A 144,179-nucleotide genomic window follows, 5' to 3' on the forward strand; every position below is an offset into this window, starting at 1 on the left:
TAAGGTCCCAAAGGGAAATGATCTGAGAGATATTATCAATGGACTTCGGGACAAATGGAGATTCCCATAATGTGCAGGAGCCATTGATGGCACCCATGTGCCCATCCTTGCCCCACCTATCAACAAAGCAGATTACTCTGTTTTTATGCAGGGTGTGGTTGACCACAAACTTAAATTCTGGGACATACATGTAGGACGGCCTGGAAAGGTGCATGATGTGAGGGTCGTTGCAACTCTGCAATCTTTCACAAAGGCCCGTCTGGGGAGCTTTTTCCACCATGGACTGAAGAATTCCAGAATGTTCATGTCCCTATATCAATTCTAGGAGATGGAGTATATCCACTCTTGTTAAATCATTTTCAGAACATGGGGTAATAAACGAGCAAACAAGTTTAAGTGAAATATTGTGTGGAGCTAGAATGTGTGTTGAGTGTGCTTTTGGCAGGCTTAAAGCTCAGTGGAAGATCCTACTGAAAAGAAATGATAACAATATCAACAATTGGAAGACCATCGCAGCAGCTTGCTGTATACAGTATAATATATGCGAGAGCAAGAGGGGAAGCATTTGAGGCACATATTCTGGAGAATAGGGATGAAGAGGAGGAGCAGCCCCAGGAGTAGCCTATTTATGACAACGTCGATGCACATTGCCTATGCAGACCTCTGACGGAGTATTTTGCACAACTATGAAGAGATTAGCTAAACGTATCTGTAATACCCTACATAATGTGTATGCTTATCCACTGTACAATGCTGTTGTCATATTCTGCTTTAAAAAAGTAATTAAGGCACAGTGTTAATATTTTATTAACCCAAATTACACTAACAAATAGATTATTTTCAGTTCATGTCCAATTAAATAAGTTCACACCTTCACATTATACTTGTTTTGATGCACTGTAGACATAACCTTGTGTATGCTGACAGATTTGACGTCATTTTATCTGCCTTCTTGGATGGGCACTTCTAATGTAAGTCTATGGCAGCACCCAAGAGGCTTGAATTTTTTAGCTCTACCCATAGATTTTGCGGTAATGTAGTGTCCCCATGAGTGACAGAACACTGAGCAAATCACAGCGCAACTAGAGAACATTACCAACCCGTACGCTCCGTATATTCCTCTGGCAGCCCCACCACCACAAAAATCACTGAGCTAGGCTGAAACATCTGCATTTTGTAGCTGCCTTACTCAAGAAAGCAAAAAAAATACCATGTTTGAATCCGGCTTTATTAACTCATTATTTTTTAATATTTTTTTACATTGTTTGCAAACTGATATGTGACACGTAATAACGGCAAAATAACATGCAAAACAGGGACACAAAAAAGGCCCCACCTGCCCTGAATGACGCGTTGCCAATGCCTGAAACAACATATCTAGTTGTGTTAATTATACTTATTTAGCTGCATGCATGCAAGGCAGACAAGAGTGGTTGCTCGCTTGTACTGGCAGCAGAAGTTTCCTGACTATGATCTTTAGGCTGGTGCATGGGGTTAGGCTCATGCATGGCGGTAAGGGAGAGCAGAAGCACTGCTTGAAGCAACAGTGCTCATCACTTGAGTGAGCATCTTGATCCTGGCTTGGTCATGTTTGTCCTGGGCTTCACGCCGCTTCCTCTTCAATCTGTATTAGGGACTTCTCTCTCTCCAGTTCCATTTCCTGCTAGTGCCTGGCATCTTTGTGCAAAAATTCATCATGAACTTTCCTCTTTGTCAGTCGGTGCCGTTTAAGATGAGGGAGGACGATTTTTAAAAAAATTATGAGCATTTCTATTATTTCTATTACAGCATATTGGATGACTGTCATTCATGTTCCATTCACCCATAACAATGTAACATTGAAAGGTTTAGGTTACTACATGATACTCAAATATTCCCTATACCCATCATGAGGAGCGCTACAACCTAGCCTATGAATGAAAGTTTGCAACATAAGTGCATAGGTCAAGAGAAATTTGAGTAATCAAGGTGACAGACATCGGCACATTCAATACCGCCTTGCACGCTCTTGCCTGCATCTAGCTGATCTAGGGTGTAATCATTAGTCCAACAGTTGCAAACGAGAGTTTATATTGGATAAATTCAGGTATGTTTTTTTCCGTTCCGTTTACTTTTCTTTAAGAAACGTTTTTCAACTAAATCGGTGGAAGGAACACACGCAATCACCGTTCACTTTCATAGCAGGCACATATAGTTGATGTCAGAAGTTTACAAACACTTAGGATGGAGTCATTAAAACTTGTTTTTCAACCACTCCACAAATTTCTTGTTAACAAACTATAGCTTTGGCAAGTCAATTAGGACATCCACTTTCTGCATGACACAAGTCATTTTTCCAACAATTGTTAACAGACAGATTATTTAACTTATAACTCACTGTATCATAATTCCAGCGGGTCAGAAGTTTACATACACTAAGTTGACTGTGTTTTTAAACAGCTTGGAAAATTCCAGAAAATTATGTCATGGATTTAGAAGCTTCTGATAGGCTAATTGACATAATTTGAGTCAATTGGAGGTGTCCCTGTGCATATATTTCAAGACCTACCTTCAAACTCAGTGCCTCTTTGCTTGGCATCATGGAAAAATCCAAAGAAATCAGCCAATGCCTCAGAAAATAACCTCCACAAGTCTGGTTCATCCTTGGGAGCAATTTCCAAACGCCTGAAGGTACCACGTTCATCTGTACAAACAATAGTACACAAGTATAAACACCATGGGACCACGCAGCCGTCATACCGCTCAGGAAGGAGACGCGTTCTGTCTCTTAGAGATGAACGTACTTTGGTGCAGAACAACAGCAAAGGGCCTTGTGAAGATGCTGGAGGAAACAGGTACAAAAATATCTATATCCACAGTAAAACGAGTCCTATATCGACATAACCTGAAAGGTCGCTCAGCAAGGAAGAAGCCACTGCTCTAAAACCACCATAAAAACCCAGAGTACGGTTTGCAACTGCACATGTGGACAAAGATCGTACTTTTTGGAGAAACGTCCTCCAGTCTGATGAAACAAAACAGAATTGTTTGGCCATAATGACCATCGTTATGTTTGGAGGAAAAAGGGGATGCTTGCAAGCCGAAGAACACCATCCCAACCGTGAAGCATGGGGGTGGCAGCATCATGTTGTGGGGGTGCTTTGCTGCAGGAGGGACTGGTGCACTTCACAAAATAGATGGCATCATGAAGATGGAAAATTATGTGGATATATTGAAGCAACATCTCAAGACATCAGTCAGGAAGTTAAAGCGTGGTCACAAATGGGTCTTCCAAATGGACAACAAGCATACATCCAAAGTTGAAGCAAAATGGCTTAAGGACAACAAGATCAAGGTATTGGAATGGCCATCACAAAGCCCTGATCTCAATCCTATAGAAAATGTGTGGGCAGAACTGAAAAAGCGTGAGCGAGCAAGGAGGCCTTTACAACCCTGACTCAGTTACACCAGCTCTGTCAGGAGGAATGGGCCAAAATTCAACCAACTTATTGTGGGAAGCTTGTGGAAGGCTACCCAAAACATTTGACCCAAGTTAAACAATTTAAAGGCAATGCTACCAAATACTAATTGAGTGTATGTAAACTTCTGACCCACTGGGAATGTGATGAACGAAGTAAAAGTTTAAATAAATAATTCTCTCTACTATTATTCTGACATTTAATATTCTTCAAATAAAGTGGTGATCCTAACTGACCTAAAACAGGGAATTGTTACTAGGATTAAATGTCAGGAATTGTGAACAACTGAGTTTAAATGTATTTGGCTAAGGTGTATGTAAACTTCCGACTTCAACTGTACAAACAGCATGATCCCTTTGATCGTTGTACAATTCCGTCTCGCATCTACGTGCTCTAATCCTCTCACTTTTGCCCTTTGTATGTGGACTTTAGTGCACAACTCTGTGACCAGGCGAAAAAACCTAACAAACCAAACCTTCTTATCATAACTGCAACACACCTACATTTTTGTCACACTTTTAACATCATAGTTCTCGTAGCTATGTTGACTAATGCATTATAAGGTTAGCAGTTGCAGTGGCGAGTCCCGGTGGCAATAAATTTATCAAACCAAAAGCTTACATTGACTTGGAAGATATCCAGTGTTGGATAGCCATAGCCATAGCCAGCTAGCTAACATAATATCCCTCTCTATTTGAGCTGGGTGTTTGAGTAAGCTAAACTAGCTAGCTGCATTAGTGAAAGTGAAAGTAAGTGAAAGTGAGGAAAAAAATACAGCAAAATATAGATAGCTCTCTCGGTCTCTCTTGCTTCTCCTTCATTTTTGAAGAAATTAATTTGTTAAAAACTCTTTCTCCCTCTTTGTGAGACTACTCACAAACATTTTCATAATTTTCGGCTTTATCATCAACAACGACGAGACACCCTACAAGGAGGAGATGAGGGCCCTCAGAGTGTGATGTCAGGAAAACAACCTCTCAATCAACAAAACAAAGGAGATGATTGGGGACTTCAGGAAACAACCCCCCTATCCACATCGAAGGGACAGCAGTGGAGAAGGTGGAAAGTTTTAAGTTCCACACATCACAGACAAACTGAAATGGTTCACCCACACATACAGTGTGGTGAAGAAGGCGCAACGGCGCCTCTTCAATCTTAGAAGGCTGAAGAAAGTTGGCTTGTCACCCAAAACCCTGACAAACTTTTACATATGCACAACCAAGAGCATCCTGTTGGGCTGTATCACAGCCTGGTACGGCAACTGCACCGCCCTCAACTGCAAGGCTCTCCAGAGGGTTGCCGGGGCCAAACTACCTGCCCTCCACGACACCTACAGCACCCGATGTTACAGGAAGGCCAAAAAGATCATCAAGGACAACAACCTCCCTAGCCACTGCCTGTTCACACTGCTATCATCCAGAAGGCGAGGTCAGTACAGGTGCATCAAAGCTGGTACCGAGAGGTTGAGAAACAGTTTCTATCTCAAGGCCATCAGACTGTTAAACAGCAATCACTAACTCAGAGAGGCGGCTCCCTACATTGAGACCCAATCACTGAACACTTTAATAAATGGATCACTAGTCACTTTTAACAATACCACTTTCCACTTTTCTAAATAATGCCACTTTAATCATTTATACATATCTTACATTACACCTTTCACGGTATTTTATACCATCCACTGCACCTTGCCTATGCCGATCGGCAATCGCTCATCCATATACTTATATGTACAGTGGGGCAAAAAAGTATTTAGTCAGCCACCAATTGTGCAAGTTCTCCCACTTAAAAAGATGAGAGAGGCCTGTAATTTTCATAGGTACACTTCAACTATGACAGACAACATGAGAAAAAAAATCCAGAAAATCACATTGTAGGATTTTTAATGAATTTATTTGCAAATTATGGTGGAAAATAAGTATTTGGTCAATAACAAAAGTTTACCTCAATACTTTGTTATATACCCTTTGTTGGCAATGACAGAGGTCAAAAGTTTTCTGTAAGTCTTCACAAGGTTTTCACACACTGTTGCTGGTATTTTGGCCCATTCCTCCATGCAGATCTCCTCTAGAACAGGGGGGGGGCTGTTGCTGGGCAACACGGACTTTCAACTCCCTCCAAAGATTTTCTATGGGGTTGAGATCTGGAGACTGGCTAGGCCACTCCAGGACCTTGAAATGCTTCTTACGAAGCCACTCCTTCGTTGCCCGGGCGGTGTGTTTGGGATCATTGTCATGCTGAAAGACCCAGCCACATTTCATCTTCAATGCCCTTGCTGATGGAAGGAGGGTTTCACTCAAAATCTCACGATACATGGCCCCATTCATTATTTCCTTTACACGGATCAGTCGTCCTGGTCCCTTTGCAGAAAAACAGCCCCAAAGCATGATGTTTCCACCCCCGTGCTTCACAGTAGGTATGGTGTTCTTTGGATGCAACTCAGCATTCTTTGTCCTCCAAACACGACAAGTAGATTTTTTTACCAAAAAGTTAGATTTTGGTTTCATCTGACCATATGACATTCACCCAATCTTCTTCTGGATCATCCAAATGCTCTCTAGCAAACTTCAGACGGGCCTGGACATGTACTGGCTTAAGCAGGGGGACACGTCTGGCACTGCAGGATTTGAGTCCCTGGCGGCGTAGTGTGTTACTGATGGCAGGCTTTGTTACTTTGGTCCCAGCTCTCTGCAGGTCATTCACTAGGTCCCCCCGTGTGGTTCTGGGATTTTTGCTCACCGCTCTTGTGACCATTTTGGGGTGAGATCTTGCGTAGAGCCCCAGATCGAGGGAGATTATCAGTGGTGTTGTATGTCTTCCATTTCCTAATAATTGCTCCCACAGTTGATTTCTTCAAACCAAGCTGCTTACCTATTGCAGATTCAGTCAGATCCAGTCCATTAATACAGGTAACGAATGGAGGACAGAGGAGCCTCTTAAAGAAGAAGTTACAGGTCTGTGAGAGCCAGAAATCTTGCTTGTTTGTAGGTGAACAAATGCTTATTTTCCACCATAATTTGCAAATAAATTCATTTTCTCCTTTTGTGTGTCATAGTTGAAGTGTACCTATGATGAAAATTACAGGCCTCTCTCATCTTTTTAAGTGGGAGAACTTGCACAATTGGTGGCTGACTAAATACTTGTTTGCCCCACTGTACATGTTATTCAATCATTTCATCCAAACTGCTTGCATCTGCATTAGCTAGGAGGTAAAATAGAACTTGGTTCTATTTTTTACGCTTGATACGCTGCAAGTCCCTATTCTGCCAACTCATTGGTTTTTAGGAGCATAAACCCACGTGGTGATTGAAAGATGAACTGAGGTCCACACCCCAGTCCAGTTGGTGGTGGTAATGTACCTTAAGTTAAAGTTGGTTGCCAAACGCCATATAAAGTCAAAGTAAGAACAAGAATGAAGGAGGAGAGATTACTAGAAACAAACTCAGTTTACCCTTTTTATCTGTGGATTAATTGTTAGAGTAAAGGACTTTGTGCATTTCAGGTAAAATAACAATCCAATGTTAATATCCAAGGACAAATGAGCTAGCAACAGCAAGCTAGCTAGCTAGCTAAATTGCCATGAATGTTTAATGCCTTTCGATCTGTCCCCAAATTAATGTAGTTGGTTCAGAGTTCATTTTGATATTTCAAACTGCATGTCCTGATCGTGTCTGGTGTGGATGGACAAAATCAACATGCGCGCGATGGAGGACACACGTGCCCATTCTAGTCAGTATGCTGGTCTATACTGCTTTGGTGGAGGATGATGAAAAGGTTCCTATGGGTGATTGAGTACACCCTGTAGACGTGCAACTGTGAGAGTTGGAACTAAAGGCAAAATGGAATCAACAGATATTAGACCTTGAGCACAAGGAAATGGAAAGAGGTACAGGCAGACTAGAACAAGAACTAGGAGAACGTGCACATACCATCTGATTAAAAGAGATGGAGCTGGAAGCGCGACAAAAAAGAGATAGATCTGGAAGTACTCGGAATCAAATCAGGCCATCCTACACCCTCAACAGAGTTTAATCTTGGTCGGAACAGCCGGATTGTACTGCCTTTCAACAAGAAAGTAAATGGATGTATATTTTACCCTGTTTGAGCAGATTGCCACATCCCTCAAACGTCTACAAGATATTTGGTCACTGATCCTCCAAAGCGCTCTTGTGGGAAAATCCCAGAATGTGTACACCGCTTTATCTCTTGACCAGAGCTCAGATTATAACACTGTTAAAGCTGCTATCCTTCAAGCATATGAGTTGGTCTCAGAGGCATACAGACAACAGTTCCATAAACTATGAAATACCGAATCACAAAGCCATGTTCAGTTCGCAAGGGAACAAGCATGACTTTTTGATTGGTGGTGGGGTTCTCAAGAGGTCAATGACCTTGAGGATTTAATTAAAGACACTCGTACTTCTCAAGCAGTTTAAGAATTGCCTTTATGAAAGGGTTGGTACCTACATTTATGAGCACACGGATCTCACTCCTGAGAAATCTGCAGTCTTTGCAGATGAGTTTGTGTTGACACATAAAACTACCTTCACAAATAAAGCACCCAGTAGTTATCATTACTCAAAAAGCAATCCAGAGAAGCCACGTCCTACTGTGAGGTTTCAGTCTTTTTTCAACAATCCCAAAAGATAACGATCAGCAGAAAACTGGTTTGAAGTATCCACCAGTTTGTCATTACTGCTGTGACAAAGGACACAATGTCCTTCCGTGTTCAAAGTTGAAATAGAGAGAGAGGGAGAGAAAAAGCAGTTTCTTCTTGTGGGAGCCCTCCAGCCCATCAAGTCTCTGGTTGGGACTGGTGTATCACCTAAACAAGATTTTGGATCGGATGTGTATGAACCCTTTGATTCAGATGGTTTCGTGTCTCTGCCAAGTGGCAATTATGTTAAGCAGCCGGTAAGATACTGCGAGACATTGGGGCAGCCCAATCCTTTATTTTGGAGGGTGTTATGACTTTGTCTGACCCTTCATCAACTGGTTACAGTGTGTTAGGGGACCACAAAGTCTAATCTTGCTTCTGGTTTCATTGTCATTGGAGTGAGGCCTAGCCTAGCAGTGAAGGGGGTCCCATTAATTTTGGGAAATGATTTGTCTGGAAGGAAGGTCATGCCAAATCCTCTTGTTTGTAAGGAACCCAGAGTAGAGGAACCTGATCCCACCATGGTCGATCTGTCCAAGACGTTTGTGTGATCCTGATTTTGGTAAACCTCCTGAGTTGACCTCTCCTTTGAAAACCCCTAAGGTGAGCGAGTTTGTAGGACCACTGAAGACAGAGAGGGTCCCTGCAGTTGGCACATCAAAGTCTAGGAAGCAGCTCATTGCATGACCATATCATGCGTCACTTCTTTTGGCCTGGTCTGAAACAGGATGTTGTGGCTTGCTGTAAATCTTGTTGCATTTGTCAGAGGACGGGTAAACCAAATCAAGTTGTACCGGTTGCACCTTTGCAGCCTATTCCTGCTTTTGACAAACCTTTCAGCGAACTGTTCTCGTGGACTGCGTTGGTCCTTTGCCCAAACCAAAGAGTGGTAATCAGTTTCTCTTGACCGTCATGTGCGCTGCCACTAGATTCCCTGAGGCCATTGCACTGAGGAAAATCACAGCTCCCAGTATTGTTAAGGCCCTGGTAAAATTATTTTCAATGTTTGAACTTCCGCAAGTAGTGCATTCAGACCAAGGTTCGAATTGTATGTCAAATAACTTCCAGGAAGTGCTACAGCAGTTGGGGGTTTGCCCATTTTCCTTCTAGTGCCCACACCCCAGAGTCTCAAGGTGTTCTTGAGAGATTATATCAGACTTTGAAGTCTATGTTGAGAGCTTACTGCTTTTGAGTTTGAGAAAGACTGGAATGACGGGATCGCTCTTGTGCTGTTTGCAGCATGGGAGGTTGTTCAGGGAACTCTCGGTTTTAGTCAGAATGAGCCCATGCTAGGATATCACGTCAGAGGTCCTGAAAGAGAGGTTGTTGCAGGGCAACACCTTAAACACAAAAACACATCTGTTGGAGCATGTTAGCGCTTTTCGATACAGATTGAACCGTGCCTGTGAGTTTGCCAGTGAGAATCTGGAAAGGGCGCAAATTAAAAGGAAAGTTTCGTACAATCAAAAGGTCAGAAGCTGCACTTTAGATGTGGGTGACCTAGTACTGTTTTTGTTGCCAGTTCTGGGGTTGCCAGTTGGAAGCTCGCTTTTCAGGCCATTACCCCATAGTGTAAAAAAATTGTATTTTGGATTAAATCATCAGTACAGGAAAAATAGTGTCTGTCATGTCTGTGTCATGTCAACATGTTGAAACCATACTTCACCCTCTGTGATCGGGTGGAGATGTTGGAGGGGACCGGTAGTGATGTTCTGCCTGTGGCCACTGCTGTCACCTTTGACAATAGACTTCAACTAGAGCACGAGGAAAGCTTAATACACCCTGTGCCTGTGGGGCGGCAGAGTAAAAAACACCTTGATGTATTTTTGACGCACTTGTCTCTGACATGCCTATTATTAAGTGAATCCCGAAAAGAGAGAAACTCCCAAGTGATGTGGAATTCATGCTTGAGCACAGCATTGCACAACATGGCAACAGTATTTGGAGTTCGCCCTGTATTCAGAACCCTTGACTTTTTCCACATTTTGTTACGTTACAGCCTTATTCTAAAATTGATGACATTGCTTTTTTCCTCATCAATTTACACACGCTACTCCATAATGACAAAGCAAAAACAGGTTTTTAGAAATGTTTGCAAATTTATAAAATAAAAAAACCTGAAATATCACATTTACGTAAGTATTCAGACCCCAGCAATTACAGCCTTGATTCTTCTTGGGTATGATTCTACAAGCTTGGCACACCTGTACTCGGGGAGATTCTCCCATTCTTCTCTGTAGATCCTTTCAAGCTCTGTCAGGTTGGAACCACTATTTTCAGGTCTCTCCAGAGATGTTCAATTGGGTTCAAGTCCCGGCTCTGGCTGGGCCACTCAAGGACATTCAGAGACTTGTCCCGAAGCCACTCCTGCGTTGTCTTGGCTGTGTGCTTAAGGTTGTTGCCTGGTTGGAAGGTGAACCTTGCACCAGTCTGCAGTCATGAGCGCTCCGCAGTTAGCTTTCATTCATCTTTCCTCGATCCTGACTAGTCTCCCAGTCCCTGCCGCTGAAAAACATCCCCACAGCATGATGCTGCCACCACCATGCTTCACTGTAGGGATGGTGCCAGGTTACCTCCAGACGGCACATAGAATGGCACATGATTCTGTCTATTGTTTTCGATGCTTTTAGAGTGACACTTCTGGTTTTAGTGGGAAATACCTGGAAAATATTAAACCCTACTGAGTACTGAGCTAGTTCACCTCAATGTGGGGCAACTAGCCCTTTAGTGATGTAACACAGGGCTGATGTATATCAGATAACTGGGTCTGTCTGTCGTAATGGGATCAGCCTGGTGATTAAGAGTTATTTGAAGTGGCTAGCACATCACACGGCAAAAGCAGCCTTAACCGTAGGTCTTGTATGTTTACATTGGCTGTTGTATGTGTACATTGACAGAATTTGTTAGTGAATAATGGTGCACTAAGCTTAAGAGATAGGATCATATGTGCATGATTCAAATATTCTGTAATGTGTAGTCTATATAACATCTATATTTTGAACATATATTTGATTTATCTTTTCATTTGCATGCATGGTTGAGAAAAAGAGCCCAACATGGAATACTAGGTACATGCATGCAGGTACCTAGTATTATCTGTAAATAGCCCACCTAACTGCCTCATCCTGTCACACCCTGACCATAGTTTGCTTTGTATGTTTCTATGTTTTGGTTGGTCAGGGTGTGAGCTGAGTGGGCATTCTATGTTACATGTCTAGTTTGTCTAGTTCTATGTTTGGCCTGATATGGTTCTCAATCAGAGGCAGGTGTTAGTCATTGTCTCTGATTGGGAACCATATTTAGGTAGCCTGTTTGGTGTTGGGTTTTGTGGGTGATTGTCCTTGTTCTGTCTCTGTGTTACTTTGCTCCAGTATTAGGCTGTTTCGGTTTTCGTGTTACGGTTATTTGTTTTTGTATTTGATCGTGTTTACTTTGTTTCATTAAACATGGATCGCAATAGCCACGCCGCATTTTGGTCTGACTCTTTTTCATCAGAAGAAAACCGTGACAGAATCACCCACCACAACAGGACCAAGCGGCGTGGTAACAAGCGGCGGCGGCGGCAGCAGCAGCAGGAGAAGCTGCATTATTTGGACGAGTTAGAAGGTAAAGGACCCTGGGTACAGCCTGGAGAATATCGCCGCCCCAAGGAAGAGCTGGAGGCGGCAAAGGCGGAGAGGCGCTGGTATGAGGAGGCAGCGCGGCGTCGTGGATGGAAGCCCGAGAGTCAGCCCCAAAAATGTATTGGGGGGGGGGGCTCACGGGAAGTATGGCGAAGCCAGGTAGGAGACCTGCGTCAACTTCCTGTGCTTACCGGGGGGCTGGAGAGACCGGGCAGGCACCGTGTTATGCTGTGAAGCGCACGGTGTCCCCAGTGCGGGTGCATAGCCCGGTGCGGTACATTCCAGCTCAGCGTATCGGCCGGGCTAGAGTGGGCATCGAGCCAAGTGCCATGAAGTCGGCTCTACGCATCTGGTCTTCAGTGCGTCTCCTTGGGCCGGCTTACATGGCACCAGCCTTGCGCACGGTGTCCCCGGTTCGCCTGCATAGCCCAGTGCAGGCTATTCCACCTCGCCGCACTGGCAGGGCGACCTGGACCATTCAACCGGGTAAGGTTGGGCAGGCTCGGTGCTCAAGAGCTCCAGTGCGCCTGCACGGTCCGGTCTATCTGTCACCACCTCCACGCACCAGCCCTCCGGTGGCAGCCCCCCGCACCAGGCTGAGCCTTCCTCCTCTCCAGTGCTGCCGGAGTCTCCCGCCTGTCCAGCGCTGCTGCCGGAGTCTCCCGCCTGTCCGGCGCTGCTGCCGGAGTCTGAAGAGCCCCTCAGCCCAGAGCTGCCAGAGCCCCTCAGCCCAGAGGCGCCGCTGTCCCTCAGCCCAGAGGCGCCGCTGTCCCTCAGCCCAGAGAGCCCAGCCGCTGTCCCACATCCCCATATTATTTATTTTTGCTCTTTTTGCACCCCAGTATCTCTACTTGCACATCATCATTTGCACATCTATCACTCTAGTGTTAATGCTAAATTGTAATTATTTCGCCACTATGGCCTATTTATTGCCTTACCTCCCTAATCTAACTACATTTGCACACACTGTATATAGATTTTTCTATTGTGTTATTGACTGTACGTTTGTTTATCCCATGTGTAACTCTGTGTTTTTGTCACACTGCTTGTCCAGGTCGCAGTTGTAAATGAGAACTTGTTCTCAACTGGCCTACCTGGTTAAATAAAGGTGAAATAATTATTTTTAAAAAAAAGGTGAGGTGACAGAAACCCTGAGTTGTCTGACTGGGACCTCTGATAGAGAAAGACACAGTAAGGGGCCTTTTAATTAGGTTTAACTTTTCTTGCAGTTCTCTCATGTCAGGGAAGGGGTGGATAGGTCAACGAGACAGTGGTAGACAGCTGACACGAATAGAGGGGAGGAGGGAACAAACCTGCATCTTAGAAAGAAAGGTCATGTGGTAACACTAATTTACAGCCATTTCAGTACTAGTACTGACCATTTTAGCAGGTAATCTTAATATCAGAGACATATGGTGGAAATACCAGAAAATCAAAGGGCTATCAAATGAAGATCAACTAACTATTATAAACTGTAAGACTCTATCCAAAGGTTGGAGTGATTATAGACTCCTGATTATACTGCACTCTTTCTTTCTCCCCCTCTCTCTTTCTCTCTCGCTCGTTCCCCCTTTCCTCTATCTCTCTCCCCCATTTCTCTCTCTCTCTGAATCCTTGAGAAGCACATCCAAGTAATTTAATAGTTGAGCTCTGTGGCCTGCAGGGATTTACCTTTCCATCATCAACAGTGGCCAGGGACCAGGGTAAAAGCTCTATTGTAGTAGCTCTACAAAAAGACAGTTGCTATTCCTATAGCACATAGGGAAAGTCAAATGGAAATTGTTACACACCACAGGATTGTGTGTGTGAGACGACATATGATTGCAATGCTGCTCTGTTGCAGTCTGGTGATGCCAGATTGTTTGTATTTGTATAAATTTCTCTGTAGTGTTAAGTTTTATTCCCAGTAGCCTATTTGTTAGCATCCTGTGCTTCCTCTTCCTTTTGTTGATATTACCTGACAGTTACAGGGAGAGTGTTCTACCAGCAGGGTAGGGCTGGCCTTCTATCCCTCTCCAAAGATTTCACTCCTTATCTCTGGCTACTCTTAATAAAGTGAAACGTACAAACATATGAACTCCAGTTATCAACACCAGGAAGCATATCACTATGTTGAGGGCTAAGATCAGGGCATGCAAGCATGCAGTTTATTAGGCTGCAGATGAAATAAGATATGGGGTGGTGAAAGTACACGGTGAAGAGCTTGATGCTCCTTTCCAATAAATAGAGGGTGTTACTCTGGTGACATGAGGATCGATTCATGGCTGCTGATTGTCAATTAACAATAATCTTGCTGAAAGTAATCTCACCATGTAGGTAAACTACCCGCACTGTATCTGCGAGCTGCTGGCTAGAGCCATGAGCCAAGACAAGAGTGGGCACGTTTGCTGTATAACGCAACAATTTGGGGGAAAAAACATCAGTAGAGATGAAAATGTGAAGGAAAACCATTTAACATTTTTTTTGGTATATGGGAATTTAACCACAAGTTATTTTTATGTGCACTACAGTACCAGTCAACAGTTAGGAAACAGCTACTCATTCAAGGGTTTCACTTTAATTTGACTATTTTCTGCATTGTAGAATAATAGTGAAGACATCAAAACTATGAAATAACACATATGGAATCATGTAGTAACTAAAAAAGTGTTCATTCAAACAAATCCCCCAAAATTATATTTCAGATTCTTCAAAGTAGTTACAGCTTTGCACACTCTTGGCGTTCTCTCAACCAGCTTCACCTGGAATGCTTTTCCAACTGTCTTGAAGGAGTTCCCACATATGCTGAGCGCTTGTTGGCTGCTCATCAAGGCACAGGGTGGCTACTTTGAAGAATCTCAAATATAAATTATATTTTGATTTAACACTTTTTTGGTTACTACATGATTCCATATGTGTTATTTCATCGTTTTGATGTCTTCACTATTATTCTACAATGTAGAAAATAGTACAAATAAAGAAAAACCATTGAATGAGTAGGTGTGTCCAAACTTTTGACTGGTACTGTATGTCATCACGTAGGCCTGCAGCCTTTTATCCACAATAAATCACTCTCTGGTGGGAAAATGCTCATATTTTTTCATCAAGAATTTAGAATATTCACATACATCTTTTGCCAATTAGATGGAAGCCTATTTTATCATTCCATCTCTCCTTGATTTACTATATACAGTATCTGTAACCTGAAGTATACATCCTGTATACAGGCTGCGGCTGACTTCTAAACCCTGTATTAGGGATTTGCGTTGGAGATTAAGTAGAGTGCTGCAGGCGGCCAGGATTAGGATTAGGGTTTTAGTGGCACAGTGTAGTGGGTCTCTGGGTTAGTGTGTCAGTATATCAGTGATTCACTAGGTTTGTTTCCACTGGAGCTCAATCTACTTTTCATGAATTCACTTCCTGGGGCAGTGCGTAGGCCAGTCCTGCAGTGAATGCCTCACATGTCAACATAAAGCTACTGTCCTCAAACTGAAGAACACATGCAGCACAGCCAACTGCATGGGCAGAGATGGTTTTCATGTTATTATTTAACAAATGTTTATCCCAAAGTGATTATTATTGACATGTAAAATGTCTGGAATTTGCATCACTCAACAATACTTTTTAAATGGGGGGTGCTATTCACCTGCTATTCATTTGGTGTGGAGTGGAAATGAAAGAAATGAAGGTGTGTCTACAGATACGCCTTATTCTGACCATGACTTAATTCCCTCATAATTCCACCACCTTCAAGTGCGAGGAAACCATGAATAAGGTAGAGCAAATGTGCCAGTCCCAAGTTGAAAAAGCCTCTACTTTGTTTTTTTTTTCAGAAGAAATAACAGCATTCTCTATGCACTGTCATTTATAAATGTATAAGAGCTACAGCTAAATGAGTAATGACATGTGTTGTGGCCCTTTTTCAGCAAGTAGGCTATAAATAGCTGTGCCGTTATTTCCTCATAATTTGCGTGGATGAAATTTGGAGGCCTGCCGAGTTGAGGTGTGCACTTTAAAATGTTTTTATTTTATGCCCAGGCTTTTCTCTGTTTTATTTTACAATTTGTATCATGTTAAATATTAGCCAGTATCGGAATCCACCATCACTAATACCCACATACATTCATAACTGTCACTTAGTGCTAGTTTCCTTGAATTGTAGCCTACATTTTGCATCATTCCATTCCGTTGACCTTTCTTTCCTCTGTCACGTCTGTATAGTTGTTCCTGAGGGTCGCTAGCATTAGTGGATCATGTTACACTAACGTTGTGCAATAATTTGGGACATCTAGCCTATTTGAATCATTATGGAACTCAGACCAAAACAGGATTTGGACCTAGGGGCCCCCCTGGGTGCACGTTTTGGTTTTTGCCCTAGCACAACACATCTGATTCAAAATAACTTACTCATCATTCTCATGCTGAAACAGAAAAGGGCTTTCGCCAAACTGTTGTCACAAAGTTGAAGCACAGGATCGTCTAGAATGTCATGTAAGCCGTCATTGTAAATAAGAATTTGTTCTTAACTGACTTGCCTAGTTAAATAAAGGTTCAATTAAAAAAAGATGTATCCAAATGGCTTACTCATTTACCTAGCTATTATCAATAGCTCAGGCTCTTATCAATTTGTAATTTAAAGTGCATGAAGAATGGTGTTATTTCGATTGGGAAAAATAAAGTAGATGTTGTTCCACAGGTTGCTCGATCTTATTTCTCGCACGCAAAGGTGGTGGAATTGTAAGGGAATTAAGTCAAAGTCGGAAGAAGCGTAGAGAGAAAAGTGTATAAAAAGGAAATTATATTCAATTTAACTCGGGTTGGAATTCCCCCTTGATTTTCAGTGCGAAAGAAAGACACTGAACAAAAATATAAACGCAAGATGTAAAGTGTTGGTCCCATGTTTCATGAGCTGAAATAAAAGATCCCAGAAATGTTCCAAACGCACAAAAAGCCTATTTCTCAAAAAATAAATAATGATCAGCATGACTCAGTATGATTCAGCATTACACAGGTGAACCTTGTGCTGGGAACAATAAAAGGCCACTCTAAATGTGCAATTTTGTCAAACAACACAATGCCACAGATGTCTCAAGTTTTGACGAAGCTTGCAATTGGCATGCTGACTGCAGGAATGTCCATGTTGACAGAGAAATTAATGTTAATTGCTCCACCATAAGCCGCCTCCAACGTTGTTTTAGAGAATTTGCTAGTTCGTACAACCAACGCAGACTGACGTTGTGTGAGCGAGTGGTTTGCTGATGCCAGCGTTGTGAATAGAGGGCCCATGGCGGCGGTGGGATTATGGTATGGGCAGGTATAAACTACGGACAATGAACACAATTGCATTTTATCGATGGCAATTTGAATGCACAGAGATACCGTGACAAAATCCCAAGGCCCATTGTAGTGCCATTCACCTGCCGTCATCACCTGCTGTTTCAGCATGATAATGCATGGCCCCGTGTCGTAAAGATCTGTACGCAATTCCTGGAAGCTGAAAATGCATCAGTTCATCCATGGCCTGAATACTCACCAGACATGTCACTCTTTGAGCATGTTTGGGATGTTCTGGATTGACGTGTACGACAGCGTGTTCCAGTTCCAGCCAATATCAAGCAACTTCGCACAGCCATTGAAGAGGAGTGAGGCAACATTCCAAAGAGCCACAATCAACAGCCTGATCAACTCCATGCGAAGGAGATGTTTCACGCTGCATGAGGCAAATGGTGGTCACACCAGATACTGACTGGTTTTCTGATCCATGCCCCTTCCTTTTTTTGTATCTGTGACCAACAAATATATGTCTGTATTCCCAGTCGTGAAATCTATAGATTAGGGCCTAATTTATTAATTTCAGTCGACTAAGTTCCTTATATGAACTGTAACTCAGTAAAATCATTGAAATTGTAGCATGTTGCGTTCATATCTTTGTTCAGTATATATTACCAATGTATCCAACTATGTATTTTGAAGAGCTTATGATAATAGAGAACTTGGTGTGATATGAAACACTACACTACTACATACCAGATAAACTTTCGAAAACTCCAGCAAACTGAGCGCGTCAACTATTCAAGTTTTATCATTCTAACATTTCAACCTTTCGGTCTTCGCCAGAGCATTTACGTGCTGACCATAACCTATTTCTCTCTGACCTTTGGGGCCCGGGTGTGGGTGGATGCATGATATGCTCACAGAGGCTGCTGGGTGCCAGAAATATGGCAACTATTTACCTGACAAACACAGACAGTCCATAAAACCACTTCCAGTATTTGTCCGGGCAAACACGCTCTTTGCCTTTCAGACGCTATTGATTTTAGTTTTTGATATATATATATATATATATATATATATACAAATAAATCCAATCACTGTCATAGTACTTTGCAGTTTAAATATGGGAAGTTGAATTGTGTTAGTCTTTTCAAAGAGAGTAGCTTAGAATTTTGTATTTTGATGAAGATATTTGAAGTCATAGCTGTGTAAACATTAAATGGGAAGTTGCCGAGTCATCAGTTGCAGTTGACTATAATGCTATATGCAAATAGGTCTGAAGCGTATTAGAAAACACTACAATTCTCCACACCAACTCATATTGCATCATCCCATTCTGAATGATGTCTTTGCACTCAATAATATATATATATATATATATATATATATATATTCCACTGTGCCATAAATACATGTTTGAATGATACTGTTTACAACAATAACAGAAATATGCAAATATTGATTTATGGATATGGATATTTTTTTAAACAAAATTGAGTGCAGAGAAATCATTCAGAATGGGATTCTGATGTAATATGAGTTTAGAGTTTGTGTTTTCTAACATGCTTTTAATATTTTCATAACGCATTGTAGTCAAAGGCAAGTGATGACAACCAATTTTCTATGTAACAAAACAAAATACAAAACAAAAAAACTACAAGGACAGAAGAGTGAAAATAAGTCCACATGTAAAAAAATAAAATAAAATTGCAAAGTTGCAGTGTTGTGTTGTTCTTTGTAAGCATTTTCTTTCTGGTAAAACAGGAAGTGCAACTCCTTGAGAAATCAAAAACATCATCAGTGTCAAGTCAAAAATATTTATTTGTTTTGTTTAAAATACATTTTCAATAATTATGGAATACAGTACAATATACACATAAAAAAATAAAGTTTATTAATACAAATTATTCAAAATATCATGTAATATAAAAAGACAATAGAATCTACTGGAATTGATATTCAATCAAAATGCTGGTGTCATTATCCAGTTACAGTATAGAGAAATTCTGTTTACAACAGATACAATATGAAGTTATATCAAGGGCCACACATACTGTACATAAAAGCAAGGGCTTACGAAAATAACCTGATAACAATATTTTGGCCATTATCATTGTTCTAAACATGCAGTGACTGAGTACCAAAAATAGGAAATGGCAGTAGAGAACAACCCGTTGCAGAATCTCATAAATATACAGTAAGCCGATAAAGTGCTCATGAAGAAATCATTGCCAATCATGAAAGTTATGACGCTTTCTGTTTGGAAAAACTTTCACTTTTTGGTCTCACAATCAACGGTATTAGTTATCATCATGGTACATTCCAGACTGCAGTACATGTTCCCTATGGAAGGATGGCTCCTCAATGGGACATACATTAAGCTCTAGGACAGGAAGTGCTTGCAGAAAAACAATATAATGTTCTATTATTCTAATGTTCTAAAGAGCAAGGTAACCAGGATGTGTTTGCTATAGGATCCTGAGGGCCATGCTAGCATATCATGCAATATGGGGACTTTTGAACCATAGTCCAGGGTAGGGTAGGAAAGTCTACAGTACAGTATACACGGTTACTGCCAACCACACACAAGATGCACACCAGTAACAAAGCAGCAAAGAGGTTTCAGCTTTAAACTTATCATAAACACACATTATACCCATTTAGTGTAAACATTATAGCACGAAAACAAAGATAGACAGATACTTCATTTGCTTGAATGGATTAATCTAATTTACATCAGCCCTAAACTTTAGATTTTGGAAAATGCAAACTCCAATGTGCCTTGGAACATGCACATGCTTGTTGACCTGTGTGCTTCATGGACCTTCACGTTCCCTGACACTGTGGCAATAGCTAAATGTTTGCTTGTACAGCTGAGTAATAACCTTGAGTTCATGCCGTCAAAGCCAGACTGTTGCCTAACTGACTTATCTGAGCAAATAATACAGTGCAGATGCTGATGAAACCATTTTTAACCGATCCACATCAGATATCTGCTCCTGTCTGGGTGGTTTCCCAGGAGTGAGATTTTTTGAAAGCTTTTACTGCTGTCTTGTGTTGTATAAATCATCAGAATTGCATGAGTCTCTAGAACGTAGCTCCTCTATGGCTCTCAAGACAATTTAGAATTCAGAATCAGAACACCCAATTTGCCTTCTAAATTACAAAACAGTGGGGAAGTCCAAAATGCTCTGCAATGTATGTAACTATACTTGTAATGGACTAGAAGGAGTTAGACAACTTTCAAATTAATATTTTTATACTAGTGTATACAATGGCACTATATTATGATGGGCATTCTCAGTCGGATATGTACGTGGGATATTTGTCGATGCAACACACATCTTATTAGAAACAAAGAAAAAGAGTAAGCTCTACTCCATTTCCCTTAGGTCCAGGCACTGACTGCATAAATCTTACTGTCTTAGCTCACCTCACGCTCACCAGAAATACAAAAAAACGAAGTATAAAAGGAAATACAATAATAACAGCTCATAGTTTTACAGTAAATTAAAAAAGGAATGAAGGCGATACATGAATCTCTCTCCTCTTTCTGTCATGTGCTATCTGTGTATGACCAATTGACTGAACAAACCCCTCTGAGCACTCAGTACTATTCCCCATTGGCATTCAAAAACCCTCTATCGAATTGATGAAGACGGAATATCTTAAATTCTATACTACATGATCGTGAAGTATGTATGTATGTGTTTGCATCTGTCTGTGCATGTGTGACACGTTCAATCTAGTCTTCTCAGACTAAAAGCATAACTAGCTGAATGTCTCGTCTTTCTCTTTCTTCCATTTCTTTACGTACAGCCGCAGGACTCTACGATCATGTCAGGGACGTCGGTCTTGACGATGCTGTGCTGTGAGTTGAAGTAGACCATAGACAGAGGCCTGCGCTGGATGGGCACACAGCAGGAAGACACTGCTGTATTGATGCCATTGGCTTTGAGCTGGCTGAAGACTGTAGCGTGGAAGGAAGACGCGATGCCTGGAGACCCAGCCAGGGCCTGGGGACACTGGCCCATACAGTAATTCATGTGGTACCCTTCTGGAGCTATTATCCAGTCCTGCCACTGGATATCCTTGAACTTCACGTAGAAGTCCTTCTTGCAGCAGACCGTAACATCATCTCCGCACTGCAGGGACCTCTTCTGGAGGATGTGTTTGGGGTCCTCGCGGAGCCGCACCTGGGCCACCATGAACGGTTGGTGGGCCATGTCCACGGTCTTACCCAGCTCACACAGGTTCTGGCTAACGCCATTCTCCCCGGCTACCCCGGTCTCTGCGCAGGTGACTTCCAGCTGTAGCAGCCGCTGGCCCCCATCCATGAACGCTTGCAGGGTGTGTGTAATGGGGAAGGTGTACCAGTTGCTCTTCTGCACATCCAGGATCTTCTCTAGGAGGAGGGTGCGGTTAGAGCAGCTTTCCCCAGGCCCGGAGAGGTAGATGTGGGCTGTGACGGTGGGGCGGGGCCCCGAGTTAGGGGCGTCAGAGGAGCGGACGTACAGCCACAGGGCTGACTGGAGCACCTGAATGCTGTGGCCTTGCTCCTGCAGGAACTGGAAGGTGAGGCGTGGCTGAGCACCAGTAGTGTCCATCTCATCTAGATCACAGAGAGAAGATAGAGTGTGAGGATTGGTTTGGCATTTTATCACAATAAAACAGTATTACCTGTAGGTGTATATATAATTTACTGTAAATCACGTGTCAAACTCATTCCATGGAGGGCTGAGTGTCTGGGGTTTTCGCTCCTCCCTTGTACTTGATTGTTGAATTAAGGTCACTAAATTAGTAAGGAACTCCTCACATCTGGTTGTCTAGGGCTTAATTGAAAGGAAAAAACAAAAACAGGCAGAAACTAGGCCCTCCATGGAATGAGTTTGACAGCCCTGCTGTAAACCCTATTTTTCATATAAGTTCACAAGTCAAAGTTACAGCATGTTATTTATTTAAGCAAAGATACAATCTCAAAATATGTAACATATCACACTAATTGAAGTGTCCTGGATTTACCTTACTATGTTACGTCATCCAGGTTCAAAATTGAAATCAAATCATTAATAGTTACAATTGGGAATGAGGTCAAATAGAAATGACATGAGCTAAAGCTCGAGGTACAGATGTCGGATCTTAATATTTAATCACAGGAGGAGAATAATCCTGGAGGATTTTAATGGACATTTAATATTTAGAATTGCCGCCAGGGGGCAGCTGGAAGCAGTGTTTGGAGCCTATACAATAACTTAGACCGCAGGTTCACTGGGTGTCAGTTCAAGTAGCCTCTGTAAACTACGTGCAGGCTACAGCAAACTACGTGCAGGCTATGTGGAATATAATAAATTGCCAATGTCTGTAGGGTGAAGATGTATTTTTCATTTGTCATAATCCGTTTTTTTTTAAATAAATTGTTTTATTATATATTGAAGGCAAGCAATACGCGAGATAACCATTAATTTATCTCAGGTCCAGCGGGTACAGCCACTGACAATGGCACACATATGCCAGAGTAGGCATGGCTTCAAATCTGGCCCACTACTGCCCTTTAAATTGAAGGAACTAGTACTTTTCTAGTTATTCTCTGTAGGCTGTACTTTTACTCAAGTAATTTCTGAATGAAGCAACTTACTTTTTACTCTGTTACATTATTTATACCAAATAACTTCAGTTACATAATTATATTACTATCTCGTCACTGTCAGATAACCTCCTAACCCCTTTTTTTTTACACATTACTCAATACTATTGGTTCCCCTTTACGTCCCCTTTACGTCTGTATGAACTGTATCCTCAGTCCATTGGCTCTCAAAGTTGTCCGTTAAACCAAGTTATCTCCACCACCGCTCACTTCTCTCCTAAGGATATCTTTGTTCGTGGGTTCATAGCCAGACTCAATCAGAGGAAAGTTACACTTTAATTACCTTCAGCGTTTGTAATATTATAGGTTTCTGGAGTAACATAAGTATTTATAAGATATATTTCTGCTATTGAAATTGTGTTTCGAGGACTAGTTAAGTAGCTTTGGCTAATCCACAATCTGACAAAGTTTAACCTCCTGTTTTTAGCTCCCCATATGATCTGTTTGTTGGCCAACTAGCCAACTTGTTATTGGCATAAAGAGTGAACAGATTAATCGAATGTGTGTGGCAATAGCTAACTAGCTATTACAGTAGGTTGCCAAGCTGACTAAGATAGCTAGCTGCAGTGTCAACCATGTAGCTAGCTAAAAAAACATATATCTACTTTTAACTTAAATTTAATTCCATGGTGAAACGTCTTTGATTTCCATATTAGTAATATGATTGAAAGTGAAATTTCGGTATTGATTGTTTGACTGTTGTAACACTTGTAACAATTAAAACATCACACTTGGTGTAAATCTTTTTAGTATGCATTCACCATCACATATACATGAAATTATATAGTGAATTTTTTTAAATTAACGCTATTGAAATCGTAAAATTATTCCAATGTCTCGACTACCATATACAGTGCAAAGTATTCAGACCCCTTGCCTTTTTTCATTTTGTTACGTTACAGCCTTATTCTAAAATTGATTAAATAAATACAAATCCTCAAACAACACAATACCCCATAATGACAAAGCGAAAACAGGTTTTTAGAAATGTAGAAATTGAGCTCAGGTGCATCCTGTTTCCATTGATCATCCTTGAGATGTTTCTACAACTTGATTGGAGTCCACCTGGGGTAAATTCAATTGATTGGGCATGATTTGAAAAGGCAGACACCAGTCTATATAAGGTCCCACAGTTGACAGTGCATGTAAAAGCAAAAATCAAGCTATGAGGTTGAAAGAATTGTCCGTAGAGCTCTGAGACGACAGGATTGTGTCGAGGCACAGATCTGGAGAAGGGTACCAAAAAATGCCTGCAGCATTGAAGTTCCAAGAACACAGTGGTATCCATTCTTAAATATAATAAGTTTGGAACCACCTAGAGCCGGCTACACGGCCAAATTAAGCAATCGGTGGAGAAGGGCTTTGGTCAAGGAGGTGAACAAGAAACCGATGGTCACTCTGACAGAGCTCCAGAGTTACTCCCTAACTATAACATTAGGGAGATAGAACTGCCAAAGGGGGTGGAGTTGGAATCTACTGCAGAGATAGCCTGCAGAGTTCTGTCATACTATCCAGGTCTGTGCCCAAACAATTCAAGCTTCTTCTTTTAAGATAAGCATTTTATCCACGGCTGGCCAAGCTTTCCACCTGGCAACCCCTACTCCGGCCAACACCTCAGCACCAACGTGCCCCCCATAACCGCCATCGATAAAAGACAGTACTGTGCAGCCGTATTGATCAACCTGGCCAAGGCTTTCGACTCTGCCAATCACCGCATTCCTATCGGCAGACTCAATAGCATTGGCTTCTCAAATGACTGTCTCGCCTGGTTAACCAACTTCTTCTCAGACAGAGTTCAGTGTGTCAAATCGGAGGGCCCGTTGTCCGGACCTCTGGCAGTCTATGGGAGTGCCACAGGGCTCAATTCTCAGGCCGACTATTTTCTCTGTATATATCAATGATGTCGCTCTTGCTGCTGGTGATTCTCTTATCCACCTCTACACAGACGACACCATTCTGTATACATCTGGCCCTTCTTTGGACACTGTGCTAACAAACCTCCGGGCGAGCTTCAACACCACACAACACTCCTTCCGTGGCCTACAACTGCTTTTAAATGCGAGTAAAACTAAATGCATGCTTTTCAACCAATCGCTGCCCGCACCCGCCCGACCGACTAGCATCACTACTCTGGACGGTTCTGACTTAGAATATGTGGACAACTCCAAATACCTAGGTGTCTGGTTAGACTGTAAACTCTCCTTCCAGACTCACATTAAGCATCTCCAATCAGAAGTTAAGTCTAGAATCGCTTCCTATTTCGAAACAGAGCATCCTTCACTAATGCCGCCAAACATACCCTCGTAAAACTGACTATCCTACCAATCCTTGACTTCAGCGATGTTGTTTACAAAATAGCCCCCAGCACTATACTCAGCAAACTGGATGTAGTCTATCACAGTGCAATCTGTTTTGTCACCAAAGCACCATATACCACCCACCAATGTGACCTCTATGCTCTCATTGGCAGGCCATAACTACATATCCATTGCCAAACCCACTGGCTCCAGGTCATCTATAAGTCTTTGCTAGGTAAAGCCCCATCTTATCTCAGCTCACTGGTCACCATAGCAACACCCACTCATAGCACACCTACAGCAGGTATATTGCACTGGTCATCCCCAAAGCCAACACTTCCTTTGGCTTTCTTTCCTTCCAGTTCTCTGCTGCCAATGACTGGAACGAATTGCAAAAAAGTCTGAAGCTGGAGTCTTATATCTCCCTCTAACTTTAAGCATCAGCTGTCAGAGCAGCATACCGATCACTGTACCTGTACACAGACAATCTGTAAATAGCACACCTGACTACCTCAGCCCCATGTTATTACTTACCCTCTTGCTCTTTTGCACCCCATTATCTCTACTTGCACATCGTCATCTGCAGATCTATCACTCCAGTATTAATGCTAAATTGTTATTATTTACACCTCTATGGTCAATTTATTGCCTACCTCCCTACACTTCTACATTTGCACACACTGTACATAGATCTTTCTATTTTTCATTTGTGTTATTGACTGTACATTTGTTCCTGTAACTCTGTGTTGTTGTTTTTGTCGCACTGCTATGCTTTATCTTGGCCAGGTCGCAGTTGTAAATGAGAACTCGTTCTCAACTGACCTACCTGGTTAAATAAAAGGTAAAAATAACATAAAAAATAAAATACAGAGATTACAGAGGAGTATAGAGTGCAGTGATGTGTCCTTCAATTAGCATTGGTGGCAAATCTGATGGCGGAATATTAAAGAACATCAAGCAGCTCAAGAGCACCCTTACCTGCCGATGTATAATTTACGTCTCTGAAATCTAGCATGGATAGGATGGTCATCTGATTAATAAATACAATAAGAAAGGTATTAAACTAAATCGAGGGTCTTCAATTTAAGTACAGAATAATACAAACTGTTCTGAGACCAGCTTGAATCACTAAGTTCATTTGAATTTCCTGAAGCATCTAGAAAATTATTGCAACAAAATAGTGATCAAGTTAAGATTAGACCTAGGCCTACCTTGATATTCCCCAGTTATCTCAAGTCAGGGTTTCAATGTAAATGTCTGAGCTCAGTATTTTAATTGACCTGGCTTTATTTCCAATTCTCCAAAAGCGCATTCGATTTAGTCAGTAGTCCACAATGGGGGTAATAACCAAACGCCCAATACAGTCCATAAGAAAGTAAACAATAGTGACACTAGTGTAGGCTACACTATAATGTTCAAAATAACTTAACTTACCCATTTCTGCGAAACTCACTATTTCATATCCCTGATCTTTTGTATCATTGATCTTCATTTCAAGTTCAATGGTGCCGTCCGGTCTGACTCGCCCCGCGTGCAGTTTGCGGAGAGCGGTGATAAGCGCAGCGCTGGGCACAGTCGAGGTGATGTTCGGTCTCTCTTTCAGGTGCAGCTTGTTCAAGATCTGTTGCTTGGCGATCTCAACCAGGAGCCTCTGCTCCGAATCCTTCTCCATCGGCGGAATGCCACAAGACGCACAGCCAGACGTGGTCCCTGCGGTGGTCGCAGTCTCCAGTCCCTTCACCAGCAGAGACGTCATCAATGAAAACATTAGAAATGTGGAAGAAGAAAATAGCATGTTGGTGGCCTCTCTAGACACATGGATACTATGTATTTTAGAAGCAGGCGCAAGTTTAAGATCCGATGATATTAAAGAGAGCATGTTTGAAAAAGTTGTTCCCCGAGTTGCTTTGGATGTTGATCTATTTGCATTCATTCAGTTCCTGAACTGTTCCAGTCAGAGGGACCTTGTTCCTGCAGGTGGATACCTCGAAGACAAGGATGAGAGAGCGTGAGTGGTACTTCAACACCTAATGATGCTCCACAGAACTGGGGTAATCCACCAAAAGTTGTGACACGTTACAGGAACACACCAATGAGCGCATCAAGGAAATGACAGGCACTGTCTCTGACAGCACACACACACACACACACACACACACACACACACACACACACACACACACACACACACACACACACACACACACACACACACACACACAAAGCAGAGAGAGACGGCGGATAGCATGGCACATGCGCTTTAGCGCACAGTGATCAAATTGGCCACATTATTACGCACAGTGCTGTAAAGGACAAGAAAGGGTATATTATAGATCAGTCATCACTACACTATATCACCGAATAATAAACTCCATTTGCCAAACACTTGTGGCATGCCACGTAGCCCATAAGCGTAGGCAACTTTGACGCGTCATTATTTGAATAATGGCATGGAGCCACTCCGCGCGACGCGTCACGAACTCTGAACTTTATCCCAGGTAGTTACCCCTCTTTTTACACAAGCTCCATCTGGTCAGATAGCTTGATCATGTAAATCAGCACATTTAGGCCTACAATAAATATGATGCAATCAATTAGGCCTATTGCTCTGTCGGGAATGTTTCTGCAGAGGGAGGGGGCAGTATTGATAACTGAAGTACTCTCTCAATTACAACTTGAAATTGTACTTAAGTTAATCCAAGTCTTGTATATTCTATTCTATGCTTTTCTGTATCATGTATTTAACCATGTGAATCATTTGCTTTATCTTGGCAAGGTTGCAGATGTAAATGAGAACTTGTTATCAACTAGCCTACCTGGTTAAATAAAGGTGAACTAAAAATAAATAAAACCATTTTTGGCCTAATGCCAGGGTCTCAATTGGATGGTCATTATTATGGGCTATGTGTACTGTAAAGCAAGGTTTGCGTTTTTAGCCAAAATGCAAAATGGTGTCCAATAATAAACTCATAATACACAGTTCAAAGTTATTAATGGCTCCATGGTGAACAAGCATTGCTGCAATTGGCTTGAAAGGGGATTGATAGAGATAAGCAGCTATTCATACAATGTTAGTACAATATTAGCCTGCATCTACAAGAAGAGATTATGAATAAAAGACAGATTTTGTACCAAGCATATTTCTGTGTATATAGGCCTTGGCCAATAGGCCTGCCTCTGCCTGCCCACTCACTGCACACTAACACATCTGAACCAGGTCAATGACATTCACAATAACAGCACAATAGAAGACACTCACGTAGTGTAACCAATTATCCTAAACTGTAGGCCTATGTGAACCCTAGTGGAACCAGAGGTGTAGTTTTATAATAATTCACATGGTTATTTTATCACATCTCAATACTTGTCTTGCATGATTGCCATCTCTGTTCAACTATTACATTCCACTCCTTGCCACTCCAATCATTGGTCAAATGATTCTTTGGCAAATGACAGGAATGGATTGGAATGTTTGCTAAAAAGACTGGGACCCAGACTAGTACTTCCTCGCCACCATGTGGGGAGTTGTGGATACTAAAATGAAACTACAACAGGCATTGCAACACTAGAGGGTACAGTAAGGTGCACATTTTATTATTGTGGCTTGTGAAATGACAACTTTTGTTGCTCATGCTACAGACAGCTAAATCGGTCTGCTAATAGGTGACTAGTAAAGGCCTAGTGCACAAGTGCACTAAGTTGTTGTCCTTTTTGTTTGCTGTCACAGTTTACCATAAGGTGTAAAACTTTACCAAACTAAATATGTAACTAGTAGTTAAGTGGTTTTCTGACCGGGTACATTTTTGTTCTTACTTGAGTAGTTTAAGGCAAATTTTACTTGAGTAAATTACAATCTAAGTCACTGCACTTTTACTTAACTACACATTTTCAGTACTCTACCCACCTCTGCAAATTATTATTGGTCGGTCACCGCTACCGCTCAGCTGCTCCCTAAATAAAGATGAAGTCGGTGTTAGTCAGAGATATGTAAATAATGACGAGATACTCATGTCTCCGCTCTAACAATGGAAGTCGTTCCAAAGGCAGTGAGGCAGGCAACAAGTTTGAGTTTGCATATTAAACGCATAAAAATGCATTGGTCTTATTTTGGTGAGTGAACCCTCTCGCTTCACTTCTTCCTCGTTGCTTTAGTCCTGCTTGCAACAAAAGTCTTTCATAAGTCTTTCAGATATATTTACCCTCTGGTTGGTATCGTCATCGGAACAATTTAGTCCTTTTTTAACAGACTAAGGTTGATTGATCTATTTTACAAGCATGGCAAATCTACTGTGGCAATTTACCGAACACTTTGTATGAATGGAAACTGACATTGGTGTACTGTTATTTAATTTGTTTACTATTTATGTTTTCCAAAAGTGTATGGTATGATCATTTCTCAAGATTAGGGGTAAAATGACCTTGGACTGTCCTTCATTTTTTAAATGTGTAACTTTCTAGAGTCAATCAGGAGATTATGTTATTCCGCTAGACCACGCCAGATCGTCCACCCATGACAGCAGAATCCTTGACAATGCTGGAAAGGGGGGCATATGAAGGCCACCTACTCAGTGACAATGGATATGCCTGTCGTGGGTACCTTATGACTCCCCTTTTAAAACCCCAGACATCTGAAGAGAGAGAATACAACCCCTCTCATATCCTGGCAAGAAGTCTCATATAGAGTTTTTGGGAGTGTGGAAAAAAAGATTCCCCTGCCTAAAGGAGGGGCTCCGCACGAAGATGGACACTACCCTGACAATCATTATTGCAGTGGCGGTTCTGTATAACTTTGGCAAGAGACAAGGAGATGAGTCACCTGAGGAGGACCTACCTGAGGAGAATGAGGAAGATGGCCAGGTGCAAAATGCTGCCAATGCAAATGAGAATGCTGTGAGGAGAACCTTGATTGAGAACCATTTTGCAGCCAAAGGTGTGTATAATGTAACATTGGCAACATGTAAAAAGCAATATTATGTTTTGATCAAAACTCACAATTCCTAATTGGCTATCTGTATTCAAATGTATTATTAAGACTTTGTTATTCTCAATACCATACAGGGTGGAACTGGAAGCACCAGAACACAAGAGTGGGGACAAGACTGGAGGACACAAAATTGCTTGGGAAAGCATTTGTTTTGATAAATTATTGTTTAAATAAATAAAAAGATGAGCATTCTTTACACAGTGGGCATTTGTTACTCTGCAGGAGTTTCTGTTTCTGAATTTGCAGTAGCTCTTTTTGTAAATTCAGGACCTCAATGTGCAGTAGATTTTTCTGCACATCTATCACTCCAGTGTTAATAATGCTAAATTGAAATTATTTCAGCACTATGGCCTATTTATTGCCTTTCTTCCCTAATCTTACTACATTTGATCACACTGTATATATATTTTTCTATTGTGTTTGTTTATCCCATGTGTAACTCCGTGTTGTTTGTGTCGCACTGCTTTGCTTTGTCTTGGCCAGGTTGCAGTTGTAAATGAGAACTTGTTCTCAACTGGCCTACCTGGTTAAATAAAGGTGAAATAAAATAAAATTTAAGATTTCTCTCTCCAGCTCCAAAACTTCAATATGAGCACCTGTCTTGTGTTTTTGCTGCTGGCGCAGGGTGTCGGCTCAACTAAAGGAAAGAAAATTAACTCATTTTTAGTTGGCAATTTACGTGCCAATTGTGTACAACAATTGAATTGGGGCTTATGATATGCCCAGCCTTGGTACGAGTGATGATGTAACAGGCCTGATAACAGTCAGATTGTAATAAAGTAGAATTAACGTTCATTATAGTCATTGATATTTACCAGTTCAATCAATCAATCAATCAATCAAATGTATTTACAGTTGAAGTCAGAAGTTTACATACACTAGTCATTAAAACTAGTATTTCAACCACTCCACAAATTTCTTGTTAACAAACTATAGTTTTGGCAAGTCGGTTGGGATATCTACTTTGTGCATGACACAAGTAATTTTTCTAACAATTGTATACAGACAGATTATTTCACTTTTAATTCCTTGTATCACAATTCCAGTGGGTCAGAAGTTTAAATACACTAAGTTGACTGTGCCTTTAAACAGCTTGGAGAAATTCCAGAAAATTATGTCATGGCTTTAGAAGCTTCTTATAGGCTAATTTACATCATTTCAGTAAATTGGACGTGTACCTGTGGATGTATTTCAAGGCCTACCTTCAAACTCAGTGCCTCTTTGCTTGCCATCATGGGAAAATCAAAAGAAATCAGCAAAGACCTCAGAAAATAACTTGTAGACTTCCACAAATCTGGTTCATCATTGGGAGCAATTTCCAAATGCCTGAAGGTACCACGTTCATCTGTACAAACAATAGTATGCAAGTAAAAACACGATGGGACCACGAAGTCGTCATACTGCTCAGGAAGGAAACACGTTCTGTCTCCTAGAGATGAACGTACTTTGGTGCGAAAAGTGCAAATCAATCCCAAAACAACAGCAAAGGACCTTGTGAAGATGCTGGAGGAAACAGGTACAAAGTATCTATATCCACAGTAAAACGAGTCCTATATCGACATATCCTGAAAGGCCGCTCATAAGCCACTGCTCTAAAACTGCCATAAAAAAGACAGACTACGGTTTGCAACTGCACATGGGGACAAAGATCGTACTTTTTTGAGAAATGTCCTCTGGTCTGATGAAACAAAAATTTAAACATTTGAACATAATGACCATTGTTATGTTTGGAGGAAAAAGAGGGAGGCTTGCAAGCCGAAGAACACCATCCCAACTCTGAAGCATGGGATGGCAGCATCATGTTGTGGGGGTGCTTTGCTGCAGGAGGGACTGGTACACTTCACAAAATAGATGGCGTCATGAGGCAGGTAAATTATGTGGATATATTGAAGCAACATCTCAAGACATAAGTTAAAGCTTGGGTCTTCCAAATGAACAATGACCCCAAGCATACTTCCAGAGTTGTGGAAAAATGGCTTAAGGACTATAAAGTCAAGGTATTGGAGTGGCCATCACAAAGCCCTCACCTCAATCATACAGAAAATGTGTGGGCAGAACTGAAAAAGTGTGTGCGAGCAAGGAGGCCTACAAGCCTGACTCAGTTACACCAGCTCTGTCAGGAGGAATGGGTCAAAATTCACCCAACTTATTGCGGGAAGCTTGTGGAAGGCTACCTGAAATGTTTGACCCAAGTTAAACAATTTAAAGGCAATGCCAGCAAATACTAATTGAGTTTATGTAAACGTCTGACCCACTGGGAATGTGATGAAAGAAATAAAAACTGAAATAAATCATTCTATTATTATTCTGACATTTTGCATTCTTAAAATAAAGTGGTGATCCTAACTGACCAAAGACAGGGAGTTTTTACCAGAATTAAACGTCAGGAATTGTGAACAATTGAGTTGAAATGTATTTGGCTAAGGTGTATGTAAACTTCCGACTTCAACTGTATAAAGCCCTTTTTACATCAGCCAATGTCACAAAGTGCTATACAGAAACCCCGCCTAAAACCCCAAACAGCAAGCAATGCAGATGTAGATGCACAGTGGCTAGGAAAAACTCCCTAGAAAGGCAGGAACCTAGGAAGAAACATAGAGAGGAACCAGGCTCTGAGAGGTGGCCAGTCCTCTTCTGGCTGTGCCAGGTGGAGATTATAATAGTACATGACCAAGATGTTCAAACGTTCATAGATGACCAGCAGGGTTAAATAATAATAATCACAGTGGTTGTAGAGGGTGCAACAGGCCAGCACCTCAGGTGTAAATGTCAGTTGGCTTTTCGTAGCCGATCATTCAGAGTTAGAGACAGCAGGTGCGGTAGAGAGACAGCAGGTGCGGTAGAGTTATTTATGCTTACTAAATATTGGTGGTTCTACAGTAGTTGTCTGTCGACATCATAGGGGTTAAGGAGAGGTGCAAACTGCTGGGGAATCATCTCTCCTCAGCTCTGCGACATTCTTTTTGGCTTTCACTTTGAAGTTTTTCCAGCACATCGTCATCCGATTTGGGTCCATTTCTCTTTAACCTGTGTCGATTCATTAAATCTTCTTTCTTTTTGACAGTCGTGTTGTCTGTCTTTTCATCCTCAAGTATGTTACTAAATTCCTCCATCAGCTCCGACAAGAGGTTTTTTTCATGAGTGGAGAAATGTGAACTTCTTTGACGTGCAATGATCAGGTGGCTAGCGGACAAATAATAAAATGCCTAAATAAAGTTAAGTAATGACAACAATAAATGATATTTTATGATATCTTAGTTTATAAACTAGCTAGCTACAGTAGCTACCGTTAGCTAACAAATACATTTTTGGTCCAGTACAGGCAAATAACAGATTTTATTTCAAATCAGCCAACCCATGATAACATTTCACGATGGAGTTGCAGTAGTTCTAACAACATTACATTGTTATTAATCACAGTTTAAAACCGTTAATCATATATTTACTAATCCAGATTTAAAATTAAGTGGTGCAACACATATCTGATTAATTATAAACCTAGATTTACAAAACCTAGATTAGCTCTAATCTTAGATTCATTTAAACCATGTTGGTGCAGCCCACCCAGAGCGTATGACATTTTCCTCTGATTTTCAAAACAGAATACATTTTAGCAATACCTTGTATCAATCAGTAGATAAATCTGTTTAATAACCCATTAACTGCTCTCTTTCTAGATTCAGCAAGTCATGTCAGAAGATAGCAGATTAACGTTAGTTTACAGCTGTAAATTCCAATAAAACTACATCATGTTTTGAATTTCACTTTCCTTGCGTTGTCTAACAACACTATCATGAATCTTGCAAATCCGTTTTGTGGGTCAGAGTGCAGTATTTATTTAGTATTAAAGGCCAAAAATACTGTAAGTTAGCATGTTTCTTACACTTGCTTTAGCCATAGGGAGCAGTGTTGTCAAGACAATTGTTGCCTAGCAACGCTTGGGTCAGCAGGAGAGAACATTTTCATAGCTCGACAAAATCACATGATCGGTGAAACGGCTTTAGACGAAATAGCTATTGCAAAGATTTCAAATGCTTCCCCGGTCTGGATGACCTGGAATGATAAAGAGAAGATTTCTCATGCTCTCTAGCTTAATCCTCCTTCTCAGGATCGTGCTCCGTGCTTTAAATAACTCAACTGTACCCCTCTGATTGGATAGAACGGATTAGGAATAGCTTCAACCAAAAAACAGTTACAGCTGTTTATCAGAGTTTAGAGTGACAAAAGTGGTTAGCTAACGTCTACTAACACCTCTCTGTGTCATCATTAATTAAGCAGCCCGGACAGAGCCGTTGCTATGGATACTCACAGACAGAGGGCAAAGATTATGACGAGGGTGAAGAGTGTGACCACAATCACACAACTTCTGACTACACAACTACTGACCACACATCTAAATCACCACAACTACCTGGCCACAACACGACTGACCACAACCACAAAACTACTGGTCACAACAACAAACCTACTGGTCACAACTACTGACCGCAATTACTGACCACAACTACTGAACCACACACCTACTTACCAAAACTACTGACCACAACTGCTAACCAAAACAACTGACTACACAAATGCTGAACCACACAACTAAGGACCACAACCACATAATTATTGACCACAACTACTGCTCAGCACTAGCTCTTGTCCAGCTCTGGTCCTGGGCATAGCTAGCTTACTCTGGCTCGCACTATCTTTGGTCTAACTGGTTTGCACTATAAATTATAACTCGTTAATATGTATAAATTAGCATATAATACCTAACAATAATAATTGTAACTCTTGATTCGTTCAAGCTAGATACACCAATAAACTTTCATATTATTCATGCTATCCTAACTTTTCATGTACCTACTTTTTTAGCTATAACCAGTTACCACAATTACTACCGCAGACACTACCACTACTATAATGTTTTTCAAAACCATACATACTTTACTATTTAAAGCAACAAAAAAATAAAGTAAAAGGTTTTAAACTTCCACCACAAAAATACTTTTAAAGAGCTTTAGCAAGCCTAAAACTTTACTTGTAAAAGTTATTGTGAAGCTTGCAAATCAAAATCTCCAGCTTCAATCATTTGACATACCTCTTCTTCGTCTTCTTCTTCATATTTAGCACGCTACTCCTCTTACACCGTTTAAGCTAGAAATGCAGCTCAAACTTTAAAATGTGCATTATGGTCACGCTTAGTTGCTTGTATACAACTTTTTGAAATATTAAACTTTTTGTCCTTTTTGTCATCCATCAAAAAGGCATCATTGCAGGCCCTATTGTGACATTATCACTTCCATTTACTGTAAATGCAATAATGCAATTTGACACAATTCAGCTACTTTGAGCGCTTTGCAACAACTTAGACAAAATTTTGAGCGTTTACATCTTTGTTTACTTCTCTGTTACTCAAATGGCTTTTCAACCCCCAAAAATATTCTGCTAAAACATTACAGCTGTTTTAGTAATCACATCAACAACATTTTCTGTAACGTTTTTGCAAACAACTGCCATTTTGACCACTACCCCAACAAGTCAGCAAAAACAGAGCATTTGACATTTTAGGAATAGCTTGAATCAGATAGTAGATAGAGCTGTTTTAGTTAGCCATCAACTGCTCTTTTTCTAGATGCAGCAAGTCAGGTCAACAACAGCTGCAAATTCCAATAAAACTACATCACACTTTGAAGGTCACTTTCGTTGCTTTGTCTAACAACAGTATCATGAATCTAACAAATACATTTTGTGGGTCAGAGTGCAGTATTTATTTAGTATTAAATCACAAACGTACTGTATGTTAGCATGTTTCTCACACTTGCTTTAGCCATAAAGGGAGCAATGTTTCCAAGGCTACTGTTACCTAGCAACGCTTTGCTCGGCAGGAGAGAACGTCTTCATAGCTCGACAAATTCCCATGATTTATGAATCTTTTTCAGACCGAACAGCTAGTGGTAAGATTTCAAATGCTTCCCTGGTCTGGACGACCTGGAATGATAAAGAGAATATTTCTAAGGCTAAATTGCTTTGTCCTCCTCCTCAGGATCATGCACCAGCTCCATGCTCTATATAACCCAACTGGCAAGTTTTACCTGTCTCTAAAGACACGGGTGGGCTGTACCCCTCTGATTGGATAGAGCGGATTAGGAATAGCTTCTAGAGTGACAAAAAGTGGCTAGTTAACATCTACTAACAGCTCTCTGTGTCATCATTGAGCAGCCTGAACCGAACCGTTGCTATGGATACTCTATAGCCGCAGAAGGCAACAATTATGATGAGGGTGAAGAGTGACCACAATTACTGACCACAACCACACAAATATTGACCACACAACTGCAGACTGCAGTCACACAACTACTCACCACAATTACTGACCACGTCCACACAACTACTGACCACTACCACACCACTACTGACCACAGCCACAACTTCTGACCACATCTAGCCACCACAACAATACAAATACTGACCACAACCATACAACTACTGACGAAAACCACACAACTTCTGACCACATCTAGTGACCACAATCACACATCTAACCACCATAACCACAACCACCTGGCCACATCTATTAACCACAATTAATACCACAACCACACACCTACTGAGGGCGGGTAGCGAACGGTTGAAAAGGATGCATTTAGTTTTACTAGCGTTTAAGAGCAGTTGGAGGCCACAGAAGGAGTGTTGTACGGCATTGAAAATCGTTTGGAGGTTTGTTAAAACAGTGTCCAAAGAAGGGCCAGATGTATACAGAATGGTATCGTCTGCGTAGAGGTGGTTCAGGGAATCACCCGCAGCAAGAGCGACATCGTTGATGTATACAGAGAAAAGAGTTGGGTTGAGAACAAGTTATAATTTGCAACTGCGACCTGGCCAAGATAAAGCATAGCAGTGTGAACAGACAACACAGAGTTACACATGGAGTAAACAATTATCAAGTCAATAACACAGTAGAAAAAAAGAGAGTCTATATACATTGTGTGCAAAAGGCATGAGGAGGTAGGCAAATAATTACAATTTTGCAGATTAACACTGGAGTGATAAATGATCAGATGGTCATGTACAGGTAGAGATATTGGTGTGCAAAGGAGCAGAAAAGTAAATAAATAAAAACAGTATGGGGATGAGGTAGGTAAAATAGAGACTGCTAGAGGTTCGGACAACAGGCCCTCCGATTTGACACACTGAACTCTGTCTGAGAATTAGTTGGTTAACCAGGCGAGGCAGTCATTTGTGAAACCAAGGCTGTTGAATCTGCCCATAAGATTATGGTGATTGACAGTGTCAAATGCCTTGGCCAGGTCGATGAAGATGGCTGCACAATACTGTCTTTTATCGATGGCGGTTATGATATCGTTTAGTACCTTGAGCGTGGCTGAGGTGCACCCGTGACCAGCTCGGAAACCGGATTGCACAGCGGAGAAGGTAGGGTGGGATTCGAAATGGTCAGTGATCTGTTTATCAATTTGGCTTTCGAAGACTTTAGAAAGGCAGGGCAGGATGGATATAGGTCTGTAACAGTTTGGGTCTAGAGTGTCACCCCCTTTGAAGAGGGGAATGACTGCGGCAGTTTTCCACAGATCTTGGACGATACGAAAGAGAGGTTGAACAGACTGGTAATAGGGGTTGCAACAATGGCAGTGGATAATTTTAGAAAGAGAGGGTCCAGATTGTCTAGCCCAGCTGATTTGTACGGGTCCAGGATTTGCAGCTCTTTAGGAACATCTGCTATCTGGATATGGGTGAAGGAGAAGCTGGGGAGGCTTGGGCAAGTAGCTGCGGACGGTGCGGAGCTATTGGCCAGGGTTGGGGTTGCCAGGAGGAAAGCATGGCCAGTCGTAGAGAAAAACTTATTGAAATTCTCAATTATCATGGATTTATCGGTGGTGACAGTGTTACCTAGCCTCAGTGCAGTGGGCAGCTGGGAGGAGGTGCTCTTATTCTCCATGGACTTTACAGTGTCCCAAAACTTTTAGGTTATAGGATGCACATTTCTGTTTGAAAAAGCTAGCCTTTTTTTCCTGACTGACTGCATGTATTGGTTCCTGACTTCCCTGAAAAGTTGCATATCGCGGGGACTATTCGATGCTAGTGCAGTCCGCCACAGGATGTTTTTGTGCTGGTCGAGGGCAGTCAGGTCTGCAGTGAACCAAGGGCTATATCTGTTCTTAGTTCTCCATTTTTTGAAAGGGGCATGCTTATTTAAGATGGCGAGGAAATTACTTTTAAAGAACGACCAGGCATCCTCGACTGACGGGATGAGGTCAATATCCTTCCAGGATATCTGGGCCAGGTCGACTAGAAAGGCCTGCTCGCAGAAGTGTTTTCGAGAGCGTTTGACAGTGATGAGGAGTGGTTGTTTGACCGCGGACCCATAGCGGATGCAGGCAATGAGGCAATGATCGCTGAGATCCTGAATGAAAACAGCAGCGGTTTATTTGGAGGGAAAGTTGGTCAGGATAATATATATGAGTGTGCCCATGTTTCCGGATTTAGGGTTGTACCTGGTGGGTTCCATGATAATTTGTGTGAGATTTAGGGCACCTAGCTTAGATTGTAGGACTGTCAGGGTGTTAAGCATATCCCAGTTTATGTCACCTAACAGAACGAACTCTGACGATAGCTGGGGGGGCAATCAATTCACATATGGTTTCCAGGGCACAGCTGGGAGCTGAGGGGGGTCTATAACAGGCGGCAACAGTGAGACTTATTTCTGGAGTGATTCATTTTTAAAAGAAGAAGCTTGAACTGTTTGGGCATAGACCTGGAAAGTATGACAGAACTTTGCAGGCTAACTCCTCCCCCTTTGGCAGTTCTATCTTGACGGAAAATGTTGTAGTTGGGGATGGAAATCCAGAGAATCACATTGTAGGATTTTTAATGAATTTATTTGCAAATTATGGTGGAAAATAAGTATTTGGTCAATAACAAAAGTTTCTCAATACTTTGTTATATACCCTTTGTTGAAATGAAGGTATAATAATAATAATAAAAATCGACTCAAATTATATCAATTAGCCTATCAGAAGCTTTTAAAGCCATGACATCATTTTCTGGAATTTTCCAAGCTGTTCAAAGGCACAGTCAACTTAGTGTATGTAAACTTCTGACCCACTGTAAATGTGATACTTTGAATTATAAGTGAAATAATCTGTCTGTAAACAATTGTTGGCAAAATTACTTTTGTCATGCAAAGTAGATGTCCTAACCGTCTTGCCAAAACTATAGTTTTTTAACAAGAGATTTGTGGAGTGGTTGAAAACGAGTTTTAATGACTCCAACCTAAGTGTATGTAAACTTCAGACTTCAACTGTAGGTATATGAAAAGTTAGGATAGCCTGAACATATGAAAGTTGGTTTGGTGTCTCTAACTTGAATGGTTCAAGAGTTACTGTTGGTTGGTTATTTTATGCGAATTTCTGCAAATTTACACTACCGGTCAAAAGTTTAATTTTTTAAAACTATTTTCTACATCGTAGAATAATAGTGAAGACATCAAAACTATGAAATAACACATATGGAATCATGTAACCAAAAAAGTTGAGTATGTATTTGAGATTCTTCAAATAGCCGCCCTTTGCCTTGATGACCGCTTGACACACTCTTGGTATTCTCTGATCTTGATACCTTTCAGTGTCCCTTGCTAGTTTCTGTCCCACAATCTTGTTGTGCTCCATAAGGTGTTTCCATTCCCTCATGCTTGTGTACACAAAATTCTGCCGCTTTGGGGTATTAAAACACATTAATCATTACTACCAACACACAAACAGCGAGTGAGTTAGCTACAGTATATCGACAATTCTATTTTTAGTAACAGAGTGTTTTCCAGACAAGGGTGGAATAGATGGGTACCAAATTGAATTACCAAATAAGAGTAACATGATACAGTGCCTTGCGAAAGTATTCGGCCCCCTTGAACTTTGCGACCTTTTGCCACATTTCAGGCTTCAAACGTTTTGCATAGAGGAATGGGAAAAAATGTCAGTCTCTCGATGTGCAAAACTGATAGAGACATACCCCAAGCGACTTACAGCTGTAATCGCAGCAAAAGGTGGCGCTACAAAGTATTAACTTAAGGGGGCTGAATAATTTTGCACGCCCAATTTTTCAGTTTTTGATTTGTTAAAAAAGTTTGAAATATCCAATAAATGTCGTTCCACTTCATGATTGTGTCCCACTTGGTGTTGATTCTTCACAAAAAATACAGTTTTATATCTTTATGTTTGAAGCCTGAAATGTGGCAAAAGGTCGCAAAGTTCAAGGGGCCGAATACTTTCGCAAGGCACTGTATCAGATCCTCAAAAAGTTCTACAGCTACACCATTGAGAGCATCCTGACCCGTTGCATTACTACCTGGTATGACAACTGCTCAGCCTCTGACCGCAAGGCGCTACAGAGTGTAGTGCATACGGCCCCGTACATTACTGGAGCAGAACTCCCTACCATCCAGGACCTCTACATCAGTCAGTGTCAGAGGAAAGCCTTAAAAAATGCCAAAGACTACAGCCACATAGTCATTTTACCCCCACATTGACTCGGTACCGGCACCCCTGTATATTGCCTCTTTATTGTTATTTTATTGTTGCTCTTTTATTTGAAAATGTTTTACTTTATTTCGTAAATATTTTGTTAATTCTTATTTTTCTTAAAACTGCATTGTTGGGCTTGTAAGTAAGCATTTCATGGTAAGGTCAACACCGGTTGTATTCGACGCATGTGACATATAAAATTTGATTTGATTTAGGTGTCAAGCTTATGGTCATGTGGCAGCAGTGTGTAGGAGGGAGATTCCTAGATGTGAGAAGTGTGCAAGATGACATGAGACAAAGGAATGTATAGTAATCGGTGGAAAAAGTGTGTGTAAACAAACTGTAGGAGTAACCATGGTTCTGGAGATAAGAGAAAGGCTGGTTGATATTGCCAGGATCAGAGTAGTGTAGAAGATGTTGTGTGCTGAGACAGTGACGAGAGTAGTAGAGAAAGTGCCAAGGCTCAGGGGAAGACCAAAGTTTATTACAGAAACAGGGGGGCAGGCAAACGACAGGTCAAGGGCAGGCAGAGGTCAGTAATCCAGAGCAGAGTCCGAAAGGTACAGAACGGCGGGAGGGCTCAGGGTCATGGCAGGCAGAGGTCAGTAGTCCAGAGTGGTGTGACAAGGCAGGCAGAATGGTCAAAAACCGGGAGAGCTAGAAAACATGAGGCGACTCCAGGATGCTGGCCTTCTAGGCAGAGTTGCAAAGAAAAAGGAATATCTCATACTGGCCAATATAAAGAAAAGACTAAGAAGGGCAAAAGAACACAGACACAGGACAGAGGAACTCTGCCTAGAAGGCCAGCATCCCGGAGTCGCCTCTTCACTGTTGACGTTGAGACTGGTGTTTTACGGGTACTATTTAACGAAGCTGCCAGTTGAGGACTTGTGAGGCGTCTGTTTCTCAAACTAGACTTGTCCTCTTACTCAGTTGTGCACCGGGGCCTCCCACTCCTCTTTCTATTCTGGTTAGAGCCAGTTTGCTCTGTTCTGTGAAGGGAGTAGTACACAGCGTTGAATGAGATCTTCAGTTTCTTGGCAATTTCTCGCATGGAATAGCCTTCATTTCTCAGAACAAGAATAGACTGACGCGTTTCAGAAGAAAGGTCTTTGTTTCTGGCCATTTTGAGCCTGTAATCAAACCCACAAATGGTGATGCTCCAGACACTCAACTAGTCTAAAGAAGGCCAGTTTTATTGCTCCTTCAGTTTCGTTTTCAGTTGTGCTAACATAATTGCAAAAGGGTTTTCTAATGATCATTTAGCCTTTTAAAATGATAAACTTGGATTAGCTAACACAACGTGCCATTGGAACACAGGAGTGATGGTTTCTGATAATAGCCTACTATGTAGATATTCCATTTAAAAAATCTGCCATTTCCAGATGCAATATTAATTTACAACATTAACAATGTCTACACTGTATTTCTAAGGGTAAAGGCGGTCAAGCAGGAAACAATTGGATGCTCGAGAGGGGGGGCGTTCCTGCAGATGCAGGAATGCCCACATGCAGGAACACCCCGAATTGCGGGTCGCAATCACACAGTATTGGAAGCCGGAGCTGAAGGGAATCTCGTTTTTCTTTATTTTGTCCAAAGTGTAAGGTTCTCGTTATTTTCATTTTAAAAGTTATTGGATGCGTTCTCTCTGATTGTATCTTCCACGTTCGATGTAGATACCCCTCACGTGTGTGCGGTTTTGAGTCGATAGCGTTTGACAGTGCAGTGGCTTTCACCGTGAGCCAACTCAGCCAGGGCAGCGTTTGGTTAGCCATGGAGCCAACGTTACTAATTAGCTAGCGATTTATTCTTACCATTATTAGTTAGCATTGGGTAAACCATTTGGAGGGTGGTTGACAAGCGGTATCGCTAACTAACCGCATACATATCGGCATTTATTCAATTGTCTCGTAACCCATGATCTTGTCATCGATATTTTTTTTAATCGAATGTTGTTGTTACGTTAGCTAACGTTGAAGATAATTAGCTAGCTAAAAGGAGCAGGTGAGCTGACACCTTGTTTGACAGCTAAGTTAACGTTACTGTTAGATAAGAAGAAAAGGCTAACTTGGTTGCTGCGTATTGTCAGTGTGAACTGTCCGTTTAGCTAGCTAACGTTAAACATTTGGGAACTCAGCACTGCACTAGCAGCTGCTAGCTTACCCTACACTAAATGTTAGCCTGTCTGTGTACCAGCAGTAGCTAACGCGTTAGCAGCCTTCAACTCGAAAAAAACCCCATCGAAGAAGCTTTCGTTGAGAGAAGACTCATCTAAACGGTAAGCGAGAGTTTTTCAAATATTCTACCAACCACTGTAAATTAGCTAACTAACTAGCTAGTCTACCTAATGTACTTGCCAGAATATACCGACCCTATCGTGAAGCTATTTTACACTGAGCTGCACTGAAGTCTGAACTCAAGAGGCTACATTAAGACACAATGGAGCTGGTGTGAGATGGGTTGGAAAACGTACCTCAATGTAGGGATGGGATATGCCACTGTACTCCAAATCGTACCTTTTATCAACATTGCTCTTTAAATACTGCTAGTTTTCCCTGAAAACTGCCCTTTTTGTCCTCATGTTAACTAGCAGTAGCCAACAGCAGCCATTATGAAATTACATGTTGGGTTGAACAACAAATGAGCTGATTGGCTGACACTGCCATTCCAAAATGGCTGCAGTGGTTCCTGCTAGTTAGCATTATGACGAAAAGGGCAGTTTTCCTGGAAAACTAGCAGTATTTCAATCTTCTCGATGTAACTTGGAGTACAGTGGCATATCCCATTCCTGCATCGAGGAAAGTTTTCTGACCCATATCTCCTGTCGGCTCCAGTGTCTTTAATGTAAACATGATTGCACTCCGAACTCCGTGTATTGGGCATGCGGCACTTGGGGTGGACACCCACCTCAATCAATGAGAGAAGATTTGAAATGGACAAGATGGTGGCGAAAACATTGGATTACTTCATGGAGCAAAACATTCATTTCATTTAATAACAGCATTTTTTTTCAATTAAAATTAACCCTCTGCAACAAGACATGGAAATTTAGAAGACGTGTTGTCTTCCAAGTCGCTGTGCTATGCTTTACACAAACTACTTTATAACGGCTGTATGGAAGTGTAGCTATATTTTGTTATGGTCTCAACATATGCACAGTGCCAAACACTGTGTGTGTGTGTTAGTCATTGTCCCTCTACCTGCTTTTTTGGGAGGATAGTTGATTTCTGGATGCATTGTTGGATACCCTACATATCATACAGTTTACTAGGAACTGTGTTGTGGGGGGGATTGAAAGCTTTACTGGAAATATAGCCTCAGCCTGAGCCTACGTGTTTTGGGAAGCACTATTCAAATACTCTTAGTTGTAAGGGGATCAAATACCCATCATATACTATACAGCCTAAACTAACGGTACTCCACAATCTGGTTTGAATATCACAGAATAGCATGGTCTATTAGATTAGTTAATGTATCCAACTTCAGTCCCCCCCCCAAACTCATCTTGCCTAATGAGCACACGAGATTGGATAGGAAAAGCATGTAGTGCAGATGAATGTACGCTGGTCACTCCCTGTGCAGCAGCAGCATATAGTAAATTGGTGTCAGAATGTTTTGTGTGGGGCATGTGGTTTTTAGAGAGTAGCTTGTGTGGTTTTAGGGACAGGCTTGTCTTCAGTAGGTGAACCATTGATTCAACAGTCTGCTCCTAATGAAGCGGCAGTGTGGTGGGGAGTTGCCTGCTGTGGCTGCCTGTCTCTGTCATCCACCTCAATTTGCGATTGCACTGGTGGCTGTACCCTAACTATCATTTGGTACATAAACACACATACACATGCAGTTTCCCTTATTTGAGCCTGTTTACTTTACATTTTTTTGTTGGAACATGAAAAGGCTCAAAAGAGATATTTGATTTTCTATCCTTAGTTTGTACCATGTGTTATCTAGCCACATTTAAAACTTTTATTTTAATTTATAGATGAACTGGTTTGACTAGATTAGACATACAATTGATAGGCCTATAGATGGAAGTTGTATATCATAAATATAATTCTTTGAGATGGTGATTTGATAGCCCTGAGTAATTGTTATTCAAAGTGATGAGTCATCTCATTCTGTTCTACCCTATTCAAAAACACTTACATATTGTGTCTTGCCTATTCTCCCTCTGAATGGCACACATACACAATCCATGTCAAGGCTTAACAACTCTTCTTTAACCTGTCTCCTCCCCTTCATCTACACTGATTTGAAGTGGATTTAACAAGTGACATCAATAAGGGATCATAGCATTCACCTGGTCAGTCTGTCATGGAAAGAGCATGTGTCCTAATGTTTTGTATCCTATCTATCTGAGAACTAAAAATCACCTAAATTAAAGCTAGACAGGAAGATCTGAAAATACCCATATCAGTGTTAATTTTATGTTTGAGCAAAGAACACAGCATAAGCCATGGCAAAATTAATTGAATTCCATGAAACTTGCTTTAAAACTGCATTTAAAAAAAAAACTGCATTGCAGGAAATCAGCTTCAAAAACAGAAATAAAAAAATCTCTGCTCCATGGATAAATTTGTAGAATTGCAGGAAGTTGGCTTAAAAATGCAACTGTTTCTATACCTTTTTGATCCGGATAAAATCCTGGGGTAGATTCACCGCCATAGAACCCTATCCCTACTCATCAGTTTGTCTACCTGAGATCTGCTTCTGTGTTTGCAGCAGCAGCGGCAGTGGAGATGGTGGCTTTTTCTAGAGAGACGTGAAGAGATATTTATAGATCTTTGCCTGAGCACAGATCTGGTGCTACTGCTGCTTCTCTCTTTCTCCTCCTCCTCCCCCCTCTCTCTATTCATCCTCTCCCTCCCTCTCCTTCTATCTACCCCCTCGATTTATCTGTGTATCTCTCCTTCTTGCTGTCTTTCCTTCCACGCCTTGTTAGATGTATATAATCCTTCCAATGCTTGCTAGATGTAAATAATTGATCAGACCTGGAGGCTGGGAGGGAATAGGTGACTGGTTGCATGGCTGTGGGTCCAGACTGGATCAGACCTGCCATTACTGTCAGTAGCTCAACTTCCATCCAATTGAGGACAAATTTGAATGCGAATATTCTAAAATCTGTATGGAAACAATATGCACATTGTCCCACAAGATGTTTCCATCAATTGTACTTTTTGCGGATGAAAAGCTGTGCGTGATGATGTAGTGCACATGTAAATAACTTTTTTTTGTGGTTAAATTCCCATGAATGGAATTTAAAAAATACAAGTTACTGGTTTTATCCCAAAAAAAGGTTGCGTTATATAACGACTGTTCCCACTCTGGTCTTGGCACGTGCTCTTGCCAACAGCTCACAGATACAGTGCAGGTATAGCCTACATGATGACATTGTTATGGACAAAGTAGCAAGATAATTTTTTTTGTTGTCAAACTGCAGTCAAGAATCGATCATCATGTCACCAGAATAAGACCCTCAATATTTATTGGAAAGGAGCATCATCGCTGTGCACTTTCACCACCCTGTGAAGTATATCACTTATTTAATCTGTAATTTTTAGCCTAATAAACTGCATGCTTTCCCAAATCGTAGGGGGAGGACCCCACAACATATCATCGCGTGACTCCAAGTTACTTTGGTATGATGGTTATTATATAAATATTTCACATAAAATAATTTCCCACTGCCAATTCTAGCAATTCTATTTTACAGGCAGAAAAAGATCCCACCTTGTCTAGCATATTTTATTTTGTCGACATTTGGTAAGTTTACAGACATTAGCTGTTTCAGTCAGGCCTGTCGTGACATTATTTTATTCAGTCAACATGTACTTTTATCGCAGAAAAAGGTTGGGGGGGAAACTGGTTTGTGCTGCAAAGGAGAGGATTGAGGCAGCAAACCACTCACTGGGAGAAGACATGAACCGGTATCGAGGGGGAGAGAAACTGGATCATCAGCCATCACTATTAGAGCTGATATTTCAGTCACAAGATGTCCAAACAAAAGCACGCAATAAATCCATTGTTGTGAGATGTATAAATTTGGGGCAGCAGGTAGCCTAGTGGTTAGAGCGTTGGACCAGTAACCGAAAGGTTGCAAGATCGAATCCTCGAGCTGACAAGGTACTGTTCCTAGGCCGTCATTGAAAATAAGAATTTGTTTTTAACTGACTTGCCTAGTTAAATAAAGGTTAAATTGTTTAAAAATGATATAAAATATATACAAAAAATAAATGGCAATAAGATTTGGCTACAGCTGCTGGACATTCTGTGTTTTGGGGGATTGGACATATTATCACTGCGCTAGGAGTGTGAATGGTTAAACATTAAAACGAAATTGAAAAATGTTTCTTCCACAAAATTAAAGGCACATTGCAGTTATCACGAAACTACTACGAACAGGTCCCGATCATCATAAAGGGGAAAAATAAAAATTTAACATACTCAATGCAGCAATGCTGTAACGTTAGTATGAGATTTGCATCGTTCAAATTATATGCCATGAATATAAGGTGCTCGGCACGTCATCGTTGTTAAGTTGAAAAATGGCAGTGAAAGGTATGTGACAGCAGCGAAACAGCCTGCTCTGCCCCCCAGTCAGTACAGTATTGAGTCTGCTGCTGCTCTCTGTGCTTTTAGCTGACCCTACTTTACGTAGCTATATATCTTTATATTTATTTCCATACTGTATAGATTTATATCTATATACTGTATCGATTTTATTTCTATATACATTTTTCTTTCCTCCGCTCCTGACTGCATATGCTGCCATAGAAATTGAATGACTAGAACGTACATCCCCATTCAAGTCAGTGAGGGCATAATAGGTGGTCAAAAACGGTTATGACAGTTTTATTTTCATGACTGTCTTCATCCATAACCTTCGATTATACGGTAATTGTGCAAGCCCTAATGTTTATCAGTGCAGTGCCCAGCTAGCTAAAACTCCATCCCTGTGTTTGTCAGTGACGCTAGCTAGACGCAAGCAGGCTACAACAATTTAAATCAGCTGATGAAATTACTTGTGACCGATATAGCCTACTTGTACAGGAATAGAGATGTTTTTACAACTTTCTCACTGTCTATCAGAGTATGCGTCTGTCTGCCCCAGTGCCTGTGTATCATTGTGAGTGAGCCACGCACAATTTAGGTCACAGGAGACAATGGTACCAAATAGATTTTTAATTTTGGAATATTGATAAGTGGCAGTTGATGTCAAGTGCGCGTTGTCTCAATGCTAATTTAGGTTAAAACACTTAACAGACTAGATTGATCACTATTGAACACAAGGGCAAGTGGCAACTCGATAAAGGGGTTATGGGCCATGTGTTTGGTTTGAGATTCAGCCTGTGACTACATTTGATAGAACGTCATAGCCCCCTAGCGTTCATACGGAACTGGACTATCATACGCAATAGGACCAAAATCTCCACGTGGAGTTGTAATGTTTTGATTTTGTTTGACTTAAGCAACAATATTGTACATTTTAACTAGCCTAACATTTGCCATATTTTTGTCATGATGCATGAGAGCGTGTGCATAACGGTGTCTGCATGTGAGAGAGGTGCATGCAGTTCATACTAGAGGTCGACCGATTAATCGGAATGGGTGATTAATTAGGGCCGATTTCAAGTTTTCATAACAATCGGTAATCGGTATTTTTGGACACCGATTTGCCTTTTTTTATGTTATTATTATTATTATTATTATTATTATTATTATTTTTTTACACCTTTTATTTAACAAGGCAAGTCAGTTAAGAACACATTCTTACTTTCAATGACGGCCTAGGAACGGTGGGTTAACTGCCTAGTTCAGGGGCAGAACGACAGATTTTTACCATGTCAGCTCAGGGATTCGTTTTGCAACCTTCCGGTTACTAGTCCAACGCTCTAACCACCTGCCTTACATTGCACTCCACGAGGAGCCTGCGTGGCAGGCTTGACTACCTTTTACGCGAGGGCAGCAAGAAGCCAAGTTAAGTTGCTAGCTAGCATTAAACGTATCTTATAAAAAACAATCAATCTAAACATAATCACTAGTTAACTACACATGGTTGATGATATTACTATGTTATCTAGCTTGTCCTGCATTGCATATAATTGATGCAGAGCCTGTTAATTTCTCATTGAATCACAGCCTACTTTGACAAACGGGTGATGATTTAACAAGCGCGTTTGCGAAAAAAATCACTGTCGTTGCACCAACCATAAACATAAATGCCTTTCTTTAAAATCAATACACAAGTATATATATTTTTAACCTGCATATTTAGTTAATATTGCCTGCCAACATGAATTTCTTATAACTAGGGAAATTGTCACTTCTCTTGCGTTCCGTGCAAGCAGTCAGGGTATATGCAGCAGTTTGGGCCACCTGGCTCATTGCGAACTGTGTGAAGTCCATTTATTCCTAACAAAGGCCATAATTATTTTGCCAGAATTGTACATAATTATGACATAACATTGAAGGTCATACAATGTAACAGCAATATTTAGCCTTAGGGATGCCATCTGTTAGATAAAATATGGAACGGTTCCGTATTTCACTGAAAGAATAAACGTTTTATTTTCGAAATGATAGTTTCCGGATTTGACCATATTAATGACCTAAGGCTCGTATTTCTGTGTGTTATTATTTTATAATTAAGTCTATGATTTGATAGAAGCATTCTGACTGAGCAGCGGCAGGCTCGTAAGCATTCATTCAAACAGCACTTTCGTGCGCTTGCCAGCAGCTCTTCGCAATGCTTCAAGCATTGCGCTGTTTATGACTTCAAGCCTATCAACTCCCGAGATTAGGCTGGTGTAACTGATGTGAAATGGCTATCTAGTTAGCGGGGTGTGTGCTAATAGCATTTCAAACTTCACTCGCTCTGAGACTTGGAGTAGTTGTTCCCCTTGCTCTGCAAGGGCCGCGGCTTTTGTGGAGCAATGGGTAACGATGCTTTGAGGGTGGCTGTTGTCGATGTGTTCCTGGTTCGAGCCCAGGTAGGGGCGAGGAGAGGGACGGAAGCTATACTGTTACACTGGCAATACTAAAGTGCCTATAAGAACATCCAATAGTCAAAGGTATATGAAATACAAATGGTATAGAGAGAAATAGTCCTATAATTCCTATAATAACTACAACGTAAAACTTCTTACCTGGGAATATTGAAGACTCATGTTAAAATGAACCACCAGCTTTCATGTGTTCATAAGCTTTCATAGCTTTCTTACATGGCACATATTGCACTTTTACTTTGTTTTTGCCTTATTTAAACCAAATTGAACATGTTTCATTATTTATTTGAGGATAAATTGATTTGATTGATGTATTATATTAAGTTAAAATAAGTGTTCGTTCAGTATTGTTGTAATTGTCATTATTACAAATAAATAAATACATTTAAAAAAAATAATCGGCTGAGTAATCGGTATTGGCTTTTTTGGTCCTCCAATAATTGGTATCGGTGTTGAAAAATCATAATCGGTCGACCTCTAGTTCATACCTGTGTGTGCGCGAGAGAGTGTTAGGCCTGGGTGGTATCCAGATTATCTTCAAACCGACCTTGTGCCATACCTGCATATTCGGTAATACCGGCACTGAACACAAGGGGTGCTTTAAAAAAAAAAAAAAAACACTGAGCCTTTGCTCCAAATGTTAGCAGTGCTAACAAATACATATAAAATGCAATAGAGCATGCTAACTAAATGCTAATGAGTGCATTGCAAACAATTTATATAGTGTCTGACCTAAAGTATTTGCAGGACAGACATCCCAGCTCATATTTATACAAGTAACAAAAAAATGATTTGCTGTTACCAAGCAATGCTTGATTTTGGAAGAAGCCAACCACTAAATAGCATGTTATCAGCATGTTAAATGTGCAACTGGAGGGGAAAAAATTCTTGACCACCTTTACGTACATACCCCAACCAGAAGCCATAGATTACAGGCAACATCCACACTGAGCTAAAGGCTAGAGCTGCCACTTTCAAGGAGCGGGACTCTAACCCAGAAGCTTATAAGAAATCCTGCTATGCCCTTCGACGAACCATAAAACAGGCAAAGCATCAAAACAGGACTAAGATCGAATCGTACTACATCGGCTCTGACGCTCGTCAAATGCAAGCCATTACAGATTACAAAGGGAAGCACAGCCAAGAGCTGCCCAGTGACACATGCCTACCAGACGAGCTAAACTACTTCTATGCTTGCTTCGAGGCATGTAACACTGAAACATGCATGGGAGCATCAGCTGGAAGACTGTGTGATCATTCTCTCCTCAGCCAATATAAGGAAGACCTTTAGACAGGTTAACATTCAGACGGATTACCAGGACGTGAACTCCGAGCATGCGCTGACCAACTGGCAAGTGTCTTCACTGACATTTTCAACCTCTCCCTGTCTGAGTCTGTAATACCAACATGTTTTAAGCAGACCACCATAGTGCCTGTGCCCAAGAACACTAAGGTAACCTGCCTAAATGACTACCGACCTGTAGCACTCACGTCTGTAGCCATGAAGTGCTTTGAAAGGCTGGTCATGGCTCACATCAACACCATTATCCCAGAAACCCTAGAGCCACTACAATTTGCATACCGACCAACAGATCCACAGATGATGCAATCTCTATTGCACTCCGCACTGCCCTTTCCCACCTGGACAAAATGAACACCTATGTGAGAATGCTATTAATTTACTACAGCTTAGCATTCAACACCATAGTGCCCTCAAAGCTTATCACTTTGTATGATATTTATGATTTTCCCTTTCCTTTTGAGCCCACGGCAAGAAGGCACCAGAGCCTACCGTGATAATGGGTTCTCTCTAGATAACACAGTCACACATCACATGGAAAGCATGAGGTGTGGCTAACATTTGCAAGCTTGAGCTAGCATACACACTCCGTAGCACAGAGTAGATCCTCCATATGACGTTGAGAAATAGTGCATTGTAGGTAGTTTAGAAGATATCTGGAAATAAGTGAATAAATATGTAATAACGCAAAAACATAACTGTTTGTTCTACACTTTAACTTTTGTCTGAAAATTAAATATACATTTTACTCTACGTTACCCACTCCAGTCAGCAGATGGCGGTGTGGGAATTTAAGGCAATGCTGTTGGTGTGATGTAAAATCTAGTGGACGGAATGCTTCTTTCAACACCCCGGTAGCTTGCTAGCCAAAATAGCCAAACCAATAAAGCTCTTTAGACGCTTTAGTGTATATTAGCTACGGTGTTTTAAACCCGCTTCTGTCGTCTAGTTAGTTATCCGATTTAAATTCATATTTACGGTGTTGTTATTAGTCAGCTAGCGGGCTGGTTAAGTTAGCAACATCCTCGACCATGCGGTCACTAAACTACTCTCCTCCTGCTAAAGAAGAGGAGGTCTGCTGGATGGAGGAAGAGGATATCACAGTAAAACAAGAAATAGTGTGAGGCTGTTACAGTTAAAAAGAAAGGCGCGTTTAGTGAAAGAAGGATTTAACTGTAAAAGAAGTGGAGGATGTAGTTTATGGAGTGAAAGAGGAGGAGGGGGAGATGACTGTTACATGGAAAAAGGAGGAAGAAGAAGACGAAACTGGATATCTGGGCCCCGTTTCCAAAACACATTTTAAGGTATCCAATGATGAACTTAACCGTATGATGGTTTTGAGAAACCGGGCCCTGATTAACACTAGTAAGTACTGTCTTAAATGCTTCTACACCTGCATTGTTTACTGTTTGGGGTTTAAGGTTGGGTTTCTGTACAGCACTTTGTGACATCAGATGATGTAAGAAGGGCTTTACAAATACACTGCTCAAAAAAATAAAGAGAACACTTAAACAACACAATGTAACTCCAAGTCTATCACACTTCTGTGAAATCAAACTGTCCACTTAGGAAGCAACACTGATTGACAATACATTTCACATGCTGTTGTGCAAATGGAATAGACAACAGGTGGAAATTATAGGCAATTAGCAAGACACCCCCAAAAAGGAGTGGTTCTGCAGGTGGTGACCACAGACCACTTCTCAGTTCCTATGCTTCCTGGCTGATGTTTTGGTCACTTTTGAATGCTGGCGGTGCTTTCACTCTAGTGGTAGCATGAGACTGAGTCTACAACCCACACAAGTGGCTCAGGTAGTGCAGCTCATCCAGGATGGCACATCAATGTGAGCTGTGGCAAGAAGGTTTGCTGTGTCTGTCAGCGTAGTGTCCAGGGCATGGAGGCGCTACCAGGAGACAGGCCAGTACATCAGGAGACATGGAGGATGCCGTAGGAGGGCAACAACCCAGCAGCAGGACCGCTACCTCCGCCTTTGTGCAAGGAGGAGCAGGAGGAGCACTGCCAGAGCCCTGCAAAATGAACTCCAGCAGGCCACAAATGTGCATGTGTCTGCTCAAACGGTCAGAAACAGACTCCATGAGGGTGGTATGAGGGCCCGACGTCCACAGGTGGGGGTTGTGCTTACAGCCCAACACCGTGCAGGACGTTTGGCATTTGCCAGAGAACACCAAGATTGGCAAATTCGCCACTGGCGCCCTGTGCTCTTCACAGATGAAAGCAGGTTCACACTGAGCACATGTGACAGACGTGACAGAGTCTGGAGACGCCGTGGAGAACGTTCTGCTGCCTGCAACATCCTCCAGCATGACCGATTTGGCGGTGGGTCAGTCATGGTGTCTGGTGGCATTTCTTTGGGGGGCCCGCACAGACCTCCATGTGCTCGCCAGAGGTAGCCTGACTGCCATTAGGTACCGAGATGAGATCCTCAGACCCCTTGTGAGACCATGTGCTGGTGCGGTTGGCCCTGGGTTCCTCCTAATGCAAGACAATGCTAGACCTCATGTGGCTGAAGTGTGTCAGCAGTTCCTGCAAGAGGAAGGCATTGATGCTATGGACTGGCCCGTCCGTTCCCCAGACCTGAATCCAATTGAGCACATCTGGGACATCATGTCTCGCTCCATGCACCACAGACTGTCCAGGAGTTGGCGGATGCTTTAGTCCAGGTCTGGGAGGAGATCCCTCAGGAGACCATCCACCACCTCATCAGGAGCATGCCCAGGCGTTGTAGGGAGGTCATACAGGCACGGAGGCCACACACACTACTGAGCGTCATTTTGACTTGTTTTAAGGACATTACATCAAAGTTGGATCAGCCTGTAGTGTGGTTTTCCACTTTAATTTTGAGTGTGACTCCAAATCCAGACCTCCATGGGTTGATACATTTGATTTCCATTGATCATTTGTGCGATTTTGTTGTCAGCACATTCAACTATGTAAAGAAAAAAGTATTTAATAAGAATATTTCATTCATTCAGATCTAGGATGTGTTATTTTAGTGTTCCCTTTATTTTTTTGAGCAGTGTACATTTGATTGGTGAACAATCAATCTAAGGACCCTGGGACTAAACACCTCCCTCTGCAACTGGATCCTGGACTTCCTGACAGGCCACCCCCAGGTGGTAAGGGTAGGTAACAACACATCCGCAACAATGATCCTCAATAAGTGGGCCTCTAAGTTGGTGTGTGCTCAGTCCCCTCTACTCCCTTTTCACTCATGACTGCACGACTCCAACACCACCATTAAGTTTGCTGATGACACAACAGCTGTAGGCCTGATCACCGACAATGATGAGACAGCCTATAGGGAGGAGGTGTGAGACTGACCGTGTGGTGCAAGGACAACAATCTCTCCCTCAACGTGATCAAGACAAAGGAGATGATTGTGGATTACAGTAAAAGGAGGACCGAGCACGCCCCCATTCTCATCGATGGGGCTGTAGTGGAGTAGGTTGAAAGCTTCTAGTTCCTTGGTGTCCACATCACCAACAAACTAACGTTGTCCAAGCACCACAAGACAGTCGTGATGATGGCACATATTACCCCTCAGGAGACTGAAAATATTTGTTGTGGGTTCTACAGCTGCACCATCGAGAGCATCCTGACAGGTTGCATCACTGCCTGGAATGGCAACTGCTCGGCCTACAACCGCAAGGCACTACAGAGGGTGGTGCGTATTGGAGGTCGACTGATTATGATTTTTCAACGGCAATACCGATTATTGGAGGACCAAAAAAGCCGATACCGATAAATCGGACGATTTTCTTTTTTTAAATGTGTAATAATGACAATTACAACAATACTGAATGAACACTTATTTTAACTTAATATAATACATCAATGAAATCAATTTAGCCTCAAATAATGAAACATGTTCAATTTGGTTTAAATAATGCAAAAACAAAGTGTTGGAGAAGAAAGTAAAAGTGCAATATTTGCCATGTAAGAAAGCTAACGTTTAAGTTCCTTGCTCGGAACATGAGAACATATGAAAGCTGGTGGTCCCTTTTAACATGAGTCGTCAATATTCCCTGGTAAGAAGTTTTAGGTTGTAGTTATTATCGGAATTATAGGACTATTTCTCTCTATACCATTTGTATTTCATTAACCTTTGACTATTAGATGTTCTTATAGGCACTTTAGTGCCTCTCCTCACTCGAACCAGGAACACAATGACAACAGCCACCCTCGAAGCAGCGTTACCCATACAGAGCAAGGGGAACAACCACTCCAAGGCTCAGAGCGAGCGAGTGATGTTTGAAACGCTATTAGCGTGCGCTAACTAGCCAGCCATTTCACTTCGGTTACACCAGCCTCATCTCGGGAGTTGATATGCTTGAAGTCATAAACAGCGCAAAACTTGACGCACAACGAAGAGCTGCTGGCAAAACGCACTAAAGTGCTGTTTGAATGAATGTTTACGCGCCTGCTTCTGCCTACCACCACTCAGTCAGATACTTAGATACTTGTATGCTCAGTCAGATTATACGCAACACATGACACGCTAGATAATATCTAGTAATATCATCAACCATGTGTAGTTAACTAGTGATTATGATTGATTGTTTTTTATAAGTTAAGTTTAATGCTAGCTAGCAACTTACCTTGGCTTACTGCATTCACGTAACAGGCAGTCTCCTTGTGGAGCCGGGGCCGAGCTTCCTGCCTTCCAGGACCTCTATACCAGGCGGTGTCAGAGGAAGGCCCTAAAAATTGTCAGACTCCAGCCACCCTTGTCACTCTGTTTTCTCTGCTACTGCATGGCAAGCGGTACAGGAGTGCCAAGTCTAGGTCCAAATGGCTTCAAAACAGCTTCTACCCCCAAGCCATAAGACTCCTGAACATCTAATCAAATGGCTACCCAGACAATATTTTCATTGACCCTCCCCTCTGGAACGCTGCTGCTACTCTGTTATTATCTATGCATAGGCGCTTTAATACCTCTACCTACGTGTACTTATTACCTCGACACCCGCACATTGACTCTGTACTGGTACCCCCTGTATATAGCCCCGCTATTGTTATTAAATGCTGCTCTTTAATCATTTGTTATTCTTATCTGACTTTTTTTGTTATTTTCTTAACTGCATTGTTGGTTAAGGGCTTGTAAGTAAGCATTTCACTAAGGTCTACACCTGTTTTATTCGGCGCATCTGACAAATACAATTAGATTTTATTTAAATTAGAAGAAATTAATGCAGAACTGCAGAGAATTTAGCACATTTTAGACAGTTAGTGGATCTGACCGCGTTTTAACTATGCAGATATTTAACAAACAGACAGTCATGTAAGTAAAACATATCATATTCCCAGTTTATGCTACGAAACCAACTTTATGTGGTTTTAAAAATAGGTTCTAATTGACTCAATTCCATGACGTACAGTAAGACATTGTTTGCAGAATAGGTAGATGCAGTTCAATGCATGAGTAATATAGTTCACCAATACATCTCTTAGTAGTCCAAAAATAACCTGCTATCAGGTTGTAAATCACAGCTGGCCTCGTGTATTGTTTGCTTCCTCCACCCATTCGGGATGCACTGTTTTAGTTTCAGTTTTCAGACAGGTGAAGAAGCCGAATGTGGAGGTCCTGGGCTGGCGTGGTTACACGTGGTCTGTGGTTGTGATGCCGGTTGGACGTGCTGCCAGGTTCTCTAAAACAATGTTGAATGCAGCTTATGGTGGAGAAATTAACATGCCATTCTCTGGCAACAGCTCGGGTGGACGTTTATTCATGCCAATTGCACCCTCCCTCTAAACTTGAGACATCTGTGGCATTGTTGAATGATAACTGCACATTTTTAAAGTGGCCTTTTGTTGTCCCAAGCACAAGGTGCATCTGTGTAGTGTCCAGACTGTTTAATCCGCTCCTTGATATGCCACAGTTGTTAGGTGGATTAATTATCTTTGCAAAGGAGAAATGCTCACTAACAGGGATGTAAACAAATTTGTGCACACAGTATGAGGGGAAATAAGCTTTTTGTGCGTATGGAACATTTCTGGTATTTTTTTAAATTTCAGCTCATGAAACACTTTTACATGTTGCTTTTATTTTTGTTCAGTATAATTGTGTAATTATAGAACGCTTGCGCTCCTTGAGTGAAGGGACGGGGCTATGTCTATGTGGAAATCGGTATGGAGAGCAAGTGGGAACGGAGAGAGATGACTTAAGTAGCAAGTAAACTATAAAAATGGATGTTAAACTCGGCCGTCACTGTAAATAACAATTTGTTCTTAACTGACTTGCCCAGTTAAATAAAGGTAAAATAAAAAAAAATCACATTTAACAAACCAGACATTCAAATACTGTTATAGAAGGTAAATAAAAAATCCAAACTGTTCCATGGATCAATACCGGTATATCGTAAAATATGGTATATTGCCCAGCCCTATGTTACGCTGCATGTGGACATTGCACAAACATGGACAGCTTGAGTGTAGATGCATTTATCAACACAAGATTGTTGGGCCAAAGACAAAAAATGATGCTGTAAATTGGCTATCATAGTGATTTACAGCATGTCTACACTTACCTAGAAAATCAAAATAAGTTGTGTTTGGAGTACAATCACAGAACAAGGAGAATAAATATCTTTGATACAACTTCAGCTGTCCCAGAACTAGTATGGCATTCTATTTTTATGGTCTATTAGGATTTGGCTGTCTAACCACACACTGACATACACAGCTCTCTGGGTGAGGTTCTATCTTCAAGGCTCAAGTGGGTGATGAAGTCCATTCCTGCTATTTAATGCAGAGGTCTCCAACCTTCTCTAGCTCTTCTCCATGTCCTTAGTGCACTACTTTCTCTTGTACACTGTTTTCTACCTAATATACCTGGGTAAAATAAAGATCAATAAACAACTCTGGAGGGGGGCAAAACAATTGAATTCACACCCCCAAAATTGTTCTGTTTTCCCTGGTTTTAGATTTTTTTTGTTAAATTACAATTGTTCATATAGAAAATTGGATGTTCTGATTCCATGTCAATGTGCAACTCAGACTACCAATTTTTTTTAGGTCTCAAAGAAAACGAACATACAGTTGAAAGTCAAAGTTTACATACACCTTAGCCAAATACATTTTAAACTCAGTTTTTCACAATTCCTGACATTTAATCCTAGTAAAAATGCCCTGTCTGAGGTCAGTTAGGATCAACACATTATTTTAAGGATGTGAAATGTCAAGGGGGTTGAGTACTTTCGCAAGCCACTGTACATACAGTTGAAGTTTACATACACTTAGGTTGGAGTCATTAAAACTAGTTTTTGAACCACTCCACAAATTTCTTATCAAACTATACTTTTGGCAAGTCAGTTAGGACATCTACTTTGTGCATGACACGAGTAATATTTACAACAATTGTTTACAGATGATTATTTCAGGTGTACCTGTGGATATATTTCAAGGCCTACCTTCAAATGCCTATTTGCATGACATCATGGGAAAATAAAAAAAATCAGCCAAGAACTTGTAGACCTCTAAAAGTCTGGTTCATCCTTGGGAGCAATTTCCAAATGCCTGAAGGTACCACGTTCATCTGTACTAACAATAGTACGGAAGTATAATCACCATGGGACCACGTAGCCGTCATACCGCTCAGGAGCGCAAAGGACCTTGTGAAGATGCTGGAGGAAACAGGTACAAAAGTATATGTATCCACAGTAAAACAAGTCCTATATTGACATAACCTGAAAGGCTGCTCAGCAAGGAAGAAGCCACTGCTCCAAAACTGCCCTAAAGAAGGCAGACTACAGTTTGCAACTGCACATGGGGACAAAGATCGTACTTTTTGGAAAAATGTCCCCTGGTCTGATGAAACACAAATATAACTGTTTGGCCATAATGACCATCGTTATGTTTGGAGGAAAAAGGGGGAGGCTTGCAAGCTGAAGAACACCATCCCAACTGTGAAGCACGGGGGTGGCAGCATCATGTTTTGTGGGTGCTTTGCTGCAGGAGGGACTGGTGCACTTAAAATAGATGTGATCATGAGGTAGGAGAATTATGTGGATATATTGAAGCAACATCTCAAGACATCAGTCAGGAAGTTAAAGCTTGGTCACAAATCGGTCTTTCAAATGGACAATGACCCCAAACATACTTCCAAAGTTGTGGCAAAAGGGCTTAAGGACAACAAAGTCAAGGTATTGGAGTGGCCATCACAAACCCTGACCTCAATCCCATAGAAAATGTGTGGGCAGACCTGAAAAAGCGTGTGCGTGCAAGGAGGCCTACAAACCTGACTCAGGTACACCAGCTCTGTCAGGAGGAATGTGCCAAAATTCACCCATCTTATTGTGGGAAGCTTTTATTAGTGTATTGTCGTATAAATTCTACACAGGGGCACTCAATCTTAAATGAATCATTGTTTATTAACAACAAGCTGGAGAGGTCACAGTCAAACTTAAATGCATAAAGTACCAGTCTGAAGTGAGCTCCCCCGGGGCAGTCCTGTTCTCTTTTATATACTGCTTACACACACAAGTTATATTTGCATGATTCATCGTTCTTAATTCATCATTATTGTTTGGTTCATGCATGTAACCGACCAATACTGGTTCATGCATGTGACAGACCAATGCCTCACGAGGATTCTCCTCTCCAAGCTGAGACCTTGAAACTGAGAGATACCTTTCCATTCTCAAAACAAAGATCTGGGCTTAATACCAAATTTGAAACCTACTGATAGTGAGTATTCCTCCCAGGCACGTTCAGTCAGTCACTTGCATGAACACAGAAATTGGTTATTAGGAAAAGTACAAACACAACATTTTCCATCGCATTATTTTCATATCTGTTTTAGCACTTTGTATGTATATATTCTTCCACATAAGTATTTGGACAAATCCACTTACTGTATCAAAGTAGTCAAGCGTTTAGTATTTGGTCGCATATTCCTAGCACGCAATGACTACATCAAGCTTGTGACTCTACAAACTTGTTGGATGCCTTTGCAGTTACTTTTGGTTGTTTCAGATTGTTTTGCCCAATAGGAACAGAATAATTAATGTGTTGTCATTTGGAGTCACTTTTTATTGTAAATAAGAATGGGATCTTTTTCCACACTACATCCATGTGGATGCTACCATGATTATGGAGTATCATTAAAACCTCTTGAAACTAGCAATCCCGGATCCGGGATCGTAATCATAGCCTCAAACGAATTAGCATAACGCAGCGGACATAAATACCCCTAGAAACTTTTCCTATTCATGAAAATCGCAAATAAAATAAAATAAATATATTCAAACACAAGCTTAGCCTTTTGTTGACAACACTGTCATCTCAGATTTTCAAAATATGCGTTACAGCCAACGCTAGACAAGCATTTGTGTAAGTTTATCATGGCATAATGCTATGCTAGGCTCTGCTGGCAGAGGGCAACATTTTAACAAAAATAAGAAAAGCAACCAAATGAAATCATTTACCTTTTGAAGAACGTTGGATGCTTTCACTCAGACTCTGAGTTAGATAGCAAATGTTCATTTTTTCCAAAAATATTATTTTTGTAGGCGAAATAGCTCCCGTTTGTTCATCATGCTTGGCTGAGAAATCGACCGGAAAATGCTACCACTACAACGCCAAACTTTTTTCAAAATTAACTCCATAATATCGACAGAAACACGGCAAACATTGTTTAGGATCCATCCTCAAGGTGTTTTTAACATATATATTCGATAATATATCCGTCGAGGCAATTGGTTTCTCATAAGAAGTGATTGGAAAAATGGCTACCTCAGTATTTTACGCAAGATTTTCTGCGGGAGACACCATGTGACCACTTGCTATATATGGTCCCTTACGGCTATTCTTCATTGGAAATGCATAAAAAGACGTCACAATGCTGTAGACACCTTGGGGAATACGTGGAAACGTAAGCTCATTCGTAGCTCATTCACAGCCATATAAAGAATCATTGGCATGAGGCGGTTTAAAAAAATGCGGCACTTCCTGGTTGGATTTTTATCTGGGTTTCGCCTGTAACACCAGTTCTGTTGCACTCACAGACAATATCTTTGCAGTTTTGGAAACGTAAGAGTGTTTTCTATCCAAATCTGTCAATTATATGCATAGTCGAGCATCTTTTCGTGACAAAATATCTTGTTTAAAACGGGAACGTTTTTCATCCCAAAATTTTAATAGGGCCCCCTAATGCTTAACTGGTTTTAATGAATTGTGAATAATGATGAGTGAGAAAGTTAGAGGAACAAATGCCCCCCCCCCAAAAAAGCTAACCTCTCCCCTTTGCCAACAACCAGGTGTATGATCTTTGTTCCTCTTTCTCACTGAAGCACAACCAAAACAAACTGTAAATGCATCCCAAAAATGTGTAGAGTCACACGCTTGATGTCAGGGGTCAGGATTCTGCATTTTTCACACAGAAAAGTAACGAAAATATCTTGCTGCTTTTTGTAAATGCAGATCTAAAATCCTTCTTATTTGTAAACTCTGTTCATGCTCAAAGGATTTTGCTCCAGATCATGTATGTAAAAGTGCAACTGAAGCATGAAATTAGGCCTGTCTTTGCTCACATCATTGGATCACCAGACAGCGCTCTGAATGATGTGTACTTAGAAAAGGGTACTTTTCTCTGGTACTTTCCTCCATTGTAGTTTTTCTCTGGTAGCAAGTTAAATTGCAAAACGGTTAATGTAGCATTTGTGTAATGTAGCATTTGTGTTACATTCTTTCAAATCAAATCAAATCAAATTTTATTTGTCACATACACATGGTTAGCAGATGTTAATGCGAGTGTAGCGAAATGCTTGTGCTTCTAGTTCCGACAATGCAGTAATAACGAACAAGTAATCTAACTAACAATTCCAAAAAAACTACTGTCTTATACACAGTGTAAGGGGATAAAGAATATGTACATAAGGATATATGAATGAGTGATGGTACAGAGCAGCATAGGCAAGATACAGTAGATGATATTGAGTACAGTATATACATATGAGATGAGTATGTAAACCAAGTGGCATAGTTAGTGGCTAGTGATACATGTATTACATAAGGATGCAGTCGATGATATAGAGTACAGTATCAACGTATGCATATGAGATGAATAATGTAGGGTAAGTAACATTATATAAGGTAGCATTGTTTAAAGTGGCTCGTGATATATTTACATTTCCCATCAATTCCCATGATTAAAGTGGCTGGAGTAGAGTCATTGTCATTGACAGTGTGTTGGCAGTAGCCACTCAATGTTAGTGGTGGCTGTTTAACAGTCTGATGGCCTTGAGATAGAAGCTGTTTTTCAGTCAATGATCAACATTAGAAATATGATGGCCATGCATCGTTTTTGCAAAAAACGACCTTGCTTTTTTGTTAGCTAGTTTACTTGTGACTGCTAGCCATATAGGCGGAGATGCAAAGAAAAAGCCATATCTCCGACTGGCCAATAAATATAAAAGACTAAGATGGGCAAAAGAACACAGACACTGGACAGAGGAACTTTGCCTAGAAGGCCAGCATCCCAGAGTTGCCTCTCCACTGTTGAGATTGGTGTTTTGCTCGTACTATTTAATGAAGCTTCCAGTTGAGGACTTGAGGCGTCTGTTTCTCAAACTAGACACAAATGTACTTGTCCTCTTGCTCAGTTGTGCACTGGGGCCTCCCACTCTTTCTATTCTGTTTAGAGCCCGTTTGTGCTTTTCTGTGAAGGGAGTAGTACACAGCGTTCTGCGAGATCTTCAGTTTTTTTGGCACTTTCTCGCATGGAATAGCCTTAATTTCTCAGAACAACAGTAGACTGACGAGTTTCAGAAGAAAGGTCTTTGTTTCTGGCCATTTTGAGCCTGTAATCGAACCCACAAATGCTGATGCCCCAGATACTCAACTAGTCTGAAGAAGGCCAGATTTATTGCTTCTTTAATCAGAACAACAGTTTTCAGCTGTGCTAACATAATTGCAGAAGGGTTTTTGAAATGATCAACTAGCCTTTTATAATGATAAACTTGTTATAATGATGAACTTGGATTAGCTAACACAACGTGCCATTGGAACACAGGAGTGATGGTTGTTGGTAATGGGCCTCTGTACGCCTACTATGTAGTATTTTCCATAAAATAATCTGCCGTTTCCAGCTATAATAGTCATTTACAACAATGTCTACACTGTATTTCTGATCAATTTGATGTTAATGGACAAAAAAAAAAGTTTTTCTTTCAAAAACGTGGACATTTCTAAGTGAACACAAACGTTTTGAACGGTAGGTTATATGGTTTAAAATGCGGTGCAATTTCGCCAGCTATTTCTGAGAAGTGCAAATGTCATCTGTAAGATGGTCCCTGCATTCAGTATAATGTTAAGTGGACATTCCTTCCCTTTCTCTTCATATTGGATATTTATCCAGCTCCTATGAACAGTTTGGATGTGTGTAAAACCCTCCGGTTTGTTGCCTTGTCCTTATTATTATGCGCCCACGGGGAGCAAATATGTTGCTTTATAACTGTATTTAGACAGCCTATTTAAAACAAGTTTTGTTTTTATTAGAATTATACTGTCTTTTTAGGTCTTATCAATAGCCTGATGAATTGAATCTTGCTTATTGACTACGTTGGCAAGTTCATGTCCAGACAGCAATTTGCAATTGATAATTTGCAATTAGGCCAGTGTGAATGCTGTAGCCTGTGTTTTAACCATTTTTTTTCCATATTGGAGCAATGCAATTAGAACAATGTGGACTGCAAACATGTTCAAAATATTAAGCAAATGCGGGACATTTAATGAACTAGGTTATTACGGACTAACAGATTTGAGAACGAAATGGGATGATAGACCATAAATACGCAACATGGAGCAACCACATGTTCTGATTTGCCAGTGAGGGGGCAAGCCTCGACACACCCACCTCTTGTTTATAATCTCAACCCAGCCCTTTCGCACCGCTACTGGTCCCGTAATTCCGGTGAAACATTTAATTTCAAATCCAAAATACTGGAGTGTAGAGCAAAATGTACAACTGTTATCTTCACTGTCAAAAAATGTGTATGTTCTATGATTTTTTTTTTTTGTGCACACTTAATTCAGTGCATCGGTCTGATTATTTCTCAAGGTAAACTGAAATTCCAATTTTCTGAATTGACCCCAATCCTGCTGTTCATCTGACCCTTTTCAAGTCCAATCCAGCCTCTCTCTTTCTGATGCTGCTGAACTTTTGACTGCCTTTACACATTCTGTGCTGCAGTGAGGGCTTGTTGCAGGGAGAACTAAGGAAGATGATTCAAATCCATTCATCCTGTCTAGGGAATGATCTTTTCCCCCTGCTAATGAGCTCTTTCTTGCAATCTTTTCTTTTTTTTTCTTCTTTATGCCCATCCATACCCCTGCAGTGCATTTCTCCTACCAACACCAGTTTGTTTTTCATCCAAACCCAAGGGCACTGAATGAGACTAGTGTAGCAGAGAATCTAGCGCTGTTGGTTGTACTTGATGGTTAGAGATGGTCACATGGCTTGCTCTTGTGGATCTAGGTTATATGTGGCTTCCTATACAGCAAGGAGGGATGCAATGCAAACCTTGAGTGGGTGAATGGAGGAAGGAACATTTCATTGTCCGTTTCTCGTCATTGAAGTGTGTCTTGCCATCGTGCTGCTCCCCCAGTGACACAGTCCTTTAAACAGCTGGGTTTCCTCACTAGCCCTGGGCTGCCTGTCAGCACAATTATATTGTTACTGAGAGAGAAAGGGAGTGCGAGGAAGGGAGGGTTGGTGAAGGAGTAGAGTAAGGCAGAGCAGTGTGCACATGATATAGTGAGAGGAGAGTGCTTGCTCGCTCTCTCGCTCACCGTCTCTGTGCTTGTACACTTCATTCAGAAAAAGGGGCAGTCAAAAGAGGGGTCCTTCCTTCCTCGTTTACAAAACCCTCGACATAGAATAGCTCCGACCATGTACAGCTAGCTAGAACAGATGGAGAGGACAGACAAGACCGTGAGTGCTCCCAGACCATAAAATAAGCTTTAGGCTAGATGACCGTGGGGGACAGATGGATTCTCCTCGGATACAGTCAGTTTTTATTGAGACTAAAGTGATGTCAGCGATCTGCTAGCGTAGCGATATGTTGTAGCCTGTCGTTCCACCCGATCATTCATCCTGCAAAACCTCTGCATGGGAGCTGCAAATCTCTAAACACAGTAAGCAAGCGATGTGTGTTTGCGTGTGCGCCACTGTGTTTTGTATTATTCACATTTACCAGTTACGCCGGATGTGTCAAAGTTAAACTTCAAACTATTATTCGGTGGATTGCCTTAGCTTATCGCCTCTTATCGGTCTCTGTTCGTGTCCTGTCTTTTGTAACGTTGCTAAAGTATGATTTAGCTTCCTGCCTGGCTCTACGGTAGCTGACATCTATCTGGAGCTTAGAATAGAATTCTATAAAGAATTCTTAGAATTCTATAAAGTACAGTTTTATAGGGCTGTGAATTGCCAGGCACCTCACAATACGATATTATCATGATACTTAGGTACCGGTTATGTATTTTTGATTCTGTGACTTCATTGTGATTCGATGTTCCAAACATATTGCTCACCATGTGTCTGCTGCAGGGAGATGAGAACATTAGAAAGCAAGTTTTGATCAGTCAAGGAAATAAAAGTGCTGAAAACAAATGGGCTCCCTATTTTAAAAAGCTATTTTGGAAAATGTTGGTGCAGATACAGCCAACTAGCGCAAAAAATATTATTGCGATGTTGTCAAAACGATAAGATTTCATTAAAATAATATTCCGGTATGTAACTTTCCATTTGTCCCCATAACTACGGTTTTATAATCAATCTATTTACCCTTCTGTAATCTGTTCACCTGCATTGGTTTTTAGATGGTTTGGATGTACTGGTTTTAATTGTGATGTTAATGAAATCACAGACTATCTAACTATGTCTATGGACTGTTCCATTTTATTAGTGGTGCATGTAGGCTATGCTGCATAATTATGGCTTTATATATTGTGCTAGTGTGTGGGTTGACTAGTGTGAGAACACACACTTTGGTGAAGACAGTGCTGAGGTAATGAGGAATTCCCTGCTACTGTGTTGGCCTGTAGGCGGAGGAGAGGGGAGGCCGGGGCAGGGGTAGAGAGTTGACAGGAAGGGTCCGTCACTTTGGAACCTGTCATGGAGCAGAGAGGACGGAAGGGAGGTAGTAGAGGGAGGGATAACAGAGACTGAGCCAGGAGAGATGGAGACAGGGAGTGAAAGAAGTGGGGAGGAAGGGAGTGGGAGCGAGGTCACCCCGTTGGTGGCTTAGTTTGTTTGTGCATCTACGCAGAGAAGAGGGGGAGGGGGGGCACAGACAGAATTTGTTAATAAGAAGCCTGCTATCCATGGAGATGTGTACTATATGTAGCTATATGTGACAGCAAATAGATGATTCTTACAAAACATTGGGTGGGAACATCTGGTTAACCGTTAAGACTAACACAGAACATAATGTGCTATGAACAGAGAGTGGGGTGGAGAGATGGGGAGAAAGTAGATGCAGGTGACAGAAGAAAAGAAGGTGGGTAGGAGATGGAGGGAGAAAAGAGTGTTTGCTAGAGGGAGACGGCGAGAGAGAGAAGAGCGCTTGCGAGAGAGGGGGAGAATCTCAATTGCACACTCCCCGCATCCTTTCTCCTCGCCTCCTTCTCTCAAAACCCATTGGATGAGAAAGCCAGAGGTCCCTCCCCTCTGACCTTCTCCTACAATGGGTTTTGAGAAGGAGGTGAGGAGAGAGTATGCAATTGAGATCCTCCCAGAGACTGAGAAAGAGAGCGCAGCAGCAAAATCCTCTTGAATAAAAAAATCTGCTATTTATAGCATAGTGTCTTCTCTCCTCCCTCACACCAATTGCTCTCTCTCTCTCTCGTTTCTCTTTCTGTCTCATTTGCTCTTTCAGGTGAATGAAAATCTGCCTTCTTTACCCCGTAATGCTTGGTCTCGCCTCTTTATACTATAGCCATTTTCCCGAGGCTTCTTTGTCAGCAGATGGTTTTTGTGACTGTCACTTTGTGTTACTGTCTGTTTCTATCTAATGTGGAGAGTGTTTAGCAAATCTATCTCTGGTGAAACATGGGAGATATGTTGATGGGTGTGTATCAGATAGTATGGATTAAATAAGGTGTTGCCTAGGTTTTAGATGTCAATATCAGAGGCTATTAAGCTGCTATTGATTTGAAAAGATTTTGACGTAATAAAGCTAGAATCCTTAATTCTAGGTGCACTGGTGCTCCTAATTTACATTCCAGGTCACACATCAAAATATTTACTCGCACATTAGAGTAAAATGGTTGCAAGTATGCCAGATTTAATTTGTATTTTTTACGTCTCCGAAAGCTAAAGTCACTTAAAAAGAATTGTCTGTAACACCATGGGCCAAAAGGGGGACTGTATGGTCGTTATCAAGACATGGCCAATGTTGAATAGAGGGAAATCCCAGTTTTCCAACGGTGTCAATTTTTCTCATATTGAGAGTTTTACAACCAAAATATATAGGATTGTATAATTAACGCGCATCAGTTCATCAACTGCGTGTTAGCCATTTGCGGTTATTCACGAGTGCCGATGGAGAGTTTTATCAGACATAACAATGACATTAATACATACTATTAGGTAAATAGTTAAGTACCAACATAGCCAGCCCAGCTACACAATGTTTTAAATAGGTTATGTAGTAGACTATCCTTTAATTTATAAGAATACTGCTGCAATGTTACTGCTGCTGCTCTCCTGCTGCTCTCTCCTCGAGCCCACTGGCACACATGCAGGTAATGCACACACCTTGACATTTCCAGGATTTTAATGACCGAACGAACCCTGTTTGCCTACCAAAAATGATCTTGAAGGCACATGATGTCGTTTTTTTGTCACGGATGGGCTATTGCAGCCGACGACCACACCGGGTTCCACTCCTATCAGATAAAAACAAGAAAAGGTGGCTCCAGTGGGCACGCGATCACCAACAATGGACAACTGAGGAGCGCAAAAATCGGTGAATCCCGGTTCCTTTTGCATCATGCAGATGGCCATCAGGATTTGGCGTAAGCAGCATAAGTCCATGGCCCCTTCCTGCTTGGTGTCAACGGTACAGGCTGGTGGTGTTATGGTGTGGGGAATGTTTTCCTGTCACATGTTTGGTCCCTTGATACCAATTGAGCATTTCCATGCCCAGAAGAATTCTGGCTGTTCTGAAGGCAAAGCCTCAATTTCTCTGGGAATGGAATTCACAAGGTGTCAAGTGTTCCACAGGGATACTGGCCCGTGTTGACTCATATGCTTTGAGTTGGCTGGATGTCCTTTGGGTGGTGGACCCTTCTTGATATACACAGGAAACTGTTGAGTGTGAAAAATCCAGCAGCGTTGCAGTTCTTGACCCAAACTGGTGTGCCTGTCGAGAGCTGTGGCAGTAATGAAATGTTGTCAGCCGGTCATTGTCATACACAATGCCACACATGTCTCAAGTTTGAGGGAGCATGCAATTGGCATGCTGACTGCAGGAATGTTCATCTGAGCTTTTGCTGCTTGAGAATTGAATGTTCATTTCTCTACCATAACACGCCTACAACCTCATTTTAGGGAATTTGGCATTACGTCCAACCGGCCTCGCAACCACCGCTCACGTGTAACCACGCTATCCCAGGACCTACACATCCAGCTTCTTCAACTACAGTGAGACCAGCCTCCCTGACTGCTGATGCAATTTAGGATTGTTTCTGTCTGTAAGAGCCATTTTTATGGGTAAAAACTAATTCTGATTGGTTGGGCCTTGCTCCCATGTGGGTGCCCACCCTTGGCTGCGCCCCTGCTCAGTCATGTGAAGTCCATAGATTAGGGCCTATTTATTTTTATTTAAATTCAGATTTTCTACTATAAACTCAATAAAATCTTTAAATGTTGCATGTTGTGTTTATATTTTTGTTCAATATATATATTCCCATCTCTTACATTGCGAATTCTGATAGGGTTGATTCTCCAGGGGGCATAGGGCTAGGCTGGTGGGAAGGGAGTAAAAGGAGTGGCTGAAGAACCTACAGGTTTATCTATGGGCTAGTGCTGAGCGGTTAGTGTTTTTTGAGGTTGTTTCTGTTAGATAATACTCGTTGTTTTCCATTTTGGTTTTGATAACATTTTAAATGTGCGTTATGAAAAATGTACATTGAAATGATTTTACACCTTTTTAATTCAAAACCCCCAAATAGTGAACATTCATTAATTTGCCAAAAATATTCCATTTACTCTGTCAGGGTCCACATTGTTTAGACATCAAATGAAAAATACTATAATATTTCAGTTGTGTATATTACTTAGTTTTTATTTGATGGCTTTATTATTTTTAATGTCATCTCATCTCTCCTTAGGGGGAGTGGCAGCCAGCCAGACAATGTTATCTCTGCTCAACGTACTGTCTTTAGTTATCCTATTTAGCTAGGCATTTTACTAGTTCTTTAAAGTACACTGAATAAAAATGCACTACATGACCAAAATTCAACTAACATTTCATTCCAAAATCATGGGCATTAATATGGAGTTGGTCCCCCATTTTGTGCTGTAACAGCCTCTGCTATTCTGGGAATGCTTTCCACTAGATGTTGGAAGATTGCTGCCGGGACTTGCTGCCATTCAGCCACAAGCATTAGTGAGGTCGGGCACTGATGTTGGGAGATAAGGCCTGGCTTGCAGTCGGCGTTCCAGTTCATCCCAAAGGTGTTCGATGGGGTTGAGTTCAGGGCTCTGTGCAGGCCAGTCAAGTTCTTCCGCACCGATCTCGACAAACTATTTCTGTATGGGTCTCGATTTGTGCTCGGGGGCATTGTCATGCTGAAACAGGAAAGGGTCTTCCACAAAGTTAAAAGCACAGAATTGTCTAGAATGTCCTTTTGTATGGTGTAGCGTTAAGATTTCCCGTTACTGGATTTAAGGGGCCTAGCCCAAACCATTATTCCTCCTCCACCAAACTTTACAGTTGGCAGTATGCATCGTGGCTGGTAGCGTTCTCCTGGCATCCGCCAAACCCAGATTTGTCCGTTGGACTGCCAGGTGAAGGGTGATTCATCACTCCAGAGAACACGTTTCCACTGCTCCAATGACTGCTAGCTTTATACTACTCCAGCCGACGCTTGGCATTGCGCATGGTGATTTTAGGCGCGTGTGCGTCTGCTAGGCCATGGAAACCCATTTCATGAAGCTGCTGTCAAACAGTTATTGTGCGGACTTTACTTCTTCCAGAAGCAATTTGGAACTCTGAAGTAGAGCTGTGGCGGTCACAAAATGTAATCAGCCGGTGATTGTCAAGCGAATAACTTGGTCTCACGGTAATTGACCGTTAATTAACAAACACAATTAGCATCTCCTGTCTTCCGCGCATAGCCTACAAAAGCACTGATGTAGACCTTTTTTAGAACATCTACATTTAAAAAGTTTAATAAATAATATAGCCTACACCTTCACAATAAATCCATTATTTATTTTAGACAGGTCTAAAGAAACATGATAAGAAAATGTAGTCTATTTTAGAAGAATAGAATAGCATACTCTGCTTTGTCCTTATGTTTTGTCCTGATCTGGCTATACTATATGGCTGTGAGCTATACTAGTTAATTTAGCAGACAAGATTTGGTTAGAATTACGTGGCATTATTGTATATTATGTTATAGTATGACGAATACAATTGAACAAAGCTGAATAAAAGAGAGGATATTTTCTCCAAACGATTTGAGGGAGTGAGCACATGTGGCTATTCTGTGTTCAGGGGTTAACAAAGAAATAGGTACTCCTATATGCCTTAGTTATTAATGTAACTTTAGTAAACTCAGCAAAAAAAGAAACGTCCTCTTATTTTTTAGCAAACTTAACGTGTGTAAATATTTGTATGAACATAACTGATACTTAAACTGAACAAGTTCCACAGACATGTGACTAACAGAAATGGAATTTCTGTTTTTTTGGTCCCTGAACAAAAGGGGGATCAAAATCAAAAGTAACAGTCAGTATCTGGAGTGGCCACCAGCTGCATTAAGTACTGCAGTTCATCTCCTCCTCATGGACTGCACTAGATTTGCCAGTTCTTGCTGTGAGATGTTACCCCACTCTTCCGCCAAGGCACCTGCAAGTTCCCAGACATTTCTAGGGGGAATGGCCCTAGCTCTCACCCTCCGATCCAACAGGTCCCAGACGTTAACTTTCACACATTAACAAGTCCAATACAGCAAATGAAAGATACACATCTTGTTAATCTACCCATCGTGTCCAATTTTTAAAATGTTTTACAGCGAAAACACAACATATATTTACGTTAAAAAAACACAGCCATTTTTCCCAGCCAAAGATGGTAACAAATGCAGAATTAGAGATAAAATGAATCACTAACCTTTGATAATCTTCATCAGATGACACTCGTATGACTTCATGTTACACAATACATTTGTTTTTTTTCTCTCGATAATATGCATATTTATATCCACAAATCTCGGTTTACATTGGCGCCATGTTCAGAAATGCCTCCAAAATATCCGGAGTAATTACAGAGAGCCACGTCAAATAACAAATACTCATCATAAACTTTGACGAAAGATACATGTTTTACATATAATTAAAGATACACTGGTTGTTAATGCAGCCGCTGTGTTAGATTTTTTTTTTTTTTAAACGTTACGAAAAATGCATACCATGCAATAATCTGAGACGGCGCTCAGAAGTAAATATATTTCTCCGCCAAGTTGGAGTCAACAGAAATTACATCATAAATATTCCCTTACCTTTGATAATCTTTCATCAGAATGCAGTGCAAGGAATCCTAGTTCCGCAATAAATCGTTGTTTTGTTCCATAATGTCCATTACTAGTGTCAAATTAGCTACTTTTGCTAGCACATCTAGTTCACATGTTCAAAAGCTGGCACTGGTCCAGGCGAACTCGGACAAAAACTTCAAAAAATTATATTCCAGGTCGAATAAACTGGTCAAACTAAGTAGAGAATCAATCTTCAGGATGCTATTATCACATATATCCAATAACGTTCCAACCAGAGCATTCGTTTTTGTCTACAGAGTAATGGAACGCAAGGCGATATAATGACTACTGTGCGTAACCAGGAACTGGCATTCTGCCAGACCAGTGACTCAAATAGCTGCCATCCAGTCCCACATCACACTAGAGGCTTCATTCCACGTTCTACTGACTGTTGACATCTAGTGGAAGGCGTAGGAAGTGCGAACAGATCCATATCTTATTTGGATGTGAATAGGCGATGAGTTGAAAATCAACCAACCCCAGACTTTCCACTTCCTGTTTGGAAGTTTGCCTGCCCTATGAGTTCTGTTATACTCACAGACATAATTCAAACAGTTTTAGAAACTTCAGAGTGTTTTCTATCCAATAGTAATAATAATATGCATATATTAGCATCAGGGACAGAGTAGGAGGCAGTTCACTATGGGCACGCAATTCATCCAAGGTGAAAATGCTGCCCCCTATCCCTAAAAGGTTTTAAGGCATTGATGTTTATGGTTGGATACATTCGTGCAACGATTGTGACTTTTTTTCCCCCACAAATGCGCTTTTGTTAAGTCATCGTTTGGCGAAGTTGGCGGTCTTGGTTAGGAAGAAATAGTCTTCACACAGTTCTCAACGAGCTGGGTGGCCCAAACTGCTGCATAAATCAAATACCCTGACTCTGTTGCAGATGTTAATGCATTGAGAATGCAAGAGAAGTGACACAATTTCCCTAGTTAAAAGAAATTCATGTTAGCAGGCAATATTAACTAAATATGCAGGTTTAAAAATATATACACTTGTGTATTGATTTTAAGAAAGGTGTTTATGTTTATGGTTAGGTACACAATGGTGCAACGACAAGCGAATGCGCTTGTTAAATCACCCATTTGGCGAAGTAGGCTATGATTCAATGATAAATTAACAGGCACCGCATCGATTATATGCAACGCAGGACAAGCTTGATAACTACACATGGTTGATGATATTACTAATTTAACTAGTGATTATGTTAAGATAGATTTTTTGATAAGATACGTTTAATGCTAGCTAGCACCTTGGTTCCTTGCTGCACTCACGTAACAGGTAGTCAGCCTGCCATGCTGTCTCCTCGCGGAGTGCAATGTAATCGGCCATGATCAGTGTCCAAAAATTCAGATTACCGATTGTTATGAAAACTTGAAATCGGCCCTAATTAATCGGCCATTCCGATTAATCGATCAACCTCTAGTTGTGATATAAACCTTATCAAAACATATAGGCCTATGGGCTAGGCTACATGAGGTGAGGGACTGTGATTCCAAAAAGTCAATACATTTTTTTTGCATTGTACTTTGCCTTACACTGGGCATCATTCACAATTGATAATATATAATTCACAAGAGAGGCTAATATTGTCACCCATCAGGCTATTATTGATTTAATCTTGTCTTTACATATACTAAATGACGTGTGAAATTTGTTTTGATTGAATATGGACCATTATCATGCACCTGTCTCGAAATAGTGGTCGGTGAAAAATAAATTGTCATCTATGCACTTAAATAGCAAATGAAGGACACTTTTTCAGTGGTTCATTTTCATGCCAGCCAGGTAGGCTGTACTCCTGTTGTAATGATGAGCAATGTGCTTAATATTAGGAAAGTTGAGGTATAAATATTATAGGCCTAGAAAGCTGATGGTATCCCCTTTTTAATAGAGGCCATCACTGTTTTGTCACGCAAATTGCATTGCCTAGACACGTGCTACGCGTTTCGGCTGGCTGGTCTGACGATCCCGCAGGTGAAGAAGCCAAGGTGTGGAGGTCCTGGGCTGGGGTGGTTACACGTGGTCTGTGGTTTTTGAGACTGGTTAGACATACTGCCAAATTCTCTAAAATGACTTTTGAGAGATGGGTTATGGAAGAGAAATTAACATTCAATTATCTGGTACCAGCTCTGGTGGACATTCCTGTTGTGACACAACTGCACATTTTAATGGCTTTTTATTGTCCCCAGCAATAGCAGCACTTGTGTAACTAGCATGCTGTTGAATCAGCTTCTTGATATGCCACACCTGTCAGGTTGATGGATTATCTTGGCAAGGGGGAAATGCTCACTAACAGGGATGTAAACAAATTTGTGCACAAAATTGACTTAGCCACAGAGGATCAATAAATAAAAATGGCTGTGAATTGTTTCAAATCAGATGCACGTTGGCCTCTGCCTATTTTGGTAGCCCACAATATATGCAGTGCATGTGGCAATATGTGTGAAGATGTCTGGAGTATAAAGGGAGGGGTGTTTGGCGCCGATATGGCGTGTTTCTCTCCAGAATGGACAATATCGCAATATTATTTTTTGCGCAAGTTGTCTGTACCTTCACCAAAACTCCAGTATTTTTCCTGCGTAGCTTGTTCCCCATCTTTTAAATCAGGATGCCAATTTTGTTTTCAGCACTTTTGTTTGTGGCTGATCAACTCATTTTCTCAAGGCTGTCTTTTGTCCCTCTGCAGCAGACATATGGTGAGCGGTATGTTTTGACGATGGAGTCACAATACATATAGAATCGTTAGTATTGCAGTACATCTCGTATCGCCACCTATCGTGATATCATATTGTGAGGTCCCTGGCAATTCCAAGCCCTACTGGACAGGTGTGCTGCCCAAGTCTGTAGCCCTATCTATTGTTGGATGTCTGGGGTTGAGGGGGAGGTAGCAGGGGGCCTGGCTGGATGGATGGATTGAGAAATTGAAGGAGGATGGTAAGGGTGTGGCATGGTGCCTGGCTGGCTGGATGGTGTCGTCCATTCAAATCATCCCCTCTTTCCCTGGGGGCTGCAGTCTGGCTCAGGCATTCCTGGACAACCCCTGAATGGAAGGATGTGTAAAGGGAGGGAAGGAACGAATTCCACACCGACCCCACACACTGAAGCCTACTGTATGAACTAACTTTGAGATAAATTATAAGGGCCATGTGTTTTAACTGGCAATGTTTGGAGAACTATAAGGTATTTATGAAACATTTGGTGAATGCTTTCGGCTACGTTGGCACAGTATGTGGAAAGTAGGGAATCGGCCTAATGATGTGTGGGGCTCAGGCTGGGCTGAGTAGGCTACTAGCTGTCCATATGCGAGTGCAGGACCCCGGAACAGGAAGTTCACCTCTCTATCTGTCGAGGTTTACTAGTTAGCTCTTCAGACCTCACTTCTTCTCCCTCTCTCTGTGTTTGTCTGCTCCTCAAATCTGCTAAGTTTAGGGTTCACTTGGAGCAGATCTGCTGCAGCCTGCTTATTCACCAACATAACACAGAACATAACAGAGCGGAGTGTGTGAGGGAGTCAACCATCTGTACCAGGATTTACGTTAGCCGGTAATAGCCAGGTTTTGGCCCAAAATAAATAAATACTTTTTTTTAAATAGAAAAGCCGATAAATGAAATTGGTGCCAGCCAATTGTCTGGGAGAAAAAGAAAAGGCTTTTTAGCCTATTAATTGATGGAAATAGCAGCCTGTCGACACATTTGACTGGTCATGCTTATCAGTCTATAGATTAATTTGCATAGTTTAGTGGTATTAAATTGGCCTGTGTGTTCAGTATATTCATTTGTTTCTTATTTATCACACGAGTACAGATGGGGCCTTTGAGTGGGAAATCTGCCAGACAGCACGAGAGCTGCTGCTACAGCATCCCAAACACTAAATGCATAGGCAAATGGAAGGTAGGCTTCATCAGCACGTCACACACCACTTTGCAATGAGCTGGAGGTAGTATGCGTTTTCAAAACATATACTTAATTGTTTGAAACCTGCATTTTTAAAAAAAAACTTCATATTTTGAGGCATGTCTTACCTTGCCTCAAAGTAGCCTAGCCCAAATCAGACCAATTATTTGATATAAACTTTCTTTCATTGTCCAGTAGCCAAACGCACAATCCTAGTCATATTAGCAACCCACGCTAGTTGTTTCATATTAGATCCCCTCTTCTTTCTACATGTTGAAATGATATTTTACATCTGTCTCATGAAACTGTTCTCATGTGCTTTGTGGATCAAACATTTGCACTTGGCCTACTGCGTTTATAATGTGAATAAATACGTTTATCAACATTTTAAGCTAAACGTTCTGATCTGTTATGTCAGACTTTTGCTTTTTACTGTTTTTGGGCTGTAGCCTAGGCATACTGGCTGTATGAATGTGGGATCTATCATCCCACAACTGTAAATGTGGATAGTTATTCTATCTTCAAAGTGCGCATGAGAATTCGGTAAAAAAAAGGGCTGCACATCGTTGCATCACCTTTTATGCCCTGTTAATATGAATTACCATAATCTAAAGGGGTTAATGTCATTCTGAGCACAGTGGGTTGACACTCTAATCAGGTTACGCACCCAATGCATATAAATGTCCGGTAAAATTAAAATGCGGCCTGTCAAATGTCCGGTGAAACCCTGATCTGTACATAAACCAGTGTGCGAAACCCTGATGTCTTAATCTCTCTTTGTGTGTGAGCTGAACTCCTTAAATGCACAGAGCCAGGTAATTGGGGAAGGAAGCAGGGTGATATAGCCTAAAAAGAGAGGTGTGTGTGTGTGTGTGTGTGTGTGTGTGTGTGTGTGTGTGTGTGTGTGTGGCAGGCAGGCAGGAAGGGGGTACGGTACGACAGAAAGTAGTCTTGGTGACAGAGCCTGTTGCCATGGAGCTGGGCCTCCCATTGGTGGAGGCATGGGCCAATCACACAGCAGCACAGTCCGTTTCATCATTGAGAAAAAAAAATTCTGCTCTCTGCCATTTCTTTCTTTCTCCCTCTCATCACTGACTGCTCCTCCTTCCTGTACTATAAAAAGTGCCAAAATTACATAAGGTTTGTAATGGGAGCGGGACTAGCTTCTGATGTTTGTCTTGACACACATTTTGTGTGAGTGAATAAAAATGTAGCAACCGATCTGTTGCAGGCAGCATTTTTTTTGAATGAGGCTAATCAAGATACATGCTCATTGGCACAGATTTATCCTAGATTTCAACACATGTAGCCTAGTCCTAACCTCATGCTGTGCTTAACTCCAATGGGTGCAACTCCACTGGTATTTTAGTGTCTTGAATAATCTTCCCGTTTGTTAGGAAATGTAAAGGCTTGTGGACATGAAAGGATGCTGCATGGTGGAGTCCCCCTGTCTGTCCTCCATGGGTAGCAGTGCTGAGAGGCAGTGACTCATACAGTTGTTTTTGGCTTAGGGTACATCCCGTCCCAGTAACACTCTTATGTGTACTTGTGACTTGCCCTTTCTCCTTATATTCTAATGGTGATGATGAATGATATTGACAAGTGTGGGTGAAAATAGTTGTGAGGTAGGCAATAGGCTAGTCGATTGTTAGTCATTCATAAAGAAATGCTCTCATGCTGTAACCCCCGTCTTTCTCTCGCTCCCCTGCACACATTCCAGCACTCCTTCCCTTGTCAATAATGCATAGAAAGATCAGTATCCCCTCTTCCTTTCTTTCTCTCCTCTGTCATTCGTAATGAATGAGGGAGGTGTGACATTCTGGCCAACACCTTTTGCTCTCACTTGCCATCTCTTCATATAACTCTCGCTTTCTCTCCCCCCCCCTCTCTCTCTCTCTCTCTCTCAATCCTGACCTGCCATACACTCTTTCCTCATGTGTCATAGAGGATACCCCTGCTCTGTCCCTCCTCTCTCCCTCCCCCTCTCTTTTCTCTGCAGTGTTCTTTTTTCCTCTTCCTCTTTTAATGTCTTCTCTTAAATTGTCAGCCTGCTGACGCCATCCTCCTTCTCTCTGCTCAGCCCACTCACTCCTGTGGGACACGCTCAGCTCTGACTCATTCACCCTCTTTCTCTCTCCCTCGCTCCCTCGCTCCATCACTCTCTCCCTCGCTCCATCACTCTCTTTCTATGAGACACACACGCACACACTCAACACTTTTTTCTATTACTCTTTCTCTTCTATTTTGTCATGACCCATCTATGTGAAGCTTGCCACAATAGTGGACTTTGCGGTTAGCCTTCAAAATAAATGTTTGACATAATTCTAATTTGTATTAATTTGCATCACTGTCAATGACATACTTTTATTTTGAAGTCTGCACGCAAATTCAACTCGTGCCTAATGCTTATTGTGGTCTAACCTCACTAGCCAGATTAAGCTAGCTGGCTGCTTATAACATTAGCTTTGGGCAACAGGGTTAAGTAGCTGGCTAGCTATTTATTTTCATTAACCTAAGTTCAATTTCAATAGACGAACAACAAGTGGCAACCTAGCTAATTCTTACAATGATTCCTAAATCATTGCTAAGAATAATGAAAATAACTGCAGTTTCTACTGGTCATTGTTTTCAGGCTGGTTGTCCCCCAAAAATTATTGGTCACATACACATGGTTAGCAGATGTTAATGCGAGTGTAGCAAAATGCTTGTGCTTCTACTTCCGACTATGCACTAATATCTAACAAGTAATCTAACAAATTCACAACTACCTTATACACACATGTAAAGGGATGAATATAATATGTGCATATAAATATATGGATGAGTGATGGCGTGTGGCATAGGCAAGATGGTATAGAATACAGTATATACATATGAGATGAGTAATGTGGGATATGTAAACATTATTAAAGTGGTGTTATTTATTGAAGTGGCTAGAGATTGAGTCTGTATGTTGGCAGCAGCCTCTGTTAGTGATGGCTGTTTAACAGTCTGATGGCCTTGAGATAGAAGCTGTTTTTCAGTCTCTCGGTCCCAGCTTTGATGCACCTGTACTGACCTCGCCTTCTGGATGATAGCGGGGTGAGCAAGCAGTGGCTTCGGTGGTTGTTGTCCTTGATGATCTTTTTGGCCTTCCTATGACATCGGGTAATGTATTGGTGCTAGCTAGGTACCAAGCTAAAGCTAGCTACCCCAGAAGTTGCGGTCGAACAAATTATGCTTTATTACCAACACAATATTGTAAACACATCGTTCGTTGCCAGCGTTTGCTTGTTTGCAGACTTCTTTGTACAGCTTTGACAGTGCAACTGTATCTTTTTGGACACGCGAATACCCAAACGGCTTTCCATAGTTTGTATGTCTTGAAGCTAATAGCAGTGACGCTATTACTGTGTAACTCCGGTAGGGCAATGTCTGAAAAATAGCGCACTTGGTAGTGTGTACCGGTGCTCGACCAGTCGGCAAAAGCCAACATCACCCACGACAGAACGGTTGATTGACAAGGGCAATGAATTCCATTATCTTGGCTTTAATGGATTTTGCCTTTGAGTTGTCTCACTGAAATGTTCTTACTCTTTCAAATGACTGCTCGACTCGTTGACTGCTCGATCCACACAGAAGACATTGTGGGCTAGGTTAGGAATGCTGTGTTGCATGTGTAGCGCAACATTTTACGCTGCGTTATTATGTCACCTACGTTATATAGGTATGCACAGTAGCTTTGACATCGTTTTTTAACTAGACATGATACCTGATACCGATGTTTGCATTTTTAGCCAATATCGTCCGATTCCAATATGTTCACCGATATATCGTGCATCCCTAATGACCGGTTCATCCACACAGGGTTGTACAGAGCAGGGGTATGACAGGACATGTTGCTTGTTAACCCTTCTCCTATGATTTCCCAGGCCTTTGTAAATCGAATCAAAATCTGTCTAAAAAGCAAGAGATCTGTTTTTTTTTGCATGGGTTGCGCATCTGTGGTGAAAGGTGACAGAGCTAGAGCAGTGTTGGACCATAAGACATCCCGAAAATCAGTCTTCTTAGGACGCTTTAGACGTTATCGTCACAGTTTGGCCTACAAAACTATTGAGACTAAAGATGACTCACAAAGTCAGATATTAGCATTTTTCACACATGTTCAAATCTTCTATGAGGGACTTTGTTGAGCTTCACAATCAATTTGAGATACTTTCGGTTGATTTGGACATGCTAATATCGGTCCATTGAATTGGATTTGTGCGACAAATGGAAAAAAACGTTAGCGTGTAGGAATAGTGCCAGGGAAACGAAACCATAGAAAGGATTGCTGTCATACCTTCTCCATAGACTCATTTGTGTGTATAAGGTAGTTGTGAATTTGTTAGATTACTTGCAGGGTAAGGAAAATAATATAATTTAGGAATTTGAGTGAACTATCCCTTTAAAGGATGCTGTGTAGGCTTTTATTAACTATTGCAAATGTCTAGTGTTGACCATTGAGGCCATTTCATGTGTCTTTCATTTGTTTTTAGAAAGCTGTTTATGTGACGTGGATGATTCGGGTCTCTTCTTCCTGCTCTCCTCGGCTCCTCTAATCTACATATTTATTTCTAAAATCAATCTTCCTTTTGCTCTCTCTCTCTCCATCTCTCTCCCTCTCTCCCCCCCTCCATACCAATGGCAGCAGCTGAGAATGACGTCACCGTCTCCCTGGCAACTCTGCCTGTGAAGAAGGGAGGAAAAAGCAAGGGGAGAGAGAGGAAATGGTAGCTGAGAATAGGCTGGCTGGGGTAGCCCGGTTCATTCATAAGCACCTCAATTTCACACTCATTCAGTTTTTCTGGCAGAGAGAGACAAATAAGTGTTATTTTTAGCACAGCATGTCCCTCTCTTCTGCCCATTAGAGCCACAGTCTCTCAGCCATGTTATATTCCAAACAAAATTACAAATTTGTTCTGCTTAGACCTTTATCTAGTCATTCGATAATGTTGACGTGTGTGTCTGACTGTGTGAGAGTTTTGCAACGTGTCCGTGTCTCCCTGTCTTTATCTGCGTAGATATAAGGCTGTTCTGTGGTGCAGAGTTGCATAAGTCGGGACTCCTCAGCAACGAGTGCAGTTGGTTGGCGTTCATCCGTGTGCGTGCCCTGGTCATTGATGACGCTGTTGCTGTGCCTGGGTCTTCCCCTGCTGTGGGAATCCCTGCATGCCATACTGCTGCAGCACCACACACACACACACACACACACACACACACACACACACACACACACACACACACACACACACACACACACACACACACACACACACACTCTCTCTCTCTCAAACACAGCCTCCTGATGATGTCAGAGGAAACTGTGTTAAAGCTGAAGTGTGTGTTTGTGGGACAGATGGTGTGTTTGTGGGACAGATGGTGTGTTTTTCAAAGCTTCTGGTAGTCTTCCTATGTGTGTTTGTTGTTGAGTAGTGAGAGCGCTGCCTGTCCTGAAGATGTTAGCAGTATGTCGTCATGGTAATGTTTAATGGAGTGCTGTTTATGAGTGGGAGAGAGAAACACGCCATCTCACCTGTCAGTTTGTGTAAATTGGTTCAAAAAAACAAACGTTTCTGAGCGAAAACCATACTTTTTTCAGCTCTGGTCTGCAAGTGGTCATTCATGCATTGGCTGAATTTCTATTTCCACAGCTAGCCCTATGGTTTTACTCATCCCACGCTTTGAGCAGTGAGTCAAACCAGTGTGTTGTAACTGTTAGTGAAGTCATTGTCTTCCTGTTATCCCCAGGGGTCGTGACTGGTGGAGCTATCTTCACCATGCTGCTTCACTGATACGCACAGACGGAAGGATCGACAGACAGACCCAGTCAGCGGGTGCCACCCCCTTCTTCTCTGTGTCAGCTGTTTCTCCCACCGGCTACCTCCCCCTGTACAGAACTTGCTATGGAATGCCCTCACCTAGTGGACCAGCACAGTCCTCTTTAGGACCCTTTCCTGGGAACCCACTCTATAAGGAATCGGCATAGCTGATCTTTCTCAGGTACTGTTCACTGTATACATTAACTACATTGTCCGTGTCTCCTGATTCTTACCATGTTTAGGGTTTTCCTTGGCCCTGTACTGCATTTGAAACTCAGGACCATTTAATGGATCTATCCTCTCTCTCCCTCCTCATCTTGAAGTAGTCTCTGGATCCTCCTACCCTCCACCCTCCCCTGAGAAGATGTCTGTGAGCCTGGCTGGGGAGGATATCCAGACGGAGGGTGAGAGTGGAAGTAGTGGAGTGCTCCATGATGACTCCAGCAACAGAGGGAAGCTCTCCCCATCCCCTGAGCCCTGCCAGTGGAAAGAGGGCACTGGGACTGGAGGCACTGGGGAGGGCATGGAGGCAGAGGAGAGTGCCACACAGGACTCACAGGTAACTGACCTCCAGGCGACTTTGGATGTGTCCCAATAATCTCTCCTTTCTCCCGAAGTGTGAACTTGTTCACTTTTCTTCATAGGTTTGAAAAGGAAATGACTGGTATATGGAATCTCTAGTCCATGCCAACATTAATCCAATGCTTTTAAATGTGTGGGCTGTCGTGAACGGGTGCACACTTCTGGAGGAAAGAGAGATTATTGAGAAGCACCCTTTGCCTCCTCTGCACTGCACTCGAGTTCCAATTTCTGGAAAGGTTTTTAAGGAATACTACAGTCCAGAATTGAATGTCAGTGAATTTTGTGGCTATTTAGATTAGAACATATTCAGCCATTTATATTGTGATGACAAAGTATATTTTTGCAGACATGGGTTTTTTCCTGCTCTGTTTGAACTGAATCTCCCATCATGCATTGCATAGTTGCTTATGGCCATGATGCGTATGTGCTGCAAGCTTGTGAAAGGAGTGTAGTGGGAGTGGGTTGGCAGGGATGGATGTCGTTACAGTTGAGACAAATTGAACCCTTCTTTGGAATGCCTGTCATTGAAACATTACAAACAAATTGTATGTTATCTTCATGCCTTGTTTGAATATTGAATTTGAAGCATAGGTGTCTATTTAGCTATGTCGATTCACTGTAGGTAGTTGCTACCTGCTCTGTCTGGCTTGCTGACTAGCTAGCTAGTGACTATGCTGTTACCAGACAAGCACTCCAAACTAGTTAACAGGTTAGACTGCATAACTACATATTATGGCATGTCAGTCAGTTTGCAAGAGTATCTAGCTAGTTGTGTTTCTGCTTGCTTAATGCATGCAGCTGACTAGTGCTGCAAATTGTTACACTTGGTCCAGTCAAAGGTAGCTAGCTAGCTTGACTGTAACTAGCTAGTTTGTTGAAACAGTAAAATATGTTGCTAGCTGTGCTTCTAGCTTCAAACACTATCTGCATCTTAATGGAGTAAAAATGTCAGGTGAACAGTACTTTATCAGCAACGTTATATTCCATCTTGTGCCAATCTAGTGGTTTCACCTACCAGCTGTGCAGCGCAGGCTACACGGAGAAGCAGAACAATTGGTAGGCGGAAACCACTTGATTCGCACAAAATGGAATAGAAGCTTGCAGATAAAGTTCGTCATTACACAATTTCATGTTTACAACATCTAAAGACCCGCAGCACTACACTGAGAACTTCGCCATTTCTAAAAGGATGTATTTGGGTGTTTATTTATGTTTTTCCGGAGACCCCATACTGCAGAATGAGCAATGGGGAAGTATATTGCGGGTGCGGTTCGTGTTTGGACCCTTCCATAACATGCCATTTACATTAATAGAGATTTGGTTCTAAAATAGTGAACCAATCCTTTAAACTTTTTTCTCACTAAAATACGGTTTTCACAAACGTTATTTAACATTGTAAATCTTACGAAATTGTCATTTTGAGTGTAGCTAGTATTCTTAGTATTACCACATTTTCTCCCCTTGCAGAGAAGGGCTCAGAACCACGGCCATGGGAGGAAAAGGGCCAGGGTAAGGACTGCATTATTCTGTCTGTTGCATTGTTGTTGGTTTAAGTTTGCATATCGTGATCCTAATCCAGGAATTTAAGTCCACCCGTTACGGCTGGTAGGACCCTTTCTATCATCTACAAAGTTCGCTCATGCTAGTTAGAAGGTTAGATAGACCAGGAGAAATCGCAGAGGTGAGGTCGCCCAAGCCATGAGCTCAGCTTACCGAGTGTATTTATGGAAGTCTGCTTTTGTTTGTGTACTCACAATTTCCTTGCTAATAGGATAATACATGTTCTCTTCCCTTACATCTCATTTCTGTCTGTGCACACACCACACACACAACACACACACACGCACACCCTCCTTGCAGCTGGGTTAGGTCTTTGCATCAAACCGCTCTCCCTCTGTCTGTCCCTACATCATTTCTAGTGTAGGCTTCATCATGACATCATCTGCTCTCTCACTAGATTGAGACGATGGGAAGCTGGTTAGCCCTTCCACCAAATGAAATCCTTCCCAACGTTTGGATTATGAAGGCTATACATCTCAAAAGGATCACATGCATGTCTGCTGGTGCTGAGCGATTAGTGGGTAGTTCTTCAAAGTAGATCAGTCATACTGCTCAATACAAGCGATCTATCATTTAGATGTATTGTCTGTCGGGTAGACACTTGCATTCGTGAAGTATTCAGACCCCATCACTTTTTCCACGTTTTATTACGTTAAGACTTTTTTAATTAAATCGATTAAATATTTCCCCCCCCCACCTCATCAATCCGCACAACCTCATAATGACAAAGCAAAAACAGGTTTTTAGAAAGCAATCGGGGGAGTAGTGCTTAGGTCAGGGAGGTGACCAAGAACCCAATGGTCACTTTGACAGAGCTCCAGAGTTCCTCTGTGGAGATGGGAGAACCTTCTAGAAGGACATCGATCTCTGCAGCACTCCACCAATCAGGCCTTTATGGTAGTGGCCAGTGGGAAGCCACTCCTCAGTAAAAGGCACATGACAGCCCGCTTGAGTTTGCCAAAACGCACCTGAAGGACTCTGACCATGAGACACAAGATTTTCTGCGCGGGGGGGGGATGGATGAACGGAGCAAAGTACAGAAAGATCCTTGACGAAAACCTGCTCCAGAGCGCTCAGGACCTCAGGCTGGGGAGAAGGTTCACAATTCCAACAAAGCTTGAGAGGGTCTGCCGAGAAGAATGGGAGATACTCCCCAAATACAGGTGTGCCAAATCTTGTAGCGTTATACCCAAGAAGACTCGGGACTGTGATTGCTGCCAAAGGTGCTTCAACAAAGTACTGAGTAAAGGGTCTGAATATTTATATAAATGTGATATTTCCTTTTTTTAAATGTGGGCTATTGTGTGGATTGATGAGGGGGAAAAATCTATTTAATACATTTTAGAATAAGGCTGTAATGTAACAAAGTGGAAAAAGTGAAGCGGTCGGAATTCTTTCCGAACGCACTGTACCTAAGAAACTGTCTATATCCCTCTCGTTCTTGGAGCATTCTGTCACTCCTTTCCTCGTCTGTCTGCCGGCCCCACAGGCTTGCCCGGGCAAGAACCCATGAGAACAGGCTAGGTGCAATGGATTCCCGTCATTGTAGTTAAGTGCAGAAAACGTGGTGATTAACTATGAATATTGGCCTGTTGAAGACCACACCTTCCTGCAACGTCACAGTTTACGCCTGATATGATTTCTCCCCACAGAAACGGCGCATTGAGCTCACAAAAAAACATAAAGTAAATGGTTTTCATATAATTGAGCTGACGTAAATAAACTGACATTTCAGCTAATCGCTCAGCACTGCCGGCATGCAGCTTTTTTTTCTCACATCAGTTAACTTTTACCTACTTTACACTACAACATTTAACATATGTTTAAAAATATTTACAGTGTGCAATGTTGTTTGGTCTATTTGTATCTAAGGACCAAAGTACTATAAGTTTCTCCTATCTGGTTGTGTGTATGATAGTCCAATGCCAAGCTGAAGCTGGTGAGGAGCCTGGCGGTGTGTGAGGAGTCATCAGGTCCGTTCTGTACTGACGGACCTCCAGACCAGGACGTCATCCAGCTGCACATCAGCTGCCCATCAGACAAGGAGGAGGAGAAGTCCTCTAAGGATGAGTATGAGAACGAGGAGAAGAACAAGGACAAGACTCCACGCAAGATGCTTTCACGAGGTAAGCTGCCTACCTGAGGGAAAAAATGGTTGTCCTTACAATGAATATCAGTTCAGGAGTTAGGGTTTTTAAATGTAGCGCTGAAGAGGGATATGCAGGGAGTGTTTTTATTATTATTAGGGAGAGTGTGTGTAAAAAAAGATCTTCCATTCGTGTGTTCAGAAACAACACACTATGAGCCAAGCAACTCTGACCGTGTGCGTGCACACGAGCATAATGTATACGCTTGGGTGGTGTGTGTTTGTGCGTAGCAGAAAATAGTTGACATGGAAACAATCCTCTAAGTGCGTTTTGAAACAACACACCCTCTCTGACTCTGACGCTTTGTGTGTGTGTGTAGATGCTCCTGATTGCATGCGTGCGGTTTGTAGATGGTGTGTGTGGTGTCATTTTTTTCTGTCTCTTTCCCCTCCAGACTCCAGCCAGGAGTACACAGACTCCACCGGCATCGACGTGCACGAGTTCCTGGTCAACACACTGAAAAACAACCCCAGGTAACACACATACACACACTTAAAAACAACTTGAGGCAGAGGAACCTTATCGATCTCCTATCACAGCCACATCACTAAATGGTATCTAGATGTAGTCTGTTGCCATATGAACCTGCAGGTCCCCCTAGTAATGGAAATGGATTGAGAAATTCTGCTCTAAGGGCTGAATCGCAACAAGTTTTTTTCCCACAAATCTATCATCAATGCATGACTGAAGTGAAAATCCAAGTTAGGTGCACAGATCTCAAGTTGGGTTCCGGCTGTAAGCGAATGCTGCTGCAGTTGTAGTAATCCTGCGGTGGTCTGGACGCTACAGTAGCTGCCCAGCCTCAGTCAGGACGGCTTGCTGGAGTATTCACTGCGGTGAATGGAGCCTTTGCTCTTTGTATGAGTAGTTGCCACTCTCTCCGTCTCGTTCTCTATCTGTCTCCCTCACTCTCCCTCTTTCTCTCCAACAGGGATCGAATGATGCTGCTGAAACTAGAACAAGATATCCTGGAGTTCATTAATGACGACGAGTGAGACACATTTCCTATATATATATATAGTACACTAAAGTAGTGCTCTAGAAAGGGAACGGGATGCATACACATTCTCTACTACAAACTCGACTCACTCTACTTACATTTTAGCTTTCTATGTCTCCCCGTCACAGTATTTTTAGATGGTATATTGTACTTGTAGTTGGTATATCAGCCTGGAAATCTGTGTCCTCCTGTCGATTGGATGGTATACAGGTTTGGAAATTAACACCCGCCAAATGCTGGGAGATTTGGTCATTGGAGGGTAAGAATGTATATTTTACCAGCCACATTGGCAGCTGGTCACACAGACCATTTGGGAACATTGTTTATTTTTTAAAATCTAAATGCCACATGTAGAAGAAGTTGGTCAAATTGACAAGGAAGGCTACTAAAATGTGACTTTGTCCTCGTGTTTCATGGCCAGTTATATTGTTTTGTTCACACGCTAGGTGGTTGTTCAATGCCACTAGGAAGACTGATTTCTTTCATCAGAGACAAGCGAGTACCCAAGTTACCATGGTAACTGCTCGTCCCTTAAGGGGGCAGCTTTACATTTTTGGTCTTACCTAAGGTTTGAGCATGGATCACTCCTAAAAACTTTTATTCATGAACTTTTATTAATTTTGTATCATTAAAACACTCAAATACTTTTGTTCTCCTAGATGTATTTGTGTGCTGCTACATTTCTACTCAGGGGCACATCGTGAACTCCAGCGTGGTGCCCTGGGGCCAGATTCACAAAACCCTTAAGAACAAATTTCTTAACGTCCATTTTTTCCCTAAACTATAGACAAAGTTGCTATTTCTCAATAAAATTATTGGAAATGTTCTTAATTTGATATATTCTATATTTCTTCCTAAGAGTATACGCAATAAATTGGATTCTTGAAAATAATGTTTTAGATTTCTTCTTGTAAATGTACTTAACTTTAGAGCAGCTAAACCCTTGTCTTGAGACGAATGGATACTTTTGGAACCATGAACATTTTCTTGCGTCACAGACACTTGGCTACCGGGTATTTAAATACAGCAAGAAAATAAATTAAACGCACATTATCTAGCTAGCTAGTAATTAACAATATTCTAGACGTGCTTAATAGCTTGCGCTATCTCGTCAATTTGCAAAGAAACACTTGGCTAACTCGGCTTACGACGTTAACATTAGCTATGTTGGCTATAAAGTTGTTACACGTTAGCTAACTTACTTACCGGTCCCGCAGTCCCTCTACCACCGTTTCCTATCATGGAAATCACCTTCTCCAGCTGCTCCACATTAATTGTCTCTCAGCTTCCTTCTTCTTAGCAGCCGACTTGATGTCGGACCACTTCTTTTTTACGGCGTCACTGTCCCTTGCCATACCCCGGAATGCAGAGTCAGACTCGGCCAATCTCGCCCATCCTCTCTTTTTGGTCTCTGCAGTGACGCCCCCACCCCCCCCGCAGTTATCAAGTCTCCCCAACAGCAACCGTTTCTTGGCTGCCATTTCCTCCACCGTCACTTCAAGCTCTTGTTTGCTGAAGTTTTTATTGCGCTTTCCTTGATTATCCACTATTGATATAGCTAGTCTGATGCCTATAATGTGTGAAAAATAACAAAATAACAATCCTATCATTCCTGTCGCATAGGCTTATTTATTGGTTTCAAGCAGGTCACGAATATCAATGCCACATAAGATATTTACGAAGTTCCTAAGAAAATTGAGGAATTGCATTTACGAACTATCTTATGAACTTCTTATTTTTTTCTTTAAAATACTTCATATGTTTGTTCTGAAATTGTTTTGTGAATCCGGACCCTGAACTTTTGTGCACTTTGTTTATTCTTGATATTCAGTTGTAGAACTAAATGATTGTTAGAAAAACAGAAAGCACGGTCATCTGGATTTTTTATGTGTGTGTGTGTGTGTGTGTGTGTGTGTGTGTGTGAGACTGAATGAATGGATGAATGAATGAATGAATGAACGAACGAACTACCTACCTACCTACCTACCTACCTACCTACCTACCTACCTACCTACCTACCTACCTACCTGTATTGCGGAAAACCTATTTTGGCAGGTAAAGAATCTTGAATGGCTGGTGGACCAGAACGTTTATTTACCACACAGATGGTGTCTTTACTCTCATCTCGAGTTTATTTGGTCTTTTTTTACCATTTTATCTAAGAAAGATGTGTAGAGACACTGTACTTCCACAAGGGTATCATTACTCGACTGATAGGTTGGTGTCCATCACAGATATCCTATTAAATTAGTTATAATATGTAGTTCTATGGTGTCATCTTCTCCTTTCCCATCCAGTAACCAGTACAAGAAGTTCCCCCAGATGACATCGTACCACCGCATGCTGCTGCACCGTGTAGCTGCCTACTTTGGCATGGACCACAACGTAGACCAGACTGGCAAGGCCGTCATCATCAACAAGACTGGCAACACACGCATGTAAGTGGGAGAATGGTATAAGTTAGAAGACAATGAGTGGAACTTAAATGGCAATGAATAGAAGTTGGAGGACAATTAGTAGAACATAGAAGGAAATTAATAGTAGTTAGAGGGCAATTAGTAGAACTTTGTAAGACAAAGAAACAAATAGCTTCCATTGTCAGACCAAGAGTTGCTGAATATGTTTTCTTCTTCAGCCCAGATCAAAGGTTCTCAGAGCACATCAAGGATGAAAGGAATTTGGACTTCCAGAAGAAGTTTATCCTCAAGAGAGACGATGTTAGTATGGACAAGGATGATAATCAGGTGATGATAGACACTTCTTCAAGTGTAGCTTTTTATAATGTAGTGATTTTAAAATACTTTAATCATTTTAAAAAGTATTTCTTGCTCTCTTTAGCTTTGTTTATCTTTCTACAACACGAGATATGAGAAGGCTGAATATCATATATCCCATTGACTTTAGTATTGATAAAAAATTGTTGAATAATAAATTGCATATTTTACCTCACACTTACTGTATTTTTGTGAAGATGCTCTGAAGAGTATTCAGTGAATACCACTTCTGTCCAATGAGGTTGCTGATCCCGCCCCTCTTTCCTCTTGTCAAATCGCAGATCCGTGTGCCGCTGCAGGATGGGCGGCGCAGCAAGTCAATAGAAGAGAGGGAGGAGGAGTATCAGAGGGTACGAGACCGGATCTTCGCCCGAGAAGTAAGTGGCGGGGCACACTCAACAGTGGAGATGGGCAGTTGGACTAACTTGTTAACTTGTCCCCCACTGTCTGTTCCACTAACCATTCCTCCCATTGTATAAACTAACAGCTAATTGTATTAACTCATGGGTGGAGAGAGAACGGCTTACTTCATACAGTAGAGTCTATTCAGGTGGAATAGAATTAAGACGGCAGAGTAATAAGTGAAGTTAATATTTTTGGAGGTTGTGAGTGAACCTTAGGTAACCTTAGCTTATACAGTACTTGACAGAATTGACATGAGTCAGTTTTCACAGTCCAGGCAGTTACTGTAAATGAGAATATGTTCTCAATAAACTACCCGGTCCAATTATTGCTAATAAATAAATATAGTTTTGGGATCGACTAGCTGTAGCTATTCGTAATGTACAGGTGTCTCTTCCTTTTCAGTCCTCTCAAAATGGATACATCAACGACAACAGGTAAGCTCACAGTAACAGTACAGTATGCATCACAATGGACAGCTTCATGTGTGCACTTGTAAAGGGAGTATGGAGTTAGTCCCCAGCCAGTTTACTCCCCTAGGTGGGTAGGAGAAGTAGTCAGGGGGTGGCCTGGTCACATCAGGGCTCCTAACCCTGTTCCAACCCCCCTGGCACCATCAAACTATGCCACCAAGTTACATTTAGGTGTATTTCAAGACATCAAAGTTCACATGCAATAATGCTGGCAATATAAGCATGCTGGCAGTACGTTGAAGTTTCACGGACCAGGGTTCGGTTTTGCTGAGTTGGAATTAATGATGTGTATAAACCCTGGATTGCTGATGCTATGTATTGGCCATTGAGAGGCTTTGAAGCAACCAGTCGGCCATATTGGCACTCCCCAGTAGGTAGCAGTCCTCCACAGGAACGAAAGGAATTTTATAGTATTTCAATTAAATGTTACAAGACAAAATTAAAGGTATTTTAGATATTTTGTTGTAGTGGGGACAGTAACATTAGTGATCTCTAAAAATGATACTTTAATGACATTTTAAAAATATATTATTGCTAGCTCACATAATATAATTTAATAGTCTGAATTAAGGTGTCTGTAATAGAATAAATGTGGCAAAAATGAATTTAGACATTAATAAATCAATTTCTATAACTTCCTAAATATTTTTTACAACGGTGGGGGAGTTCCAAGATGGGAGCCATGGTAGCTTCAACACAGCGCTCCCTATCAGTCATCTAGTGTATAATTCATTGGTTGGAATGTGGGGTGAATTGATACTCATGTGTAGCTGAGAATAGTTTTCCAAATATATTCCAAACAAATAAGTACAGCTTTCAACCCCTCTCCCTTTCTGATAGAGATGAACGATTAACAGATGTACTGAGAGAAGGAAAGAAGTATGATAACTTTGTTCCTTGTTTTGAGCTGTCTACATTTTTGCTCTGTGTGCATTATTTCTCTGTTCTGGCGGTTAGATACAGTGCAGTACTGTTACCTACCTACCTACCTGGCCCCCTCTCCTATACCCACCCACTAACACCCGGCCTTGCCTTTCTCTCCTTCCACTATCACCCAACAGACTTTCCACTGAAGGCTACTCCTCTAGCTCTCAAAAGAGGAGACAGATCTTTAGGTACTGACACAACCTGGTGATGTGTGACTAGTAGCCTGTGATTGTGTTGCCATGCCCATCTACCCTCTATCTAGTGGTGATTTTATGACTGACTGGGTGCGTCCGGAATGGCACCTTATTCCCTACATAGTGCACTACTTTTTGACCAGAGACCTATGGGCTTTGGTCAAAAGTAGTGGACAATAAAGGGCATAGGGTGCCATTTCGGACGCAGACACCGGGTGTTCTTGCTTGGCGTGGGGTTGGCACTGTGAGGTCCACTGCATGGCTGCTTTGTGGTTGGTTTTTCTGGGAGTGGGTACTACTTATTATCTACCTGTCATCACCACTACTACATCTTTTATAGTACTGTACTACTGCATTGCATCCCCCTATTTTTTGTTGTTGTTGATTTGGTGGTTGTTAATCTGGTTTGGTTTTGTAACCCCTTCATCTTTGCTCTACTACTTGCACAGCAGTTGTCTCTACTACTACTGTCTGTGGTATCCTAAGGAGAGATCTCTCTGTGTTTGGTTGTGATCTGCAGCAGTGAAACAATCATACTGAAACGTCTTTAGCCGACTTAGCTCGGTAATGTTGAAAAAGGGATTTGAGGTAGGTTGTAATTAGTTCCATAGACATTTGTGAAAGGAAGTTTGATTATTTTTACTGACTCAGATCTTTTCACGTCGTTCAGTCAAAAAGAATGACTCTTCAACTAATTTTGTTAATTTGATTCAGTAATGCCCAGAGCTTGCAGGACCCCTACCGGCGAAAGACGAACTAAAAACTCTACAAGCCTCTCGTTCACTATAGCAGGCTTATTGGAGCTGTTGTTTGTGACTGAGACACAAAAGTGTGCTTTAAACAATGTACTGTACAAATACGATTGTTTCTTGAAACGAGGTCTAGTTGTGGCCACAACCGGCCTAGATTGTAAACAACTTTTGGCAGAATGACTTGACTGCCGTGAACAGCAGGTGTTCTTAATGTTTGGTATTCTCAGTGTAGTTATGGTCTGATTTTCCCGAGGGAGGGCCTTGTATGCGTTTCTGTGTGTGGAGTTAGGGTGATGTTTTCCTGCATTAAAATCACCGACTCTGGATGTGCATTTTCTTGTTTGCCTTGGCCCTATATAGCTCGTTGAGTGCGGTCTTCGTGCCAGCATTGATTTGTGGTGGTATCTGAACAGCTAGAGTATAAACATGTATATTAACTCTCTTGGTAAATAGTATGGTCTGCAGCTTATCATGAGGTATTCAAAAAAAAAAACCTTCTGTCTTCCTTGTGACACAACTGCACATTTTCATGGCCTTTTATTGCCCCCAGCACAAGGTGCACCTGTGTAATGATCCCGCTGTTTAATCAGCTTCTTGATATGCCACATCTGTCAGGTGGATGGATTATCTTGGCAAAGGAGAAACAGGGATGTGAACAAATTTGTGCACAAAATTTGAGTTACGCTTTTTGTGCATATGGATCATTTCTGGGATCTTTTATTTCAGCTCATGAAACATGGGACCAACACTTTACATGTTGCGTTTAAATTTTGCTCAATGTAAATGATCCATGGCCTCGTTCAGCCATGAGATAGGATAGTCTCGAATGGAGCTCATCCCGTTTTTCTCCAGTGACTGCATGCTTGCCAATTGAATAGAGGGCAACGGCGGTCTATTTTGTCAGCCGGTAATTGTCAAGCAAATTACTGCCGGTCTCATGATAATTTACCTTCAACATACACGTTTAGCATCTAATGGCTTCCACGCGTAACCTACAAGCCACTGATGCAAACGTTTTGTAACATCTACATTTTAAAAAGTCTAAATAATCTGTTTAATATAGCCTATACCTTCACAATAAATGTATTATTTATTTTAGACAGGTCTGAAGAAACACGATATGAAGAAAATGTAGTCTCTTTCAGAAGAACAGAATAGCATACTCTGAGTCTTTGTTAGGTCCTGATCTGGCTGCACTCATATTTTATAGTATGAAGAATACAATTGAACAAAGCTTAATAAAAAAATAAAGGATATTTTCTCCAAACATTTGAGGGCTTGCGGCTATTCTGTGTTGAGCGGTTAACAAAGAAATAGGACCTCCTATATGCTTAATTTAGAGATATTAATGTAACTTTAGTTGTGATACAAACGTTGGGCTATATGTTTAGATTTAAAAAAAAATACATTCTCAGGCTGCATTATGTGACTAATGATGATTTGAAAAAAGTTGTATGAAAGGCTTGAGCCCTGCTTGGTTTTTGTGCAGGCTGTACACACTTCATCAGTCTCTCATTTACAATTTCACAAGCACTTAATAATGCCTCAAATTTCCCAGCGGCATCCCCTTTATGTGGCCGTAATGCCCCCTAAAATAATCCATACCTTTGGTGGCCATTGTGCCCTTGGGCTGAATATAACTTTAATTCCCTTCTTTTTTCGTGCTCCGACATACCTCTCACTCACATGGCTGTCCGTCATGTGATCGGATCTTTCTCACAGGCTACAAGTGAAGACGAGACACATTGGGGACGCAACTGCGCCCATCCTTATCCAATTCCGAGGTGCCCATTGATGATATTGGAAGAACTGTCCACATACTTTTCGTCAGCCAACAAGAGGAGTAGGCCTAACGAACATCAAAAGCACTAGCCTATGTCAATCCGTTATCCATTAATCCATTATAATACAAAATTTGACCTATTCTGTGCGAGAAATAAATATTCCAAACATAGTCTGGGACAGTTGTGGGATGTGATAGATTAATACAACCACAGTTTTATCTCTTCATTCATAGACTCAATTATGGACCGTTGTGGCTGCTTGGTCGTTATGTATTATTGCCTCTACCTCTTGCCCTTTGTGCTGTTGTCTGTGCCCGATAATGTTTGTACCATGTTTTGTGCTGTTGCCATGTTGTGTTGCTACCATGCTGTGTTGTCGTAGGTCTCTCCTTGTGTAGTGTTGTGGTCTCTCGTCGTGATGTGTGTTTTTGTCCTATATTTTTATTTGTTTATTTTTTATCCCAGCCCTCGTCCCCGCAGGAGGTCTTTTGGTAGGCCGTCATTGTAACTGACTTGCCTAGTTAAATAAAAAACTCACACGCTGCTTATGTATGCCAGTTAGGCTCTACATCCATTGTAAAGCGGATTAATGTGCTTCGTTTTAAGAGTTTTTGGGGGGCCATTTTAGTTGTGATACAAACTTTATCAAAACATATAGGCCTATGGGCTAGGCTACATGAGGTGTGGGACTGATTTTAAAAAGTCACAAATATATGTATAATGTCTTTTCTTACTGGGCATCATTCACAAGTGATATTATATAAATCACAGGTGATAGGCTAATATTGTCACCCATCAGACTATTCTTGATTTAATCTGGGCTTTACATACACAAAATAGAATGTGTCTAATTTGTTTTAATTTAGAATGGACCATTAACATGTAGCTGTATCAATAAGGGGTAGAAGGGGGGGACATGCACTTAAATAACACTATGCACTTAAATAACAAATGGAGGACGCTTTTCCCTTGGTCCATTTTATGCCAGCCAAGTAGGCAATACTGTGGTAAAGACGTGCAATGTGCTTAATACTAGAAAAGTTGATAAATATAGTAGGCCTAGCCTATAGATAGCTGATGGGATCCTCTTTCTAATAGAGGCCATCAGTTTTCTCACGTAATTTCATAGTCTATAGAAATGTTGTGCAACATGGGCTCTCATGAAGTGTTTGATTAGATTTTTGCCTACATTTGCATTGACGTCAGAGTGATTAGAGGGACAATAGTGCTGAGTACCAGGCATTTAGCAAGTTTACGAATTACCATCAGCAGTTTCAGAGCTTGGAGAAGGCTAATTACTGTGACTAAACGTCATGTGGAATTTGACTTCTTTCATGACTCGTGACCGCCGGTGTGGCCATAATGCGGTCACCGTAACAGCCCTGGTCCGGAGTAAGCAGAACATCCAGAGCTGCAGACTCATTGAAGTAGATATTTTCATCCCAAATCAAGGTTGGTGATCGCTGTTCCGATGTCCAGAAGCTGTTTTAGGTTATAGGAAATTATGGCAGAGACAAAGTTCAAATCCGCTTTAGGATACCTCAGTCATTTCTCAGAATATCTGGCACAGACGAGTTTAACAGACGAGTTTAACAGACTTCCCGTTTTGCCTGTCTGTGATTTCTTGTGGTGGTATAGCTTGTTATTGTTCTGTGGATATTCCCCTCCAATAGGGTACCACAGTATGTGCAGTCATCGCACCCCACTGTATTTCAGTTGAGTTTAATTTTCTATTGTTAGTCAAAAATCCAAGCATTTGTTGTCAGCATTTTTGGTGATGAGTCTCAATACTCAAACACTGTCATCACCCTACTGTCCCGAACTTGCATTTGTCAAATTTGATTGAGATGCAATAAAATCCATATTAGATTAAGATAGAAGTAAGAATAAGTAAGCCGTAGGACGTAAACATAGCGACAGTGAGCCGATGTTGGGGTAGGACAGTAGGTTATGACAAGTTGATAGCGTCCTGGTCGTCGCTGGATGCATTCTAATAATGCCAAGTGTGATTGATCATCTTGGCAGCAGACCTCATCCAGGGTGACAGCACCGTATGAATATTGCAACGAGACGGTGTGTTCCTATCATAGACATTAAGACCCGGTAGATGGTGATAGCGCTGACATATTCCTATGGGGAAACTCCCGACGGCGCATGAAGGTGGAAGAATTTGAAGCGCACCATATTGATGAGTGGGGCTGAATGGCACCAGGAAAAGCACTAAGGATCACGCCGAACAGGTGATGGAGGCCAAAACTAGCAAAGGATCATTGTCGATGTAGTAGTTTTCATCCTGGTCTGAGAGAGATCCTTGATGTCTATGGCATGTGGGCGTGAGCCTCCTCGTAGCTTGCCGGCCCGCGATTGGTCGGTGTCAGCACGTGGAACTTTGTGACTACGAATGTAGTAGTCACAATGGATCGCTATTTAATTAAAATAGGCATCGCTAGGTTGCTACACAGTAGCCGACCAGCAGCGCTTGTGACTTCATGCTTCAGACCGCACCCGGGGGGGGGCCTGGTTTCTATATATGTGTGTGTGTGTGTGTGTGTGTGTGTGTGTCTATGCGCAGACATGTTTTGTCCATTGGCCTTATTGCATTTGTAGTGGTGTGTCAGGTGTGAGTTATGGACCTTGTCTCACACCCTCATTCTGCTGTCCTTATGTCTTCTTCTTGTCCTTTGTTCTTTCACCTTGGTGTTGATTGGATAAAGCATCAGTCACCTGCATGTGGTTCTCTGTGCTGGTTGGGGGAGGGTGCACTACAGTGTGTGGTGGTAACTGTGTGGTTTGTTGCCTGAATTTTGGTTTCACCAGCCAGTCGACGTCTTTATTGCATTTGCATTTTGGTTTGTTGAATGCTGTGCGGTTTACTGATGTCAACGTTGTGAACGGAGAGTGCCCCATGGTGGCGGTGGGGTTATAGCGTTCTCACGCCCTGTCAACGTGCATGCTCTTAACCTGTTGCTGATCACCCTGTGCCTCTGTACCCCGTTTCTCTCCTTCCCTCTTTCTCGCCACCTCTCTGTTCCTCTCTCCCTCATCTTCCCCTTTCTCCCTCTGTCCTTCTCTACGCTGCCCCTTTCACTCTTTCTCTTCCCCTTCACTTCCCTCTCTCCCCTTTCTAGGGGTAACCGTGAGAGCTCTAGCCGTGCTTCCAGCAGCCGCCAGAGCAGTACGGACAGTGAAATGAAGTGCCTGGAGCCAAGGCCCTGGAGCAGTACAGACTCAGACAGCTCCAATAGGACCCTGCGGCCCCCGGTCACAAAGGCATCCAGCTTCTCTGGCATCTCCATTCTGACCAGAGGAGATAGTCTGGGCAGCAACAAGAGCTCACAGGGTTCCTGCAGGGGCTCACGCACTGGTGCGTATTTTACGCTGCACGTACACACACACATTTCCATACTGATCAGAGGAGACAGTCTGGGGAGTAACGACAGCTCACAAGTTGTAGAGGAAAGAAATGCTGAAGAGAGTGCGGAAATGTTGAGGAAGCAGACAGTGCGGTTTCTGTGTTTTGACTTTCATCTCCTGCAGGTCTGCCCCTGGTGAGTCCAGATGGTTGTCCTCAGCCCCCGGCCCCCCAGCCTGGCCCCTGCCCTGGGGGTCGCAGCCTGCTGCCCTGCCCCTCCCAACAGGTCCAGACCCAGCCTCCCCAGACGGCCCTGCTGCCCACCCCACTGCAACACCCCTTGGGCAACCACAACCATAATCACAACCACATGATGGCTCAGGTGAGGGAGAAGCTCATGGCATGAACTTAATTTAGATTTTTGTAGAAAAATGTAACTGGAAATTAGTATATTCTTGCATTTTTCATCTTCTTTTGCCCAATAACTGCCCTCTGTGTCCTTACCTGAACTCTGTCTGCGTCTCCTCCTCTCCTTCTCCCTCCATCTCTCCCTCTGTTCGCCGGTGGGGTCTCTGCAGCCAGCTCAGCCTGTGTCCTACTCCTCATCCTCCTGTCCCCAGGTTCTGCTGCCTGTCTCTCCTCCCCAGCAGTACATGGTACTACTACCATCCTGTCTCACCACATGCACTAACAGATACACAATGAACACAGGCTGTTTGTAAGGCCGTTGGTGTAAATGGGGAATTATCATGTTACCATGTCATTCGTCTAATGACTAATAGTGATTTGTTTGTGACTGATAGAGAGAAAGGCATGGTATGGAAGGCTCAGTAGCAGTGGAGTGTACTGTAGCCATTATACACTTATCGTCTAGTTTATTAGGTACAGCACCCCATTCACAAATGGATGAGTCACATAAAGCAGGCAGAATGCACCGAGGCATTAGAATGGGCAAAACGAGTGACCTAAGATACCTTGAGCGTGGTATGATTGTTGGTGTCAGGCGCGCCGGATCCAGCATCTCAGAAACGTCCTCCTTCCTGGGATTTTCACGCAAGACAGTGTTTAGGGTTTACTGAGAATGGTGTGACCCAACAAAAAAACATCCAGTCAGTGGCAGTGCTGTTGTCGAAAACAGCTCGTTGATGAGAGAGGTCGAAGGAGAATGGCAAGAGTCGTGCAAGCTAACAGGCGAGCCACAAACAGACAAATAACGATGTAGTACAACAGTGGGGTGCAGAACGGCATCTCAGAATGCCGTTTTTGTTAGGGGGAGGTAGTTGCAAAAACGTTGGAATGGTTTACTCGACCGACATTGGACAATTGAGGAGTGGAAAAACATTGCCTGGAACATGGCAGCAAGTTCAGCTTCCTTTAGTGGCATGCACATTCGCTAGACCATCAACCCAAAAGCGCATTTTAGCACGAGATGGAGAACTGTTTGTTCACAGCATGAACGTACCGCTGTCCAATCTGCAGCAACTGCGTGATGCATGAACTAACATCCCTGTGGAATGCTTCCGACACCTTGTAGAATGCCCCGAATAATTCAGGCTGTTCTGGAGGCAAAGGGGGGTCCGAACCAGTACTAGGTGGGTGTACATAATAAACTGGCCGGTGAGTTTATATACTGTTATACAGTGGGGTTCAAAATTATTGACACCCTCGATAAGGATGATCAAACCATTTTTTAATATACTGAACAGCGTAGCCTAGTGGTTAGAGCGTTGGATTAGTAACTGAAAGGTTTCAAATTCAAATCCCTGAGCTGACAAGGTACAAATCTGTCATTCTGCCCCTGAACAAGGCAGTTAACCCACCGCTCCTAGGCCGTCATTGAAAATAAGAATTTGTTCTTAACTGACTTGCCTATTTAAATAAAGCTAAATAAAATAATAATAATTCTATGCGCACTTTTTTATTGTATTATTTTATACTACTACTACTAATACTACTAGAAAGTAATAAAAATGATTCTCTTAAAGCTAGGGGTCAATTGACGCCCCTCTTTTCAATGCCTCACCTTGCGAGGATAAAGGTAATTTTCTAAAACATTTTATGAGATTGGAGAACACGTTGGGAGGGATCTTAGACCATTCCTCCATACAGAATCGTTCCAGATCCTTGATATCCCTTGTGAACTTTACCCAGTATGTTTATGGTTTTCAACCCACTAGTAACTAATCCCTTGTCTCTCTCTCAGGGTGAGGAACTGGCTCCCCAGTTCAGCCAGATGACTCTGAGTAGACAGGGTTCCAGCGAGGCCCCGGAGCCCCCCACCATGTACCAGACCCAGGGGCCCACTGTCCTCACCCAACACCCCCCACCCCAGACTGGCTACATCATGGCCACCACAAGCCAGCCCCTGGCCCCTCCGTCTGGCTACCAGCCTAACACTGGACACCCCCACCCCCCTCCTCTTCCACCACCTCCCTCCCAGACCGTCATGCAGCCCCCTCCACCGCCACAGGGATACATGCAGCCACCTCCCCCGCAACAGGTATTATATAGTTTTTTTGTTGATGCAATCAGATGTTTGTCAAGCCCTTTTTACATCAGCAGCTGTGCACAAATATAATGAATACAGAGCTGAAGTTGGAATATAAGTTGACCGAAAGTACACACACAGCTTGAGAAGCTAGAGAGAGTCAAACACTTTTTGTTAGACAACTTTACCATCAAATGTAAGAAAGTGTCAATGGTGTGATTCCTGTGAAATCGCAGCTGGATTCACACACGGTGACGGTGTGACAGTGTCTCTCTCCCACTCAGTGCTGTGTGACTGGCTGTGAAGCCTGCGCTCTCTCTGTGCTATCTTTTCTCTACCTCTATCTCTCTACACATCTCTACCTCTACACCTCGCTATATGTCTCTCTGCGTCTCCCTGCCTCCACCGCTGCATCTCCCTGCCTCCACCGCTGCGTCTCCCTGCCTCCACCGCTGCGTCTCCCTGCCTCCACCGCTGCGTCTCCCTGCCTCCACCGCTGCGTCTCCCTGCCTCCACCGCTGCGTCTCTCTCGGTCTCTCTCTCCCTGCCTCTACCTCTCTCTTCTCATCACACTGCCCTCCAGCCAAGTCAGTAACGAGGTGTTTGGATCCATAAAATATTAATTTATATTCTGGAGGACAAAACCTCCATGTCATTGATCCTACACTGGGGTTCCTACAATGCCCAAGTAGGGATTTGGCAAATAGCTGCACTGATGTCTCTTGCTGGCTTCACGAGGAAGTGGCAGTTCTTTCAGCAGTTTGTAAGGTAGCTAGTGGCAGTGCTTTCACAGTAAGGAGAATACCATGGGTAGAGTGAGATTTCTTTAGAGCGCTAGTAGTGCACTAGTAGTTCCTGTAGTGTGCCCTTCATGACAGCCACTAAAGCTTTAAGGCAGCATGGCTCACAGCTTACAGATCTGTCTCTCTCGCAGAACTAAACAATGGGGCGCTAACTCCGACGGAGTCAAGCTCGTAGGGTGGAAAGCAAACACCCTGCACTGCCTGGGATAGTTTGTTGGATGTGCAATAGTTGATTTCTTCTCTATTTATGCACCTTGGTTGGAATAATAATTTTAAAAACTGAACTGTGTATTTCTCCCTCCCTCCCTCTACCGAACCCCTCCGCAGATTCATGTGTCGTATTACCCACCAGGGCAGTACCCCAACACGGGGCAGCAGTACCGGCCTGGACCCATGTCTCACCAGGTGTCCTACCCTGCCCATACCCAGCACTCCCAGCCGATGCCCCAGCCCACACAGCAGTCAGGTCAATATCATGCCCATCCCTCTCATCTACCTATCTGACGGTCTTTAAAGTGCTGTGCAGTTTAAATTACATCTGACCACATCCTTGTTCACACCAATTTAGATCAATCTACTTGCATAGGGGTACAGAATACAGCTGTTTTTGAGAACCAATTACCAGATTTTAAACAGGATCATTAGCATGTCAAATTCGGGGTTTTGGGGGGCCAAACGCCAACTACATTTCTACACTTCATATTAAAATGAAGATGCACAGTTGAGTGAGAATCTTGCTTAGATCCAGTAGTGTGGGTGAAGAGTAAGCAGGACTGGGGAAAGCCAGGACTCCTGTACACTGTGTTTTTCCTGAATAAACATTTATCAACAGTGTGTTGCGTTTTAGGCATTAAAACCTTCATCAAGGCGTTGATGACCGAATCGCTGCCTACCTGATTCGGCATCACTGTATACGGGAGTCCGTTCGGCCACCCAGTCAACACGATCAACAGAAACACCACAAATAAGGTTCAGATATCTAAAATATTTCAAATCAAATGTTATTTGACACATGCGCCAAATACAACAGGTGCTGACTTTACAGTGAAATGCTTACTTACGGGCCCTTTCTCAAAAATGCAGCTAAAAAGAAAGACAAAATGTATAAAAAAGAGGAAATGGTAACAAAAAAAACTAAAAACAATAACTAGCCTGTATACAAGGAGTACCGGTACTAAGTCAAAGTGCGGAGGCACCGGTTAGTTGAGGTAATATGTACAATATGTAGGTAGAGTTATTAAAGTGACTATGCATATATGATAACAACTGAAAGTAGCAGCGGTGTAAAAGGGGGTTTCAAGTAGTCTGGGTAGCCATTTGATTAGATGTTCAGGAGTTTTATGGCGCAGGGGTAGAAGCTGTTGAGAAGCCTCTTGGACCTTGACTTGGTGCTCCGGTACCACTTGCCGTGCGATAGCAGAGAGAACAGTCTATGACTAGGGTGGCTGGAATCTTTGACAAATTTTAGGGCCTTCCTCTGACACCTCCTGGTATAGAGGTCCTAGATGGCAGGAAGCTTGGCCCCAGTGATGTGCTGGCCCGTTCACACTACCCTCTGTAGTGCCTTGCGGTTGGAGGCCGAGCAATTGCCATACCAGGCAGTGATGCTCTCATCACAGGAGGATCTGGGGACCCATACCAAATATTTTCATTCTCCTGGGGGGGAATAGGTTTTGTCGTGCCCTCTTCACGACTGTCTTGGTGTGTTTGGACCATGTTAGTTTGTTGGTGATGTGGACACCAAGGAACTTGAAGCTCTCAACCTGCTCTGCTGCAGCCCCGTCGATGAGAGCCACATGGCCACGATGGCACCACATGGCCAGGTCTCCGACCTCCTCCCTATAGGCTGTCTCGTCGTTCTCGGTGATCAGGCCTACCACTATTGTGTCATTGGCAAACTTAATGATGGTGTTAGTCGTGCCTGGCCGTGCAGTCATGAGTGAACAGGGAGTACAGGAGGGGACTGAGCACGCACCCCTGAGGGGCCCCTGTGTTGAGGATCACACATGGCGTTACCTACCTTTAGCACCTGGGGGTGGCCCTGTCAGGAAGTCCAGGATCCAGTTGCATAAATGAGGTGTTTAGTCCCAGGGTCCTTAGATTATTGATGAGCTTTGAGGGCACTATGGTGTTGAACATGACGCTGTAGTCAATGAGTAGCATTCTCACATAGGTGTTCCTTTTGTCCAGGTGGGAAAGGGCAGTGTGGAGTGCGTCTTCTGTGGATTTGTTGGGGTGGTATGCAAATTGGAGTGGGTCTAGGCTTTCTGGGATAATGGTGTTGATGTGAGCCATGACCAGCCTTTCAAAGCACTTCATGACTACAGACGTGAGTGTTACGGGTCAGTAGTCATTTAGGCAGGTTAGCTTAGTGTTCTTGGGCACAGACACTATGGTGGTCTGCTTAAAACATGTTGGTATTACAGACTTCACAGGGAGAGGTTGAAAATGTCAGTGAAGACACTTGCCAGTTGGTCAGCTGATGCTCGTAGTACACATCCTGGTAATCCGTCTGGCCCTGCGGCCTTGTGAATGTTGACCTGTCTAAAGGTCTTACTCACATTGGCTGCGGAGGCTGTGATCAGTCTTCTGGAACAGCTGGTGCTCTCATGCATGTTTCAGTGTTATTTGCCTCGAAGCGAGCATAGAAGTAGTTTAGCTCATCTGCTAGGCTCGTGTCACTGGGCAGCTCTCGGCTGTGCTTCCCTTTGTAGTCTAATGGTTTGCAAACCCTGCCACATCTGACGAGCGTCAGAGCTGATGTAGTACGATTCGATATTCGTCCTGGATTGATGCTTTGCCTGTTTGATGGTTCGTAAGAGGGCATAGTGGGATTTCTTCTAAGCTTCTTGGTTAGAGTCCCACTCCTTGAAAGCGGAAGCTCTAGCCTTTAGCTTAGTGGGGCTGTTGCCTGTAATCCATGGCTTATGGTTGGGGTATGTATGGTTATTGTGGGGATGACGTCATCGATGCACTTATTGATGAAGCCAGTGACTGATGTTGTGTACTCCTCAATGCCATCGGCGGAATACTGGAACATATTCTAGTCTGTGCTAGCAAAACAGTCCTGTAGCTTAGCATCTGCTTCAACTGACCACTTTTTTTTTATTGATCGAGTCACTGGTGCGTCCTTTAATTTTTTGCTTGTAAGCAGGAATCAGGAGGAATAGAATTATGAATTATGGTTTGATTTGCCAAATGGAGGGTGAGGGAGAGCCTTGTATGCATTTCTGTGTGTGGACTAAAGGTGGTCCAATGTCTCCCCCCGGTTGCACATTTAAAATGCTGATAGAAATTTGGTAAATCTGATTTTAGTCACCCTACATTAAAGTCCCCGGCTACTAGGCGTGCCACCTCTGGGTGAGCGTTTTATTGTTTGCTTATGGCGGAATACATCTTATTCGATGCTGTCTTAGTGCCAGCCTCAGTCTGTGGTGGTATGTAGACGACTACAAAAAATACAGATGGAAACTCTCTAGGTGTAGATAGTGTGGTCTACAGCTTATCATGAGCTCATGCAAGCAATACCTTGATACCTCCTTAGATATCGTGCACCAGCTGTTATTTACAAAAATGCATAGTCCGCCGCCCCTTGTCTTACCAGACACCACTGTTCTATCCTGCCGGTACAGCGTATAACCAGCCAGCTGTATGTTGATAGTGTCGTCGTTCAGCCACGACTCTGTGAAGCATAAGATATTTGTTTTTAATGTCTCGTTGGTAGTTTAATCTTCTGCGTAGGTCATCGATTTTATTCTCCAAAAGTTGCATGTTTGCTTACAGAATGCAAGGAGGTGGGGGTTTATTTGATCGCCTACAAATTCTCTGGAGACAGCCCTTTTTCTCCGCCGCCTCTTCATGTTAATCACGGGGATCTGGGCTTGTTCCTAAGAAAGCAGTATATCATTCACGTCGGGCTCGTCAGACTCGTTAAAGGAAAAATAAAGATTCTGCCAGTCCGTGTTGAGTAATCGCTGTCCAGATGTTATTTTCGGTCATAAGAGACTAGCGGCAACATTATGTACAAAATACGTTTTTTTTTAAACAATCAGTTGGGGACACGTAAAACGTCAGCCGCCTTCTCCGGCGCTGTTTTAATTGGGTTGAGGTCGGCTGATTGTGGAGGCCAGGTCATCTGATGCAGTACTCCATCACTCTCCTTCTTGGTCACATAACACTTACACAGCCTGGAGGTGTATTGGGTCATTGTCCCGACTAATGATAATTCCACTAAGCCAGATAGGATGGCGTATCGCTGCAGAATGCTGTTGTAGCCATGCTGGTTAACTGTGCCTTGAATTCAAAATAAATCACTGACAGTGTCACCAGCAAAGAACCACCACACCATCAAACACCACCTCCTCCATGCTGCACGGTGGGAACTACGCATGTAGAGATTATCCATTCTCCTACTCTGCGTCTCACAAAGACACGGTGGTTGGAATCAAAAATCTCAAATCAGACCAAAGGACAGATTTCCACCAGTCTAATGTCCATTGCTCGTGTTTTTTGGCCCAAGCAAGTGTCTTCTTATTGGTGACCTTTTAGTAGTGGTTTCTTTGCAGCAATTCAACCATGAAGGCCTAATTCACGCAGTCTCCTTGAACAGTTGACGTTGAAGATGTCTGTTGCTTGAAGCATTTCTTTGGGCTGCAATTTCTGAGGCTGGTAACTCGAATGAGCTTATCCACCACCATTCCTGTGGTGGTCCTCATGAGATCCAGTTTCATCATAGCGCTTGATGGTTTTTGCGACTGCATTTGAAGAAACTTTACAAGTTCTTGGCATTGTTCCGGATTGACTGACCTTCATGTCTTAAAGTAAAGATGGACTGTCGTTTCTCTTAGCTTATTTGAGCTGTTCTTGCCATAATATGGACTTGGTCTTTTGCCAAATAGGGCTATCTTCTGTATACCCCTACCTTGTCACAACACAACTGATTGGCTCAAACGCATTAAGAAGGAAATAAATTCCACAAATTATCTTTTAACAATGCACACCTATTAATTGAAATGCATTCCAGGTGACTACCTCATGAAGCTGGTTGAGAGAATGCCAACCGCATGCAAAGCTGTCGTCAAGGCAAAGGTTGGATACTTTGAAGAATCTCAAATATAAAATCTATTTTGATTTACCACTTTTTTTTTTGTTACTACATGATTCCATATGTTTCATTGTTTTGATGTCTTCACTATTATTCTACAATGTAGAAAATAGTTGAAAAAAAGAAACCCTTGAATGAGCAGGTGTGCCCAAACCTTTGGGTAAACGTGACTAGGCAGTCAGGATAGATAATAAACAGATTAGCAGCAGGGTGATAGTGTGTGTAGTGTGTGTATGAGTTTGTAGGTAGAGTCCAGTGAGTGTGCATAGAGCCAGTGCAAAAAAAGTAACAGGGTCAATGCAAATTGTCCAGCTAGCCATTTGATTAACTGTTCAGCGGTCTTACGACTTGGGGGATAGAAGCTGTTCAGGATCCCTTTGGTCCCAAACATGGCGCTACGGTACAGCTTGCCTTGTAGTAGCAGAGAGAACAGTCTGTGACTTGGGTGGCTGGAGTCTTTGGCAATTTTTAGGGCCTTCCTCTGACACCGCCTGGTATAGAGGTCCTGGATGGCAGGGAGCTTGGCCCCAGTGATGTACTGGGCCTTACGCACTACCCTCTAGCGCCTTGCGGTCGGATGCCAAGCAGTTGCCATGCCAAGCGGTGGTGCAGCCAGTCAGGATGTGCTAAATGGTGCAACTGTAGGACTTTTTGATATCTCTTTACACAATGATCAAGGTCATCTAAATAATGGTCACCAGGATTAAATGGCTATTTTAGTTACCACATTGTGTAATTGGGGAGAACAGTACTGATGCAATGATTTCCCGAAAGTTACCATGATTATACTCGTAGGACCCTGAGCATTAAGGCTGCAACAAGCCCTGCTATACCCTGCTATACTGTCCGTGGCAACTTTTTAAGCTCCAGACCCGGGTCTTCCTTGGCTTTAGGTGTACATTCCTTTCTTTCTAGACAGCCTGTGTTAACATAACCATGATGTGATATGGTCATCACCAGTAGGTACAGGGGGAATAGGAGTGCAGCATTCCCAGAATACACTCTCACACACACACCTGTATTAACACACTGCATGTTGTTTCCACCAGGTCTCCAGACCATGATGCCTAGCCAGCAGCCCCAGTACCAGGGGATGATAGGAGTACCTCAGCAGCCCCAGAACCAGGCCCTCATCACTTCTCAGAGGCAGGGCATACAAGGACAGATGACAGGGATGATGGTCCAGTACCCACAAATGTCCTCATATCCGGTACAGTAGGCCCTCAAGTCAATTCAATGAAACTTGATTTATTCCCTCAGGGGCAATTAAGAAAGGCAAATTACCTGTCTTAAATGTAGGTGTATTGAATTGACTTGAATTCCATGCATGATGATGTGCATTCTTAAATCACGCAAAGTGTACATGAACGTTTCAGAGTTCCTCAAGGCTCTGTTTTTATTGAGTATGCCACCTCTGTTGATGGTATTCCTAGTGTTTTACTGCCATGTCGACGATGAACAGCTGTACATTTCAATGCAACATGGTAAAATAACTACAACCCTTTTCTTGATAAAAGTCTTAACCGGTTTGTGACTCTTGTCTCTTTAAGACGTGGATCTAAAGAGGAGCCAGACAACTTCTCTCTTCGATTAGGGATATTTATGAATGTGTTGTTTCGTTCAAAGACAAACCCCAGAACATAAATGAACCCCAATAATCTTTCCCAAGTCAAGTATTCCACAGTGTCATTAGTTTACGCCCTGTTCTGGCTAAGCGATATCTATAGTATATCACCTTCTACATCTCCCATCAGGTGCCGGTGGCCAATGAGTCTCAGCAGGTGTTACAGCAGCAGTACCAGCAGCAAGTCATGGTGCCGGTCAGCCAGTCTCTCCAGACTGTCCAGGGGGTACAGGGACCCATGCCAGGCCAAGGGATGCCCATATACTACAGCGTCATCACCCCCACACAACAGAACAGCACAAGGTAGATGGGTAAAATAAGATTTATTATATAAGTGCTTGATATTGTATAGGAAAAAAATCCACTACTGTCACACACACCCAGGTGATGCCACAGCAGACATTTTGAGCTCGAACACTAGATAACATGTTCTTAATAAGTATTAGTTACAGCTCACCTGTAGAACTCACAGAATTGTAATAAAGTACGCTTAATAAGAAAACAAAAGCATTGCTGGTCTGAATCCATCCAGGTATGAATTAAGTTGTTTAACACTATCTGTGACAAGACGTGTTCTGCCAGTGCGTCTATCTGTAACACGTTCTGCTGACACGTCAACAGCTTGAATGCACTCTTAAGTGTTTGACACTGAGGTCATTACAAACTATTGAATAGGAAAGAAACTCACAAGACTGGAATCAATAAGCAACCTCTTGAACACTTGAATATGTATTTTCTGTGACACTCTCACACACACACACACACTTACTGCTTTCAGATTCCTTCTACACGCTTGCTAAACAAAATATTTGCATTGTAATTGAAGTCTAGCAGACCGCAGCTTGTCGGCGTGATATGCCTACCGTCTGTGCATGTGGCGGGCTGCCAAGTGCTTACACAGTGTGTGTGTGTGTGTGTGTCTGTCGCTGTGTGTGTGTCTCTCCCAGCCCATCAGTGGGGTACCTGCAGCCCAACTCAGAGCAGTACCAGATAAGCCAGTCTCCATCCCCTTGCAACCCTCAGCAGATGCAGCAGCAATATTCAGGTGACTGTTCATCTGGTTCACAAAGAGATGTTTTTGGACTTTGTTGATTACTTCAATCGGCTGTGTTCGTACTGGTCTTGACACATAAGCCGAGACCAGCGTTGCGTTTAGGAGGTTGCAACATACTGTACATGGGCCATTGCAAATAGAAATTCCACAAAGAGAGCTAACATTATTCTTAACTCTACGGAAAGTGTGTTCTCCACTATATATTTTTCAGGACACTTGACTACATTGTGTCATACTAAATGTGGCCTTGCCTGGATTGAAGAACACTGCTGCACTGTGTAACTTCATTCAACTTTGTCTGTGTGCTACAGGAGTGCCACCCCCAGGCCCCGGGGTGATGGTCATGCAGCTTAGCGTCCCCAACGGACCGCAGCCTACCCAGAACCCTCCTCTGGTACAGTGGAACCCCTGCAAATACTACAGCCTAGAGCAGAGGCCCAGCAAGCCTGGAGAACTCTACAAACCTGACAACACACAACAGGTACACTATACCACTATGCTCATACCTCTCTCACTCACATTCACTCATTCACATACATGCAATACAGCATACACATACTGTATAGCATTCATGTAAAGGATCCTTGCAGAGTTCTGACCCCCCCCTTTCCTTTCCAGGCCAGTACTCAGATGAGCAGTCCCCTGGCCTCCCCTACCCAGTCCCCCACTCTCTCCCCCTCAGGCAGCGTGAGCAGCGTCTGTCCTGGCCTCGGCCCCCTGCCCCTACTGTCACAGTTCCCCCGGCCCGGACCAGGACCTGCGCAAGGTAACAACACACGGGCACACACACACACACACACACACACACACACACACACACACACACACACAGGTGTGCAGTCACACACAGGTGTGCAGTCACACACAGTCACGCTTGTGCATACACATATGTATATACAATGCATTCGGAAAGTTTTCAGACCCCTTGACCTTTTCCATATTTTATGTTATAGCCTTATTCTAAAATTGACAATTTTTTCCCCCCTTATCAATCTACACACAATACCCCAAAATGACAGCAAATACAGGTTTTTATACATTGTTGCACATTTATAAAAAAAAAACATTGAAATCACTTATTTAAGTTATTAAGTATTCAGAACCTTTGCTATGAGACTCAAAATTGAGCTCAGGTGCAACCTGTTCCCATTGATCATCCTTGATGTTTCTACAATTTGGAGTCCACCTGTGGTTAATTCAATTGATTGGACGTGACTTGGAAAGGCACACACCTGTCTATATAACGTCCCACAGTTGACAGTGCATGTCAGAGCAAAAACCAAGCCATGAGGTCGAAGGAATTGTCTTCATAGCTCAGAGACAGGATTTTGTCGAGGCACGAATCTAGAGAAGGGTACCAAAACAGTTCTGCAGCATTTAAGGTCCCCAAGAACACAGTGCCCTCGATAATTCTTAAATGGAAGAAGTTTGGGACTAACAAGACTCTTCCTACAGCTGGCTACCTGGCCAAACTGAGCAATCAGGGAAAAGGGCCTTGGTCAAGGAGGTGACCAAGAACCTGATGGTCACTCTGACCGAGCTCCAGAGTTCCCCTGTGCAGATGGGAGAACCTTCCTGAAGGACAACCATCTCTGCAGCACTCCACCAATAAAGCCTTTATGGTAGCCAGACTGAAGCCACTCCTCAGTAAAAGGCAAATGACAGCCCGCTTGGAGTTTGCCAAAAGGCACCTAAAGAACTTTCAGACCATGAGAAACAAGATTATCTGGTCTGATGAAACCCAGATTGAACTCTTTGGCCTGAAAGCCAAGCGTCATGTCTGGAGGAAACCTGTCACCATCCCTACGGTGAAGCATTATGGTGGCAGCATCATGCTGTGGGGATATTTTTTCAGGGACTGGGAGACTAGTCAGAATCGAGGGAAAGATGAATTGAGCAAAGTACAGAGAGATCCTTGACGAAAACCTGCTCCATTGTGCTCATTACCTCAGACTGTTGCGAAGGTTTACCTTCCAACAGGACAAGGACCCTAAGCACATAGCCAAGACCACGCAGGAGTGGCTTCGGGACAAGTCTCAATGTCCTTGAGTGGCGCAGCTAGAGTCCGAACTTGAGCACGATCAAACATCTCTGGAGAGACCTGAAAATAGCTGTGCAGCGACTCTGCCCATCCAACCTGACAGGATCTGCAGAGACGAATGGGAGAAACTCCCCAAATACAGGTGTGCCAAGCTTGTAGTGTCATACCCAAGAAGACGTGAGGCTGTAATCGCTGCAAAAGGTGCTTCAACAAAGTTCTTTCTAAATTTTATTTATCCATTTGAAAAAAAAGGGGAAAAAAACAGTTTTTGCTTTGTCGTTATAGGTGTGTATTGTGTGTAAATTTAGAGAGAAACTATTTAATCATTTTTAGAATAAGGCTATAACATAAAGTGGAAAACATCAAGGGGTCTGAATACTTTCTGAATATACTGTACACTGAGTGTACACAACATTAAGAACACCTACGCTTTCCATGAGACTGACCAGGAGAAAGCTATGAACCCTTATTGATGTCACTTGTTAAATCCACTTCAATCGGTGTAGATGAAGGGGAGGAGATAGGTTAAATAATGATTTTTAAGCCTTGAGACAGTTGGGACATGGATTGTGTACAGGGTATGGTAGTAACTCAATATTTGGAAGATAAACCAATTTTATTGGTCACATACACATGGTTAGCAGATGTTATTGTGAGTGTAGCAAAATGCTTATGCTTTGAGATCCAACAGTGCAGCAGTATCTAACAGGTAATATCTAACAATTCCACAACAGACCCTAATACGCACAATCTAGTAAAGGAATGGGATGAAAATATATAAGTATAAAATATATGGATGAGCAGTGACAGAGCGGCTAAGATGCAATAGATGTTAAAGAATAGATAGTGAAGGATACAGTGCTGTTGAAGTCGGAAGTTTACATACACCTTAACCAAATACATTTAAACTCAGTTTTTCACAATTCCTGACATTTTAGTCCGAGTAAAAATTCCATGTCTTAGGTCAGTTAGGATCACCACTTTTATTTTAAGAATGTGAAATGTCAGCATAATAATAGTGATTTATTTCAGCTTTTATTTCTTTCATTACATTCCCAGTGGGTCAATTAGTATTTGGTAGCATTGCCTTTAAATTGCCTTTAAATTGTTTAACTTGGGTCAAACATTTGGGTAGCCTTCCACAAGCTTCCACAAGAAATTTGGCCCATTCCTCCTGACAGAGCTGGTGTAACTGAGTCAGGTTTGTAGGCCTCCTTACACACTTTTTCAGTTCAGCACACACATTTTCTAGAGGATTGAGGTCAGGGCTTTGTGATGGCCTCTCCAATACCTTGACTTTGTTGTCCTTAAGCCATTTTGCCACAACTTTGGAAGTGTGCTTGGGGTCATTGTCCATTTGGAAGACCCGTTTGCGACCAAGCGTTAACATCCTGCCTGACTGATGTTTTGAGATGCTGCTTCAATATGTCCACATAATTTTCCTTCCTCATGACGCCATCTATTTTGTGAAGCGCACCAGTCCCTCCTGCACCCCCACCCCTGTGCTTCACGGTTCGGATGGTGTTATGGCGGTTTTGGAGCAGTAGCTTCTTCCTTGCTGAGTGGCCTTTCAGGTTGTCGATACAGGACTCGTTTTACTGTGGATATAGATACTTTTGTACCTATTGTTCTGGGATTGATTTGCACTTTTCACACCAAAGTACTTTCATCTCTAGGAGACAGAACGCGTCTCCTTCCTGAGCGGTATGGCGGCAGCATGGTCCCATGGTGTTTATACTTGCGTACTATTGTTTGTACAGATGAACGTGGTACCTTCAGGCGTTTGGAAATTTCCCCTGAAGGGTGAACCAGATTTTTTTTTTATCTGAGGTCTTGGCTGATTTCTTTAGATTTTTTCCCCATGTCACGCAAAGAGCCACTGAGTTTGAAGGAAGGCCTTGAAATACATTCACAGGTACACCTCCAATTGACTCAGGCTAATTAACATTATTTATCAGAAGCTTCTAAAGCCATGACATACTTTTCTGGAATTTTCCAAGCTGTTTAAAGGCACAGTCAACTTAGTGTATGTAAACTTCTGACCCACTGGAATTGTGACACAGGGAATTATAAGGTAAGCAATTGTTGGAAAAATTACTTTTCATGCACAAAGATGTCCTAACCGACTTTCCAAAACTGTAGTTTGTTAACAAGACATTTGTGGAGTGGTTGAAACACTTCGTTGGAGTCATTAAAACTTGTTTATGTAAACTTCCAACTTCAACTGTATGAAAGCCTTCAGACAGATTTAAACAAGTTTAAATGAGTTTCCCCACAGAAGAGATATGAGAGCATTCAAGTTTCCCCACGACTGCTCCACCAGCGCGCATGCATTGTTCCCCCAGCCAATCGCGCAGACCAAAGAGCCGGTGATGAAGGAGTTTGCTTCTGCTGCAGCGTTTGCTGTAAAATATAACACGGCCCCTCGGTTAAGATAAAACCCTGGTCCTTTATCTTTCACCCACTTCCACTCTGACCTGTTCATGACCTTTCCATCTCGTCTTTGGCCAGCCACTAATAGGCCCGAGAACCTGACTTTGCATCACCTTACCCTTATGGCTGGCACTGACCCAGACACACACACACACACACACATCTCATGTATAACATGCCCTCTCACTAGTGCTGAGCAATTAGTGCTTTTTGAGGTCGATTACGGTGCAATTTTCCTTTTAAAACGTTAAATGCACTATGTATTATGTGGGTAGAATGCTGTAACACAGAATAAAACAATGAATTGAAGTCACATGATGGTTATGACTGCCCATTACTGCTTATCACTTAACAACCATCATTTATTTACTTGAATACAATATTTCATATGTGTATATTACGTTTGTTTTATTAGATGACTTTGTTTCATTCCAGGTATTTTAATATCTATAGAGCTGCTACTTATGCAGTCAGACAAAATCACTATTTTAGTAGTTCTTCAGAGTAAATCAGGTTTACTTTTGACTGACTGCTGAACACAAACTATCCATCACTTACATCATGTATTTTCTTGTGCATTCTTGTCACAGACCGGACAAGTACTGTAGGCGCGCAATGGGTTAAGGTCATAGTTTATCACAAATTTTTTTTTGTAATTAACCATGTGGATTATTGGCCTGTTGGAAACTGCAACTCCCTACTACATTGCACAGTTCAGGTTTGATCTGATTTACCTCTCGCTCACAGAGGAAGAACAAAAACTAAATGGAATTCAAATAATTGAACCGACATTAGTCAATTCGTATTTTAGCATGTGTATGTTTGTGCTGTGTCCCGTGTGTGTGTGCAGGTGATGGGCGCTACTCTCTTTTGGGCCAGCCTCTCCAGTATAGCCTATGTCCCCCTCTCATGCACAGCCAGACCAACTACAGCTCGCATCAGGTACTACTTCTCTCCATCCCTCCCTTCTCACCCCCCTTGAAGCGCACTGCCGCTACCCCTCCATCCATCCATCTCTCCACTCCATTCCTGCATATCTACTAGCCTGTAACCTTGTTGACACTTTAGCTGTTGGTGTGTTGCAGAGCCAAGTAGGAATGAAGCATGGTGCAAGAGGGAAGAGGCAGACACTGAAGTCTCAATCTACAGACCTGGGCACCACTGACGTAGGTAAGACAACAGACACAGACGTCTTCATTACGGTCGATGTGGTATATCTGCAGTATATTTTGTACTTTCAAGATCCAGATGACCTCGACTCAAGGTTTGTGCCTACGATTCAATACACTTGACTTACGCCCTGCACACACACATGCACACGCACATCCAGAACACAAATTCTTGGTTTTTGTATTAACTAATTTATTTAATTTTGCCAGACAGGTCAATTAAGAACAAATTATTATTTACATTGTATTAGTGTCTGATCTTTCTCCTCCCTGTCTCCAGTGGTGAGTCGGGTGCTGGAGGTGACCGATCTCCCGGAGGGCATTAGTCGTCCGGAGGCTGAGAAGCTCTTCAACCAGCTTTCCATGTGTGGTGCCAAAATCCAGTGGCTCAAGGACCCGGTGGCAGGGGGCCGTGGAGGTTATGGTGGCCCGGGAGTGCATCACGGCCCTGGGCATTGTCCTGGGGCTGGAGGGGGGAAGGGTGATGGCCCCGGCAGTGACCCAGCTCACCTCTACACGGTGGTGGCTGTGTTCCCCTCCACCATGGCTGCACAGAGTGCTTCTTTTAAACTCAACAACAGTGGGGTCAGCCTCTTCAAACTGAGGGCCGCCAAAAAGAACTATGACCTGAGAGTACTGGAGAGGGCCAGCTCCCAGTGAAAAGAGAGGGGGATGAAGAAAAATACTTTTGGAAATGAGGAGTGGAAAGGAGTTGGACTGAGGGGACTGGACAGTTTTTGGACAAACGAGAAAAGATGGTTAAGACATTAAAGGGATGAGGTGAACACAGAACACAAATGGAGAGGATGGTGTTTGCAAATGATAAAATAATTTTTTGTTTTTGATTGTTTTATTTTATATTATTGATACCTGAAGAGCACATAAGACACGTGAGCATGTGGATCACTGTTGCCATAAATGGGTGCCATCTCTCACACACACACACACACACACACACACACACACACACACACACTCTTATGTACAGACAGGCAACAGGATCACGTAGCACACACCTGAACACACTGGACAGTTCAACCTCAGTCCATCCTTCCCCTGCTCTCCTCCAGCCTTCCTCCTTTTTCTGTCTATACTTTCTCTTTCCTCTTCCTCACTCTCCCTCCCATCGCCCCACTCTTAGGCGCACATATTTATGCACAGTCACTCTTTCTATTTTTTTCTATTACTCTCATACCCTCTCGCCACTTGTCTCATACTCTTTCATGCTCTCTTCCTCTGCTTACCCCCACTCACTCCTCTCTCTCCTCTGGCTTTCTGTTTGCCTTATACTGCTGTTGTGGGTTTCTGTATTGCGCTATTTTTCTCAGAAGAGTATTGTTCTTTTGCGGTTCGATATATTTATATAAGTGATGTAAGGAATAAATCTATATATTCAGTGATTTTTTTTTTTTTTTCCAGTGTGGGTAAGTTTAGGATCCCCTTTCTGATACCCTCTCAACCTGTTCCTTCTGCCCCCTTTTCTCCTACCTCACAACTCCAACTTTACCCCTTCCTACCCTTACCCCTCTTACCCTGTTCTATCCTACCCCCACTACCATACCCTCCTCTACCCTTACTCTCCCAACCTACCCCATTGTCCAAATGTACCCTGTGCTCCCCCTACCCTGTTACTACTTACCCATTCTCCCCCACCCCACTCCCCATAATTACCCCTTTCCACCGCCCCTCTATCCCTAATTACCCCATATACCCCTACCTTACGATCCCAATTTACCCCATGTGTCCCCCACCCAAACTACCTTTCTCCCCTACCCCTCTTAACCCAATATACCCCACAACTTACCTCATTCTGCTGTTGACCCTCTAACCCCCTCTCTCATCCTCATTGTGCTTGTGTTTTTCGTTGACAGCTGTGCAGAACGTATCAGATTAAATAGTTAAAAGTGCACAATGATTGCATAATGTCTGCTGTAAATTTTATTTAATGTTATTTTTTTGTTTGTTTTTAAAAATATAAAAGCAAAAAAAATATATTTGTTGTCATTGTTTTAACAGATCTGGGTGGAATCTTTGCTGTTAGATTTATTTAAGCAATATGAATCATGAGATTGAGGTGTGTTTTGCAGTTTATGGTTTATTTCTTCTATCCAAGGAATTTAAGAAGTTCTGGGGGTATCAAGAAGCAAGTTGCTACTTTTTAAATTCCTTTCTTCTGTCCCATGGAATTAAATAGAACACTGTGTATTATACACTCAGTGGCCAGTTAATTAGGAATTTAAGAAGTTCTGGGGGTATCAAGAAGCAAGTTGCTCCTTTTTAAATTCCTTTCTTCTGTCCCATGGAATTAAATAGAACACTGTGTATTATACACATCTAGTACCAGATCAGACCCCTCTTTGCCTCCTGAACAGCCTGAATTCTTCGGGGCATAGCGTTAAAAAGCCGCCTAATTGGTTTCAAATTAAATGTTATTTGTCACATGCGCCGTATACAACTGGTGTAGATCTTACAGTTAAATGCTTCCCTACAAGCCCTACACGCATCAAGACCCTAACGTGGGCCAGGATACATACCCCACACCAGGACACCAGCTTATACTGTTGACACCAGGCAGGATGGGACCATGGACTCATGCTGCTTACGCCAAATCTTGACTGCCATTGTAACAGTATAACTTTAGACAGTCCCCTCGCCCGACCTGGGCGCGAACCAGGGACCCTCTGCACACGTCAACAGTCACCCTCGAAGCATCGTTACCCATCGCTCCACAAAAGCCGCGGCCCTTGCAGAGCAAGGGGAACCATTACTTCAAGGTCTCAGAGCAAGTGACTTCACCGATTTGAAATGCTATTAGCGCGCACCACCGCTAACCATTTCACATCCGTTACACTCGCTCCCTTTTGACCTCCTTTTCTGCAGCAACCAGTGATCTGGGTCACGGCACCAATGTAACAGTATAACTTTAGACCGCCCCCTCGCCCCGACCTGGGCGCGAACCAGGGACCCTCTGCACATGTCAACAGTGACCCTCAAAGCATTGTTACCCATCGCTCCACAAAAGCCGCGGCCCTTGCAGAGCAAGGGGAACCACTACTTCAAGGTCTCAGAGCAAGTGACGTCACCGATTGAAATGCTATTAGCGCGCACCACCGCTAACTAGCTAGCCATTTCACATCCGTTACACCATCAGCATGATGCAACAAGAACTTGGATTTGTCGGACCAGTCAATGTTTTTCCACTCATTTGTCCAGTGTTGGTGATCGCGTGCCCACTAGAGACACTTGTTTTTAGCTGATAGGAGTGGAACCCTGTGTGGTTGTCTGCTATAATAGCCCATCCGCGAAAAGGATCGACGAGTTGTGCGTTCTACGATGCCGTTCTGCACACTGCTGTTGAACTGCGCTGTTATTTAATATGCGCTGTTATTTAATCTGCACTGTCCGCCTGTTATTTAATCTGCCTGTTAGCTTGCACAATTCTTGCCATTCTCCTCCAACCTCTCTCACCAATGTGCTGTTTTAGCCCACAGGACTGATGCTGACTGGATGTTTTTTTGTTTGTCGCACCAGTCCCTGTAAACCCTAGACACTGTTGTGCGTGAAATACCCAGGAGGCCAGCCGTTTCTGAGATACTGGATCTGGCACCAAAGATCATACCATGCTCAAAGTTGCGTAGGTTACTCATTTTGCCCTTTCTAACGTTATATTGAACAGTAACTTCATGCCTGTCTGCCTGCTTTATATAGCAAGTCACTGCCACATCGCTCAGTGTCCATTTTCGTGAATGTGGCAGTGTACCTACTCAACTGGCCACTGAGTGTATACAGTGCATTCGGAAAGTATTCAGACCCCTTTTTCCACATTTTGTTACGTTAAAGCCTTGTTCTACAATGGAAAAAAGGAAAGCTGGCACCATCTCAACAGTGAAGCATGTGGCAGCACCATGCTGTGGGGATGTTTTTCAGTTGCAGGGACTGGGAGACTAGACTGGATCGAGAAAAAGATGAATGGAGCAAAATACAGAGAGATCCTTGGTGAAGACCTGCTCTATAGTGCTCAGGACCTCACTGGGGCGAAGGTTCACCTTCCAACAGGATAATGACCCTAAGCACACAACCAAGACAATGCAGGTGTGGCTTCGGGACAGGTCTCAATGTCCTTGAGTGGCCTAGCCAGAGGCCGGACTTGAACCCAATCAAACATCTCTGGAGAGATTTGAAAATAGCTGTGCTGAGACACTTCCCATCCAACCTGACCAAGCTTGAAAGGATCTGCAGAGAAGAATGGAAGAAATTTCCCAAATATAGTTGTGCCAAGCTTGTAGCGTCATACCCAAGAAGACTCTAGACTCTATAATCGCTGCTAAAGGTGCTTCAACAAAGTACTGAGTAAAGGGTCTGAATGCTTATGTAAATGTGATATTTCAGGTTTTTTGATACATTTGCAAACATTTCTAAAAACCTGTTTTTGCTTTGTCATTATGGGGTATTTTGTGTAGTTTGAGGAAAACAATTTAATCCATTTTAGAATAAGGCTATAACGTAAAAAAAGAAGTGTGAAATCATTCGGTCTGAATACATCCCAATGCGCCCTAGCTCTATGTTCTATCCCCTCTAGAATCCTGAAGTGAGTCACCTGTTGACGTCAGCATCACTGGACAGATGTAATGACTTTGATTGACACATCTCTAAACTGTACAATCTCCCTGTCCAGTTCACTGTTGAAGGTACAACAACGCTGTTTGAGTTCGGGGACATGCATACTGGAGTTAATTTGATTTATTAACAATGTTTACCATGTGATGCTGAAGCAAGGCCCTGGGTGAGGTATTAGGCCTTAAATGCAAACACTCAACACTTCTAAATTACCAGATGGTCACCAATGTCATTGATTGGAAATTCACATTCTAAGATTGTGAGTCATGTAATATATACTTTGGTAAAGAAAAGGTTTCTCCTGTATTTTCTGCTACTCTGCTGTCTGACACACGCACACATGCCCTCTTACATGCCCACACAAATTCCACAATAAACAGGGTTGGGCTACACCATTACTCACTCAATCTCCCACCTGTTGAACCCCATTTGGACAGTTGACTCTGTGTCTCAAATGGCACCCTGTTCCCCTACATAGTGCACTACTGGGTCCTGGTCAAACATATTGCACTACTGGGTCCTGGTCAAAAGTAGTGCACTATGTAGGAAATAGGGTGGCATTTGAGAAGTTGACTATGTAAAGACCCAAACGAAGGACCTATGATGCCACCCATGTTTTTATAGGACAGAGCTTGAGTTGAGTAGACCGTTCTGGCTGGATGCGGACCTCTTCAGCTGCTGAGGAACTTTCAGAAGCAAGGTGATCCCACCCCATTGTCAAAAGGAAGTTGAGTATTTAGGATGCCTTTATGCAGTAATAAATCACTTGTAATAAGAATATATACAATTCATTTTGTACATGATGTATGTCATTACCCTTGATGTACCCTGTTCTGTTGTCCACTTGTGTACTAAATTGACAGTAAAATAGTCTATAATAAGTACCATGATCATAGATTTATAGAACTACTTTGGCTACAGCAAATGCCAAGGTAGCTAGCTACATGTCCTAATAAAAGGGCATGGGAACATGGTAAATACACAGTAGTTACAAGTGAATGTATTTGTTTGTTGTATGGCACAGTAGTCACGAGCAGCAGTAGCAGCTTTAGCAGTGGCTTGTTTGTCTCGACAGCATCTTACAGCTCCCTCTGCTGTTCCACAGACGCCAGGACTTGACCAAAGAGCATAGTGACACAGTGGCTACGTTTGACACTTTTAATATCCTCTTCAACAGATTTGTTTTTAAATCCAGAGAGATTTTGATTGGGACTATTTGTCTCATATTTTTCACTTATTTGTTGTCCACATAATATATTTGTTGCAAATATTTTGTCCTTGACATGTATTGTTCAGTCCGACCTTCCAAATTGGACGATAAAGGACTCCCACTGTGGATATCCATGACAACCCTCCAGCCCCTCAGAACTTAGTCAGAGGAGGCGGGAAACACAGTGGGACCTGCACTGTTGGAGCTGTGAGGACCACTGTGTGTCAGACTGACAGAAGTAGTGCACTATATAGGAAATAGGGTGCCATTTGAGAGTTTTGAGTGTTCTCAGTCAGTCTGACACAGTGGTCCCCACATTCCCCAACTAGCTAACACACCAAATAATGTGTGAACAATAGGCAGGTATTAAACAGTTAGTGAGAATTGAGCTACTCAATTGAGCTCCTGGCAACAGTTTTAATCCTGGTTGTGTGGGGGGCATTGGGCTTTCAGTGTGTGTTTGTCAAGTTTATTTAGGAACAATGTCACTCTCCATTAATAACAAATGGCATTTCTCTGTATCTCTATTGAAGGTTATTTTAGGAGCCCCCCCCCACTAATTCCCCAAATGAAATCAAATATTTTAGCAGATGTTATTGCGGGTGTAGCGAAATGCTTGTGTTCCTAGCTCCAACAGTGCAGTATCTAACAATTCACAAGAATATACAAAGCGAAAAGTAAAATGTCATTTATAAATATTAGGACGAGGAATGTCAGAGGCATTGACTAAATACAGTACAATGTAATACAGTATATACATATGAGATGAGTAAAGCAGTACGTAAACATTATTAAAGTGGCAAGTGATTCCATGGTGTTGAGATAGAAGCTGTTTTTCATTCTCTCGGTCCCAGATTTGATTCACTTGCACTGACCTCGCCTTATGGATGATAGCGTGAGAGTGAACAGGCTGGGGTGGTTGGTCCTTAATGATATTTTTATTTTTATTTAACCCTTTATTTAACCAAGTAGGCTAGTTGAGAACAAGTTCTCATTTACAACTAAGATAACGCAAAGCAGTGCGCCACAAACATCAACACAGAGTTACACATGGAATAAACAAACATACAGAAAGAGTCTATATACAGTGCGTTCAAATGAGGTAAGATAAGGGAGGTAAAGGCAATAAATAGGCCACAGTGGTGCAATAATTTCAATTTAGCAATTAAACACTGGAGTGATAGATGTGCAGGAGATGAAGTAGAGATACTGGGGTGCAAATTAGCAAAAAATAAATAACAGTATGGGGATGAGGTAGTTGGATGGGCTATTTACAGATGTCTATGTATAGGTGCAGTGATCTGTGAGCTACTCTGACAGCTAGTGCTTAAAGTTAGTGAGGGAGATATGAGTCTCCAGCTTCAGTGATTTTTGCAATTAGTTCCAGTCATTGGCAACAGAGAACTGGAAGGAAAGGTGGCCAAAGGAGGAATTGGCTTTGGGGGTGACCAGTGAAACATACCTGCTGGAGCGCGTGCTGCTATGGTGACCAGTGAGCTAAGGCGGGGCTTTACCTAGCAAAGACTTAGATGACCTGGAGCCAGTGGGTTTGGCGATGGATATGAAGCGAGGGCTAGCCAACGAGAGCATACAGGTCACAGTGGTGGGTAGTATATGGGGCTTTGGTGACAAAACGGATGGCACTGTGATAGACTGAATCTAATTTGCTGAGTGGAGTGTTCGAGGCTATTTTGTAAATGACATCGTCGAAGTCAAGGATCGGCAGGATAGTCAGTTTTCGAGGGTATATTTGGCAGCATGAGTGAAGGATGCTTTGTTTTGCGAAATAGGAAGCCGATTCTAGATTACATTTTGGATTGGACATGCTTAATGTGAGTCTGGAAGGAGAGTTTACAGTCTAACCAGACACCTAGGTATTTTTAGTTGTCCACATATTCTAAGTGGGAACCGTCCAGAGTAGTGATGCTGGACAGGCGTGCAGGTGTGGGTAGCGATCGGTTGAAGCATTTAGTGCATTTGGTGCGAAGAACAGCATCCCAACCGTGAAGCACGGAGGTGGCAGCATCATGTTGTTGGGGGTGCTTTGCTGCAGGAGGGACTGGTGCTCTTAAAAAAATAGATGGAATCATAAGTCAAGAAAATGATGTGGATATATTGAAGCTACATCTCAAGACATCCGTCAGAAAGTTAAAGCTTGGTCACAAATGGGTCTTCCAAATGGACAATAACCCTAAGCATACTTCCAAAGTTGTGGCAAAATGGCTTAAGGACAACAAAGTAAAGGAATTGGAGTGGCCATCACAAAGCCCTCACCTCAATCCTGAAGAAAAATTGTGGGCAGAACTGAAAAAGCATGTGCGAGCAAGGAGGCCTACAAACCTGACTCAGTTACTTCAGCTCTGTCAGGAGGAATGGGCCAAAATTCACCCAACTTATTCTGGGAAGCTTGTGGAAGGCTACCCACAATGTTTGACCCAAGTTAGGGCTAGGGGCAAAACCCTGAATTTCCGGATGACTGACGTGCCCAAAGTAAATTGCCTGTTACTCAGGCCCATAAGCTAGGATATGTATATACTTTGGATAGAAAACATTCTGAAGTTTCTAAAACTGTTTAAATAATGTCTGTGAGTATAACAGAACTGATATGGCATGCAAAAACCAGAGGAAAATCCATCCGGGAAAATGTTTTTTTTATTTTAGGTCACAGGCCTTTTCAATGCAGGCCTATGGGAATAGCACCCAGATTGCAGCAATGGCTTCCAGTAGATGGCAACTGTCTTTAGACACGGTTTCAGGATTGTTTCTTGAAAAACGAACAAGTAGTTGTAGTTTATCCAAGGTGTTCTCATCAGGGCAGGTTGACTTTTGGCACGCGTGAACGAGGGTGCGCTCTTCATTATTTTCCTTTTCTATTGAACACTGTTCTTTCCACCTGAAATATGATTGTTTATTTACATATTAGGGTACCTGAGGATTGATTAGAAACAGTCTACCGGTAGGTTTTTGGATTCCTTTGTATGCATGTTGAAGGAGTGGATTACTGAAATCAATGGCACCAACTAAACCCAACTTTTTGGATATAAAGAAGGACTTGATCGAACAAAACGAACATTCATTGTGTAGATGGGACTCTTGGGATTGCAAACAGAGGAAGATCTTCAAAGGTAAGTGATTTATTTTATCGCTATTTGTAATTTTTGTGAAGCTGGTGCTGGTTGAAAAAGTATTTTGATGTGGGGCGCTGTCCTCAGATAATCACATGGTATGCTTTCACCGTAAAGCCTTTTTGAATTCTGACAACGCGATTGGATTATCAAGTTAAACTTTTAAATGGTGTAAGACACTTGTATGTTCATGAATGTTTAATATTACAATTTCGTCATTTGAATATGGCGCGCCCCAGCTTCACCAGATGTTGTCGGTTTTGATCCCGCTAGCGGGATCCGAGCCGTAAGAAACCATTTAAAGGCAATGCTACCAAACACTAATTGAGTGTATGTAAACTTCTGACCCACTGGGAATGTGATGAAAGAAATAAAAGCTGAAATAAATCATTCTCTCTACTATTATACTGACATTTCACATTCTTAAAATAAAGTGGTGATCCAAACTGACCTAAAACAGGGAATTTTTACTCGGATTAAATGTCAGGAATTGTGAAAAACCAAGTTTTTAAATGTATTTGGCTAAAGTGTATGTAAACTTCTGAATTCAACTGTACATGTAGGCAGGGATTAAGAGAATATGACTGGTAGCAGGATAAATAGTATTTAGTATAATTTTTATTTTATTGAGCCTTTTATTGAACTAGGCAAGTCAGTTAAGAACATATTCTTATTTTACAATGACAGCCTACCCCGGCCAAACCCTACCCTAACCCGGACAATGCTGGGCCAATTGTGCACCGCCCAATGGGACTCCAGATCCCACCAGATGTGATACAGCCCCGGATCGAACCAGGGTTGTAGTGACGCCTCTAGCACCGATGTAGTGCCTTAGAACGCTGCGCCAATAATAGTAAACAGTACGACAGCAGTCTATGTAAGTGTAATTGTGTGTGTGTGTGTGTGTGTGTGTGTTCAAGAGTGTCAGTATAAGTGTGATATGCGAATATGCATGTACACAAACAGGGTTGAAAAGTGACTGGTAGCAGTAATATATAAATACTTATGGTAATAAAAAGGATTAGTGGTGACCATTAGCAGGATAAATTGATAGATAGTAATGCCAATCAATGAACAGCAGTGTAGTGGTAATAATGAATCTAATCAATAATTATTTTAGCAGCATTGTATGTGTGGGGGGGAGCAGTAGCTGTTAGCCATTTAACAGTCTAATAGCCAGGGGATAGAAGCTGTTTAAGAGTCTGTTGGTCTGAGCCTTGATACACCGGTACCGCCTGCCAGATCGGACCATACAGAACAGTCTCGGGTGGCTGGAATCTTTGGCAATTTTGGGGTCTTTCTCACCCTCCCATCAGGGTGGTGAGTACTAGGAGGAAGAGGGAGTAGGAGGATGGTGGTGAGTCAGACTACACTCTTAGATACCTCAGCGGCACAGCTGGCATACCTCACACAGCATGCTAACAGAGGATAAACCGGTGCCAGTGCTAAGCTTTTACAAGTGTTTGTTTGTTCTGATAGGGAGCAGTGCTTGTATGACTATACATGGGATTGTTAAAGAATGGTGTGGCTGACGTGTGTGTTGTGTGACGTTTCACAAAGCAAACTGGGAGGGAAACAAGAAAGGAGATGGTTGCCGCAGATGACAAGGTAAGAGAGAGTGATGATGATGATAATGATAGTGAGTGACTGCCTGCTGTGTGTTGTCAGAATAAGAAGCCTCAGCCAGAGGGGAAGCTCGGTTTATTCTCTGCCTCACTAATACCTGGCACTGTAATGCATCAAGGCTGTGGAGAAAGAGGACCCGGAGTCATCACTGCCTAATAATTATACTGTAGCCTATAGTAATTCATACTTCATGTTCACCTAACTCCATGCACTGATTCACTCTCTCACTGTCCTGATGTCTCTCCATCTTGATCTTCATGTCAATCTTGATCTTGATCTGTGTGTTTGTTGTAGTGCAGGGGGACCGGATCACAGTGATAGATGACCCCAATGAGGGTCTGAATGACAAATCGATCCCTAACCCATACTACATTTAATGTAGATCTAAAAGGATTGGATAGGTTTCAGAAAAAAAAAGGTAGTAGATCCAGTGGTGTGTATACATGGATGCCAAGGGAAGCCAGGCTTCCCCAAATAATTGAATAAATCAATTACATTTAAAAATCTCTTTCTGTGTTTTCATAAAGGGGCTGAATCTCCCCGGAGAAAGGATCCAGAGTCCAGACCAATGGAGTATAACATGTTGCCACCGTAGCATTTGAATGATTTGTTACGGCCGCAAAGCTGTCATCAAGGCAAAGGGTGGCTACTTTGAATTTTTTTTAACACTTTTTGGTTACTATATGATTCCATATGTGTTATTTCATAGTTTTGATGTCTCCACTATTATTCTACAATGTAGAAAATATAAACAATTTTTTTTTTAAATTTGCAGACCAAATAAATGCTTCAGAGTTCAATTAACAGACGCATCTCAACATCAACTGTTCAGAGGAGACTGTGTGAATCAGGCATTCATGGTCGAATTGCTGCAAAGAAACCACTACTAAAGGACACCAATAAGACGAGACTTGCTTTGGCCAAGAAACACGAGCAATGGACATTAGACCGGTGGAAGTTTGTCATTTGGTCTGGAGTCCAAATTGAAGAATTTTGGTGTCTTTGAAACGCTGTGTGAGTGAACGGATGTTCTCCACATGCATGTTTATTTTCCACCATAAAGCATGGAGGAGGAGGTGTGATGGTATTGAGGTGCTTTGTTGGTGACACTGTCTGACATTTATTTTGAATTCAAGACCCCCTTAACCAGCAGTGCTACCACAGCATTCTGCAGCGATACGCCATCCCATTTGGTTTGGGCTTAGTGGGGCTGTCATTTGTTTTTCAACAGGACAATGACCCAACACACTTCCAGGCTGTGTAAGGGCTATTTGACCAAGAAGGAGAGTGATGGAGTGCTGCATCAGATGACCTGGCCTCCTCAATCCTCTGACCTCAACCAAATTGAGATGATTTTGGATGAGTTGGACCGCAGAATGAAGGAAAAGCAGCCAACAAGTGCTCAGCATATGTGGAAACTCCTTCAAGACTACTGGAAAAGCATTCCAGGTGAAGCTGGATGAAAGAATGCCAAGAGTGTGCAAAGCTGTCATCAAGGCAAAGGGTGGCTATTTGAACAATCTCAAATATAACATACATTTTGATTTGTTTAACACTTTTTTGTTTACTACAAGATTCCATATCTGTTATTTCATAGTTGTGATGTCTTCACTATTCTACAATGTAGAAAATAGTAAAAATAAAGAGAACCCTTGAATGAGTAGATGTTCTAAACCTTTTGACCGTATATATTCCAGTCACATATGTATGCATATTCCTATAATGGCTACTGTTATTTGGGTGTACATATTCCATGTTAGTATGTATATTCTTGCTGCTATATTTATGCATATTCCCATTGTACAATAAAACATAATAAAAGTACGTTTGAATGACACGGAGGGGCAGTTTTTACAGCTAATTCCGGTTTGCCAGAGGCTGATACCATGCAGGTGTTTGTTCACATGCATATACACACGCTCTCATTCAAATATACGCATACATGTAATGGTGCCAGACATGCACACAAACATATACCGCTGGCATTGTTGTTATGATTTTAGTTGTCCTTTGTGCTTTTGTTTTATTGCCAGGGAGGTGTAGCGGGTTGCATTGTTGTTTGCTGTTTTCTTCTGTCTTTTTCTTTTTTATCTTTTAGTTAATTTTCTTGGTTTGTTGGTGTATTGGGGGAGGGGGGTGTTTGGGGTGGGGAATGGAATGAATTGTATTTTTATTTTATTTTTCTTCTTGGTGGTGTGGTCTGTGGGAGGGGTCCCTGATGGTTGAGGGACAGCTATTGGGGAACTGTGGGGGATCTTGGAGGGTTCGGGTTCACTTTTTTTTGGCCTGGTGGGAGATCTGTCATTGTGCCCTTAAGCAGGGCATTGACCCTGGATGCTTCTGTGTGCCGCTCTGAATGGGAGTCTGTTGGAAGACTGGTGTGGTGTAGTTATTGAGCGGCTTCACTGCAAGTACATTGTATGTTTTGGATATTCAATCAACAACAAAAAAAGATACTTTGTACATCATATTTATGCGTGTTTTTACGGGTGGGCCTAATCCTGAATGCTGATTGGTTAAAAGTTACCACTGGCTAAATATACAGTGGGGAGAACAAGTATTTGATACTGATTTTGCAGGTTTTCCTACTTAAAAAGCATGTAGAGGTCTGTAATTGTTATCATAGGTACACTTCAACTGTGAGAGACGGAATCTAAAACAAAAATCCAGAAAATCACATTGTATGATTTTTAAGTAATTAATTTGCATTTTATTGCATGACATAAGTATTTGATCACCTACCAACCAGTAAGAATTCTGGCTCTCACAGACCAGTTTGTTTTTCTTTAAGAAGCCCTCCTGTTCTCCACTCATTACCTGTATTAACTGCACCTGTTTGAACTCGCTACCTGTATAAAAGACACCTATCCACACACTCAATCAAACAGACTCCAACCTCTCCACAATGGCAAAGACTAGAGAGCTGTGTAAGGACATCCGGGATCGAATTGTAGACCTGCACAAGGCTGGGATGGGCTACAGGACAATAGGCAAGCAGCTTGGTGAGAAGGCCACAACTGTTGGCGCAATTATTAGAAAATGGAAGAAGTTCAAGATGATGGTCAATCACCCTCGGTCTGGGGCTCCATGCAAGATCTCACCTCGTGGGGCATCAATGATCATGAAGGATCAGCCCAGAACTACACGTCAGGATCTGGTCAATGACCTGAAGAGAGCTGGGACCACAGTCTCAAAGAAAACCATTAGTAACACACTACGTCGTCATGGATTAAAATCCTGCAGCGCACGCAAGATCCCCCTGCTCAAGCCAGCGCATGTCCAGGCCCGTCTGAAGTTTGCCAATGACCATCTGGATGATCCAGACGAGGAATGGGAGAAGGTCATGTGTTCTGATGAGACAAAAATATAGTTTTTTTGGTCTAAACTCCACTCCCCGTGTTTGGAGGAAGAAGAAGGATGAGTACAACCCCAAGAACACCATCCCAACCATGAAGCATGGAGGTGGAAACATCATTCTTTGGGGATGCTTTTCTGCAAAGGGGACAGGACGACTGCACCGTATTGAGGGGAGGATGGATGGGGCCATGTATCGCGAGATCTTGGCCAACAACCTCCTTCCCTCAGTTAGAGCATTGAAGATTGGTCGTGGCTGGGTCTTCCAGCATAACAACGACCCGAAACACACAGCCAGGGCAACTAAGGAGTGGCTCCGTAAGAAGCATCTCAAGGTCCTGGAGTGGCCTAGCCAGTCTCCAGACCTGAACCCAATAGAAAATCTTTGGAGGGAGCTGAAAGTCCGTATTGCTCAGCGACAGCCCAGAAACCTGAAGGGATCTGGAGGTCTGTATGGAGGAGTGGGCCAAAATCCCTGCTGCAGTGTGTGCAAACCTGATCAAGAACTACAGGAAACGTATGATCTCTGTAATTGCAAACAAAGGTTTCTGTACCAAATATTAAGTTCTGCTTTTCTGATGTATCAAACACTTATGTCATGTAATACAATGCAAATTAATTACTTAAAAATCAGGCAATATGATTTTCTGGATTTTTGTTTTAGATTCCGTCTCTCACAGTTGAAGTGTACCTATGATAAAAAATTACAGACCTCTACATGCTTTGTAAGTAGGAAAATCGGCAGTGTATCAAATACTTGTTCTCCCCACTATATGACGTATAAATGCCTATTTAAACATATGCCATCTGACTGCGCAATCCACTGTTGTATCAGCCCAGACATCTCAACTGTAAAAAGCGTCTAGACATTATCTCACATTTCTTTTAGACTTAGTTCTCAACAATGGAGATTTGTATAAACTTTACTGTCTGTCTCTGACATTTGCAACATTGTTTCAATATTCAAACTCAATCTTCATCTGTCCCACATTGTGTTATCTGTGTTGTTTGCTAGCTCCTCTGAACAACAGTGTCCTAACGAGAGAGCACATTTTCTATGCCAAGCGAAATCGTGCCTCCAATAGTCATGGATGTATCCAATGTAAATGTCATTAGAAAACCGTTTTAACAAATGCAGCTACTGTTGTTATTATGTCTGCACTGTTTGACGTGACTACAAGTTAGCCGTAGTTGGCTAGCTAGCAAGCAAGGGGTAAGACCGTTGCCAGTAAATATGGCAATGGAACATTTAGAACGAACGTCACGTCTATACATACAGAATAAAAAGAACGAACGACTGGATCGCGTTCATAGATACAGAATAAAAAGAACGAACGACTGGGTCGCGTTCATAGATACAGAATAAAAAGAAAGAATGACTGGGTCGTGTCTCTAGCAACCCTAGATGTGTGTCGGGACTATATGATGTGGAAGGATGAAATGGTACGAATAAATTAATCAATATAACGTTTTTTAATGAAAATGTGTCAACAATTATTTGATTATGTTGGCAACCTGTTGTATAAAAGTGATAATGCCCTCGAAGCCCGTGTTTGTTGGATATATTACCACGGTTTGCTTCCCCGAGACCAAACAACAGCCGTGCCAATATATCCACAAAACACCGGCTTCTCGGGCATTACACACACACATATTGAGCTAATCTGCATCATTCTTCTGGCTACATTGGTATTAAAGAGTTAACAGTAAATCCGTCTTGCAGTGTCTTTCTGTCATAAGACACAAGCTAGAGTTGCACTTCCAGCACATAACGCATACAGTATTCTACAATTATGGATATGTTGCCATTAATTTGTAACATTGCAAGTTCTACTGTAGTCTTCGATCTTGGTCTGCCTGGCTCGCATTTGGATCAATGAATGCTGAATTATGTATTAATTATTTTTAAGGTCGGCACACTTTGGCACAGGTCTACAGTACGCCCTCTGTTGGTTGGAGTCGCCATGGATTGTGTTATCGGAGTCTTAGTTAAAGACCAATCCAGACCCCCATTACCAGACCCAAAACACTGACCAGGCAGTTTTGAATCACTGTAGCCTGTTCAAGGCTGCTACTCCTTCTAAATATATTCAGGGAATTGATTTGGCGTATGCATGATGTTAAAGACACATGCTGAGTCTATACTACTGAATTATATATGAAATCAATTATAGATGTGGATTTCTGTAGTTCCTCGTCCTCTAGTCCAGGTCCCTTATTCACAAGGTCTCAGCATAGGAGTGCAGATATAGGATCACATATGCCTTTTAGATCCTAATGAATAAGATTTTATGGACTGGATCCTAGATCAGCACTCCTCCTCTGTCTGTTTTCCCAGATTTTAGTGAAGAAAGGAGAGGAGTTGCATGGGTATCTGAAAGTCAACACTGTATGGAAGCTGGGGTTATTCCCTGCCAATCTTCTGGAGATCTTAGGCCCCCTAGAGCAGGGGTTCCCAAACCTTTTCACTCAGGGCCCCCCTTACATTATTGTGGAACATCCCGCGCCCTACGTCTATTTCTAAGAGCACAAGCACCGTTCACACTGCTCTTGTTAGTGGAGAGAATATGTTGCCAGTTTAAAGCATATTTTCTTGCAATTCTATACATTTTGCCATGTCTAATGTGTATTCATCAGTGGAGGCTCCTCAGAGGAGGAAGGGGAGGACCTTCCTCCTCAGTGAATTTCATAAAATGTTTAAAAAGTTATCCTTTTTTAGATAAAACTATACTAAATATATTCACTTCACCAAATAATTAAAACACTGTTTTGCAATGTTCTACAATAGCCTCAACAGCACTCCTTAGGGTAGCACTGTGGTGTAGCCAGAAGACAGCTAGCTTCCGTCTTCCTCTAAGTACATTGACTTCAATACAAAACCTAGGAGGCTCATGGTTCTCACCCCCTTACATAGACTTACACAGTAATTATGACAACTTCTAGAGGACGTTCTCCAACCTAGCAGAGATCTTGCCGCATTAATTGACATGTTGTCCACCCAATCAAAGGATCAGAGAATGGATCTAGTACTGAAAGCATAAGATACAGCTAGCTAGCACTGCAGTGCATTAAATGTGTTGAGTAGTTGACTCAAAGAGAGAGAAAGACAATAGTTGAACAATTTTGAAAAAAGTAATTTCTTCAAAAATGAAGGAGAATCAAGATAGAGATATGTCATCTTTTTTTTCCACTCAGTTAACTAGCATATGCAGCTATCTTGTTTAGCCTACTCAAACACCTGGCTCAAACGGAGGGATGCTACATTAGCTAACTGCCTATGACTAACAAACACAACACTGGAACTCTTTCAAGCCAAGGTAAGCTTTTGGTTTTACGAATGTATTGCCACCGGGGCCCACCAATGTAACTGCTTGCTGACTGTACACTGTACTGCATGATTGTAGCAGGTTTACTAACACGTTACTGTAAGCTAACACATTTCTGTACATCGCGCTGTAATGTACAATTGACCTTATTTTAGCACCCAAGAAATGTAATACTTCCAGGTCAACTGTAATATTGAAAACCATTGAAAAGCACAATTTCTCCCCTTTCCTGCAAAATCAATGACGAGACCTTTATGGTCTCTGCCTTCTTCAAACATGCAATGAGCTCCGTCGTGTCTTTAAAAAAATGACGGGTAGGGAAGTGAAACCTACTGCAGGAAAGAAGGAGATGAGCTGTGTGGGGAAACAACTTTTTTTTCACCCAATCTGTCCAAAAATGTAAATAAAACATAAATGAAACACTGACATTACATACCTATTTGAAGGTTTGTGTCGAATTTGAATCTGCTTTTAAGTTACCTTCAGAAGTGAACAAGTTCTTGGCTTTTGAGAGTCATGATGGCTTGCAGTGATGACACCAAAAATGAATGCATTCTGTTGTACAATTGACTAGGTATCCCCCCTCACCCTGTCCCTGTCTCTTTCTTATTTTAAAACTGCGAGAGAAGCGCTACACCTGGTGGAGTGAGGCTGTACGACACAGAATGAGTTTCTTTATGCATGCTGTACGTTACATCATGACATGTCACAATTTAATGTACAGCGCCAGAGGTCAGTTTTTTAAAACTTTTCTCCAATACTATCGGGCCATTACCATGTCAATCGACGCTTGAATAGAAACGTAGTTCACACTGCAGATTTTGATGCCAACACAGTCCCATTAGTTTTCATTGCAGCCTCGTTTGAATGCCGCGGTTACGCAAATTTGTTCGGAATGGGGTTAGTCAACAGTAGTTCTATCAGCTATGTTGACTATGATGTCACTTTAGCTAATGTGGTGACAATGAAGTAGGCTGTGTGTAGTGGTTATGATATGGTTTGTCTTGGAAAGTTTTTTTGCCTTGTCACATAGCTTATGCATTTTGCATTGAATTCCACAAGAAGGAAAAAGGTGAGAGGATGTAGTTACCCAAATTTGTCCAGTAGAAACTCTTGTTTGTAACTGTTTGACTAATGATTATACCCTAGATCAGCTAGATGCAGGCAAGAGTGTGCAAGCCGGTATTGAATGTGTCACTGTCACCTCACATTTTTCGACCTACTTGTAAACTTTTTTTCATGGGCTAGGTTGTAGCAACCTCAGGATTGGTATAAGAAAAATTGGAGTATCATGTAGTAGCCTAAACCTATCACTGTTACATTGAACTGGGTGAATATGAATGACAGCCATCCAATATGCTGTAATAGAAAAAAGGCCATGCTCATAAAAAATAAATATTGCCCTCCGTCATCTTAAACGACACAGACTGACACTGGCATTCCTGTGATATTTGAGTGACTCAAACATGACAAAAATCTATGGGCTAAAAACATTAACTGACACGGACCAGTTGATCTGGACATTTCTTACAAGTCATGAATAGCTCTCTAAGGTATGTAATGACTGACATGACAAGTGGACAACTGATGATGCACACCTATCACCGCTTTCAAGAGTAAATTGCAAGCCAGACTGAGTTCCAGATTTAAGAAAAACCATATAAAAACATAGAAATACAATCTTTTTTTTCAGTTTGAGAACCACTGGACTGGAGCACAGTTTGAGAATGTTGAGGCACTTATTTCTCACATAACATAGCTTTATGTCACTGCACACTGTGAGGCACTGTAATAAACAGATTTGTATTTGGCTTTTTGTATAAAATACAGAGACAGAGGCTAACCACACCCAATACTGTAGGTCAAGCTTTTAGCTTCGCTTACCATGACTTCTGAAGTTACTTGCATCCTTACTGTGATTTGTCCTATGGGATCAGACTTGTGATAATGGTGCTCATGTTTTTATGAAGAATGCGCTTACTACTTGGTAAAGTATGATCATTTATTTCCTGTGGATTTTGCAAAGGACAGTTGTGTGTGTGTTATACCAATATCAAACTGCTTTCACCAAAGTCTTTGGAGTATCCTATACTTTTAAATACATGTGACACAGTACATGTAAGAGTGCCTTTTTTTTAAACGATTGGCCACCCCTGAGTTAGAAGAAACAGTAGTGAAAGTTGTGTGGTTGTTGGGTCAGAGGATGATCATTTTGGGAATGCCAGCTCTGTCTCCCATTGGGCATAATATTCAGTCTGAGTGACAGGCACAGAGAGACAGACAGGGACAGGTTGCATTCCACCTCTATAATCAATCCCCCTCTCTAGTTTTCTCTCTTTCTCTCTCTCTCCTGCACTCGTTTGTGTTCTTTCTCTAGTTCTCTCTCACTCCTTATCTTTAGTGTTCTTTCTCTATGACTCTCTCTTTCGCCATCTACCCCCTAAACCTCATTGTCGTTGTAATGTAAACTACTATGCCTAATTAGATTAGCTTCAGCACTCGGTAATACTCAGACACGCATACAGAATGTCAAAATGGCTTGTTGTGTCACGCCTCCCCTCAGAGAGACCTATCTGACACAGGTAGCCGTCGCTAGGCTTGAGCAGCCTTCTGATTGGACGACAGAGGAACCCTTCAGACACGGGTCACTTCCCCTTAGAAACAGCCACGTTTCTCGATGCCGAGACGCCAGGATGGGGAGACTTGACATCACATCTGTCATGTCATCTCTGACCTCTAACCCCTGCCACACTAGACAGACAGGCAGCAAGAAAAGAGGCAGGCAGGAGCATGGCAATAGGCCATCACACAATGACATGGCTGTGAGTTGAGGTCTATGCAGTTGTGTGGAAGAATCATAGGACAATTTTTTTTTATCCATCTCCGTGTGAGTGGGTTCTTGCTGTGTTGTTGAAAGTGTGCCACACAACTCAATGTTTCATAGGGGGTCAAATTCATTTGAAACATTTGAAAAATAAGTTTTATGATAATTCAGTATTATAACATTCCCTGCTGGCACAAATGTTCTGAGAGCCATATGTTTCTTAGAGCTTGGTGAGAACGTAGTTGTCCTATGGTTATTTTGCATTCAACTTTCCCACAACATTCAGAGAATGGTGCAGGATACCCAGTTAGCACATACCATTTAGAGAACCATAATATCTTTCTTAGGTGGGAAATTCATCACTTCAGCATAATGTTTCGATTGTAAAAGTAATGTTCTTAATTGGTTCCAAGAACGTAAAGAAACAACATTCTTCTGTGAGAATTTCAGTAATTCAACATAACGTTTTTTGTAGGTTTCCTCATGGTTCTATTTCAAATTATTTTAAAGTCATGTTTTCAGAACGTTCAGAGAAAGTTAATGAAACAAAATTATTCTGTGGAAATTTCCTTTTCAGCATAATGTTTTCTACAGATATCCTCATGTTTTTATTTAAAGTCATGTTCTCAAACCATTGAAAACATTAGTAATGTTAACATTAGTTATTTATTAACATACAGTGCATTCGGAAAGTATTCAGACACCTTGACTTTTTTTCACATTTTGTTATGTTCGAAAATCGGCACACAATACCCCATAATGACAAAGGAAAAACTATATATATTTTTTGAAAAAGTATAAAAAAATAAAAACTGAAATATTACATTTACATAGGCATTCAGACCCTTTACTCCGTACTTTGTTGAAGCATCTTTGGCAGCGATTATAGCCTTGAGTCTTCCTGGGTATGACGCTACAAGCTTGGCACACCTGTATTTCTTCTCTGCAGATCCTATCAAGCTCTGTCAGGTTGGATGGGGAGCATCGCTGCACAGCTATTGTCAAGTCTCCAGAGGTGTGCGATCAGGTTCAAGTCTGGACTCTAGCTGGGTCACTCATGGACATTCAGAGACTTGTCCCAAAGCCACCTCTGCATTGTCTTGGCTGTGTGCTTAGGTTCGTTGTCCTGTTGGAAGGTGAACCTTCGCCTCAGTCTGAGGTCCTGAGTGCTCTGGAGCAGGTGTTCCCTAAGGATCTCTCTGTACTTTGCGCCGTTCGTGTTTCCCTCGATCCTGACTAGTCTCCCAGGAATAACATATTGTACGGAAAACAGTAGTGAAGCCGTCTCTAGAGTAATGCAAAGTCTTTCATGATCATGTGAAATGTCAATTGCTGTGGATATCCTGGGATGTGTTTTTCAATTATGTTAAAGGTAATTATGATGCAACTATGACGGTGATACGATATGGATTACAATTATCATCATGAATATTAAGGCTATTCACACTACATGTTACACACATAGAGACTCAACCACTCAAATTGGTGGAGTTATTATTTATTTGGACAGTACACATTATAGTCTTACTCTTATACAGACATTGTATATACTCTCACTAAATCACATCCAATATCATACACATCAACCTACTCAGATTTACTACACAAATAACATCTGTGGCATTGGCTCACAGGCAAACAGGCAAGGGAATAAAACAAATATAGCTAGAACCTATTTCTTGAGTTCTAAACATCAGACCTTTGGAAGCTCTAGTTTTGACCTTCATAATACCTCTGATGGCAGTAACTTTACAAGCACTAATTATGGTCAATTTAGACTGAGAATAGTATCTAGTTATGGTAATAGGTGAAATAAGTATAGCCAGTTATAATTGTAACGATTTAGCAGATTATAAAAAAAGATCAGTCTTTACGTGGCTAAAGGAATATAACATATACTGTTTACAGGAAACTCACTCTACATACTTAGATGGAGTTGCGTGGAAAAAGGAATGGGGTAGTGACATTTTCTGTCATGGACAAAGGAACACAAAAGGTGTGATGATATTAATTAACAAAAATTTCGATCTGAATGTGCAAATTGTCAGGAATGATTCGCAAGGAAGGTGGATATTTTTAATATGAAAGTGGACGAAAAAGAGATTTGTCTCATTAGTCTATATGGTCCAAATCAGGATGATCCATACTTCTTCGGAAATATTTATACTGATTTATTGAACTTACAAATGATCAAATCATTATGGTAGGAGGCTATAACACAGTTAAGTACTTCAATGGACTGTAAATGTAATCACTTTACAAACTCATCACCATGCCCTTAAGGAAATCACAAATACTATGGACAACCCAGACCTAGTGAGATATACATGGAGGAGACTTAATCAAGCTTGTCATCTTGACTACTTTCTTGTCTCTTTCTCTCTTGCATCAAAAGTTAAAGTTTTAATAGGCCTTCTAATTTGCCTAATCATCTAATTGGCCTTCACATAACTGTCATAGATTTTCCGCGTGGACGGGGATATTGGAAATCTGTTTACTGGAGAACAACTTATTTTTAACTAAGACAAAATCATTTATAGCTTAATTTCTCCAGTATAATATAGGTTCAGCAAATGCCCTTATTGTTTGGGATACTATTAGGGTTAATTCCTTTTGTCCTTCCTTGTCAATCATTGGTTCATTGGTGAAATTAACTTTATGACGATATCTTTAATTAAATCATTCAAAAAACCTTACTTAATGCAATTGCAGACAGAAGTTGACAAACAGGAACAGGAACATAGCACGCATGTTTCTGAGTAAGTTCGGCATCAAACAAAAGGTCTCAAGTTGTTTTATTAAACCGAAGTCCCGCCTTAGCGATGTCACTGACTACGTCATTACCTTTTTACTCCTGAGACCAAAACCCTGCATCCATAGCTATACAAACATAGAGTTTCAGTGGTTTATCTAAAAGCTAGGCAATAAATGTCCCCTCCCCAAAGTTGATTTATTGTGGAATGTCTGAGTCGTCTCTTATCTCCCACACTCCCCTGCAGAGTTCTGTCTCAGTCACACATTATAAGAGTGAGAGAGAGAGAGAGCAAACAACTGGGGAACAATTCCAAAACTATATAATGAATATATATATATATTGTTAATCTGTAGTCTAGGACCCTATCAAAGTAAGGATTATAACCCCTCCCCTTCTATTAATATAACATGAGCATAATCAATTATTCTAATACATCAAACACTTGTACAGCCCCAAATCATGACCCCTAGGTGAATCCTGACAATACCTTTTAAATGTACGTTCAGAGGTCATTCAATTCAATATTCATCAATAATAAGAAAGCAGTTTCAGGCTAAAGAGACAAGACTAACAAGGGAAATACATGAACTAATAGTACAGGTAGATGGGAATAAAAACGATACTACAGAGATTAAGGAAAAACAAAAAGAACTTGAACTTATTCAAGAACGATCTAATGTAATCTATTACTAAACTGGATGGAACTTGGAGAAGAATGCACAAGATTCTTCCTGAATCTCCAATACAGGAACGCTAACAAAAAGAATGTCTAGAAACGTCTTACTGAAGACAGAGACATCTATGATTCTCCGAATTTGAAAGAGGAAGCTAAATATTTTAGGCAGATGTCCTCTTTTCCGTTTCATCCTCTCCCACTGAATGAAGATTACGGTAAGGAATTCTTTCCAAATAATATAAAAAATGGAACATTAACAAATGTACAGAAAGATCAGTACGTAGGACTAATTACAGAGGAATAACTTTTCGAGGCTATTAAATCCTTTCAGTCTGGAAAAACCCAGGGCATGATGGCATACTGGTAGAGGTATATCAAGCCTTTTTTGACATACTAAAAGCTCCATTGTTAAATTGTTTTAACTACTACTATAGAAATGGTAGTCTGTCAGGTTCTCATCAGGAAGGTCTGATTTCTCTATTATTTAAACGAGACCCAGATGGCAAATATAAAGATCCAGTCTATCTAAAAAACTGGAGGCCCCTTACCTTTCAATGTTGTGATGCAAAAATACTAGTGAATGCATAGCACTCAGAGTTAAAATGGTTTTACCAGGTATTGTTCATCCTGATCAGACAGGTTTTTTTTTTTACATGGATGATACATTAGAGATAATATACGACAACTACAAGAAATAATAGAACATCATGAAACATCCAAGAAGCCATGCCTGGTATTTATAGTGGATGTTGAAAAGGCATTTGATAAAGAATGGATTTTATTTATAAATGCTTGCATTTTTCAAATGTCAGTGATTCTCTTTTCCCTGTAACGCACAGCATTGAGATTGCCTGCAATGACAACAAGTTCAGTCTGATGATGCTATGACACACTGCCCCAGACCATGACGGATGGCCTCGGTGTAACGCTCATTCCTTCGACAATAAACACAAATCGAACAATCACCCCTGGTGAGACAAAATCACGACTCGTCAGTGAAGAGCAGTCCTGTCTGGTCCAGCAATGGTGGATTTGTGGCCATAGGCGACGTTGTTGCCGGTGACCTGTCTTACAACAGGCCTACAAGCCCTCAGTCCAGTCTCTCTCAGCCTATTGCGGACAGTTTGAGCACTGATGGAGGGATTGTGCGTTCCTGGTGTAACTCGGGCAGTTGTTGCCATCCTGTTCCTGTCCCGCAGGTGTGATGTTCGTATGTACCGTTCCTGTGCAGTTGTTGTTACACGTGGTCTGCCACTGCGAGGACGATCAGCTGTCCATCCTGTCTCCCTATAGCGCTGTCTTAGGCGTCTCACAGTACTGAATTTGCAATATATTGCCCTGGCCACATTTGCAGTCCTCATGCCTCCTTGCAGCATGCCTAAGGCATGTTCATGCAGATGAGCAGGGACCCCGGGCATCTTTCTTTTTGTGTTTTTCAGAGTCAGTAGAAAGGCCCCTTTATTGTCCTAAGTTTTCATAACTGTGATCTTAATTGCCTACCTGTTAGTGTCTTGACGACCGCTCCACAGGTACATTAATTGTTCATTAATGGTTTATGGTTCAATGAACAAGCATGGGAAACGGTGTTTAAACCCTTTTACAATGAAGATCTGTGACGTTATTTGGATTTCCACTAATTATCTTTGGAAGACTGTGTCCTGAAAAATACATTTTCTTTTTTTGCTGAGTTAAAATAATGAATATGAATTGGGTGGGTTGAGATTTTTAAATATAAAAACAGTAAACCTCTCTAAAAGCTTCACTAATTCAAATGTTTTACTTAAACCCTAAATGGTTCTCAAGTAGATTACTAGAAAAGCTCATCCATTGTTTAAAAATGACCTTTTTGCCTTGGTACAAGATTGCCCTATCTCATTTTTGATTTAATTGAAAATTATACTTTTTTCAAAGTATCTCTCTTTTTCAAACAAGCATTGCAGAGCTGGATACAATTTCAATTTCATCCCCCTGAAAAGATTGAAGAAATATTGCAACAAATATTATGGTTGATACCTGTATTTATGGGAAAGATGTTTGAAAATGATATTTCTTTTCTTAAATTATATTGTAAATTGGAATGGAAGAGTTATTTTCTTCATGTAGTTATCAGAATTGTACGGGAAGGTCTGATCAATCCTAGAATACAACCAATTGATTACAGCATTACCCCAAAAATGGAGGAGGCAGGTGGCAGCGGGAAGATGTAGGGAACTGCCCAATATAAACGATCAAAACTGGCGGTGGAATGAAAATAGCATAAATAGGAAGGTATACCAGTTTCTTTTGAGGACCAGGATGTTGACAACTGTGCCATGCAGATTGCAAAATAGTTGGGAAGAGATTTTTGATGTACCGATTCCATGGTTGATATATAAAACGACACAAGATTCAAGACTTGGTGCTTTTCATCTAAAATGATTGTATAGAATTCTTGCCACCAATAAAATGTTGAATATTTAGGGCATAGAATCATCGAAGCTCTGCAGATTTTGTTGTAAGGATACAGAATCAATAGACCATTTATTATGGTATTGCCCTCAGGTAGCCTGTTTCTGGTCTCAGGTTCAGGAATGGCTGAAAATGCTTAGCATTGATCTAAAATTGACCATAGAAATGGTACTGTCAGGAAATCTGGAGAGACCGGGGTCAGTCAATTACAAATATATTAATACTCTTAGCAAAAGTATTTATCTTCAACTTGCAATATGTGGATTCTATTTAATTAGATTCAGTTGTACGCTAAACATCCCAGCATAGTTGAAAGATAAACGTTGCTTAGAAATCCAAAGAGGGTGGCCAGCGGAGATAGGGGGGATGGGTTGAAGGAAGCTGAGGGTTGAGATGTGGAATTGGAGACAAGTGGGAGTGGCGTTGCTGTGCGGGAGATAGAATGATGGTCAAAGATAAAAGTAAAAAAGAAAAAACTATAAAAAAGTATGTTTGAATGACACTAAGGGGCAGTGTTTTTACAGCTAATGAGGCTGATGCTGTGCAGGTGTTTGTACACGTTTGTACACACACTCTCATTCAAATATACACACACACACACACACACACACACACACACGTAATAGTGCCAGACATGCACACAAACATATACAGTTGGTATTGCTGTTATGATTTTAGTTGTCCTTGATGTCTTTGTAAAAAAAAAAAAGTTTTGCATTGTTGTTTGCTGTTTTCTTCTGTCTTTTTTCTCTTTCGTTCATTTTCTTGGTTGTTGGGTGCATTGGGGGGTTCTTGGTGGTGGGGAATGGAATTAATTGTATTTTATTTTAATTTAAAAAAATCTTCTTGGGGGTGTGGACTGTGGGAGGGGTCTCGAATGGTTGAGGGACAGCTATTGGGGGACTGTGGGGGGGTCTTTGAGGTTTCGGGTTCACGTTTTTTTGTCAACGTGCCCTTAAGCAGGGCATTGGCCCTGGATGCTTCTGTGTGTTGCTCAGAATGGGAATCTATTGGAAGACTGGTGTGGTGTACTTGTTGAGTGGCTTCACTGCAAGTATATTGTATGTTTCGGATATTCAATCAAAATAAAATGGAAAAATGAAATAAAAAACACTTTGACCTCAGGGCTTGGTTTTTGCTCTGATGTCATCTGTAGGACCTTATATAGACAGATGTGTGCCTTTCCAAATCATGTCCAATCAATTGAATTTACCACATGTTGACTCCAAGTTGTAGAAACATCTCAAGGATGATCAATGGAAACAGGATGCACCTGAGCTCAATTTTGAGTCTCATAGCAAAGGGTCTGAATACTTAAGTAAATAAGGTATTTCTGTTTTTTATTTGTAATAATTTTGCAAAAAAAATCTAAAAACCTGTTTACTCTTTGTCATTATGTTGTATTGTCTGTAGATTGATGAGGAACATGTTTAATTTAATACATTTTAGAATAAGCCTGTAACATAACATGTGGAAAAAGGGTAGGGGTCTGAAAACCTTCCTAATGCTATGTATACATTCTGGTCTCAGTGTCAACAAAACTCCCTCAATCTTGTTAAGTGTATTCAGGTGGGATGGCAGCGCCCATTAATTGACCACACCTGACCTTAATGAGTGCTTGTTTCCTTCGAAATGGGATCTGTTTGAAGAGCTTTGTATGAGTTCAAAAGACATGGCATGCTATCTCCATCCTGGTGGCGCAGTGGACTAATTCCATGGGTAGAGAACAGAAGAACAGGTTTGAATCTCACTGACGCTGTGCAACAATAAAGACGCGTTTGCAAAGTTAATGCCTAACAGTTAAGCTAGCAGTGTTGTCTTATTCAAACTTGTTCTCAGAATGTTATTTAATTTCCTTCCAATAATCTGTCATTTTACATTCTCAGAACGTTAATAGAACCTTCCAGGAAAACTTTCTCAGAACCATAGTAAAATGTTCAGAACATTCAAGTAACCTCAAAATGTCCTTTCCCTGAACATTTTCTAAAAGTTATGTTTTTACCGGTCAGGAAAAGCATGGTTTCATTCCCAAAAATGTAAGTTCCCACAACTGCCAAGGAACCAAACTAGGGGATGTTCAGTTACACATCTTTATGACTTGAAATTAGAGACGACCACACAGTGACTGTACGTAGGGTGATTTCAGAAAGTATTCATACCACTTGACTTATTCCACAATTTGTGTTACAGCCGGAAAACAAAAGTACCCCCCCCATCTACACACAATGACAGTGAAAACATGTTTTTAGACGTTTTTGCTAGATTATTGAAAATGAAATGGAGAAATCTGATATAAATACGTATTCACACACCTGATACACTACATGTTAGAATCCCCTTTCGGCAGCAATTCCAGTTGTGAGTCTTTCTGGGTAAGTCTCTAAGACCTTTGCACACCTGAATTATACAATATTTGCACATTATTCATTCATCTTCAAGCTCTGTCATGTTGGTTGTTCATTATTGCTCGACAGCCAAGTCTTGCCACTCAGGAACATTCAATGTCCTCTTGGTAAGCAACTCCTGTGTATATTTGGCCACGTGTTTTAGGCTATTGTCCTGCTAAAATGTGAATTTCTCTCCCAGTGTCTGTTGGAAAGCAGACTGAACCAGGTCTTCCTCTAGGACATTGTGTGCGCTTAGTTCTCTTTACCCTTTTCTTTTATCCCCAAAAAACTCCCTTGCCGATGACGAGCACACCCATAACATGATGCAGCCACCACCATGCTTGAAAATATGAAGAGTGGTACTCAGTGAAGTGTTGTGTTCGATTTTCCCCGAACATAACGCTTTGTATTCAGCACATAAAATGTAATTTCATTGCCACATTTCTTGCACTTTTACTTTGGTGCCTTGTTTAGAAACAGGATGCATATTTTGGAATAATTTTTATTCTGTACAGTCTTCTTTCTTTTTACTCTGTCAGTTTAGTATTGTGGCATAACTAGAATGTTGTTTCCTATCACAAACATTAAATAATTGTAATTGTAATTGTTTTAAAGTCACCGGCAAGTTAGGAAGGACACCTGTATCTTTATATTGACTGGGTGTATTGATTCACCATCCAACGTGTAATTAATAACTTCCCCATGATCAAAGGGATGTTCAATGTCTGCTTTTCTTTTTACCCACTTACCTATAGGTGCCCTTTGCAAAGTATTGGAAAACCTCCCTGGTCTTTGTGGTTGACTCTGTGTTTGAAATTCACTGCTCAACTGAGGGACCTTGCAGATAATTAATTGCATGGGGTACAGGGATGAGGTAGTCATTCAAAAGTCATTTTAAACAACATTATTGCACAAAGAGTGAGTCCGTGCAACTTATGTGACTTATTAATCCATTTTTTTTCTCCTGAAGTTATTTAGGCTTGCCATAACAAAGGGCTTGAATACTTATTCACTCAAGACATTAACTGCTTTTCAGGGTGCTATGGTTTTGAACGCTGAGATATAGTCAAAGAACAACATTCTTACGTACTTTAGGTTATTCCTTTTGTCCAGATGGGATAGGGCAGTGTGATGGCGATTGCATCGTCTGCGGATCTATTGGGGCAGTAAGCAAATTGAAGTGAGTCTACGGTATCAGGTAAGGTCTTCGAAAGCCAAGTTAACAAACATATCACCGACCATTTCGAATCCCACCGTACCTTCTCCGCTATGCAATCTGGTTTCCGAGCTGGTCATGGGTGCACCTCAGCCACGATCAAGGTCCTAAACGATATCATAACCGCCATCGAATGATTGGAACAAACTGCAAAAATCACTGAAGCTGGAGACTCATCTCCCCCACTAACTGCATGAGCTGTCAGAGCAGCTCACAGATCACTGCACCTGTACATAGCCCATCTGTAAATAGCCCATCCTACTATCTCATCCCCAAACTCTTTTTTTAATTTGATTTATTTTGCTCCTTTGCACCCCAGTATCTCTACTTGCACATTCATCTTCTGCACATCTATCACTCCCGTGTTTAATTGCTTATATTGTCATTATTTTGCCACTATGGCCTGTGTATTGCCTTACCTCCCTTATCCTACCTAATTTGCACACACTGTATATAGACTTTTTCTACTGTATTATTGACTGTATGTTTGTTTATCCCATGTGTAACTCTGTTGTTTGTGAATTTTGAACGTTTTGCCTGTTTGATTGCTTTACAGAGGGAATAACTACGTTGTTTGTATTCGGCCATTTTCACAGTCACCTTGCCATGGTTAAGTGCGGTGGTTCGCGCTTTCAGTTTTGCGCAAATGCTGCAATCTGTCCATGGTTTCTAGTTTGGGT

General features: G+C 41.9%; 2 protein-coding genes across 14 annotated transcripts; one reads left to right on the forward strand and one right to left on the reverse strand.

Annotated features, from left to right (window-relative positions):
• Positions 1–18,834: 18,834 nt before the first annotated feature.
• Positions 18,835–43,051, reverse strand: LOC112254148 (inhibin beta B chain). 2 transcript variants are annotated; one of them, XM_042324196.1, is made up of 3 exons: positions 42,916–43,051; positions 26,367–26,667; positions 18,835–21,603 (listed from the first exon to the last, which is right to left on the reverse strand). In XM_042324196.1, exons 2-3 carry the CDS (start codon positions 26,602–26,604, stop codon positions 20,801–20,803), a joined length of 1,041 nt encoding a protein of 346 aa, XP_042180130.1. In that variant the 5' UTR covers positions 26,605–26,667; positions 42,916–43,051; the 3' UTR covers positions 18,835–20,800. The 2 variants fall into 2 exon arrangements, with proteins under 2 accessions (XP_042180130.1, XP_024282195.1); XM_024426427.2 differs by lacking the exon at positions 42,916–43,051 and having other exon boundaries at positions 26,367–27,108.
• On the forward strand, positions 41,921–115,927 carry LOC112255228 (R3H domain-containing protein 2). Of its 12 annotated transcripts, none has more exons than XM_042324187.1 (26): positions 41,921–42,042; positions 42,642–42,720; positions 81,202–81,453; positions 81,596–81,831; positions 83,322–83,363; positions 85,333–85,540; positions 85,956–86,034; positions 86,493–86,552; positions 88,859–88,999; positions 89,197–89,305; positions 89,617–89,712; positions 90,125–90,174; positions 91,272–91,325; positions 96,996–97,231; positions 97,405–97,601; positions 97,798–97,875; positions 99,423–99,719; positions 100,838–100,976; positions 106,664–106,824; positions 107,369–107,541; positions 108,186–108,283; positions 108,604–108,773; positions 108,911–109,058; positions 113,617–113,708; positions 113,852–113,936; positions 114,216–115,927. In XM_042324187.1, exons 4-26 carry the CDS (start codon positions 81,637–81,639, stop codon positions 114,593–114,595), a joined length of 3,288 nt encoding a protein of 1,095 aa, XP_042180121.1. In that variant the 5' UTR covers positions 41,921–42,042; positions 42,642–42,720; positions 81,202–81,453; positions 81,596–81,636; the 3' UTR covers positions 114,596–115,927. The 12 variants fall into 12 exon arrangements, with proteins under 12 accessions (XP_042180121.1, XP_042180129.1, XP_042180126.1 ...); XM_042324186.1 differs by adding an exon at positions 75,343–75,429 and having other exon boundaries at positions 41,948–42,720; XM_042324189.1 differs by having other exon boundaries at positions 41,948–42,446; positions 42,639–42,720.
• Positions 115,928–144,179: the final 28,252 nt, after the last annotated feature.

This window comes from Oncorhynchus tshawytscha, linkage group LG07 (assembly GCF_018296145.1).
Source record: "Oncorhynchus tshawytscha isolate Ot180627B linkage group LG07, Otsh_v2.0, whole genome shotgun sequence".
Lineage (NCBI taxonomy): Eukaryota > Metazoa > Chordata > Actinopteri > Salmoniformes > Salmonidae > Oncorhynchus > Oncorhynchus tshawytscha.

Coding starts and splice junctions, on each gene's coding strand:
- LOC112254148 (XM_024426427.2), bottom strand. CDS start 26,865: ATGAATGCAAATAGATCAACATCCAAAGCAACTCGGGGAACAACTTTT. Junction 21,604..26,366: donor AGTGAGTTTCGCAGAAATGG/GTAAGTTAAGTT, acceptor TCTGTGATCTAG/ATGAGATGGACACTACTGGT.
- LOC112255228 (XM_042324187.1), top strand. CDS start 81,637: ATGTCTGTGAGCCTGGCTGGGGAGGATATCCAGACGGAGGGTGAGAGT. Junction 86,035..86,492: donor ACACTGAAAAACAACCCCAG/GTAACACACATA, acceptor TCTCTCCAACAG/GGATCGAATGATGCTGCTGA. Junction 89,306..89,616: donor TGGACAAGGATGATAATCAG/GTGATGATAGAC, acceptor GTCAAATCGCAG/ATCCGTGTGCCGCTGCAGGA.